Source organism: Lepidochelys olivacea, assembly GCF_965140295.1.
Source record: "Lepidochelys olivacea isolate rLepOli2 genome assembly, chromosome: 1".
In the NCBI taxonomy this organism is placed as follows: Eukaryota; Metazoa; Chordata; order Testudines; family Cheloniidae; genus Lepidochelys; species Lepidochelys olivacea.
In genome coordinates, this window is record NC_140411.1 from 254,607,868 (window position 1) to 254,724,017 (window position 116,150).

The following is a 116,150-nucleotide window of genomic DNA, read 5'->3' on the forward strand; positions in this document are numbered from 1 at the left end:
GAGCAGCTAGAGAAATGGACGGTGACTCAAGGCTTGACTCTGCTCTCAGTTATACTGCGTAAATCAAGAGTAATTCCCTTGAGCCAGTAACGTTACCACCATTTTAAAATGGTGCTCCTTCTTGATTAGTTCAAGGCTTGTCTGCACGGTGCATTAGTCCTCAAAAGAAGTATGGAAATTCTAATATGCTCTAGAGTGTCGCACACTAACTGGCCTGTGTGGACCGTGCTGGTTTGTGCTAAAAGTTCCCTAATGCACATTAATGTAGTCCTGTATGAAATGGGACTGCATTAATGCACATTAGGGGACTTTTAGTGTGCACCACAGGCCAGTTACTGAACAACACCCTAGTACACACTTGAATTTAAGTGTAGACTAATGCACAGTGTAGATTAGCCCTAGACTAGCCAGTGTGGGATCAATATGATTCAGTCATGACAATGGATTAGTTTTTCATCTGTTGTAAATCAGATTTAAAACAGGTGGGTATCTGGCCCAGTATATAGAAAGAGAATTGATAGAGAACAACAATACAAACAAGTTTGGATTTAGTTTGGGGATAAAGTGAGAGTAATGAATTATATTTCTGTGGCACACAGTACATACTCTATACTGGCTGCAAAAATTAAGAAACACGGAGCACTAGAGTTTCTGTAAAAATGGGTGGTTGTTAACAATTTTTTGTGGAAAATCTTTGATGAAAATTAGCATTTTTTCAGTTTGCAACAAAAATTTTCATTGGGGGGAAAACTTGTTTCCCAGCCCGTTCTCCTGAGCGCTCTCAGTTCCCAGTGCACAGGAACTGACTCACGAGAGCCTTTAGGGTCTTCCAGGACTGAGCCCTGGAAAGGAGAGAAATTGCTTGAAAATCACACAAGGAGCCTTGGCAACAGAACTCTCCCTAGTGGAAATCTTTAAAAGGGTCTAAACAATGTGCAAATTGTTGGGATCTTTGCTGTAGTTAAAACAGTATAAAGGCCATAGGAGATATTCTGCTGACTCTGTACTGTACTTTGTTCTGGCTAGACCCCCCACTTAGAATACTGGGCCACCTCATTGCAAAGCAGAGGTGTGCTCGGACATCACTTATTGTCCACTGAGGGGTGGAAATGAAAACAGTTTAACATCTGCTACTCCTCACAGCAACAGACCAACTCAAGTGTGCAACTCAACTATCTAGCTTTCGTGCAAACAAAATATCACACCAGCATTTACAATATTATAAATCAAGGTTACAACCCCGAATTATGTTAGTCATACTATAAATAAAGATAGGTAAATCAGAAAAAAAATCTAAGCTAAAAACCCCCCATGTCTATTGAAAGTTATGCTGCTGCTAAAACAAAAGGGATGGGATTCAATGGGAACAGATGTTCCTTGCATGCTGCTGCCTCCACCCATGCATTTTAAACAATATTCAGATTAAATTGAGCATTCATAATGATATTTTTTTACCTAATGCTTTTGTAAGGTCTGGCTCTTTCCCCCACGCCCCCATTCCCTGACATTTTTATCTCCCAGCTGCTAATTTCATAGATTCTTCAGACTGTATCACTCACAGGCGGTCTAAAGTCTTGACTCCCCTTTTGGATTCTGTAGACATTAAAGCTGATACGGCTGACGCCTAGCTGGTTGGTTGTACTATGTCTTGAAAATTAGTTCTTTAAACAGGCCGAGCTGGACTGTGCCTGTGAGAACAGAGCTAAGCAATAGCTGAGTCCAGAAGTTTCAATACCCCCCCTACACACACACACACACACACACAGAGTGGCCCAGGAAGGCACTGTGGCTCAGACACACAATTCAATGATTCTCAGGCATAATTCCCTCTCTGCTTCTGTCTTGCTCCTTGGTGTATGTGTGCAGTAATTTGCTGCCAGCAGAAAATTAGGACACACATCCGACAGCTGCATTGGCTAGTGCATTGGGGGGCCAGAGCCAAAGTTCCACCCACTCCCTGTGCTTTGGGGTTGGGAGTAGCATTCCCCCACTTACTTCTACATTCCTGGACCAGAGGCATGGGTAGCCCATGCAGGGATGCAAGGGATGGTCCTACTACTGCTGACTCCACTGTTTGGCTGTGCAGTCCAAGACACAGTACAGCCCTTAGAGAATATCGCAACAAGTAAGAAGGAGGACACATAGGGTTTCATAGGCCAAAAGCAGTGTAAAGAGGCCTTGGGATAAATGACAATCAGGCCTTCATTTGCATAATAACTTTCATTACCACTGTTCTATTATACACAGGTTCTTATACTACCCTCATCATTGTAATAGCTAAACACCTTCCAACAGGGTAGTCAGCAACATACTGACAAAGTGGGGATTTAAGGCAATAGGAACACCCTATTCTATACAGTTTCTTTTCATAGAATATCAGGGTTGGAAGGGACCTCAGGAGGTCAGCTAGTCCAACCCCCTGCTCAAAGCAGGACCAATCCCCAAATTTTGCCCCAGATCCCTAAATGGCCCCCTCAAGGATTGAACTCACACCCCTGGGTTTAGCAGGCCAGTGCTCAAACCACTGAGCTATCCCTCCCCCCTTTTGCTGCACTAGTCACCATAGTGCAGAGGCCCCAAACTGTGGAGCGTGCCCCCGTAGGGGGGGCGCAGAGGAACATTTGGGCGGCCCAGTGGGGCCCAGGCCAGCCCCACAGGGGGCGGGGGGGGAGCACAATCAAGCCCCACTCCACTTCCAGCTCTATGGTCACGCCTCCTGCTCCAAGCCCCACGCCAGGCCCTACCCCCAGCCTCAGTCCCCAACCAGGGACCGGCCATGGCTCCACATCCAGCCCCGCTTCCGGCCCTGGCCCAGCCCCCAACCTCAGCACCTGGCCACAGCTCTGTTCCCAGACCTGCCCCCAGCCTCAGTCCCATTAACCCTGTCTGCAGGGGGTGGGGGCGCAGACCTAAAAAGTTTGGGGGCCACTACCATAGTATCTTAGCACCTTCCAGTAATTCATTAAGCAACATGACTAACATCTGCCATGAGTTTGTCCGAGGAAAAAATATTTTGTCTTTTTAAAATGTGTTTTAAAATAAAAATACAGATGTTTTCTAAGGTGTAGACTCAAAAGGAAATATGTGACTATATCTGGTTAGATGGCATAGTTACCAAGGGACCACATTTTGTATGGCATTTATATCCTGACAACCCCGTTACCTACAATGCAGATGCACGTGTGAAACTGAGTGCAGAATTTGTGGGTGCTTGGGTGTAACTGTGGGGAAAATTTGCCCCAGTGATTTCCTCTGAACTTCATTGTTCACTGCTTAACTGCACTTGCCACTGACTTCTCCTTCATTTTGAACTACCCCAAATAGCTACAGACATCAGCATGGGACTAGGCACCTGACAAATGTTGATATGTTTGGGGTATTTTTTTAAACTTCTTTTTTAAGAAGACAAAAGAATGTAGCAAGGGTTTGAATTGGGTTGGGTTTTTTAGATCTAATTATGCACCAAAGTCTGTAAAGTGCTCAGTATCTCCGGGGTTGTGCTGTGCAGCCTCCACTTCCATCCACTTCTGTGGGATTGAGGCCTCTCTCTGTTCCTTGTAGGATGTGCTCAGAACCTAGAGGCTAGGGGCCTATGGTTCTGATTCAGGAAACCATTTAAGCATATACTTAACTGTAAGAATATCAAGTAATCCCATCCCTATTCAGCAAAGCTTTTAAATGCTTGCTTAACTTGAAGGATGTTCTTAAGTCCCATGGATTTCAATGGGACGTAAACATATACTTAATCCCTTTGTTTAATCAAAGCCTATATGGTTAAACAATCCTAAATGTAAAAGATTTTTTCTTTATTTTACATTTCCAATACCCCATTCTAGTAACACAATTTGCCAGACATTTGTTTGGACTTGTTATTTTCAAGGCACAATTCTGTGCACTTTTTCCTCTGTCATGTAAGCAACAAGCCAAGCAGATAAATAAACAGCAGTAGTGCTAGTGTTCTATACAGATTAGTGGTGCAGCTGGAGTGAAATTCTTTTTTGTTGTTCACCGTGTCAGTGAATTGTTCTTCTCCAGATGTTTTTTTCTGATCACTAGTGCTCCAAAAGATTCATTGTGGCATTTAAAGCTGGAGCAGGGAGAGGAGCCAGTTTTGTTGTGTGTAACAGAAGAAGTTTCGTGAACTAAGTTCGGTTTCAGTTTTCCCAGATAACCACTAATCTTACGATTTAACTGTGGTCCTCATCCTGCAGCGCTGTATTCCTTCTTCACTCAAATATCCCACTGAAGTCTGTGCGACTAACTGACTAAGAAAAGGTTGCACAGTTGGGCACTATACATGTAACCTGTATAAAAAAGCTATTTATGAAAATCCAAGCAAAAATCAAAACATGCTCTTGAAGGGTCCAATCCTGCACCCTTGAAGTCAATAGAAGATTTACCACATAAGAATAGTCATGCTGGGTCAGACCAATGGTCCATCTAGCCAGTATCTTGTTTTCTTGGCCAGTGCTAGATATTCCAGAAGGAAAGACCAGAACAGGGCAATGGTGAGTGCTCCATCCCCTGTCGTGCAGTCCCAGCTTCTGACAGTGGGAGGTTTAGGGACACCTGGAGCATGGGGTTACATCCCTGACCATCTTGACTAATAGCCATTCATGTACCTATCCTCCATTAATTTATCTAATTCATTTTTTTTAACCAAGTTACACTTTTTGCCATCACAACATCCCCTAGCAACAACTGTCATGGGTTGACTGTGCATTGTGTGAAGTATTTCCTGTTGTTTGTTTTAAACCTGCTGGCTGTTAATTTAATCAGGTGACCCCTGGTTCTTGTGTTCTGTGAAGGGGTAAATAACACTTCCCTGTTCACTTTCTCCACGCCCGTCATGATTTTATAGATCTCTATCACAACCTTCCCGTAAATCATCTTTTTTCAAAGCTGAACAGTCCCAGTCTTTTCAGTCTCTCCTCATATGGAAGCTGTTCCATCCCCCTAATCATTTTCATTTCCTTTCTCTGTACCTTTTTCAATTCCAATATATCATTTTTGAGGTGGGGCAACCAGATTTGCACACATTATTCAAGGTGTGGGCATACCATGGATTTTCAAAGTGGCATTCTGATATTTTCTGTTTTATTATCTATCCCTTTCTATAAGCATTTTTGACTGCCACTGCACACTGAGGAGATGTTTTCAGAAAACTATTCACAATGACTCTCTCTTTCTTGAGTGATAACAGCTAATTTGGATCCCATCATTTTATATGTATAGTTAGGATTATTTTTCCATTGTGCATAACTATTTCAGCTGCCATTTTGTCACCCAGTTTTGTCAGATCCCTTTGTAATTCTTCACAGTCATTTTTGGACTTAACTATGTAGGGTAATTTTGTATCATCACAAATTTTGCCACCTTACTCTTCACACTCTTTTTCAGATCATTTATGAATGTGCTGAACAGCACAGGTCTCAGTACAGATCCTTGTGGGGGGAGCTATTTAAGTCTCCATTGTGAAAACTGACCATTTATTCCTACCCTTTGCTTCCTATCTTTTAACCAGTTACTGAGGCAGGAGAGGACCTTCCCTCTTATCCCATGACTACGTAGTTTGCTTAAGAGCCTTTGATGAAGGACCTTGTCAAAGGCTTTCTGAAAGTCCAAGTACACTATATTGACTGCTTGTTGACTTGATCAAAGAATTCTAATCGATTGGTGAGGCTTGATTTCCCTTTACAACAGCCATGTTGACTCTTCCTCAACCGACTGCGTTCATCTATGTATTTGATAAGTTTGTTTACTGTAGTTTCAACCAATTTGCCTGGTTCTGAAGTTAGGCTTGCTGGCCTGCAGTTGCCAGGATTGCCTCTAGGAACTTTTTAAAAGATAGGCATTATATCAGCTACCCTCCAGTCATCTGGTACTGAGGCTGATTGAAGCAATAGGTTACATAGTTAGTAGTTCTGCAATTTCTGAGTCCCTTCAGAACTCTTGGGTGAATCTCATCTGGTCCTGATGACTTATTACTGTTTAACTGATCAGTTAGTTCCAAAACCTCCTCTACTGACACCTCAATCGGGGACAGTTCCTCAGATTTGTCACCTAAAAATAATGGCTCAGGTGTGGGGCTCTCCACCATATCCTTGAAGACCAATACAAAGAATTAATTTAGCTTCTCCACAGTTACCTTGTTTTCCTTGACTGCTGCTTTAGCACCTTGATTATGCAGTAGCTCCACTGTTTGCCAGGCTTCCTGCTTCTGATGTACTTACAAAATTTTTTGCTTTTAGTTTTTGTGTCCTTTGCTAGGTCTTCTTCAAATTTTTTCTTGGCCTGCCTTTTTATGTTTATCCTTGACTTGCTAGAGTTTATACTCCTTTCTATTTTCCTCAGTAGAATTTGATTTCCAGTTTTCAAATGATGCTTTTTTTAACCTCTAGCCACCTCTTTTACTAGGCTTTTTATCCAGGGTTGCATTTTTTTGGTTCTCTTGCTGGTTTTTTATTATTATTTGGGTTATACATTTAATTTGAACCTTTACTGTGGTGTTTTTAAATAGTTTCTGTGAAGTTTGTAGGCATTTCATCCCTCTGACCGTTCCTTTTAATTTCTGTTTAACTCATTTCCTCATTTTTGTGTAGTTTCCCTTTTTGAAGTTAAATGCTACTGTGGTGGGTTTCTCTGGCATTTCCCTCCACACAAATACACATCCCACATGGATGCAAAATTTCATTGCATTATGGTCACTATTACCAAGCAATTCAGCTACATTCACCTGTTGGACCAGATCCTGTGCTCCACTTAGGACTAAATCAAGGATTGCCTCTCCCCTTGTGGGTTCCAGGAGCAGCTGCTCCAAGGAGCAGTCATTAATAGTGTCTAGAAATTTTATCTCTGCATCCTGTCCTGAGGCGACATGTACCCAGTCAAATATGAAGATAATTGAAATCCCCCATTATTATTGTGTATCTTGCCTTTGTAGCCTCTCTAATCTGCCTAAGCATTTCACAATCACTGTCACCATCCTGGTCAAGTGGTCAGTAGTATATTCCTATTTCTATATTTTTATTGTTCAAGCACGCAATTTCTTTCCATAGCATCTGTCAAGGTTCCTTCCCCACTCTGAACTCTAGGGTACAGATGTGGGAACCTGCATGAAAGACCCCCTAAGCCTATTCTTGCCAGCTTAGGTTAAACACTGCCACCACCAAAGTGTTACACAAAGAACAGGGGAAGTGCCCACTTGGAAATGTCTCCCCCCCCAAATACCCCCCAAGCACTACACCCCCTTTCCTGGGGAAGGCTTGATAAAAATCCTCACCAATTTGCATAGGTGAACACAGACCCAAACCCTTGGATCTTAAGAACAATGAAAAAGCAATCAGGTTCTTAAAAGAGAATTTTAATTAAAGAAAAAGAAAGAAGCACCTCTGTAAAATCAGGATGGTAAATACCTTACAGGGTAATCAGATTCAAAACATAGAGAATCCCTCTAGGCAAAACCTTAAGTTACAAAAAGACACAAAAACAGGAATATCCATTCCATTCAGCACAGCTTATTTTATCAGCCATTTAAACAAAACAGAATCTAACGCATATCTAACTAGATTGCTTACTGACCCTTTACAGAAGTTCTGACCTGCATTCCTGCTCTGGTCCCGGCAAAAGCATCACACAGACAGAGAGAGCCTTTGTTCCCCCCCCTCCCCTCCAGCTTTGAAAGTATCTTGTCTCCTCATTGGTCATTTTGGTCAGGTGCCAGCGAGGTTATCTTAGCTTCTTAACCCTTTACAGGTTTTTCCTCTGGCCAGGAGTGATTTAAAGGTGTTTACCCTTCCCTTTATATTTATGACAGCATCCATCCATGGTACAGTTTGATGTAAGATTTTTACTTTATTTAACTATGTTTTCTTTCACTTATAGTGACACTCCTCCACCAGCGCAATCTACTCTATCATTCCTATATATTATGTACCCCGGTATTATCATGTCCCATTGATTATCCTCATTCCATCAAGTGTCAGCAATGTTTATTATATCAATGTCCTCAGACACTCTAGTTCACCCATCTTAGTATTTAGACTTCTAAAATTTGGATATAAGCACTTGTGTATATTGTCAATATTCCATTGTTTGCCTTCATGTGTTATATTTAAATGGGATTTTTTTACATTAGACTATTCCTCACTAGCTCCAAGCTGTACTTTACCAACTCCTTTCCTATTCTCTTTACTAGGACTTAGAGTTCCCCCTTTAATAAATTCATCCCTAAGGGATGTCTTCACTTGAACTGGGTGCTCCTCCACACCTGTCAGTTTCTCCCCAGCCCTCAGTTTAAAAACTCCTCTCCAACCTTTTTAATTAAAAGTGCCAGCAAGCTGGTTCCATTTTGGTTTAGGGGGAGCCCATCCTTCCTTTATAGGCTCCTCCTTTGCCAAAAGGTTCCCCAGTTCCCAATAAGCCTATAGCCCTCCTCCCTACACACTTGTCTCATCCATGCCTTGATACCCAGCAGTTCTGCCTGTCTAACTGTCCCTGCATGTGGAACTGGAAGAATTTCAGAGAATGCCTCTATGGAGGTCCTGGACTTTAATCTCTTACCCAACAGCCTAAATTTGGCCACCAGGACTTCTCTCATACTTTCCCTGTGTCATTGGTACCTATATGTACCATAACCACTGGCTCTTCCCAGATCTCCAATCGTCTGGCAGGCAATTTACCATGTAGTTCTCCCAGCCATCACAAACCCAATTATCTATATTTCTGTTAATCAATCCCCCATTACTATTATCTGGCTTTTCCTAGTAATTGGGGTTCTCTCCCCGGAAGGGTTATCCTCAATGCAAGGACATCATCTGGAAGGAAGATCCCAGGTATGGGATTCTTTCCCTCTGCTCCAGCTTGATGCTCTCCTTTCCTGAGACTTTCAGCCTCCTTAACTGCAGAGAGGCTGTCAGACTGGGAGTGGGACCTGCTCTATTGTGTCCCTGAAAGTCTCCTCTGTGTACCTCTCTGTCTCCCTTAGCTCCTCCAGTTCAGTCATTCTGGCCTCAACTCATGGCCTGAACCATGTCTCTGAGGGCCAAGAACTGTTTGCACTGCATATACACATATGCCACCTGCCCACAAGGCAGGTAACTCTACATGCTGTATTGAGTGTGATAAACTGGATAGCCCCTACTCTGCTGCCGGGACTTTTGTCTGCATTATTTTTACTCTTGAAGGTTTGTTTGTTTGCTTGTTTTGGGGGGACAGGTTTATTGGCCTAAGTTTACACTATGTTTGTTAGGTGTATCTGCCTCTCACACTCCCTCTCTAAACTCCCTTGCAAAACTCCCCTATTCATAGAATCATAGAACCATAGACTTTGAGGTCAGAAGGGACCACTATGATCGTATAATCTGACCTCCTGCACAACGCAGGCCACAGAATCTCACCCACCCACTCCTGTAACAAACCCCTAACCTATGTCTGAGCTATTGAAGTCCTCAAATCATGGTTTAAAGACATCAAGGTGCAGAGAATCCTTCAGCAAGTGACCCATGCCCCACGCTGCAGAGGAAGGCAAAAAAAAACAAACCCAGGGCCTCTGCCAATCTGCCCTGGAGGAAAATTCCTTCCCGACCCCAAATATGGAGATCAGCTGAACCCTGAGCATGTGGACAAGACTCACCAGCTGGACACCCAGGAAAAAATTCTCTGTAGTAACTCAGATCCCACCCATCACAGGCCATTGGCCACATTGACTAGATCCTCTGGTCACTTAGGAGCTAACTTTTTAAACCCCTGTATTCACTGAGTTAGCCCTGCCCCCTTGTCAATGTAAGCAAAATCAGGACCTAAATAAGATGGCAAAACGCTTGAGTGCTGTGCTGTCCATTGTGCGCAGCATATAACTTCAACAAACAGCTCTGCTTTGCTCAGAGCTTCTTTGTACAGAGGAAATAAGCGAAGGCAAGCAATTTACAAAACCGGGTACTCTGGAATCCCATTAATAAAACCAGGCAGCTGTGCAGGAATCTTAGTCTGATTGCCCTATACAATGGAAAGCCCAAAGGTAAGACACAGTATAATTAAAGCCAACTTTGGAGGTCTGATATTTAGACATTTCAGCATTCTTGTTGCTCTGTATCACCATTACAATCAGCCTCAGCTGGGAAAAGGTTACAGGGAGACTGAATGATATGTTGGCCCATTCTGACACTGAGTATGTTTCAACCTCTGTAATTCCTGGCAAGTGGCAATAGTGAATGAGGCAGGGCTTTATTCTTGGTGCCAATGCCACTCCAGCATTTTCTTCTACCAAAAAAAAAAAAAAGAAAGAAAGAAAAGAAAAATCATAAAATTTCAGTTGGCCTAAATAAAACTAAATGAAAGCTAAAGAAGGCTGTTATTGCCTAGCTTTGAAGAAATTAATACACTAGCACCTGAAAAACACAGGGAAGAACTTTAGGTTCAACTCATAAAACAAGTTTTCGGCGGCAGAATTCTTGCACTGTGGAAAGCGTACAGATGTCCAGCTTATGCACCAGTTCTGTATGTAAGCATTTCATTAGCCCCACCCTTATTAATCCTCTGTTGTCTGTGCCCCTTTAGTAGAAACAACCTTAAATGGAGAGTTGGCCACATGAAAAAGGCGAGAAATGCATCCTAATTTCTCATTCATAAAAATGAATGGCTCCATTTATAAGAATGATGTATAGAATAAGTATAGGATAGAATAAGTAGGATGATGTTGAAATTACAGGGAAACAGGGTACCATGACAAGTTGAGTGAGTTCAGCACTTACGGTGCTTACTCCTTTGTCTCTTGTGAGCAGAGCAATGTCATGAATAATAGGCAGTTATTAAAGTCCTGGTACTGAGAGTTTTAAAGGGGGGGAGGGGTGCCTCATCAGAAGTGCAAGCTTAAGAGAAGATGAGAGCATTCTGAAGAACAAAGCCCAGAGAAGAGAGAAAGATGCATCAGGAACAAGAAACATCAAACCATGTTTGGACAAGAGAAATTTCGTCCACCACAAGAATGAAAATGAGACGGATTTAGGCTTGGTGATCTTGAGGCAGTGGGATCTATTTGTACAGAAGAATACAGGAAAACACACATAGCTTACCACCAGGTGCTTCTTCCAGGAGTACCTCTTGGGAGAGAGCACTCAGATACCTTAGAAATCAGCACATTATAAATGGATGGATGTGGATAGAGAGAGATCAGACAGAAGAGAAGAGTTTCCTTTTGGCTTGAGAGGATTTCTCTCTCTCTCCATGTAGTTGGTCAGCAACACAAAGCAACCTCTACAAAAGGAAGGATAGGCTTGTGGTTAGGCACTGGGTTTGGACTCAGGAGATCTGGATTCCATTCCTGGCTTGGCCACAGACTTCCTTGGATAAAACAATCTTACTGTGCCTCAGATCCCTATCTATATAACAGGGATAGTTCTTTTTTCTCCACTCTTTCTCTGTCTTATCTATTTTGACTGTGAACTCTCCAGGGTACAAGCATTCTCTCTCTCTCTCTCTCTCTCTCTCTGTACATATATATATATATATATATATATATATATGGACAGCACCTCCCACATCTCTAGCTGTGCCTGTTCCTGCAGTATAAATAACAATACTGTCTCTGAAGTCAATGAGAATTTTGCTCTTGGCTTGGGTGGGAGCAGGACCAGACACCAGTTATATTTATGATAATACAAGTGATATCATTTAGAGCAAAATTTTCAAAGGGCCTCGAGGATTTGCTTGCAGTATTTGAAAGCTTGTCTGTTGCCACAAAAACACCCAGATTTGCCCACCGTGCACAACAGATTATTATGCAGGACAGGTATTACGTTTGCAAACAAGTGCAGCTGCAAATATTGAGGACACATTACCAGACACCCCAATCAGCCTGTGTTTGTTTAGAAAAAAGAAAAGGAGTACTTGTGGCATCTTAGAGACTAACCAATTTATTTGAGCATGAGCTTTCGTGAGCTACAGCTCACTTCATCGGATGCATACCGTGGAAACTGCAGCAGACTTTATATACACACAGAGAATATGAAACAATACCTCCTCCCACCCCACTGTCCTGCTGGTAATAGCTTATCTAAAGTGATCATCAAGTTGGGCCATTTCCAGCACAAATCCAGGTTTTCTCGCCCTCCACCCCCCCACACAAATTCACTCTCCTGCTGGTGATAGACCATCCAAAGTGACAACTCTTTACACAATGTGCATGATAATCAAGTTGGGCCATTTCCTGCACAAATCCAGGTTCTCTCACCCCCCCACCCCCCTCCCAAAAAACACACACACAAACTCACTATCCCGCTGGCAATAGCTCATCCAAAGTGACCACTCTCCCCACAATGCGCATGATAATCAAGGTGGGCCACCCCCAGCACAAATCCAGGACTTCTCACCCCCCCCCCCCACCTCCATACACACACAAACTCACTTTCCTGCTGGCAATAGCTCATCCAAACTGACCACTCTCAAAGTTTGCATCCAAGTTAAACCAGAACATCCGGGGGGGGGGGTAGGAAAAAACAAGGGGAAATAGGCTACCTTGCATAATGACTTAGCCACTCCCAGTCTCTATTTAAGCCTAAATTAATAGTATCCAATTTGCAAATGAATTCCAATTCAGCAGTTTCTCGCTGGAGTCTGGATTTGAAGTGTTTTTGTTTTAAGATAGCGACCTTCATGTCTGTGATTGCGTGACCAGAGAGATTGAAGTGTTCTCCGACTGGTTTATGAATGTTATAATTCTTGACATCTGATTTGTGTCCATTTATTCTTTTACGTAGAGACTGTCCAGTTTGACCAATATAAATGGCAGAGGGGCATTGCTGGCACATGATGGCATATATCACATTGGTGGATGTGCAGGTGAACGAGCCTCTGATAGTGTGGCTGATGTTATTAGGCCCTGTGATGGTGTCCCCTGAATAGATATGTGGGCACAGTTGGCAACGGGCTTTGTTGCAAGGATAAGTTCCTGGGTTAGTGGTTCTGTTGTGTGGTATGTGGTTGTTGGTGAGTATTTGCTTCAGTTGCAAGGATAAGTTCCTGGGTTAGTGGTTCTGTTGTGTGGTATGTGGTTGTTGGTGAGTATTTGCTTCAGGTTGCGGGGCTGTCTGTAGGCAAGGACTGGCCTGTCTCCCAAGATTTGTGAGAGTGTTGGGTCATCCTTTAGGATAGGTTGTAGATCCTTAATAATGCGTTGGAGGGGTTTTAGTTGGGGGCTGAAGGTGACGGCTAGTGGCGTTCTGTTATTTTCTTTGTTAGGCCTGTCCTGTAGTAGGTAACTTCTGGGAACTCTTCTGGCTCTATCAATCTGTTTCTTTACTTCCGCAGGTGGGTATTGTAGTTGTAAGAAATCTTGACAGAGATCTTGTAGGTGTTTGTCTCTGTCTGAGGGGTTGGAGCAAATGCGGTTGTATCGCAGAGCTTGGCTGTAGACGATGGATCGTGTGGTGTGGTCAGGGTGAAAGCTGGAGGCATGCAGGTAGGAATAGCGGTCAGTAGGTTTCCGGTATAGGGTGGTGTTTATGTGACCATTGTTTATTAGCACTGTAGTGTCCAGGAAGTGGATCTCTTGTGTGGACTGGACCAGGCTGAGGTTGATGGTGGGATGGAAATTGTTGAAATCATGGTGGAATTCCTCAAGGGCTTCTTTTCCATGGGTCCAGATGATGAAGATGTCATCAATATAGCACAAGAAGAGTAGGGGCATTAGGGGACGAGAGCTGAGGAAGCGTTGTTCTAAGTCAGCCATAAAAATGTTGGCATACTGTGGGGCCATGCGGGTACCCATAGCAGTGCCGCTGATTTGAAGGTATACATTGTCCCCAAATGTAAAATAGTTATGGGTAAGGACAAAGTCACAAAGTTCAGCCACCAGGTTAGCCGTGACATTATCGGGGATAGTGTTCTTGACGGCTTGTAGTCCATCTTTGTGTGGAATGTTGGTGTAGAGGGCTTCTACATCCATAGTGGCCAGGATGGTGTTATCAGGAAGATCACCGATGGATTGAAGTTTCCTCAGGAAGTCAGTGGTGTCTCGAAGGTAGCTGGGAGTGGATTCAAACTTTGAGAGTGGTCAGTTTGGATGAGCTATTGCCAGCAGGAAAGTGAGTTTGTGTGTGTATGGAGGTGGGGGGGGGGGTGAGAAGTCCTGGATTTGTGCTGGGGGTGGCCCACCTTGATTATCATGCGCATTGTGGGGAGAGTGGTCACTTTGGATGAGCTATTGCCAGCGGGATAGTGAGTTTGTGTGTGTGTTTTTTGGGAGGGGGGTGGGGGGGTGAGAGAACCTGGATTTGTGCAGGAAATGGCCCAACTTGATTGTCATGCACATTGTGTGGAGAGTTGTCACTTTGGATGGGCTATCACCAGCAGGAGAGTGAATTTGTGTGGGGGGGTGGAGGGCGAGAAAACCTGGATTTGTGCTGGAAATGGCCCAACTTGATGATCACTTTAGATAAGCTATTACCAGCAGGACAGTGGGGTGGGAGGAGGTATTGTTTCATATTCTCTGTGTGTATATAAAGTCTGCTGCAGTTTCCACGGTATGCATCCGATGAAGTGAGCTGTAGGTCACGAAAGCTCATGCTCAAATAAATTGGTTAGTCTCTAAGGTGCCACAAGTACTCCTTTTCTTTTTGCGAATACAGACTAACACGGCTGTTACTCTGAAACCTGTTTGTTTAGAGGCACCTTGAAAATGTGAACCTTGAAATACCTTTAGCGATGCCTCACTATGTAATCCACATTCATTATTAGGAGTGTGCTACTATTTTTTGAACATACTAAAATCTGACATCATGTCCATGAGGAGTCCATGGAATTCATTTTAAACAACAGCAAAAAAAGAGCTGAAAACTTCAAATCATGAGTGAAAGTGGATGCCAGGATTTTTGCGTGCCAAACATACAGAAAATGCCAGTTCACTATTTTCATAGCCATGGGTTTTTCTGAGTGGAATTTCCATGCAAACAGTTATTCCAAATTATACTCCAGGCATTTTTACAGAAAGATCCACTTTCCTTGCAGTCATCTCTTGTTAACACCAAACTCAACCACAAAGAAGACCATTCATCCCCACAGCCTAAACTAGCTGAGTTTAATATTTATTTAATAAGCTGAAATCTGCTAAGCCACTTCCCCCAGTCAACCTCACCTGCTACAGGTGTGCTTCATTCCTTTCAGCTGCGGAAGTAACAACGCCACCCAAACGCTGGGTTTTGTTGGGTGGGGGGTTTGACTTTTAAAACAAGAACAAAAATGCAGCTTCTAAAATCAACCAGCATGGGATTAACAGCTGGTTTTGTTAGCTGGGATTGTTTAGCCTGCAGAAGAGAAGAATGAGGGGGGATTTGATAGCTGCTTTCAACTACCTGAAAGGGGGTTCCAAAGAGGATGGCTCTAGACTGTTCTCGATGGTAGCAGATGACAGAACGAGGAGTAATGGTCTCAAGTTGCAGTGGGGGAGGTTTAGATTGGATATTAGGAAAAACTTTTTCACTAAGAGGGTGGTGAAACACTGGAATGCGTTACCTAGGGAGGTGGTAGTATCTCCTTCCTTAGAGGTTTTTAAGGTCAGGCTTGACAAAGCCCTGGCTGGGATGATTTAACTGGGAATTGGTCCTGCTTCGAGCAGGGGGTTGGACTAGATGACCTTCTGGGGTCCCTTCCAACCCTGATATTCTATGATTCTATGTATATGGAAAAGCTTAAGAATGAGATTTTAATATTTCCAGACAGTTAACACAGATATGTTAAACAGTTTTTCCTCTTACTAAACACAAAGTTCCAGTATTTTTTTACTCACTACTTTGTGGGGGGTGGGGAGAGGAAATCCTTCAGTTCCATGTGTTTTCACAAATTAAACATATTATCCTGTCCCTGCCTTCCAGGAGGGGTGGGAGTGACTGGTGTGAGAACAGCTCACTTTTCAAGTGTACTGTAGTGTTAACACACTATTCAGCAGAGTTGTATAGTGATCTGATCCCAAATCTGGGAGACAAGCACGCCTGCATATTAACACCAGCTCTGCCACTTACTTCCTTTGTTGCCTTGAATGAGTCACTTGCAGGGCCTAATTTTCAGAAATGCTGAACACCCACAAATCCCTCTGAAGTGTGTGGGAGCAGTGGGTGCTCCGCACCTCCAAAAGCCAAGCACCTTAACTTTTCTGTCATATCTGTAAAATGTGACTGATGATACTTCCCTCCTTCACAGGATTGTTGCGACTGGATTACTTAGTGCTCATGAAGTGTGAGGTAAAGCCCTAAGTAGTAGTGTTACTATTAACAGAGGACAGTTTTTATGAGACACCAGTCCCAAGGCAGAGCACATTAATGTCTGCAAATGAGTCACTCCAACACATGTGGCCATGAAATATACTGATGGGTTACACAGGACTGTGCTGACACTTGATGACGGAACTTCAGTGTGCATCGGAGACACGACTATAAATAAACCTCCATACCATACTGCAGAACCAGCTTTCATTCTCACCTCGGCCCTTCTGAGGACCCAGGCGTAACAAGCTTTTGGGATTGTACTTCTACATCCGAGTCACTTTCTACTGCAGCTGGCGGTTCCATTTCACCTCTGGTGAGCTGGGAACATCCTTAACTGTGCACCAAACCTTGCGGCGGTTGTTAGCACGTCTCCTGTTTTAATAATCCACATTCAATAGCCTGACATTCTGCACAGTTTACAGCATGTCTCAGAAGCAGCTGACTTCCTTAAGTACTGAAGCAGGGTACCTTACATAACCTTGGTGAAGGAAACACCACCATTTTCCCCTCAGAGCCTTTGTTTTCAGTTGCTAATCTAGGAAACACACGTCCTTTCTATTTACTTAGAAAATAATTAATAATAACCTCGTTGTGCCTGGATCCCACTGCACCTCGCTATTAAAATGGAAACCCTTGTGCTGCAGACATGGCTAGGCTGCTAGAGCACTTAAGCAACACACCGTGAGTTGCAACCATTTACTACGTGCAATTGTGTCTATGAGACCTAATAGTTCTACCATTGTTATTATAACACTGTGCACTAATATAAATGAGCCTGTAAATGGGGGGCCAGCTAAACAAAAACCATTATAATCACAGCCTGGGTTGTAAATCACAGGCTAGTGTGTTCTGCTGTGGTTTGACTGAGAGCCAGGCAATAGTCAAATAATCAAACTGCAGATGTTGGGATAGCAAATTTAAACAGTGGCAAAGAGCCAAGAAAGGGGGTGGGGGGGAGGGCTTTGCACAATGCAGGAATTTCCCCTTCCCCCTTTGTTGTTAACTAGGATCTATGAAATAACCAGACATGCTAACCAATAATAGCTTTTTTCCTTGGAAGCGTGTGTGCCAGCTTGGGCTCATGGGCTCAGCCAACCCCATTCAGAGCAACACTAAATATCTGCAATAGTACTAATAATTAGCATTGGTTTCCTGGCTTCTGAAGTTCCCCTCTCCCTCCCTCTGCAAATGGTGAGTTAGGGCTTCGGCCCTGAGTGAGAGGAATCCAGGTGTTTCAAAGATTTTGAAAATGCCGGCCGAATTCCGATGTCCTTAACGTTGGTGTAAATCCAAAGGAACTTCACGGATTTCGGTGCAGTCACCCCCAAATTTATGCTTGTGTCACTGAGAACAGAATCAGGCCCTCAGCTTTGAACAAACACCCTCTTGTGTTGGTCTAACCTTCTTGCTTTGATTCCCCTTTTGCCCCATTGCTTATTTCTGTCTCCGTGCTCTTATTAATGACCACAGCAACCCTGAGTAATCTCTAGCCACATAGAGTCTCTAACCACGTAGCCCGGAACACAGCTACAATTCAGCGCCTTAGGCTACCCACTAATTGCCTTGTGACAATTAATTAGTGCCTTATGCTGAGGCTGGTGCCAAGCTGAACAGTCCCACTCCCCTCCACTCTCTGCACCCTGCCCCCAACAAGCATCGGGGGCACTGTACCTCAGAAAGCCCTGCGTCCTACCGGCTCTTTTTGGGGTGGCAATTAGCAGGGAGAAGCCCCTGTGTCTGTGAGCGCTCAGAAGCTGCACTTGTATTTGGCCCCTGAGCAGCTGACACCAAGGAGGAAAGGTTCCTTGCACCCACATTCTCACAGCTGGCACGTTTCTGTGCAGAAGCCAGCTATAATCTGGTCTGAATTGGGTTGTCCATTGAGAGAATAGTGATTGTTGTTGCATTGGTGTGGGGTCGGGCAGTTAGAACTCTGAGGGAAAGGAAGTGAAGGACCAGGAGTGGCACTGTAGGAATTATGAGCTACATGTTTAGACATGTAGACAGTAAATGTGTTTAGCTGAGGACACGAGGGGGAAATTCACCCTGTGCAAAGGACCAGCACAAGGCCTATGCACAATTTAAACCCAACAGGGCCTTGTGCTGGAACCTCTGTACAGTAAATATCACTTTATCTTTTTTTCCCTTAACCTGGCAAACCCGAGAACTCACACACTACGTGAACCCAGTCGTTACCCTCAGTAACGGACTCAGAAGGTAAAGAGGGATGAGGAGTCCAAAAAAAACAAACAAACAGAGGCTGAGACTACCAGCAGCATGAATGAAATCTATAACAAGGGGGGACCAGACTGGTGCTAAAGAAGGAAAAGTAGGCTAGAAAGACACGGCAGGGGAGCTATCTCCTTAGCTGGTGTCGATGGTCTAAGCACCACTAAAAGTCAATGCATTTGAGCTGAGAATTCTTGATATGATTGTGACTGTGGTAACAATGACAGGTCACTCCTGAACACTTGGGCTGTTTACTGTTTCCACAGTTGTGAGAGATGCAATGTGGTTGCTTTTCACTTCCAGTCAGGAGCCAGACTCTGTATCAGTAGTATATAAACAAAGGAAGTATGTTTTCATTTGGTGAATATACAAGTCCAAGCCACTGCCCCATGACATTTGAAGTGATATTATAAGCTTCTTTTAGGAAAGTACATTTCCATTTGTTTCTCTGACAACCCAATGCAAACAAGGCTGGATTTCAGTTTTGTCTTTAATACACATCAGCACGCTGTCATGCGAGGTGACAGGAGGGTGGTAAAATATGAGAGCCTCCTTCATGTGACTTAAAAATGACCATGGAGGAATTTTTTTAACTGTTTTGGTTTTTTTCAAATGTAACATTTAAAGGCTGTCAGCGAGTGGTAAGAGCAGTCACTCATCAGGCACCATGGAAACGTTTTGCTGAAGCAAGTAGCGGGCACTATCGTATGGGGGATAAAAGAGTGGCCTGGCTGGAGATGGTCATGAGCTGAGTTTGCCAGCTGTAGACAAAGATTTGATAGATGACAAATCGGTTTATAATTATATTCTAGAACTCTCTCCTTCCCCAGCCCATGATGCTGACACAGCAGCAGTGAATAGTACTGTCATTTCCCTGAATTTCCTAGACAAGGAAGTTAAAAGATCATCCAGAAGAGAGAAGAGAGAATGGACAGAAAATAAAGCAAGGGAAGCTGAGAAAATGTACAAGAGAGGGGAATTCCAAAAAGCTCTTTCAAGTATCTAAACAGCTGACATCACAATTCTCAAACTGTTGTGGCATTATGAAGGCTCAGGACAGTACAGTTTTAACCACAGAGGAATGACACAAAGCCCCGCTGGACAGAACATTTTCAGGGGGTGCTCAGCCAGTCAGAACACTAACACACACTGAGAGATGTGAAGCGTTGGCTCACTTTATCCCTAGAAGTAATAGCCTTTGCTGAAGTAGCTAAGACCATAAACCAACTGAAGAGTGGAAAAGCAGCAGGCTATGATAAGATAGATGCTGAAATGGTAAAAGCTGGAGAGGAAGTGATGGTCAATTACATAGGCAGGTTGTACAGGTTGGTTGGTGGAAAGGAGAGCTGTCCTAAAGATTGGAGAAGTAGTGTTATCTGCAAAATTCCTAAAAAGAGGAGCCAGCTTTTCTCTGATAGCTGGATAGGGGTGACACTTCTATCTGTACCTGGAATAGGGTTTTGCACTATCATTTTGAATAGGATGAAAACTGCTGTTGATCAAGTACTCAGGGAAGAACAGGCTGGATTTCAATCTAGTACGTCACGTTCAGATGAGATTTTCACCCTGAGAAGACTTATTGTGAGAGGTTCAAAATACCCACCGAAAATAGTTTCTAACTTGCTTGATTTTATAAAAGCATTTGATAGCATCCACAGAGAAGCCCCCTGGAAGCTCCTGGGACACTATGGAATTCCAGCAAAGACTGTTAGTTTGATAAAAATGTGTATGATGAGTCTGCATGCTGCATCAGGACAGAGAGTGGAGAGGCAGTGTGGTTTAAGATTTAAGATACCAGTGCAAGGTAATGCTGCTACGTACTATGTACTATCCCCACTTCTCTTCCACATTGTCATAGGCTTCCTGATGAGAAGAGCGATGGTTGTTAATGACAATGGCTCTGTGTGGGCTGCAAGGCTTAGATTTTTCAGATGATATAGTCATACTGGCAACCAGCTTGGATGGAATGAAAAAAATCTTTATAAGCATAAAAGCAGAAGCTGCTAAAGTGGAACTTTGAATCAGTACACAGAAGACCAAGACCAGGGAGGTAGGAGAGAAGGCTGTCCACCCAGGTAGATGTGTGTGTGATGGAGAAAAGCATGAAAGAGTTGATGACTTCATCTATCTTGGAAGTACAATATCTGCTAGTGGTCAGCTCACTAATGAAGCGAAGGCAAGAATCAGTAAAGCCAGTGGATCATTTTCCCATTTGTCAAACATCTGGAAGAGTAAGAAGAGGCATCTACGCACTAAAATGAGTGTGTTCAACACTATTGTCCACCCCACTCTACTGTATGACTCAGAAATGTTGCAGAAAGTGACCGTATACAACAGGAAGTTGAACGCATTCCACCAGTGCTCATTAGGAAGCATATTGGGAATTCATCGGACAGAATGTAGAACCAATGTGGAAGCACTGTACCGCATGTGTCAGCAGACTGGACTCAGTAATTAGACAGAGATGGCTACCGTGGTCTGGCCATGTCATCAGACTACCTTGTGGCAGAAGCACAAGGTACATCTTAGGCTGGATTCCACCTGGAGGGAAAAGCGGGCATGGAAGGCAAATGAATGGCTCCATCGTAAGTTCTCTCTATGGTGGCAGCAGCCTTTTCGCTTGTCCTGTGATAGGTCAAACCTCTTGCTCTGGACAGACAGCAGTGGGGAAAGTGCCACATTTGCCACCAGGCAGAGAAGATTCTAAGTAAGTAAATCTTGGTCCACCCCCTTGGGACAAAAGCCGCCACTGTGGGGTGAGTGCAGGTTGGGTTCGCTTTCCAACGCCCCACACGCTGCGGCCTCCCGTCCATACCAGGCCTGGATAGAGAGAGCAACCCCGCACATACCCTGGGGAGTAGAGCCTGACACCCCCAAAGAGTGAGCTCTTCCCACACACACACAGGGATGGGGACCTACGCCCACCCTGTGCACCTAGCACCTGTGAAGATTATTTTCCCCAGCCGCCTCGGGTGAGGGATACTGGTAAGGTGTTGTTTTAAAAAACTCATTAGCAGATTGAAACCCCTTTCCCTATTGCTCTCACCATATGCGGAGGCTGAAAGCCTCCTCCTTTCTGCCCTTTCTCCTTCTTCCTTTCTTTAAAAAAATGTGTCATCTCTGAGACAGAGAGCTGCTTCCGTCTGAAACTCCCACTAGGGCAAATACAATGTGAAAGCAGGAAACTGTGGCACTCAAAGCACTTCCAGTAATTGACGACTTTGATTTACACTGACTATAGCGCCTCTCTCCTGGTTTCCAAATTCCTTGGGCCTTTCCTGCCTTTTCAGTCCAGCGTACCATTTTGAAAGCTGCCATTCTTTTGACCTCAGGCTTACAGAAAACCAGTGTCGCTCAGAGGAAATTTGTAGAGAAAATTCTACGTCCTCTGATGCATTCCTGCGTCACTTAACTCGGTGAACAGAACTGTTCTGGTATGTGAGTCAGCCCAGCTTCCTCTGGTTGACATCCAAAAGATAAAAACAACGCAACCTTGCATCGCTGATACATTGTGCTACGTGTGGTGTGAAAACCCTATTATTCTTTTGCTACATATAGGTGCTTTACTGCGATGTACATAGATTAAACCAATTTTGAAGGTCACAAGGAACATTAAAAAATCATTGAAGAAATCGCAAGGTTGTAACAAGCAGCTTGGTGAGTAATTGGACCGTCCCACTGGGAATGCTGATAACTGGACATAAAGGAAATTTCACCATTTGGCTTATCAATTTTGTTGACTAAATTAAGCACAAAAATACTAGACAGCCTCAGCTTCAATCTCCACTGTGTCACTCCAGTTTACTCCCATGTAAACGCATTAGAGTTACACCAGCAGAAAAGTGGGGTAGCGCACTGGTAAATTGGGTCCATGTTGTTTTTCAAGGCTCAAGACTTGTTGCCGCTGACTTCAGTAAGAACAAGGATAAGGTTGTATGTGTACCCACCGTTGCCATACTCTCGCTGTGCAAAATGTTACTATGGTAGGTCATGCACCTTGAAAAATTACGTGCTTGCATTCCTGGTACACAAGTTGCACCCCCTCAGATTGAGTGACGGTCCAGAGATGAACTGGAATAAAAGTCCAATATTGGTTTTGTGTGTGGCAGTCATTTCGAGCCCGTATATAGGGAAACTCCTCTTATTAGTTCAATTATTCTGTGAAAAGAGTGACTTCATTGCAAGAGAGGTCCTCTGTACTTGCTGCTATTAAAGCTGAGCTCCGAAGCTTCCGCAATAAAAATATCTTTGCAAAGACTGTTTAAGATCCCATGCTACTGACAGTTCCATAGACATTAGAGAAGGAAATGACCCGTTAGGTTATCTGTCCCATCACCCTGTTGATGCAGGGTTCCTCTCTGTGGTGTATTGTTGTGGGTGTTGTCTAGTCTACTGCTAAATAGGGTGTCTACCAATTTCCTTGGGAAATTATTCTGTGGTTTGATAGATCTCCCCAGGATTCTTTTCCTAACATCCAGCCTAAATTTTCCTTTACTCAGCTTCATCCTAAACCATTCCTCTCCCTCCTTGATGTGAGTTGCATCCTTCAAATACTGCTAGACAGTTATCATACCCCCCCGACACACACACTTCAATTGTCATTTAGCCAAGTTAAACATAATCAGCTCTTTCATCTTTCTTCATAAATCCAATTTGCTTTCTTGAAATCTAATCCCCTTCCATTTCAATTTGCTATCCACCCATTCCTAGGAAAGAAGAAGTCAAATACCTTGTGGTTAATTCCACCAGCTATCCCCACTACTGACAGGAAGGAATTATTGTGAGGTTGGGAAGCAGATCTGGGATAGCTTCTATTCTGGTTGAATCCTCTGCTCTCTGGATCATGCCCATGGCCTCGGTGACCATCAGATTTTGGAATCTCTTTGAAGGTTAAAAGGTACATTGGGAATTTCTGCAGCTGAAACCTTATGCATCACTTTGCAAACTAACCCCTTAGGGTAACAAATTAGCCGTTTTAATTCTTATTGTGTGAAATATAATAATAATATCTAGTTCTTAAATAGCATTTTTCATCAGCGGATGTCAAAGCACTTTACAAACGAGGTTGGTGTCATTATCTCCACTTTACAGATGGGGAAACTGAGGCACGTGGCGGGGCAGTGACTTGCCCAAAGTCACCCAGCAGGCCAGTGGCAGAGCCAGGAATGGAGTTCAGATCTCCTGAGTCCCAGTCCAGTGCTCTGTTCACTAGGACACATTGTCTCAAAGACAGCAGTGTAACCAACATAGGGTACACATGAGTGTTTTTTCACTTGCCTGCTGTGAAGGTATGTTAACATATAGGGTAAAAGTTGACTTTCAAATGGGACTAGGATCCTAAATGACTTAGGAGCTTATGAAAATGTTACCTACATTGTGATTGGATTTCAATGAGTGACATATGTACCAATGTGGGACAGAACTTGTTCACACGGCCGCAGGAACATTTGTTATGCTTTCCCAGCTCCAAATTTCTTATGGCTTAAGGGCAGGCCTGTGTAAATAAGAAGAAAACATCCACTCCTGTGTGTTGTCAGCCGCATAGGGTCGGAGTATGTTAAACTAGATTTTTTGCACCAAGCGCAGAGGTAGTGTCAAGGAACATCCCTTTACTTATCCAATCATTGTTCAGAGAGTTAACATATGTCACCAACTCATCAGGTGGCATAAACTGGGAGAGGAAGGATGGTCTGATGGTTAGGGCACTAGCCTAAGACTTGAAAGACCTGAGTGCAAGTATCTGATCTGCTACAAACTCCCTGTGTAACTTTAGGCAAGAAATTTAGCCTCTCAGAGACTCAGGTGGAGATAACACTCCCCTACCTCACAGGGATAATGTCTGGATAAATATACAAAGGCACAGTACATTGAGACACTTGGATATTGGGGCTAAAATAGATATGTACCTAAATTAGATAGATAAACTGGTGTCACACTATTGACATCAGTCAATGGGAGCTGGCTCATGACCTTTATGTAGATCATTGGAGAATACTAGAACCGGAGGTGGTAGAGAAGTTATCCCAACCCTGCCACTGACTTATTGATGAGATCTTGGGCAAGTCACTTAACCCCTCTGTGCTTGGCTTTCCATGTGTAGGAAGGCACAGTGATGCTTTCCTGCCTCTGTAAAGCATTTTGGGATTTTCAGATGAGCGATGCGGTATAAATCCAACTATTCTAATCACTGAACCTGTTTGTAAATTTCTCCTCAAGCCACAACAACTTTGGGGTACCGATAATGCTTTCCAACTCAGACCTGTTCCATAGGAGCTTTATTGAACAGGTAAGGGAACACATTCAGGCGGAGATTTTCAAAACTGCCTAAGGGATTTGGATGCTCAATCTTCAAGGTGTCTCTGAATGGCTCAGCTTTGTATATTAGTGATAAACCATTGAAACAACTTACTAAAAGATGTGGTGGAGTCGCCGTCCATTGGAAGCTTTAAATCCAGGTCCGATGACTTTGTAAAAGAGTTGCTGGAGCTCAACCAGAAGTTATGGGCTTCATGCAGGAATCACTTGGTAAAATTCTATGGCTTGTGTTAGACAGGAAGGGCAGATTAGAGGTTCTTCCTTTCTGCCCTTAAAAGTATTTTAATAACTCACAGTAACGGGGTTTACAAACCCCTCACTAAGTCTGAGGCAGGGGACGTATGGGAGCAGGACTGAGCCAGGAAAGTTCTGCCCTTCAGGCACTGCTGAGCATGTTCCTGGGGCAAGCAGCAGTATTAAAAGAGCACCAGCCACCCGGGCAGGGGGAGGAGAGAAGACATTTCCAGGAGGAGCACTGCTCTGAGACAGAAGGAGAAGAAGGAGCTCTTACCAAGGCTGTGAGTCTTTCCTCTGCTCCTTTGAGACATCACCCCAGATGGAGGGAGAACCACATGAGGGTCACCAGAAGGTCACCTGCATCAGCCCTGACATTCTGGGAGTTTGAAGCAAAGGACTATAATCAAACAGCAGCCACTCCCCAAACTGAGACATTGGGTGGGGTAAGAGGTGGGTCAAGCACAGGCCAGCCCATGCTGTCACATTGTCAGAGCACTGAGCCTGGACTTCTACCCACCCCAGATTCCCCTATACCTAGCCCTGGAATGGGCAGGATGAGCGGGTTCCCAGCTGACCCAGCTGCACCCTGTTGAAGGGATCCATAACACATGGAACTGAAAGAGAGTCTAGAGCAGCAGCCCCTGACCAGGAAGCCTGCTGACTGAACAACCTTGATGTCTGCACCCCCTTATATAATTGTATATGGATAGTTTTCATACATTTTACATTGAGTGTTGGCCTCATTCAAGTGCAACACCTAAGAGAAAATGTCTAGAGAACAACCAGACTAGTGAGAATAGCTCTTGGGGAAAGTTGCAAAGCGACGGAAAATCCCCAGCGCACATGATCTGAGTCACGGATGGAGGCATTCTCAAGTGTATGCCTTGTCCCATTTTTATTCCCTTGGGCCAGCATGTTTTGTTCATCTCGTCTTTATTGACATGTTGCTGAATCTCCATGTAACTACCGTTGCAGAGCGAGTGATCAGGAGAGCTGGTTGAAGGCTTTTGAAATTTTAGACGACATTTTTTCATGAAAAAAAATTTTTTAAACTGTGAAAAACGTTCTCCATTTTTCAACCAGCTCCGGTGATTGTATTGTTTTAATGGCATGTTTGACAAGGATGGGGCAAATGCCTCATGTTGATCCATTCTTTTCTTGTGTCGTACACAAACGACATAATGGGCAGTCAGGTGATTCCATGATGACCCATCATGGTCTATCTACCAAGTATTGTGGCTGGTCTGTGAGTATTCATAGTCAGCTAAACAGGCATTCCTATTGTGAGGGCCTCCAGCAGGTTACTTGGCTTAGAACACAATGAGCTCATAAGAATATGTGTGTGCAGCTGTTAGGGGTAAGATCACAGTCCTGAGTTAATGGAAATACAATGGAGAGAGAACAGTCTCTCTATCTATCACAGTCCCAAATACCTCAAACAGCTGGGGGAAATAAAATTCTATCAGATTTCTTTCCTATGAGATCTGGCCTACACTGTGCCCTCTAGTCACCAAGAAAAGGGAAGAGAAACCTACAAGTTCTCAGGAGAAGTCTGGAGTAGGGACCAGTGACTTCAGTCAGAGTTGTGCTTGGGGACTGCAGAGTTTGCCCCGTTATTATTTAAACAGTTTCATAAATGTGCATGATGTTTCACAACCAAGCACAATATCAGGTCACTACCCCAAGGAGTCTAAAATCTATATTATATTTTACATAGCTGGTGACAAGCAAACTCAGACAACATGGTGTAGATTAAATTACTATAAGGGGGGGTGCACAACTTGTTTGTAAAAATGTACCTGAAGAGTAGTTATGAATGGTTCACTGTCAAACTGGGAGGGCAGATCTAGTGGGGTTGTGCAGGGGTCAATTGTGAGACTGGTACTATTCAATAGTTTCATTTAATGACTAGGATTATGAAATGGAGAATATGCTTACAAAATTTTCAGATGACACCAAACTGGGAGAGGTTTCAAGCACTTTGGGGGACAGGATTAGAATTCAAATAACTTTGACAAACAGGGAAACTAGGTCTGAATACAACAAGATGAAATACAGTGCATTGTACTTCATTTAGGAAGGAAAAATCAAATGCACAAATACAAAATGGGGAATAGCTGGCTAGGTGACAGTACTGCAGAAAAGGATCTGGGGGTTATAGTGGATTACAAATTGAATATGAATCAACAGTGTGATTCAGTTCCAAAAAAAAAAAAAAGCCCATATCATTCTGGGGTATATTAACAGGAGTGTCATATATAAGACATACGAGGTAATTGTCCTGCTATACTTGGCACTGGTGAAGCCTCAACTGGAGTATTGTGTCCAGTGGGTGCCACACTTTAGGAAAGATGTGGACACATTTGAGAAAGTCCAGAGGAGAGCAACAAAAATGATAAGTTTTAGAAAACCTGTCTTATGAGGAAAGGTTAAAAAAAAGTGGGCATGTTTAGTCTTGACAAAAGAAGACTGGGGCAGGGCCTGATCACAGTCTTCAAATATGTTAAGGGCTGTTATACAGAGGGCGAGGATCAACTATTCTCAATGTCTACTGAAGATAGGAAAGAAGTAATGGGCTTAATCTGCAGCAACAGAGATGTAGGTTAGATATTAGGAAAAACTTTCTAACGATAAGGGTAGTTAACCTCTGGAATAGCTTCCAAGGGAGGTTGTAGAATCCCCATCATTGGACGTTTTTAAAAACAGGTTGGACAAACTCCTGTCAGGGATGGTGCAGGTTTACTTGGTCCTGCCACAGCACAGGGGCCTGGATGTGATGACCGCTTGAGGTACCTTCCAGCCCTACGTTTCTATGATTCTATGACAAAAAACATGAGAAGCCAGGGGGTCTGGGGAGGTGCAGCTCTCAACAGTGACTATCAAGTACATCATATTATGGATTCATTTTGTTAGCTCATCTTTGCCTTTGGGAAAAAAATGTAGTGTCACATTACAAGGGTTTGTGGATGGAGAGAAGGCCTGGCTGGAATGGAAGGTGGACTGAAAAAGTGAGTCTTCAGGAAGAATTTGACGGTCAGAGAAGCAACACAGATTCTAGGGAGTGGAGGAGGGGCACGCTGGCTGTGGAGGCTACTGCTGGTCTGAGTAGAGTGACCAGAAGTCCCAATTTTATAGGGACAGTCCCGATATTTGGGGCTTTGTCTTATATAGGTGCCAATTACCCCCCACCCCCGTCCCAATTTTTCACCATTGCTATCTGGTCACCCTAGGTCTGAGTCTCCAAAAGTGGTCACCAAGTGGCTTGTCTGCTGCTGCTCTGTGGCCTGGAGAAGGGAGATACGTCTCCTTGGCCATGAGGAAATCCTCATTCCACAACCCAGCAACTTTGACTGCTCCTGGATTCCAGTGTTTGGCCTACTGACTTCAAAGAAAGTTGCATGCTTCTAGGCAAGGGCAGAATTTGCCCTATGTTAGGGGAGCCAAAATGTATAAACCAATGGATTTGATGACCAACTAAAGCCAGATTCTGACCCAATTATCGCCTGTGCATCTCTGTTAATTAAGTAGGCTTCAATGAGATTAAGCTGGAAGTAAGTGAGGAAAGAACTTGGTCCAAAAGTAAGAACCATCAGTTAGACAATGAAAAGCAGTAGACAAGCCCTTAATAACAAGAACAAAATTAAGGAACTAGTGTTACAAAGAATCCACAAAATGGATACCAGTAGCCAGGAAGTACAACTGGTGCAATCAAAAGCCTACTGAATGGACGAAGCAGCAAAAAAAAATTAAAATCTGTGAGACTACTACGTGTGCAGAGATCCTGAGCGGGGAGCGAGGTTAGAAAAGAGCATTCTCCTAGAAGTGGACTGACACAGGCTGATAATTTTGACAAAGCTGCTAACGTCTTATGAAATGTGACAGTGGCTGATGGGAACAGCGACACCCTCAGGAATGTAGAAGCTGAGAAAAAAGTAATCCATAAAACTAACCATTTTTATTTGCCCTCTAGCTTTATGTCCTTTCTTTTCTGTTTGCTTTACTTGGGCAGTTTTTAAAAAAAATTGGAACAGGTTAAAGGTCACCTTACATTTTTCTAAAGTTTAAACTAAGAGCAGAGGAGATTTTCTGTGTCACTTAGGAAAGAAAAATCTTCATGTAAAACCTGATTTGACAGCCCTGATTTGAGTTGCAGCTGCAACCATACTGGATAACATGCAAATGAAAACACGCACAGTAGGTAATTCTGGGTAATAGCCAAACAACCATAGCGGCTTTGATATTGATATTGTTGATATTGTCTCTAAACACACCTAAAAAAGGAACTTCTAAGATACAGTTATAATTCAAATGTCCTTATTTTGCAGTTTCCAAGGAAGGCAGTAGTGTATTTTCTGCATGCAATAACCCCTGTGTAGCACACCTCACACATTTTCATCAGTCTGAATTTAGGACAAAGACTTGGCTTTTGAAGTCTTAACAGGGAAAGTCCTCTAAAAGTCATGGGGGGTGGGGGGAATTTTCCTAAGCAACACTCTCTCTGTAGGTGCTAGAGTGCCAACTGTGGACACACTCCACCGACACAAGGAGCATTGTGTGAACATGCACAAGCGATATAATTACAGTGGTTTATGAATGTCAATATTGCTTAAAGTGACTTAACTCTAGTGTAGACATGGCCTAAGGTTCCTGTCAAGGTTCCTTCCCCACTCTGAACGCTAGGGTACAGATGTGGGGACCTGCATGAAAAACCTCCTAAGCTTCTCTTTACCAGCTTAGGTCAAAACTTCCCCAAGGTACAAAATATTCCACCCGTTGTCCTTAGATTGGCCACTACCACCACCAAACTAATACTGGTTACTGGGGAAGAGCTCTTTGGACGCGTCTTTCCCCCCAAAATACTTCCCAAAACCTTGCACCCCACTTCCTGGACAGGGTTTGGTAAAAAGCCTCACCAATTTGCCTAGGTGACTACAGACCCAGACCCTTGGATCTTAAGAACAATGAACAATCCTCCCAACACTTGCACCCTCCCTTTCCTGGGAAATGTTGGATAAAAAGCCTCACCAATTTGCATAGGTGACCACAGACTCAAACCCTTGGATCTGAGAACAATGAAAAAGCGTTCAGTTTTCTTACAAGAAGACTTTTAATAAAAATAGAAGTAAATAGAAATAAAGAAATCTCCCCTGTAAAATCAGGATGGTAGATATCTTACAGGGTAATTAGATTCAAAAACATAGAGAACCCCTCTAGGCAAAACCTTAAGTTACAAAAAAGATACACAGACAGAAATAGTTATTCTATTCAGCACAATTCTTTTCTCAGCCATTTAAAGAAATCATAATCTAACACATACCTAGCTAGATTACTTACTAAAAGTTCTAAGACTCCATTCCTGGTCTATCCCTGGCAGAAACCAGCATATAGACAGACACACAGACCCTTTGTTTCTCTCCCTCCTCCCAGCTTTTGAAAGTATCTTGTCTCCTCATTGGTCATTTTGGTCAGGTGCCAGCGAGGTTACCTTTAGCTTCTTAACCCTTTACAGGTGAGAGGAGCTTTCCCCTGGCCAGGAGGGATTTCAAAGGGGTTTACCCTTCCCTTTATATTTATGACAGTTCCTAAATACCTTTGAGGAACTGGCCCTTACTCTGCTCCCATCAAGGTCAATGGGAGCTTTACCACTGACTTCAGTGGAAACAAGTAGACCACTACTGGGCACTTTTCAAAATCCCTCCTTTGGTTTATCTATTAATAGCACAACCATTGGTAGGACTGACCTCCTCAGGGCCATTTCTCTACTGAAAGAAATATTCAAAATAGAACATAGTAAGATAAAACTACGCTAGCTCTTGTTGGCCCTCGATGTTTGGGATTTGCTGAAAGACAGATCTGTAGTATTCCTCGGTCAGTTCCAGAAAGCCACTTCTAAACAGTGTTTGCCAGACTCTTCGTTTACGTTTTAAAAAAAGTGAAACTCCTCTCTCTCTCTCCCTAATTTTAATCTTTTATATATTTTATGAATATAATTTATTTGTAATTTAGAAAACATGGCCCAGATCCAGCAAGGTACTTAAACCTCTTCCTAATTTTAACCATGTGAAAAGTCCCAGTGGCTTTGAAGAGGATCTGCTTGTGTTAAAGTTAGGCACCCACTTAAGCACCTCCCTGAATAAGGGCCCACATGAGAGCGAGAAGATGGAGACTTCATAAGAAGCCTGACATAGTGAAAAGACCTATAGATGTTGAGTTTGGAATGTTAAATGTATTCCCATTTTTTCCTTTTTTTTAAAGGACACATCAGCTGTGGGTCAGCAACAGAATGCTACTTTACAAAGTTATGGTTCTGCAGGGAGACAGACTAAACTTGGCAGCTACCTTCCCAATGTTCTTATAATAGACCTATGTTATGATACATTATTTATTCTAGGCAAAGCCACACAAAATAGCAGTCTTTAATGGGGGGGCAGCAAACTCTACCCTTAATTCTGTAGGTGCTGGAAAATAAAATATACCATGAAAGAAATCTATCATGACCAAGATGTACAAAAGCGACTAGTGATTTGGGGTGCCTTGATTTTTGGATGTCCAACATAAGACAACTTAAAGGGATCCCGATTTTCAGAAAGTACTGAGTCACTCACTCTCTGAAAATCAAGCCCCTTATAGGTTTCTCAAATTGGGCATTCAAGAATTGCGGCATGTAAAATCAGTAGCCATTTTTGAAAGTCTTGGCCCATACCTATAAAGACTCTGTTTTACTAATGAATAGGTCTGTAGCAAAAACACGTCTGTCCTGCTGAAAGACAGTATCTGTGATCACCTCTAAGAAGCCCACATTTGGTTATTTTTTGTCATTCTTTCCCACCCCTCAAAGCAAACTGAAATGACCTTTAACACTAGTTTATTTCTTCTCTGCTTGATCTGAACAAAGTCTTTCTATTTCACATGGATCTGAATGCAAAGTGGATATTTTTGTGATGAAAGGTCAAACCTTTCTTTTGAATTTTGGAGTGCATGAGCTAACTGTAGCATCACTGCAGATTTTGCTGTCATTTCAGAAATCAACCAATGAAAGGTTATACCGGGGTGTGTACCAAGTAGAGCTGAGAGAATAATTTAGAGCGGGTAATTTACTGAATTAATGTAGCCTCTTTGTCTGCTCTCAGGATGTTGGGGATCCAAATGCAATTTCCTCCAGTTTATTTGTGTTTTGGAATTGCTTGACAGTTTTCATGTGGATTTTTTATTCTATGAATTGATCATGAACAGTTCACTACTAACTATTCACTACTCGGAATTTGAGCTGCTTGGAAAAGTTGTGATTGGCCACATTAGTCACATGGTATTGTTTCAGTTCCCGAACTGGTGAGAATAACTTTAATAACTTTGGTGGTCTTGAAGCAGCTATTGACTGGGGCTTTGAACCTCTCTGGGAAAAGGAGCAGTTTAAGAAGTGGAGGCAGATAAAGAGGATTAGGCTGTGTTAAGACATTTTTAACCCTTTTCCTTTGGAGCCCTACAGGCCTTGCCCAAGGTATGACTCCTAAGAAAATCAAACCCTTGTAAGATTTAATGGCTGGGTGCAGAGTTTTAATTTAATGTTGTCTCATCCACATTCATTAAATATAATTAATTGTGTATGTGCAGTTCCTCTTACACAGGGTGAGGTCGGACCCTTGGCTGCCTCTGTGCAAGGATACTGGTGAGGGGTGGTGGGCGTCGTGGCCCCCCGCTGGGTTAATAAGCAGCATCCCATCCCATTTAAAATAGACGAAGTGCGTTATTGCATTTACTTGTTTGGAATTTTATGTCAGCACCGCAAAGATCAGCACAAAGTAATTGCATGTGGGTGCATGGTCCTAATTGGGAAGAGTGCCAGTCGCATCAGTGATGTGCTGCCAATATTTTAACAAGGAGCTCCCACAAAAATGTTCCTTCTCCCCTCCCTCCAGCTCAGCTTGTGCTGTGCCCTGTGCACCAGGAATATTTCCTTTCCCAGGAAAATTGTTTTAGCATTTCTGCCATTTGAAGCCATTTGGTCCATTCCAGAGGCAAACGTGCTCTTCAAAAGTAGTTTTAGACTATCTCTGGCAGGGATAATTTAGGAGAATTGCAAGGGGGCAGGGGGGAAGGCTGCCAAAGAGCAAAAGTATCCAAACCTGCCCTTCATTTGAGTGGCAGAATGATGACTTTGGACTGCTATCAATCTGGCCATCATTTGAACTGGAATTGCAGAGGTGAAAGGCTCTGCATCCCATTACCAGTACCCTCAGCCACCCGGTCCTGCTACTTGAAAAATATTTAACATGATTTTTCATATGCAACTGAAAAATTACTTAAATATCCAAAATCTTGGTGGAGGGAACTTATAGAAGCTACTGGAGCTTATATAGCGCTCCACTAGAGCTCCACTCTACTGTATAAATAATGTGAAGTGTCCTGCGAAGAAGGATTGCTGAGCAGAGATGAGGTCTGGGATGCCAGCAGACCAGGTGCCAGCTCATGCCAAAGCCCTTGGCCTCCCTAAACACTGACAAATGCATAGCTGGAAACCAGTCTGGCTCACCTGTGGGTTAGTATAATTAAAAGAGATATTAGTGTTATAAGAATGTGTTTAGTTTGTAGACTTTATGCAATGCCTGTAGGATGCTGCATGTATGAATCCTACTTACATCTGTATCCCATGCCATAAGGTAATACTTAAGTGTTTCCTCTGTAACTGTAAAATGTTTGTTATGAAACTCTGTAATTCACAGAACAGGAAAAAAATACACCTAATGCAAAATTCTGGATTGCTACAGAAGGTGTTATCTCCTGCCCCTCAGGAAGGACTATTGAATCCAAATGGGCCTTTGTGGAACAAAGACTTTGAAGATTGCTCCCCCCACCCACCTATAATGAGGTTATGTGTGGAAGTGCTCATCCCATCAGCTTGGACTCTAGGGAGGGGAGTTAAAAAATTTCTGACCAGAAGGAAGTAGGATCTTTTTATACTGTTTGGGCTCTATGGGGCAAAGATTCCTAAATATAAGCAGGAGATCCCCAAGATTAACCTGAGTTTGCCCTCATGGACATATAGAGCTGGCATATTTCAGCTGGTCTGTCACCATCTGAAACCTAAGACTGCAACTCATTTGTGTGTGTGTGTGTTTATCTGTTTTAATCTTGTAAATAACTCTTATTTCTCTTTCCTAGTTAATAAACCTTTAGTTAGTTTATTACAGGATTGGCTACAAGTGTTTCTTTGGGGTGAGATCTAAGGTGCAAATTGACCTGGGGTAAGTGACAGGACCTCTGGGACTGGTAGTAACCTGAATATTTTATGATCCGTGGTGTCAAGTGACCATCTATCGCAGAGTCAAGCTTGCCTGCGTGGCAAAATAGACTGGAATGCCCAAGGGGACTGTCTGTGACTCCATCTTAAGCCTGTATAGTGTCTGAGGAGTTTACACGTAGTTGGTGAAATCTAATTATAGAACTCACAACCAGTTTGGGGTTTGTGCCCTGCTTCTTAAGCATCTGCCCTGAGGCTGGTATTCATGTATCACTCGACAGTGTGACAGAGTCCACCTATCAAGGAAGGGGAAGAGTATCTTTGGATGCAGACTGGCTAACCTAGCAAGGCAGGCTTTAAACTAGGTTTGATGAGGGCAGGAGACAAAAGCCCACAGGTATGTCCAAAACATGGACACCTGGGTGAAGGGTCAGACTCTGGGGGGAACATGGGCAATCGCAGCAGGGACAAAGGAGAGACAAGAGGGAATATAGGGGAGAAATCTAATGAACATTTTAGATGTCTGTATAATAATGCAAGAAGTACAGGGAATAAACAGGAAGAACTAAAAAGTAGTCAATTATCACAATTATGGCATAACTGGCATCACAGAAATTTGGTGGGATAACTTACATAATGGGAATATTGGTTTAGAAGGGTCCATCTTGCTCAGGAAGGACAGGAAGGGGAAAAAAGGAGGAGGTCTTGCCTTGTATATCAAAGATGTACACACTTGCACTGAAGTTGAGATAGGAGTGGGAGGCAGACCTGTTGAAAGTCTCTGGATAAGGATAACAGGGGTAAGAAACAAGACTGATGTCATGGTAGGTGTCGACTTTCGAGCAGCTAACCAGGAAGAAGAGGTGGAGGTGGCTTTTTTTAAACAACAAAATCATCCGAAGCACTGGACTTGGTAGTCATGGAGGACTTCAATGACCCAGAGGTCTGCTGGGAAAATAATACAGCAGGGCACAGATTATCCAACAAATTCTGAAAATGTATGGGAGACTACTTTTTATTACAGAAGATGGAGAAAGTGAGCAGGGGAGAGGCTATTTTAGGTTTGATTCTGGCAAAAAGGGAGGAACTGGCTGAGAATTTGAAGGTGGAAGACAGCTTGGGTGAAAATGGAATGACGAGTTCACAATTCTAAGGCATGGTAGGAGGGAAAACAGTAAAATAAAGGCAATGGACTTCAGGAAGGCAGACTTTACCAAACTCAGAGAATCAGTAGGTAAGATCCCATGGGAAGCAAGTCTAAGAGAAAAGGAATTCAGGAGAGTTGCCTCTTTAAAAACCTGCCCTTATTAAGAACACAAGGGCAAACTATCCCAGTGCATAGGCAAGATAGGAGGTATAGGAAGAGATCACCCTCGCTTAACCTGGAGATCTTCAACAATCTGAAACTCAAAAAAGTCATACAAGTCATGAAAACTAGGTCAGATTATGAAGGAAGAATATTAAAAACAAAACCCACAAGCATCTAGGGACAAGATTAGAAAGGCCAACACAAAAAATGAGATTAAACTAGCTAGGGACATGAAGGGTAACAAGAAAACATATTACAAGTACATTTGAAGAAAGAGGAAGACCAAGGACAGGGTAGGCACACTATTCAATGAGAAGGGAAAGCCAATAACAGATAATGCAGCAATGGCACAAGTGTTAAATGCCTTTTTAGCTTCAGTTTTCACCAAAAAAAGCAATAACTGGATGACTAACATAATGAACATCAGTATAAACAGGGTAGGATCCCAAGCTAAAATAGGAAAAGAACAACTTAAGAATTACTTAGACAAGTTAAAAGAAAAGGAGGACTTGTGGCACCTTAGAGACTAACCAATATATATGAGCATAAGCTTTCGTCAGCTACAGCTCACTTCATCGGAGCTGTAGCTCACGAAAGCTTATGCTCATATAAATTTGTTAGTCTCTAAAGTGCCACAAGTCCTCCTTTTCTTTTTGTGAATTCAGACTAACACGGCTGCTACTCTGAAACCTTAGACAAGTTAGATGTCTTCAAGTCAGCAAGGCCTGATGAAATACATCCTGCAATACTTAAGGAATTGGCCGAAGAGATCTCTACGCCATTAGTGCATATCTTTGAGAACTCGTGGTGGACGGGAGAGATCCCAGAGGACTGGAAAATGGAAAATATAAAAACTGCCTATAAAAAGGGAAACAAGGACAATGTAGGGAATTATAGACTAGTCAGTTTAATGTTGGTACTGTACTTGGAAAGATAATGGAGCAAATAATTAATTTGTAAGCATCTAGACGAAAATAAGGTGATAAGTAACAGTCAACATGGATTTGTCAAGAACAAATCATGTCAAACCAACCTAACATCCTTCTCTGCCAGGGTAACCCAGTCTTGTGAATGGGGGGGAGGGAAGCAGATAGTATGGTCTACCTTGACTTTAGTAAGGCTTTTGATACTGAAAAAACTAGAGAAATATAGCCTCCTAGATGATCCTACTATAAGGTGGGTGTGCAACTGATTGGAAAAGTATACTGAGAGTAGTTATCAATGGGTCACAATCAAGCTGGAAGGGCATATCAAGTGGGATCCCTCAGGGATCTGTCCTGGGTCCAGTTCTATTCAATATCTTGATAACTGAATCAAGATTCAATTGATTTTGATAATGGCATAGAGGGTACGCATATAAAGTTTGCGGACGATACCAAGCTGGGAGGGGTTGCGGGTGCTTTGGAGGATAGGATTAGAATTCAAAATGATCTGGACAAACTGGAGAAATAGTCTGAAGTAAAGAGGATGAAATTCAATAAGGACAAATGCAAAGTACTCCACTTAGGAAGGAATAATCAATTGCACAAATACAAAATGGGAAATGACTGCCTAGGAAGGAGTACTGCAGAAAAGGATCTGGGAGTCATAGTGGCTAACAAGCTAAATATGAGTCAACAATGTAATACTTTTGCAAAAAAAAGCAAACATCATTCTGGGATGTATTAGCAGGAGTGTTGTAAGCAAGACACAAGAAGTAATGCTTCCACTCTACTCAGCATTGATAAGGGTTCAACTGTAGTGTGTCCAGTTCTGGGGCCCACACTTTGGGAAAGATATGGACAAATTGGCAGACAAGAGTAACAGAAAATATTAGAGGTCTAGAATGCATGGCCTAAGAGGAAAGATTGAGAAAATTGTGTTTGTTTAGTCTGGAGAAGAGAAGACTTAGGGGGGGACATGATAACAGTCTTCAAGTAAGTAGAAGGCTGTTATAAAGAAGAGGATGATAAACTGTTCTTCTTAACCACTGAGGACAGGACAAGAAGCAATGGGCTTAAATTTCAGCAAGGGAGGTTTAGGTTAGACATCAGGAAGAACTTCCTAACTGACAGGGTAGTTAAGCACTGGAACAAATTACCTAGGGAGGTTGTGGAATCTCCATCACTGGAGGATTTTAAGAACAGTTAAAATATCACGTCAGGGATCTTCTGGATAGTCTTACCTCAGTGCAGGCGACTGGACTAGATGACCAGTTGAGGTTGATGACCCGTCCAGTCCTACATTTTTATGAGTCTGAAATTAAGGCCAACATTTCTCAAAGTGGTCACTGAGTTTGGGTACCACAGTTTTTGGCTGTCCTGTCCGTCACACCTGGAACGTGATTTTCAGAGGTGCTGAGCCCTGCAGCTTTGACTGAAATCAACAGGACCAGAAGGTGTTCAACACTCTGAAAATCAGGTCCAAGTTGTCTCAAACGGGACACCCAGAAACTGAGGTACCCAAAACAAGTAACAGTCTCTATGTAAAAGAATAAAGGGACACAAATCAGACATCAAGAATTATAACATTCAAAAACCAGCCAGAGAACACTTCAATCTCTTTGGTCACTCGATTACAAACCTAAAAGTGGCAATTCTTCAACAAAAAAACTTCAAAGACAGACTCCAATGAAAGACTGCTGAATTGGAATTAATTTGCAAACTGGATACAATTAACTTAGGCTTGAATAAAGACTGGGAGTGGATGTGTCATTACACAAAGTAAAACTATTGCCCCATGTTTATTTCCCCCCCTACTGTTCCTCACACGTTCTTGTCAACTGCTGGAAATGGCCCACCTTGATTATGACTACGGAAGTCCCCTCCCCTCCCCCAACCCCTGCTCTCCTGCTGGTAATAGCTCACCTTACCTGATCACTCTTGTTACAGTCTGTATGGTAACACCCATTGTTTCATGTTCTCTGTGTATATAAAATCACCCTACTGTATTTTCCACTATATGCATCCGATGAAGTGAGCTGTAGCTCACGAAAGCTTATGCTCAAATAAATTTGTTAGTCTCTAAGGTGCCACAAGTCCTCCTTTTCTTTTTCCAAAACAAGTGATCACTTGTGAAAATTTGGACCCATAGACGGGAATTTGCCAACCAACTTTTAGGGCGTGCCTTGCTCCCAATTCAATCCAAAAGACTTTTTACAATGGTATACTTATTTATATTTTAGGGCCAGATCTTCAGCTTGTGCAAATCAGCATAGTTCTATTGATGTCAATGGAATGATGCCAATTTACCTCAGCTGGGGCTCTCACACTCAATCACTATCCATTGCATTTACCACTGTGACATAAATCGCTCCTGGAAGTACAGGTGGAAGCTTCATATTACTGTATGGTTGGAGTAAGCCTGCAAACCACATGCAGCACTGGGTTATATTGGAACTTTGCAACCCCGCCTTCTCCCAGTGAGGCAGCAGGTTCTGTTGAAGAAGACTTCTGATTTACCTAGCAATATCTGGTGCATGCCACTAAAGAAAACAGGAAACATGAAAAAAAATCCAGCCTATCCAGGCTTATTTCTTTGATAAATCCCAGGGCAAACAGAATGCTGACATATGGCTAGTTCCAGCAAGCTTTCCCAGCAGGCCTTTACATGTAGTTAAGGCATCTTGCAAACAAACAAACAAAAATTTCCTGGCATCTGGTTTGAATTTGTTCTCCTTTTGTTTCTATTTACAGTATGCCTTGTCCTATTATCTCTGAGGCTGAAAGTGGGAATGGGGGTGTGGGAGGTTAATAAACTGTATCATTGCAGTGCAATAGTATAAACTGTCTCCAGTCGCTCCTGCTTTCACTTACTAGCCAGTTCTCTTATAGCAGCTCCTTGCTCAACTTTCAGTATTTTCCAAATGCAACAGTTTTGTCTCTGTGTATGAAAAGAACATAGTTTTTCTAAGGAGACTCCTGCTGGGGATGGTAGAATCTCATCATAACTTCTGCAGAATTAGATTGTTGGTCTATCTATCCTAGCTGTCTAGCTTTTTAATTGCTCCTCGACATGGTCTCATTATTTGTAGAGAACAAGCCACTATTAGTGCAAGGTGTCTTCCAATTGTCCTCCCTAAGTTCAACATCCAGAAAGAAAAATTACCTGATACTGGCCCCCAGAAATTGAGCCAAACCTGGCAGAGCAGAATCCTGCCATAGGCTAATGGTCTAAAGAGACGCCAGTTACTGATTCAATACCACAGCCATGCTGAGTACCCAAAAAGAATGTAGTTAGTAAAAGCCAGCCCAACATATGACAGGATGTCACTGAGTCCATGTTGGAAAACTAATGGATATAACAAGCTAGATTTAATTCAACAGGGAATGCCATTACTTGTGTAAATTATATAGCGTAATATAAAGGGGGGAGAGCCAAAAGAGAAGGGCCATTAATGCCAAATTTTTCAAATAGCCTCTGCTATTGGATGCTTTAGTTTTGGATGTTCAATGTGAGACCTTGGGCGTGCACTTCAGAGGGACTGAGCACCTAGTGCTGCTATTGGATGCTCCGTGGAATGAGCAGGGGGTTCAGTCATGTTATCCATGTAACCAATCCCCAGAGGCTCTCAGATACTAGCAAAGAGACCCATATAAGTACCTATAGAGAGCTGGCTTTCGTGAAGGCTCCATCCCGTATTGGATAAAATTGCACCTTTAAATGCCATCTCAAGGAGCAGTTATATGCATATGCAAATAGGAATGAGTATAATGTTCTTTATGCCAAAGATATGCAGGCTTGTGTATGCTCTGCTGATATGTATGTCAACTAGTGTATGTTCTGAGGGAAAGTCCATAAAATGTTTCAAAAAGAGGAGTAGATCTTGATGGCCAGAAATAGAGCTAGGGAGGAAATCCAGAAAAGCTCTGGCCCAACCCAAGTTCAATTCATTAGTTATTCATGACAAAGTTGTCTTGAGGCAGAAGCAGAAAGCCCCTCATGGAGTACTAGAGCCAATACATAGCTAGATAGTGAATGTCATTCTTCAAGGGAAGAAGCCTCAGTAGTCCTTCTATGTAACATCCTGAAATGGGGACTGCTGAAGATGTCAGTGGAGCCTGGGATGACACTATCAAGCACAGTTGTTCAAGAATTGTCATCCATCTGTAGTAATGGACCTACACTTCTGCAACAGCACTGACAGAAACTACCTCTGCACATTAAAGAAGCACATTTGAACCACCAAGATATATGTCTACCTAAACTGAGTAGCCTTGGATCCGATGAAGTGAGGTGTAGCTCACGAAAGCTTATGCTCAAATAAATTTGTTAGTCTCTAAGGTGCCAGAAGTCCTCCTTTTCTTCTTGCTACATATGTAGCCCAGGCCTTATTTGCTCCTCCCACTTCCTGGGGTGTGTTACATCCTCATTTGTGGGTCCATCATTTAGGCCCTGATCCTGAAAAAGCTTAGACACATGTTTACACTTTACTCCTGTGAGTTGTCCTCTAGATGTTGGTAAGTAGTAACATTGAAATCATTGAGACTACACACATGAGTGGAGTTATGCATTTACTTTTCAGGCTCAGGGTGTTAGACTGTAAATTCCTCAGGTAAAACTTTGTCTGAGTGCTACATATCTCCCAGGGCAGTAATGACCTTCTCCCATCTATCCACTCAATGAAATGCTAATAGTTATTTGGAAGCAATCTGATCTAGTACATGAGGACTGGGATGAGACAACCTGGGTTTTTATTCCTGGCTAAATCACAGATTTGTTGCTTTACCTTCAGCAAGTCATTCATCTTTTGTGACTCAGTTTCCCCGATTTTAAAATGGGGCTAAAATACCCATCTTTGTGACGTGTACGTGCTTGGAGATCTATAAATACACTTGCAATTCATACTAAATACTCTTGGCTTCCTTGCCCCACGGCCAAAGTGTTTAGATTTCATCTTCCAAAAGTCAATACTTAAAAAAAAAGGTTGCCCCAACTTCCCTTTTCGTAGCGTGTGTGGCGGGGGGAAATGGGGAAGGGAGGGAGGGAATCCTGACAAGGCTTCCCCAGTGCTGTCACAGCACAGTCTGCTTTCCTCTCATCACAACCACCTCCCCCCACCACTTTATCGGTAAAGAGGCGCCAAGACATGCCCTCTCCCTCACCACACAATTTAGTCCTTATCAGCATCAGGTACATTAATGTTATGGCTGCCTCTGAATATGCACTTAATACTTTCCTGTGTCAATTAGTGTAAAGCTGGCTTAATTGCTCCCTTTGCAGTGGAGTAATGTATGTTTGCTTTTGTGCTTTATTGGTCTGTGGTCACTATTACCCTGCTCTGCTGAGTAGTGTTGTGTCACATAGGTCCTGCACTGAAAGTCCTGAGTTCTAACCAGATCAAGGTAGAATTAATTAGAGAATGAATTCACATGGCACCCAAACCTTCTATAAGGAAAAAACAAAAAAGGCACCTGGACTGACTAACTCAATGTAAGGGGACTGTTGCCCCGTTACTAACATTCAGTGGGGGTGTTTTGATTGGCTAGCTCCCAGTACTCAAAGGGGAGGGGTCTATGGGAAACCAGGACTCTGAGACTGACAGTCCCCAGGAACAATGGGGAGAAGCCAATGCTCCAGGTCAGCCTGAATGACAGGGCAGGCAGGCTAATGAGAGAGTCAGGAGGCCAGGGCAGTCCTGTCCTCCGTGTGAGCTGGAATTGCCTGGGTCAGACAGAGTGGGGCCGAGCTAAGGAGAAAGCAGGGGTCCAAGCTGAGCTGGAGAGCAGAGCTGTGCCAGATCCTGAGGGACCAGAAAAGCAGCCCAGAGAGAGCAGACCCTGTCCTGGGAGCAGAGCTGCAGCAACCAGAGTGGCCAGAAAAGCAGCCCAGGAAGCAGGTCAGTGCTGGGAGCAGAGTCACAGAAGCAGCCTGCAGAGCAGACCTGTCCTGGGAGCAGAGCTGCAGCAACCAGAGGCAGAAGGGCCAAAGAAGCAGCCCAGGGAGCTGGAGGCAGAGCAGCAGCAGCAGTGCAGAGACAGAGTGGTGCAGCTGGGGCTGGAGCGGTCCGGAGCTGGGTGTGGTGAGCAGGAGAGAGCGAGGGGGACCCTGGGCAGCGGGCCCAGCACAGGGAGACGCATCAGCGAAGAGGCTCTGCAGGCCAGGCTTGGATCGTAACCCCGACGGGGCGGGGGGGGCGACACTGGGAAGAAGGGTCCTACCACTTAGAGCCTGAGAGCGTGTGGCCACCACCAGAGCAAGTGTCCAACCCGCAGCATCCCTGCAGCACAGCCAGGGCCTGAGAAGAAGGCCTGGGACTTACAAGGAACAGACTGTGAAGCGCCCTGACATTCCAGAGACGCCGTTTGTGATGTTCCCTGCCACAGAGCAGGTTGATGTGTTTCCTTTAACCTTTCCCATTTTTCCTTATTCTTTTTAAAATTAATTGTTGATTAAATAACTTGCATTTGCTTTAACTTGTACGTAATGGTCAGTGGGTCAGAGAAGTGCCCATTGCAGAGAGAGAGTACCCCGCAGTGGGGACACCTTAGCCCCTGTCCTAGGTGACCACAGCAGGGTTGAGCCCCTAGGAATCCTGGGCCCAACCTTGTTGGGGTTACGAGGACTCTGCCAGACAGGAGAGTGGAAGGGGAGTCCTCAAGGGCAGGGAGGCCACTGGGTAAAGGAAGTGGGAGTGAGGACTCGGATCCTTTCGCTAGCCCACTTCACCGGGGTAGTGCAGAAGCCAGGAAAGTTCCCCATAAGAGCGGGACTATTCCCCCGCTTACATCAAGCGAGAGGTTTTATGCAGCCTCAGTCAGAGCCAATGGCAGGCCATTACCACCATTCCCTTTATTGAAATAGGTCCTTGACACCGATGGGAGACCCCTCACTGTGACCCCATATTGCCAATACAAAACACCAAGATTTAATCTCTGAGCATCAAAAGCCTCCAATTTTCAAGTGGACTCCAACCAATTAAATCAAAAGGAAACCCCCTTTTTGTCTTCCACCAGCTGACCGCTCGGCCTGCTGAAAGCCGTATGACTAAAACCACAGCACGTCTGATAGCAACATATGGCTGATAGCATTTTGTCCAAACAAGCCTTGGATTACATCAGCAGGAAGATTTAAAATAATAATACATTTCCTGCCCAGACCAGGGAGGGGAAGGGACTACTGTTGTGGGTGTTGCTTGGCATTATGTTGACCAGATGTCCCGATTTTATAGGGACAGTCCTGATTTTGGGGTCTTTTTCTTATATAGGCTCCTATTACCCCCCACCCCCTGTACCGATTTTTCACACTTGCTGTCTGGTCACCCTACTTGGCATAAATAAATTTGCTGTTGCCTGGCTGTGAGACAGCCTGTTCTGCCCTCACCTGCCATACACCTGGCTCATGGATCTCAATCTCGAAGAAAGGAGATCCCAGTTAGCTATTCTTCTCTGTGCTATTTTAATACAGATGAAAACCATGGCTTGTTCACAGTGCCAAATCTCTCTTAGCATGTAAGTCTCAGTGGCCACCCATATTCTCTTCAAATACACAAATAAGCCAAAAGCTTTGAGTAAACAACTCAGTACAGTTTGTTGGAGATGCTGCTGTATTTTTGCATGAGAAGTTCATTGGTATTTGGCCACAGTTGATCTACATTTATTTAAAGAGAAAAAAAGTCTTACATTCCATTCATTTTATTTTTATTTAATAAAAAACAGTATCAGATTAAAAATACAAACACTTTGGGTGATTATCCAGCGTTTTCCCTGTGTGCCTTCTAGAGCCAACCAATGAGTGGAAAACAAAACAAAACCATTTTGGCTGCAGCTGTAAAATAATGTTGCACCAATTAAATTACACCAAATATATTATTATACCTATTTGAAATGGCTTTCAGACCAATAAATAAAGACAAATTCAAATAAAAAAAAAGTCAACTTTGTATTACAAAAAAATTAAATAAAAATCACAACACTAATAATAATGTGCAGTCAAGTTTTTTTTCTTTCTATTCTTCTAGGAATGATAACATGCCAGTAAATCCCTACATGACATTTCCAGTTTGGCAGCAAGCAGTCAATCATTCATTCACATTTGTACACAAGATGGCAGGCCTGGGCAAAAATCTAAGGAGATCTGAGCCTTTGGGGTGCTTCTCAGTTCCTCACAACAGCAAGCTGAGGTCCGCCTCCTTCATCTCGAAACTTGTATAAATCATTTACACATTTAGAGCCAGATTCAAAGCTGGTGTCAATCAGTGTAGGTCTACTGAAGTCAGGCTCCATTAGGTCAAGGGAAGTAGGCTGATTTACACCAGCTCAGGGTCTGGCACCTGACACTCCAGGGCATATAGTTAAAAGAACATCTTTTGCCCAAGGCTGCAAAGCTCACCTGAATTGCTGAAACCATGTGGTCTCTAGTTCACATTTCCCTAAAATGGAATATGGCAAACCTGTTAACTTTGCACCCTTCAAAATAGTACATGGATTTTTGAAGAGGCAGAAACAACACATGTAAGCCCTTGGGAGGACAGGATGCCTCATTATCATACCGAAACATATCCATAAATAAAAGTATGGACTGAAATCTCCCTTCTTAAGAGAACAAACAGTGAGCATTTAGCCTTGCTTTGTGTGAGCACAGCACCATGGATGCCTTTTACACCTGGGCTGAATTTTGGCCAAGTGTCTCCTGGAGGAAAAAACCTCTCCATTGAGATAGAGGAGGCAATTCAGGAATTAAAACTCACCCAGCTTTATGCCTGTTAGCTCCTCCTTAAAATCAGCTGGATTGAGTGAAGTACTGTGACACACAAAATCAGGAGTTTGCAAGCTGGGAAGCAATGAGCAATAAAGCAGTTCTTTGTTCTTTCTTAAATCTATTCACATTGCTATTCTGGATTCTCAGCTAATCCAAATGGAACTTGGTACTATTTCTCTGTAGCTTTTAGGATTTTAGAGCATGCCCAGAGAGAGTGGCCCAAATTCTGCTCCTAGCTGAAGTCTTGGGGTAAAGATGAGAGCAGAATTTGGCCCTTTAACCTCCAGTTGTTTGTGTGTTTGGACTGTTAGAGCTGTAGCCAGTTTGACCTTACAGGCCAAATTCTGCCCCCAGTCACACCAGTGCAACCCGAATGAAGCCCAGGGCCATATGTTCATGTAAATGAGATCTGAAACTGGCCATACAACTCTAGTTTGCCCAGGCCTGTCAAACGCATAGTGCCTTGCTAACTGAGGCTTACTTACATTCAGGTAATCCAGTAGACCCAAGTGGTACCTTTATGGGAGTTGAAGCCTCAAGTCTGGATATTTAGATATATCCAAGGAAACATACATTTTTCTCCTTTTCAGACTGATACCATTGCTCATGCAGTACCAATTACAAATAGAGATAGATACCTGCATTTTTATAACAAATCCCTTGTCGAGTCTACTGTTCTCATTCCAGCACTCATAGTCAAATTCCTTCTGTTCCACTGCTACCTACTTCAAAACATTCTTATTTGGGGAAAAGGCACATTCTCACTGATTCTCAGTCCTCTCTCCATTTACTACATGCTACAACCTTTTCTTAAGCTAACATTCTAGAAGCAAACTAGTCTCCACTCTCAGATACATGCTAATAAGCAAGGCGGCACCATTTGCTGACAGTGAAAGTGACTGAAATCTGGGTCTTGTGCTTAATTAACCCTTGAGAGAATGTGATAAACACACCCCTTCCTAGGCATTTGTTTGGCTGGCAATCTGGAAAATGTCACAAACCTAGTAAATACGTTGGAGGGTGCGGGGCAGAAATCAACTAGCCATTTGCAATGGTCAACTTTTTCTAGCTCATGCTATGGTTTCAGTTCTTGTATTTTTTCACTATTAGTACTGATGGTCAGATACGAATCTGTGCCCCTTGCTAGTGAGGAGAATGATATGGTAGATGGAAGATGTGAATTTGTAGCCACATGCCTCAAATTTTCTAGGCACATCACACTAAGTGTGACTATTTAAAACTACCCTTCCTAAAGCAAATTCAGAGACTTTTAAAGCCAGAAGGGACCATTGTGAACATCTAGTCTGGCCTCCAGTATAACACAGGCCATAGATATTTCACCCCATAATTCCTGCATCAAGTCAAATAACTTCAGGATGAACTAGAGTATATCTTTTAGAAAGACATCCAATATTGAGAAAGATTTAAGTGATGAAGAATCCACCACCTCCCTTGGGAAAGTTGCTCTACTAGTAAACTACACTTACTATTAAAAATACCTGCCTTATTTCCAATCTGAATTTGTCTACATTACGCCTTTGTCTGCCAGATTCTGGTATTATTATTTATTTATTTATACAATCGCAGCACTTAGAAATCCCAATCATGGACCGGGACCCCACTGTGTTAGGCACTGTATGTTTGCATCACATATGTATGTTTTCTTTGGGCAACTAGGTAATACTTTAATAAAGCAAACTAAAAGAGTTTGCATAATGCTCAAGAGAATTCTTTGGGGTTTTTACACATCTCAAGGTTTTCAGCTGAGTATGCGCATTCAACCCCATTTTGATGATCCTACCACTGTCAGCAAATTGGTAACCAGGCTAACTCCATCATAAAGGTACACATGACAATTCCCTTCCCTTCCCACCCTCTCCACTGTGCTAGTTGAGCTTGTTGCAGATCTCCAGAGCTTTCTTGTAGACCTGAGTCACATCATCCATGTCCGTGAGAAGGGAAAAACTGCTGTCCCCCAGCCGATTTCGATAACGTTTCAAATGCTGTGGGCGTGGGCGGTTCTGGAGTCCTTCAAAATCTTGGATCTGGAGGAAGTTTTCAGCAGAGACACAACTCCGTATCCTTTGCCTGTTTGGCCTGCTCTCTCGCAAATCTAGCAAGTCAAAGGAGTCACTGGACAAAATACTGTCATCACTAATCACACTAGAAGGGCGACTGTAACTTCGAGATAATCTATCCCCAGGCAGGTCCCCTTCTTCCATGGCTTCCACCATCGGTGTTTCAGGACTGACCAAAGCAGAGTCAATGCTGCTGGTGGAATACTTGCTGTTGTGTTTTAAGATGCCCTTACGTCTATAGGAATGGCTATGAGACCCAATTCTTGATGTTTCAGTGATGCCTGGGGATGTATCACTGTTTTCTGTCTCATCCTTATTGTCCAACAATTCAGAAGATTCACTTCGTTCTGGAGAAGAGTAGTAGCCAGACTCTCTCTGCTGAGTCTTCTTTAAGATTCCTTTTTTTGGCATGAGGGAAGATGCTTTAGTGCTGTATTTACTTGCTATCTCTCCCTCCATGGCACTCTTAATGACTACACCAGTCCTACACAGTTCTTGCTCTATCTTAAAAGTGGAGGGTAACGCTGGGTTGACCACTCCTTCAATGAATCCTGCACTGTGAGACCGATGCTCACTGTTGCTCCTTTTCTTCAAGATGCCCTTGGGCCTCTTGGAGGTTGGTTTGGATGCATTCTCAGCCCCTCCTTCCTGGATCGATTGCACAATGTCATTTTCCTTCTTTGATTTTTTCAGGGACCTCTGTCGCTCCAGCGTAACTTCAGAACCTTTGGGTTTAGAAAGGCACTTCATTTTGGTATCAGTCTCTGGCTGTAGACCTGTCGAACGGTGATGCCAATCAATAAACCTAGCCAGCAGCGGGGACTCTGAGTCTTTCAAGACATCACAGTCACAAACGCTGCTCTTGTAGCCCCAATTAACCCACCAGTGATTGGCTATGTCTTCGATGGTTGCTCGTCGCTCAGGGTTCACCATCAGCATCCACCTGATCAGACCACGAGCATCTATGGTCAAAGAATGACATTTAAAATAGTCAAAATATAGACATGGAAATATGGACAAGACAGATGAACAGATGCTTCTCAAAACAGGTGAAGTGAATGTGCTATGTGGGAAGACTTTGACCATCAAGTCAACTTCAGGAAATGAAATTAAGTGCTATTTCATATCTGAAGCAACATGATACATCCAAACAAATGTACCATTAGCTTGTCAAGTAGATGAGTATTTTTCCATATTAGTGAAGAAATCTGGTGTAGACACTGAACTTTACATCAACCAGATGTAAGCATATAAGCCTTAGAGGAAAACAAAAGGGCACTCAGGTATTTCAAATGATGTACATTATTAATTTTGCATCTTTGTTTTTTTTAAAAGAGGGGGAGAGAAAGTAAAATGCAATTATAATATAGTCTGTTATATATTTTTAAAGGTAAATTTCCACAAAGCAAATTAGGTAGGAATAACCAGGAGGGAGAATATGAAAAATGGTGGCAAACAAATGATGCAAAATAAATGACTAGTGAAATTTATTGATAGATTCATAGATTTCATGGCCAGGGACCATTATGATCATGTAGCTTGACTAGAATTCTTCAGTGCCTTTCTATCAGAGTTCTAATCACGGTGGCATCCCCTTGTGTAATAATAATTGTGAACATATTGGTATTGACTTCAGACTTCAGAATGGGTTCTTGGGCCAAGTGGTTGCTTCCCCATGACTATTCCTCTTCTTTCTGCTTTTGATATATATCGCACAATGTAGTAAGACTAGAAGACTGATCTGTATCAGGACCTTGTATCAATTTACAGCTTGTCTGAACAATTTCACTTGCAATAGCTAACAGACTTTCCACTGTCATAGATCTAGTTAAAAGACCCTGTTAAAGCTTCCACAAGGCAATAAAATCTATCTGCTGTAAAACTTTCATTTAAAAAGGGCTTTTGGTAAGGGCTCTATCCAGATGGAAACTGAGGGCAGATGATGTTTTGAGAGGGGATGGGAGATCCTTTTACTTGTCATTCTAAAGTGACACTCCAGAAAATGCTGGTAGAGGCCAAGTCAGCCAGCCATTCTGAACTCCTGTCATCTCAACGCATTACACCAGCTCTTTTTTTATACCTGAGGGCTGTGTTGGCTCACGATATTCTCCGCTGCTGATCTGCCTGATCAGATTTTTGTGATCAAAGCCATCAAAGGGCATCGTTCCATAAACCAGAGTGTAAAGCAATACACCAAGGGCCCAGCTGTCAACCTAAAAATACATGGACAAGAAGCGTAAAGGCTAGAAAAGCCGATTCCTGCAGTCTTCCAGACCATTAGCACCACAAAAGCAATGGAACACCCAGCTGTGCTTGGTTACCGGCATGCAGGTATTTAACAACTGACAAAGTGTAAGCAAAGCAAATGAAAGTAACAGAAGGCAGCTTGAATACTTCCAACCTAGGAGAGGCCCAACATAGTCTATGTGTGAGATACTATCAGGACAGAACTAATGTTCATGCTCATTATTACCAAGTACAGATCGTATACGCGCCACCAACATAAGATTAATTTTAATTTCACTTTCCTTCTCCCCTGTGTCCCCTTACCTCTGGGCCTCGATAGGGTCTTCCATTAACAATTTCTGGGGAAGCATACAGTGGGCTCCCACAAAAGGTCTGCAGAAACTTGTCTTTGTGATAGAGGTTGGAAAGACCAAAGTCTGCAATCTGTAAAGACAAAAGGGTTCTGTAGTACTGACATTTACCTTATGAAAAGATAGGGATGGAGTGAGATCTACTGGTTAAATCTTCAGGATTAGGCGCCAGGACTCTTGGTTTCTATTCACAGCTCAGTCTCTGGTTCCCTGGGCAGCCATCAGTAAGTCATTTAATCTTGGATACCTCACATATCTTTGCAAGGATAACTGGAAGAACCTGGACCTTACTGTCCTCTGGTTGCCCTGCACCATGGGTAGTCATTTACCCCAGTGCAAAGTGAGCATAAAGTGGTGGCACTGGTCTAAAAGCCTACACAAGGTGCAGGCAAACTGAGAGTCAGGCCCTTAGAACTCAACAGGAGAAGTGAGGCAGTGGTGTCCTGGGAACCCGGGGATAAGGTTCCAGAAGGAAGTGGCATCTGAAGTCATTTGGAGCCAATTATAGTAGGGAGAGAAAGAGAGTGATGCACTGTCTAACCTTTCCAGGTTCAATAGACTTTCATCAATTATGCCATTATGGATTTGAATGATCAACCAAATCCTGCATTCCTACATTTCCCAGCACAGACAAAATGCCCCTGGAGTTTGTTGGGACATTTATTTATTTCTTCTAGTCCAGCAGCTCTCAACCAGGGGTCTGAGGACCCCTGGGGGGCCACAAGCAGGTTTCAGGGGGTCCACCAAGCAGGGCCAGTGTTAGACTCACTGGAGCCCAGGGCAGAAAGCCGAAGCCCCGCTGTACAAAGCTGCAGCCCGGGGCCCTGAGCTCTGCCACCTGGGGCTGAAGTTGAAGCCTGAGTAACTTAGCTTTGCGGGGCCTGTTGTGGCGTGGGGCCCCAGGCAATTGCCCTGATTGCTACCCCCTAACACCAGCCCTGGCTTTTTTATCTGCAGAAAACCAGTGGTGGCGGCACAGGTGAGCCATGGAGTTTTTATACCATATTGGGGGGGGCCTCAGGAAGAAAAAGGTTGAGAACCCCTGGTCTAGTCGCTGCTCTTGTTCTTATCAAACAAAAGTTGAGGATTTGTGACACTGTGGCTTAAAAACTCACATCCCTTACATTTTCATTGTTTCCCCAGAACAAGGCCACGTAGCTCACAATTTTATCTGGTTTTTGACCCAAATGTCTGTGTCACAGAGATCCACTTTTTTATTAATGTACACTATTGACACAAAAATGGACACAAAAATACTGGCTCACAAAACTTAGAATTGGTGATATGCACAGTAGCTTTCTGTGCAGTTACCCCAGAAGTCCCCTGAGCCACACTACAGCTGCGAGCACAGTCAAGCTATCCCTTCACGAGACAAATTCTGCTCACCTTATCGTGGCTTCACTGGGACTATCATGTGAGTCAGGGGTGTGGCTTCCTTTGAGAACCTGGCGGGGGGAGTAGTTGCCAACCCGTATGAGATTCTGTAGAGGGGGTGGATTACCATCTAGGATTATGTTGCTAGCAATTACATTGCTGGGGCTTTGCTGGGTTTAAATGTCTTGACATTTTTTCTTACTTAGTTGTTATTTAAATTACATTATAAAAATTAACCCAGCATAGTAGCAGGGTAGCAGAAGCTGCTTCCTCTTCTCCTTCTGCAAATCTTTGGGAAATGGAGGCACAGAAGCTGAGCCTCCCACAATAGTAGAAAAATAGCATAGCAAAAAATGGGGCAAAGGGTTGGGACCATATAATGCAAAAGCCCGATCAGCCAGCAGGAGATGGTTTAGGGGTGCAGTGGAGTGGAGCTGATAAACACACACAACAATGGCTGCCAGTGCTGCAAGAAGGGTAGAAAGCATGCAGAGAAGACATGAGGCTAGTCTGACAACTTGTATCATGGTTCTTGCCATGATAATAGATGGCTTAAACAATATAATAGACAAACAATAGATTGGGTTTGCCTGTTTTTGCTTCTTTATGATGTATACAGGAAGCTTCAAAAGTATTTTTCAGACCAAAAACAAAAAAACTAAAAAGGAAGGAGTTTTCTGTTGAGTTTTTTTTCCCCCACCTTATAAATGCAGGCCTTTTCTACCACAAAAAACTAGTGATATTATGACACCATAAAAGACAAAAAAGTAAAAGCAGAGTACTGTAATCAGAAGGCAAAGAGGATTTTTTTTTCAGTGTTTAAAACGTTTTGTTGTTGTTTGCTATTGCAAATACCGACATAATGGCAATGTCTAATCAGCATTTAGGAAAAAGGATGTCCTTGTTAAACATTTTTGACACCCCTCACTCTTTTGCCTTTCTCCGAAACACTCCCCACCCCCAAATGTTCTGCAGCAAAACTAGGGAATGCCAGACTAAAAACCAAAAATAAGCAGCAGGGTGGGGGAGAATGTCCAGGTTTTCTTGATATATCATAAAGGAAAAAAATGGGGGGGTCATGTCCATTTTTTGCTTAAATCCTTGGTCACCTTTAAAATCATATCTATCCCATTTCAAGCTCCCACCTCTAATATTTTGCTGGGGTGTGTGTGTGTGTGTGAGAGAGCAAGAGTCCTGCAGATATTTGCAGCTCCTAAGGTAGTGCTGAAGGAGTAGCTGATTTCTGTTCATTAATAGTACTTTATCCCATTCCAATATAATGATCATTTGAATTTACTCAATATCCCAACTAGTGTATTATCCATCTGTTGTAGCAAAATCAACCCTTAAATAAGTGTGTTTTGTAAAATCTTCATTGGGTGGCTGGAATACCATTGAATGGGGTGTACTACTGCAATCTGCAGACGTAGTCTCATGGCTCAAATTGCACTTAATTGTCCTAAATTCCACTTTCTTATCATGTCACCCTGACTGGCTTGCAGGAAGTTGGTTTTAAGTCTTAAGAAGTGTGTCCTGTCAATCAGAAGAAGAGTGGAACCAATTCAGTGTTAAAACTTTCCTGCTAGTCCCTGAGCTTTGGTTTAGTTCAGGATACAGTTAAGACAGGGGCAGACACTGCACAGTATGCTTCCTTAACAAAACACATTCCCTTAAGGCCATGGAATGTATAAAATGTGTGTATATGTGCATTGACATATATAGGATACACATACCACTCTTCACACCAAGGAACTCCTAGACTTGGGCATTCATGTTTTCATTTTGGCCATTCAGGAAAAGGGTATTTATATTACAATCCACTCCCATAGTCACAGACTGATATTTATCAGCTTTTCCCGTAAAAGCTGTAGTGCCCCCCAAAACAAGATTAATAGAAGCCAAGATTACTTCATGTTCTTGGCACTTAAATGGAGCTAAAGCATTAAGTCAAAAAACCTTCAAAACTGGGAGGTGCTGGCAGCAGACTTTTCTTCCCTTAGCTTCAGGAGGTGTGTGTTACATGTTTACTGTTAACTACAATAAGCTAGATGTAATTTATTGGTTGGTTATAAGTATGGATTGTAAATTCCATGAAGTGTGCATTCATTTAAAGAACTTGGAACAGGTCTTCAGCAGGTATAAATTAGCATGGCTCCAACGACTTCAATGGAGCTATTCTGATTGACATCACATGAGGATCTGGCTCTTTGTATTTCAATGCAGACTAAAATATATTTGGTCCACTGAAGCAGATGAATGACTGAAGAATTTACATGCTAGGGGTGAAATTTTCAAGAATTACATGTATCTACTGTGAACAAACCGCCTGTTCTGCATATATGTAATCCCCATGGGTTACCAACACTTATTCTGGCTTGTTTCCATTTTAAAGCCCAATAGAAGGTGCAGTTAGCAGCTTCTTGTCACTACTACACTTACATTTTTCTCTCCTGCTGTCACTCTGTGTCATTTTAAGTTTACCATATCAACAGGAGTTTTGGTCTTTTGGTGCTGCCTTAGCTCTACTGTCTTTCTAGACATTTATTGCACAGGCACATATGGGGGATGATTGTGAAAGAGGGTGACCCCCTCCCTATTGGTACAAAAGGCATTGGTGGGAGAGCTAAGGGGAGCAGCAGAAGGGGTAGCTGATTGGGAAGATCTATGTATACAGTGTTATTGCAGCCATGTTGGTCCCAGGATATTAGAGAGACAAAGTTGGTGAGGATTCATTGTTTATTGGACTAACTTCTGTTGGTGAGAGAGACAAATTTCGAGCTAGACAGAGCTGAAGAAGAGCTCTGTGTAGCTCAGAAGTTTATCTGACTCATCCACAGAAGTTGATCCAATAAAAGATAGATCCTCGCAAGGTGGGTGATGTCATATGACATACAGAGGCTCTCAGGTCCCAACATTCCACACAACGTTCAAATTAATGAGAGCTGGAGGAGCAGCAGTGAGAGGGAGGGAGGGAGCTCTGTTATTTGGACCAAGGTCTGAAGCCCAAAGTAGTAATAAAGTCATTTTAAGTAAATTGTATTGCTAGCAGCTGGGAAGTGAGTCAGAACAGGGAGAGGCTAATATTTGTTGCACGAACTCACGCTTCATTACCACGTGACTTAAAGTGACTACTGCTTTATGTATATCACAAGGTATACAATGCAATAAAGATTGTAAAATAATTTCAACATAGCAGACTGTGCTGACTTGGGAAGTCCTGGGTGGGATCAACTCATGGGATTCCACCCCATTTTTCTGCTCCAGGATGCAGATGGTCAATATCCTGGGAGAACCCTTTTTGAGCATGGACCTGTGACTCTGTTCCAGAGGCAGGGAAGTTCAGTGATCAATTTGCTGGTAACACTTTGGTGAAATCTGACAGGTTTCATCATTATCAGTTTCCTTGCTTAGTTTATATATATATATATTTCCTGACATAACAGACTGTCCATATTTGTTATGATCATTTATTGGTACTGTAGTAGTGTCTAAGGGCCTCATTCATGGATCTGGACTGCCGCTGTGCTAGGTGATGTCAGCACCATTATTGACATGCAGAATAGTAACACTTTGGGTCCAAATAACACTGTGGTTCAGTTCAGAGGTCTTAGCATCATCATACTTCACAGAGTTATGTGATTTCTCCATGAGATTCTGTGGTAAGGCACAATTTACCAAGAAACTGATTATGCAGCCATTTGCTCCGAAAATGCAACATAATACTGACTGCAAAGGACATTAAGTACTAAGCTATAGGACTGCACTGGTCAGTTCTAAGCCAAAACTAGTAAGGTTGTTTTTCTTTACTTCCAAAGGATCTGAGCACACAATCCTTCTCATGAGTGACTGAACCAAGACATTATTTATGATTTAATATGTATCAGCTCCCCCCATTTCAGGGAGTGTTCAAGAAATGGTTTTCAGGGAACACCACCACCTCAGAAAGTCCTTTGGTAATCTAACCACATAATTTAGACCAGAGGCCCCTACACACTCTGGTCTGTGGAACAGTGGGGATCTTCCCAACAGTCTGCACCCCAGTGATTTGTCAATCTTCAAACATTGATGCTTCCTGTTTGTTGTACTTCAGTCCACGACTCTTAAGTTTCCAGAGACTTTACTAGCTAATTAAACTCAAAAACCCAATTACCTCTATGCACACTGTTCATCTGCCTCATGACTTAAATTTAATCAGATCAAATTTAAGGATGGCTCCAAAGTTGGCAGCGTATCAAATGGAAAGGATAGAATAAAATAGCTAAGTGACTCCTTGAGCTCAGAGAGTAATTTCTAATAGATAAAATGTTCTTCACTTCCTGTCCTAAAAGCACTGTAGGGTGCTACTGTACATTGTTCTGGTTTCTTATAATGACATTTTATTAGATGTAAGCTGTTAACATAATGGATGAATAGGACGATTGTGTAATCTGCACTATATGTGTCACTAGTTATTTGAAAAGTTTATACTTTGCAACCCCGTGAACAAAGTGGTTCCTTTTTATATACATTTCTTACAACCAATTAGTAAAATTTGTGAAGTGCTTTGGGATCTACTGATGAAATAAAAAATATAAATATTAGTTCATGAGGATGGGCGTCTTAGAAAGACAGAAAACAGTAAGTCTCATCCCATTTTAGTAGACGTGTTTCCACTGAGCATCCAAAACCAGCTGCCCCTTCCTAAAGCCCCAAACTGCACATTTCTCTCTTTCTGCATAAGTCATGTATAAATATTTTCAGAATCAGGGCCTGTTAGAGTGACTCAACTGAAAATAAATAATTTACAGCTCCAGATGTGTTTCCTTGCCAACAAACATTGTTTATGAAACAGAAAAAAAAGGGGAAATAAAACCCTGTGTCACTAACATAGAAACCACAATAACAAATTCTAACCCCAAAGTATCAAAGCAAATAGCAACTGTCTGTTTTACATCAAGTACTGGAAGTAGTTCTCAATGTGGTAGGTAAGGTACAAAAAACCCTCCCTCAGAGGAATCCAAATTCAAACACCATTGATAGTGGGATTGTGAAATATAAACCGTTTCCAAATCCCAATCCTTAAACCTCAAGAGCTTCTTTGTTTAAATATAGGCACCATGAGAAAGCAAGACAGCTTATAGCCACCTGTGTGTATAATCATGCCCATGCATATTTGCACATATAGAGATGTGCATTACTTTTAGCAAAGGAATGAGTGAGGAAGAACTGAAAATATGCAAAAGGCACACAGATGGTAGGCTAAACAGAATCTAATCCAACAAAGGGGGTCCTTGAGAAAACAGGCTATGAATACCCCAAGTTGTTCTTTACTGGGAGCTGTAGGAAATTATTAAAAGATTCATCAGCTACTAACATTTCTTCAGGTATTCTATAAACACAGGATTTATGTTAAAGCACCACTGCGGTATTTGACATGTCTGGAGCCCCAGCGTGAAATCCTGGCCACAAGTTTTTCCACTGACACTAGTGGGGCTAGGATTTCACCCCCACCCTGCAAACTCTTGCTCACAAGAGCAGCCCTGGCTCATACCCATCAAAGTCAACAGGATGCTTCATGTCAGTGAGGACTTGCAGGATCAGGCCCCTATTTACTTTCTGACTAGCATCTATCCAGCTTCCAAAAATAGCATCAACCACTGTAGTATCTGAGGAAAAAAATCTGTGATTTTGAAGTGCTTGGATCACACTGAGTTTGGGTATTATTCACCTCTCACTGGGGTGTAAATCAGGATTAAGTCTCTTGAAATCAGAAGAGTTGAAGTGGTATAAAACAGACATAAAGAGAGAATCAGGCCTTTTGTCTTGATGCAATTTCCTACAGACTTGAGAAAATGACTGTTTTGTATGGGATGAACCCAGCCCACTCCATTTAACAAATTCCCCAAATTCTTCTTCTCTCTCAAAAAATCTGTGATGAGCTGGGAAGATTGTTTGGTACGTAATGCTGAAAGAGAGGCCATCCTGCATGCAGAAGCCTGGACCACATGCAATGTCCTAGAAAGGCTATTTTTTGTTTTCAGTACTATTAAAAGGGGTGGTGGGGCTGCCAGCATTGGGGACACTATTGGTGCATAATGGGAGAGATTGACTCAAGCACGACAACCCTGATGTTAACAACAAACGTTCAAGTGTTGCATAGGACGTGCCCTCTGTAAAATACTATTTTTAGAAACTGCATATTTATGTGTCTTTAATCCACCCGTTGATCCAAGGTAGCTTCTGTCATCAGTTTTACACAGATGGTAACTACCATATGTTATTGTCTATTTCCATTTCCATTGTGCATACATTTAAACTGAATAGGGTCTCTTCAGTATGATGCACAAAAGGCAGAGCAGGGAGCACAGTGACAATCAGTAGAGAGACAGGACAGAGAACTGATGAAGACAAAACTTGAGCTGTTGGGATAGTAGGCTGTGTAGATGGCTTCCTGATTGCTTCGTTTTGTTAATTAAGCCATAAGGCACAACAGCCAGTGGGCAGTATCTATCATCTGCCTCTCTGTTTGTCCATAGATCTATACACCTACCCAATCTATGCTGCATCAGGAGAGGACGGTGACTGTATGCCTCATGCATGTGAACTGACACCAAGCTGAAGGTGAAACAGGTTCACCATCTGGGAACTTCGCTAATCTCTCAGAACTGCATTACTTATCTTGTCTTATGGCTATTATTAAAAAGAAGAAGAAAGGAAAGAAGGTCATTCCCATGCTTTCACTGGGGATTATTGACATGGACAGGACATCACTGGTCGCCGGTCAAAAAGCTACATTTGTGTCTGGAGTTCTAAGACCATTTCCTAATGAAGCACATGTGCTTTACTAGGTTTATTTTGAAACTCTTATTTGCTTATTTTCCAGACGTGATCAAAAGGACATTCGGAGTGTTCTGTAGGAGGCACTTGAACCCTCTAGGCTAAGAAAGTTTTTTCGAGCCCTAGCAGCAGCCAGCAATAATACCATTTGTAATGTAAACTGTACCGCTTTAAACACTCTGCTGTCTTCCACTGGCAAATTAATATTGCTTTGGGAACTGAGCCCCTTGAGTGGCAAGAAGGGTTTCTCCGCAAAATTATCCAAAACTCCATTTAGCACTTCAGGCTAACCATACACAGTACTCTCTCTCCTCAACCTCCCATCTGCTCAGTTACTTGCCAGTTGCTGTTGCTATAATACTGGACTCTATCACACCTTGGATAAAAATTGCTATGGAACTTGCAAATCCATTCAGAGAAGAGGACAGAAAGAACCTTACCTTAATGTTAAAATTGTCATCAAGAAGGATGTTTTCCAGTTTTAAATCCCTATGGACAACACCGTTCTGAAATGAAGAACAAAAAAAAAAAAAAGGGGGGGGTGGGGGGGAGAATATTGGACAGGTTAAAGAACTGAATCATCAGGGTGGTCTTTGTATCTACAATTCAGGGCTGAGTTTGCTGTCGTAACACTCACGGCCCAGTGACTAGTGACAGGAGATGTATTAGTCACTTGCTGTGTGGTTAAGAGAAGAATGACTGGAATCTGTCCTCCCACAAAGCCTGTAAAACAGCAGGGGGATTCTTTTCGGAACTTAATTCCAACTCCTATCCTACCCCCACTGTGTGAAAGAAATATATTCTTCCCAGGCACCAGAAAAAAGAATCTGTCAATGACATTAGTCCTTAGAAAAGCTCTAATTCCTCCAGTGTGCAGCCATTTGGGCAAGGGGAGTTATAACCCTCTGAATGCATCCGATGAAGTGAGCTGTAGCTCACGAAAGCTTACGCTCAAATAAATTTGTTAGTCTTTAAGGTGCCACAAGTCCTCCTTTTCTTTTTGCGAATCCTCAAAGACTGCTACTGCCCGCAAATGTTAGGGATGGAAATTAACAAAAAGGATTTAAGTCACAGCATCTTATTCCTAAAGTTCTAAAAACTAACCATGCACAAAAGGCTTCAATGTATTTTCTGTGCTGTATAATGTGGATTTTGCAAACCTCCCTTACTTAGCAGAATTCAAAGGGAGATTAAAATGTTTTAAAATTCTAACAGAAAGGCTGCACTAGCTGCTTGTTGGCTTTAGTATGGTGCATATTTTGGCTCTACACCTCCAAGGCCCACAGGAGGAAGGATGGTCCCATGGTTGGGGCACTGGCCTAGGAGACCCAAGTTCAATTCCTTGTTCTGCTACGGATCTCCTGTGTGACCTTGGGCAAGTCACTTAACCTCTCTGTGCCTCAGTTCCCCATCTGTAAAAATGGGGGTGATAATGCTTCCCTGCCTCAGTAGGTTCCGGAGAGGAGATGGGCACTGCTGAGATAAAAGCAACACCCGCTGAAATGTCATGAACATAACATCCTTATGACTGTATCAGTCACAGGGTATGTGGACAACCAGGGCCTGTAAGGGAAGATGAAGGGCCCATGAAGTTAATCAGCCTGATGCTTGTTTTCATGGCTTAAATTGTCCTTCAGAGGCATGCCATGAAGGATAAAGGCAAGAACAAAGGGAATCCTTCTGATGCTCCTATTATATCTGGAGCAGTTACTTTTGGGTAACTTAAATGACTCCATGACAGGTATTCTCACTTTCTTCCCCTCTCAAAAGAGTTTCCTTGTTCTGAAGTTGCACATTTACACCTCTGCTCTGCGTTTGTTTGTTTTTTTAATTGTATATATTGTACCTTATTCTTCTGTCAAAAATTGTTCTGAATTCAATTTACAGGAAAACTATCAATCCTTTTCTATGAGCTGTGTCACTAAGTGGTCTTTCTTCTACAGAAAGCTAGTGGAGTATTCTGTTACCTAAGGAGAAAATCTTCAAAAGCGCCAATGGGAGTTAGGCTTGGTGTAAGGGAGTTAGCTGGTGGAAATGGACCTAGGTGCGGATATGGCCTTTAGTCTCTAAACATGTGTGGTGAACTAGTGAAATATTTACACTTGTGATATCTTGCTGTACACATAAAATACCTGCTGCTGGACTCTCCCACTTCAGCAGCTGAACATTTTTACCTCACTGGTCCTTTTAAGCATGAGAGTCACTGTTAAAGCCTCAAATAGTTACGTTAACACCAAATGCTGTACTCACCTTGTGACAGTAATGTACAGCAGAGACAATCTGCCGGAAGAAGTGTCTTGTCTCCCTCTCACTCAGCCTCCGCCTCTCGCTGATGTAATCATACAACTCCCCTTTGCTTGCATACTCCATGATTATCACAATCTTATCTTTATTTTCAAACACTGCAGAGGCAATAAAAAAGATAATAAACTGTTCATTTGATAGATTTAAAATTGACACTTAAAAGGGGGAAGAGAATACAAATGATCTGGGGTATCTGATGCACCGTCACTGGAGCATGGAGAGGTTTCCAATATACTGCCACCAACATGCTTGGCAAAGGTATGGACTAGTCAAGTGCATTGGTTCTCAACTTGGAGGTCACAATCCTGAGGGGATCATGAACAGGTCAAGGGAAGGAGGGTTGTAACTACCCTCACTGTCTCTACAGCTAGATGGGAGGAGGATCCTGACACTGTAATATGGGGTATGAACAAGACCACTAGGCTCTATCAGTCTGAGCAAAGTACTAGAGCCAGGAACTCCTGAGTTCTAATCCCAGGTTTGACAATGACATTCTGTATCCATGTGAAACACACTTAACCGATCTGCAAGACTGGTATTGCACATCTTTTGAAGAACCTAAATTATGTGGCATGCTAGAGAAACAAGGCAGAACTGAAATGCAAGTGATGAGCCCACAGACCTACCTTCATGCCCGGACATCTTCCGTGAGCCAACACTGCACCAGATTCAACCCTTGCCTAAATTATCTTTTCAAATGCTTACCCAAACAAATCATGTTACTCCAGGAGCTGCCTAGGGAGAGAGGCTGGTTCACAGGGCTAGGAGTCAGGAATTCCTGGCATTAGAGTCCCAGCTCTGACCATAAGTCTCACTGTGGCCCTGAGCATTTGCTTAGGGACAAATAATTCTCAACTCACTGGCACTGATGTAAATCCCAGAATAACTCCACTAAAGACAGAAACAATACCCACCTCAGAGGGGTGTCATAAAGATTAGTTACTGCTTGTAGAGATACAGTGTAAAGCACTCATCATTACTATGATTATTCAAAAATACAGATCACTTAAGACACATATATTAAGTATTAGTTAAACAACAAGAAAGATTAGGTCTGAGCTGTTTGCTGCAGGCATAATTAAAGGACTTGTGATAAAGGCAAAGGCACTTAATGTTCTACACTTGTTCATATTATAAATCATTACTGCTACTAGGTATCATTTTGTTCAGTTAAAGCAAGCTTTTTCCCTACTATTACTATTGTGTACTAACAGTGCCATTGAATAGCACATAAAGATAAAAGGGCCTGATTCTGTTTCCCTGCACCATGTGTCATCAATTACAGCAATGCAAAATTAGTGTAAAGCCATTCCAGTTTGGCAGTGAAGAATCAGGCCCAAAGAGTTCTAGGAGTCATATCTTTAACCAAAAAGAGTTCTGCAAACAGGTTTCTATTTATTTCCAGTAGTAATACAGTCCAGACCCCTCAGTCACACTATCAATCTGTTGCTTTCCTGGTCTGAAAGAAGTCTTTTGTAACCATGACTCATAATATGCTTAGAGACTATTGGATATGTGATTTTATAAATCAAACAATACATAAATAACCAGTTAGGTCTTAAATGTGTCAAATTCATGAAAAATTATTTTACTGCCTCTATTTACCATAAATATTTCATATGTTTGATGTTTTTCATTAGAATTGAAAACAGCCACGCTAGCACACATTTAAAGGCCACTTCAAAGGGGTTTTGAAGTTATACTGTTAACTTTTATTAGATACATTACAGTAGTGAGCCAGGGCCGCATTGCACTAGGTGCTGTACAAACACAGACAGACAAAGACCTGGCTCTTGTCCTAAAGAGCTCACAGTCACAAAGAAACATGCCCTCCTCCACTTGTTTAAATTGGTGAAATCAATGGACCAATGCCAGTTTCCATCAGCTGAAGCTCTGGCCTTAAGGGTTTATGTATAATGTAGAAATATTTTTGTTTAACAATTGTATTACATATTTAGCATACAGGGGGAGTCTGGGATGTCTGCAGGAGGGGTTCATTTCCTTACTGTTGCCTGTCCTTCTCCCAGGAAGAGGCTATGCCTGTGACTGACTTTACTATCACAATTCTAGGTTTTGTTAATTATTACTTAATTGCATGTGTGCACTATTCTGAACTTCAGTGGGAGGGCTGGCTGCTCAGCACCTACAGCTCTCACACATACAGCGTGCGTATGTGTGTGTGTGGGGGGGGAGGTTGGCTATCAAATATTTGTGACTGCCTTGAAACTCAACATTCTGTAAAGGCAAATGCATGGCCACTGATAAGAACTCCAGAAAGCTTATCTTCATGGACATAAAAGTTTACAAAGGACTAGATTGTGCCTTTAGTGATCAGCTCTGTACTGGGTGTGAGTTAGGAGCTGCCACACAGCCCTGGAAGGGATTCTGGCTGACTCAGCTAGGACATCTCCTGGGGCCTTGGGGAAGGTGAAAATAGGAGTTCTGCCACCCTTTGAAAGCTCTGCCATCCTGTGTGCACTTCTCTCCAGCTCCTTTGGCTGGTACGGAACAGGCACATGGCTACGGTTCTGCTTTCACCCATTCTTCCCTGCCTCCTCTGTGTGAATGCCACCGGCACTAGCCTCAAGCAATGCCTGTGCTCACCATCCTGCAAGTCGGGTTTGTGCCACCTTTGTCTCTTGTGCACCTGTGCAGGGCCAACTGCAGTCTGGCCCACAGTGTATACTATCACACCTGTATGTTCACCGTAGTATGTGACATGACTGCTCCTTCAGAGCTCAGTCCTGTAAGGTCCTGTGCTGTGTGCCATCGACTGCCACTGACTCCACTGAGAGTTCATGAAAACTAAACATTTAAACTAACAAAACAGGCCGTGACTAGTTTCAAATTGCCACACTGCTTTGGCTGATACATAAAATTTCCTCTGACTCTGACAATCTACTGTACACGCAGGAAACACTGTATCTGGCCTAGAGAACCACAGTTCACTTTAGAAGGTATTGAATTTCCTTTTATATCATACTATGGGGCAAGACCACGCTGGCAGTGAAACTTCCTCCAAAGTAACGAGGTTACAGGGGGTCTTCCAAACCAGTGCTATTCTGGACCCGTACAACTCAAATGTTGTCTTCCAACATGGCCATTAGTATTTTAAGGAACAGACTTCAGCTTTTGCAGCTCAGTGTGAAGCTGCAGCTCCCAACACACAGATAGTTTTTATTCTTGGGCTTTGTCTCTTGTCCCCTCACACCTTGTCATTAAATTCTACAAGCCAAAACCTCTCTGCAGTTCTTTCTAAATCCCCCTAGACTTCAGCCAAATGGCTCTGATAAAAGGGAAAGGGAACTGCCAGATAAAATTGGCCACTGACTTGTCTGCTGGCCTTACAGTACCCTGAAGCATAGACTCCTGCCAGTGATTACATCCTACATGCATCCTCATTAACAATAACCTTCGGAAACGAGAAGAGCTGTCTCTGGATGGATTATACTACAATATCCTCTCCAAGAATGACAGACTGATAGTCTCTGGAAAGGACCCAACTTCATATGTGTTCTATACAAAAGCATTCTGACGTGTTATTGATACAGCATTAATGAGTGCACCCATATCTCTAAGCACAGAGACAGTTGCTAACTAATCACTATTCAGCCCAGGAAGGGAGAAAAGAATCATCCTTTACGCTTAGATAATACACTAAAAATACATGAATTCAACATTTTGAATCAGAAGTCAGTTCACAAACGGCTACTGAACAATGTACCAGGCTTTATTGTGTACTACATATACAATTAGACTGGCCAAATTCACCACTGATATAAGTGGGCCAAGATCCACTGATCTCCATGGAGTTTCACTCAAAACAAGAGTGAATTCTGCCCATGAATGTGCAAGCATACAATGAGGCTTGATTAATCCCAATGGGTTTGCAACTTTTTTCTGACTAATAATATTGAATCTAACAGATTGTTGTGCATACATGCTGCTTGAGGGCTAGCAGCTCTGAGTAGGGGGTGGTTTGTAGCTGTACTGCCTCCAGGAAGCATTGTGGGCACCCCTTTGTGAGCAGCCAGCTAGCATGTGTCTGAGGGGCATGCACTCCAAGGGGAATTAGCAGGCAGAACACTGAGCCCATGAGAATGTTAACCATGGCACAGGGGCATAAGTGGAAAGACTCCTTTTGCCTTGGGACACCCTCCACTGTGACTCAGGATGTCACAAAAGCGGTTTGATGCCACTAAACATGGTAACTTCCTGGTGTCTCATGGCTGATCTTTTGATACATGGATTTATTGAAGTTGTGCCTTAGCAACTTGACCATTTAAGTTTTGTCAAATTTTCCTTTACATTCAGGTTTCAGATATTTCTAATTCCATGACCAAATTTCCCTCTCAACTAAAATTTGACATCCAGTTTGAGTCTTGGTCCAAGAATATTTCCCTGTAATTACACAGAAGCATATATAGACGGTCTTTGATTTGAGAAAGGCACATTATTATTTATATAACATTTTAAATGCTTTTTATTCTTCTCTAGCAAGCAGAGCTTATGTTTTAAAAGCTAAATTTGGGAAATACTAAATCTCTACTATGAATTTCTGCCTTGGGAGGAAAAACATATTGGATTCAATCTATATATGAGCATTTCAATACCTAGCATCCTGGATTCACTGCACTGTCTTCTGAAGGATGTGTTGATGCATATCATTTATCTCCATGAAGGACACTTTTCATAGGGACATAACCCTTTGACTTACATTGACACTGTAGAAGCTCTCTCAACAAAACCAAAACGGAATAAGCACAGAATAGGCAGCAGTACCTCTCTGCACTGTGGCATCAGTACATCAAGGACTCCCCACTGCAACACAGAGGAAACCTTTCAAGCACAGATTCCTTGGCATACAGACCTTTCCATCCCACCTGGGACATCCCTGCATACATCCTTGCCCCCCCCCCCATGCATCCTTGGCCTCCACACCTTTACTCACACCTTGGCCCTCACATCCTTATTCTCCCCCTGCATTCAGATTTCAATGCTCTAATTTCTACATAAAAAATTATTACCAGTTTAGAACAATCACCAACACATATCACCCATTTGCATAAGTTCTCCTGAACGTTACAGAGAAGCATAGCACCTTCTTGGCCCCATGCTCCATTTGCAGTCTGCCACTGTACTTTATTGCTTACATACACCAATACACAGTCCTATACAGTGTAATGAAAGCCACACCTACCCTACATTAATCACCAAAACACCTGAGCACATACCCAATAAACAGGAGTGTACAATGGTTGCTCTGGATGAGGGTGGAGATGGTGGTAGAAAGGACATAGCTAGATTGAGAAGGGGAAGTAATGAGTGGAACGGAAATGCATGGCTTTGTTACTTATTTCCTTACTTTCTAGGGTTCACATGAGTGCGATATGCAATCTGAACTCAGAGATAAAGAGTCCAACATTAAACATTCTCTGAAAGTAGTGTTTGTATGGGAATATCTATCTAGATATTTACATGTATCTTCATACATGATACAACATTGGGTGTGTGGGTGTGTGCACGCACATGCACCAAATGTAGTTTGAGAAATATTTGCCCCAAGAAAATAATGTGATTGTGAGTTGGGGGAAGGGAGGAGGGCATTAACTAAATGCAGGATTTATTTACTGCAAATAATAATGAGGTAATAAATATGCTACCCTGTTAACACCTGGGCTGTGACTTGCAAGCTGATGGACTGATTGCCTCTGCATAGCTCCTGTGAATGTTTGGTGCACAATGTGTTTTCACTGTGTTTGATTTATTATCTGCCATCCTCTGCCATTCTGAAGCTCACTCCACTTCTGAAGTGCTTCTACACTTCTGCTGCAGCTGGCAATTTCAGGGAAGCGGGTTTAGCTAGGACAGATTGCTCCAGGAATGCTCCATGGATTGCTATTGAGGAGGAGGCCCGTTCATGAAAGGCTGCCCTGGACTGCTCCTCAACTGCTGATGAGGGTCACGGAGCATGAAAGGTTATTTATTCATAACAGCAGTGGGACAGCTACGCATAAGTCCTTTGAAGAAAACAATGCAAGCAGTGCAAGTTAATCAAGAGCAAAAAACGGAGAATTGTCAATCTCAACAGATGGACTGGGGAGATAAGTCGTCAATAAGAAACCAAGAGACATGATTTGTGTAGAGAGAAGCGAGGGGCCCCGTTGTTATAGGACAGAAGGAAGAATTACTTGTTAGAACCTGTTTGTCATTTTTATTTTTGAGTCATTGACTTTGCATTTATTTAGTTCCAACACCTTGTAGGCTGGGTGATGTTGGGGGGGAGGGATAGTTCAGTGGTTTGAGCATTGGCCTGCTAAACCCAGGGTTGTGAGTTCAATCCTTGAGGGGGCCATTTAGGGAACTGGGGCAAAAATTGGGGCTTGGTCCTGCTTTGAGCAGGGGGTTGGACTAGATGACCTCCTGAGGTCCCTTCCAACCCTGATATTCTATGTTGGGAGAGATGTAGCAAGGCCTCAGGAAGTGGTGGAGAGAGCACCACAGTAGGTAGGGGAAAGGGCCACAGTAATGTATCGGTAGGTGGAGGGAGCACTGCAGTAACATATAAGGAGGGCGGGGGGGAAGTTCTACAGTAATGTATCAGGAAGGGGCAGGAGCACTGGAGTAACACGCCAGGAGGGACAAGCTATGTATCGGGAGGTGGAGGGAGCGCTGCAGTAATGTATCAGGAGGTGAGAAGAATTATTTTTCACTGAGCTATAAATTTGTTTCAGTCTTCCCACTCCAAAGAGCCTTTCCTAAAAGTAAGAGCAGAATTGTGCACAACGAGCAAAAAGTGCTTAAGTTCAAATATTCAAATATGTGTTGCAGCTTCTCATTCTCTCTTCTTTAATTTTCCTGTTAATTCTAAGGGAAAGGTTTGTTTGCTAAAACGAAAGCTCCATGTTTCTGGGCAGATAATTGAAACCAAATCCCTTGGCTTGGGAGCTCACTGAAGAATACAAATGTAAAACTGGACATATACTTAACTTCTCAATACCAAAGATATATTTGAGCCGAAATACATTTTGTAACATCAACAATCGTTCTCCATCACACTCTGTACTACTATAGCAATAATTCCTGGACGTAATCCCTCTACTTAGGGCTTGAAATGATGACCTCAGCTTCTATTCAGAGCTTTACAACTCCCAGATAGGACTGGCAGTGCAGAAACCTCTCTCTGCTCAGAGCACTGGGAGTCTATTACACCCAAAGTGATCAATATTCCCCTCTAGGAACACAAGAGTTACATTTCTACAGAAACCCTATGGGCCAAATTCTGCTATTGGATGAACACAATTCACTATCCATTTAAAGAAATGGGAGTTACACAAAGTATTCTACCTGAGTGTAGAATTTAGCCCTAGATATGTGAAACACATAAGAATATGCCTTTGCAAAGACTGGTCAAAAGGACTCAGTGACGTTGTGGACATTTTTTTATTAGGATAGTTTTCCTTGGACTTGTTTGACTAATTTAAAAAAAAACCTTGATCCCTTTGTTCTTGTGTTTACCGAATGCTAATTCAGGCTCAGCAGGAGTTTGTTTGTTTGTTTGTTTTAAATGGACTACCTCCTCATGGGCTGATTCCTTTTGTTTTATATGTAACCTTGGGGTAAGAATTTTAGTTTGTTGGTTTAAGAGGGGCAGCCAATCTCCCTTCCACTGGAACCATTTGAATTCTCCTCATGCCTTTGCTCTCTATCAGAGCAATCTCCTAAATTAGTTCCAGTATGTTGACATTCCTTCCATCTGGTGTCTTTCCATTCCACGGTATTTTTATTACTCTCCTAACAGCCGCAGACAGAAGTACCTTTCCTCTGCTACAAAGTGCTCTTTTATTAAAGGTCAGCCAAATCAAAAGAACAAGCAAGTTTATCTTTAATTTTAGGCACATGGGCTGGAATAACCTTTCATTCAATAAAATCATTTAAAGTCCAATTGGTACACTCATGTTATAAAGGACAAATTATTCCTCAGAAAGACACCTGAATAATGGGAAATAACTTCTAAGAATTATAGCCTAACTATCTCATCAGTTCATGACTATTTGGAAAAACAATGTGTAGCTCTTTGTTCTAAAGCCCCAAATCAGTATCTTCAAGATTCAGAGTAGCAGCCGTGTTAGTCTGTATTCGCAAAAAGAAAAGGAGTACTTGTGGCACCTTAGAGATTAACAAATTTATTTGAGCGTAAGCTTTCGTGAGCTGTAGCTCACGAAAGCTTATGCTCAAATTTGTTAGTCTCTAAGGTGTTACAAGTACTCCTTTTCTTTTTATCTTCAAGATGTTATTTATTAGTTTATTGCTATATAATTTTTAAAAATAAAGAACATGGTGGGCTTGGGTAGCCTTCCTCTTTCAGGGTCCAATTCAGCAAAGTATTTATGCACATGTTTAACTTTAAACATAAGCTTAATTACCATTGAAGTCAATGGGATTTAAAGCACATGCTTTAAAGTTAAGCATGTTCTAAACTGCTTTCCTAAATCACAGCTGTATACAGTGGAAATGCAATGCATTTCTTCTTAAATTAAAGGAATGTAGTTAAGATCCTGTGATAATCGTTTTAAATCAGTCTGTGGGTTAAAAATTAATCCCCACTGAGTGGATTAAATCAAAATGAGAACCATACGCCTTGCTGATATCAATTGTATGTATACATGGATGAAGAAACATAGAATTTGATGTTTCACCATTTAAAAAGAAGCGGAGAAAAATGTGAGAATCACTAAATCAGCCATAACGTTTAAGCTCTCTGTTACACTATTTTATCCCAATTTTGCCTGAGTGAAGAAGAGACTTGCTAATTACATTTTTAAATTATGATCGCTTTGTAACCTCAGACAAGCAAGCATATGCCATGAGGTGGCAGTTAGAAATTTGTTTTTATTTTTTAAACATAATGTAGCCTGAGACCATGTTAGAATGTGATTTGAAATTGCCAGTGTTCTCAGGAACCTGAGGGTTCATCTCACAAGTGGTGGTGTTTAGGTGTTAAACCATACTCAATACAAGGAAATTCATGTGGGTGGAGTATGATAACCTAGGAGTTAAGTTTGTTTATACTTGTTTCATTACTAATCACTAGACTATAGAAAAATCACTTTATATTCTTGGATGTTATCAAAAGAAAACAATGGAAATAATATACTTGAAGGTCAAAAAGCTATATAAATAGAGGAAGCCAATTAGCAATGTGGTTAAATGGTGTCACCGTTGAAATACTTTCCTTGGTTAAATTTTAAAAAGAAAAATCTCAGCTTTCTAGTTTTTATCATTCATGTTAAGCGCTCAGTCCCGCGTGTGCTTCACGCTACAGGACACCTATTGACTTCACTGAGTTCTCCACACAGAGGCTCACATGATCTTGCACTCAGTTCCATTTTGATTCTGTCTGTAAAAATGCAAGGTGGAATTGACTGGCAATGACTGAAAACTAACCGATCATGTCCTGTTACTGTTGCAGAGGCATGATATGAAATGTTAGATTTAACATGTATTTGTAAATAAGACAACTATTATAACTAGGCAACATACACCATCTTTGTAAATATATGTTAGATTTAAAAGGTTTTACATTGAAGTTAAAAGGTTTAAAAGAACTAAACTTATTTCGTGATTAGCAAAGGTAGGAAACCTAATTCAAGTCAGTTTACATTTGAAACTTACACTTTGTGGAGATGTGGGAAGAATCTTTTTATTCTCTTTTTTATTAATCAATGCAATTGCAAAGAACTAAGGAAGTGTGTTTTTTAAGGGAAATGCAATTTTAGTACTGTGATGTTTTAAAGGAGCTTGACTCTTCAAGGTGCTGAGTGCCTTGGCCCCAACCCAGCAAAGCACTTAATACATGCTTTACTTTACGTACAGGAGTAACCAATGCTATTGACTTCAATGGGCTTTGCATTGGGTTCATAATCTTATATTTCAGTAGGGAAAATCTTTGTTAAATAATTTCCCCGGTGTTTGCAAACAATGTGTTTACTTTTTTTAAAATAACCTGTCCTTTTCATAAATGGAGGAACTTCTCTGTTTGTATTTACTGAAACCCGGGACAACACCCGGGACACGCAATGGAAACTCTTACACAAACACTGTACGTCACCATGTAGAGACCCATGGGCCTGATCCTGTGCATAACGTTACCCCCATGAACAGTTTTACACATGTGTAAGTGTTTACAGGATTGGGCCCTATACGCTCCCCATGTTTTAACTTTTATAAAATAAAGTATTGCCAGATGGGATTTTTTTTTTCAGTCAGGCTACCCATGGAATAATATGTTTGCTCTCAAAGGCTTTAGATACCAAGTCCTGGAGTTTGCAAGGGGGAGAAAAGGGGGTGGAGGGTGCTTTGCTTTCTGAGTTAAAATTTATGCCCTGAAATCAGAACACTTCTGGCAAAGTCAGCTTCATCTATTCAGTCCTTTTCAAGGAATTTAAAGTCACTCAAAAGAACACTTCCCTTCCAGCTGCACTCTAAAGATTGCCAATTACAGTCCTGCTTGAGAGGATGGAATTTCTTCTGACTCAGAACTGGAGGTCTACCTCTTGCAAATAGCACATGAGATAAATTCATTTTGATTTGGGTACAAAATGTATCATTAAACCAGAAAGCCTGTTTACATGCATTTGGATTTGCTTAGCATTAAAAACCAATGGCTTATGTTTATATTGAGTTGACAAATTCAGAGGTTAATCACCTTTAGCCAACAAGGTCAAAAGGATACCAAAACATGGATCCCATTTCAGGAAAACATGTGTTTTTGTAAGTACAATTCAAAGATCTTTTAAAGATCTTCCAGACGGACAGAGCAGTACTCATTCTAGCCAGACTCCGTGCAGCCCTGCACCTCTGTTTATGGATTTTAGGGCGTTTGATGGCAGTTCAAATCTCTTCTTGAATACACACAGCAAAAGAGAAATTATAAATAGACAACATAGAACTAAAACTAACAATATAACTATAATCACTTTTATGGCTTATTCATGAAGATGGCTTTGTAATCTAGGCCCTGATGCAGCAAGCTACAGTACCAGCCTAATCTCGAACATGGAAGTAGTCCCATTAACTTCATTGGAACCACCTCTTATTCTTAAAGTGAGACACATGAAGAGGTACCTTTCTGATTTGGGATCCTAATTATTCTGCAGTATGTAACTATTCCCCTGGTGAATATGGCTATGTCTCAGCTGGTCTGCTCTGCACTTCAGTACCCATGGTATGATGTCAGGTGTTGGAGAATATTTATTTTGGCCTCCTGGAGTTTGTGAGGCTACAGCTGTCATGCCTCTGTTCCCAGTGCCACATGATTGATTTTATAATGGATAGGATCACACTGTCCATCTGAATTCCCATTGCCCTTCTCCACAGGCCATGACTGAAATACAGAGGGTCATGCCAGACTGCTTTAGTTTCTCAATAATTATTTTGTTTCAATAACAGAGTAGCTATTTCACCAGGGATAGAAGCAAATGGTAATGGAATGAACACCTTGAAAACCTATAAAGACGAGAGGAAACCTGCCTCCAGCTTCCATGTAGAAAAGAGTCACTCATGCTTAAGGAATCACAACAGAATAAACAGCATGGGATCTCACTGAGGGTAACACTGTCATGTGCCATATGCACTTTCACTGGGAAGGAAGGGGTGAAAAACCCTGAACTAAAAACCTGTCTTGGTTCTGCTGTGGGAAGAGATCATCTTCAGCTAGAGCCAAGGAACTGAGGGTTGTAGGGGAAGGTTTTGCTTCAAGGTAACTTTAAGTTATTTTCTACTTTTTAAAATCTTTCTAACTCTTTAAAATGTTTTAACTCAGTAAAATTATTTAAAGCAGAGCAGGGGACATAAGAAGGCCACTTGGTCAAAGCACTGTAGCATACCTAATTTTTTTAGTTCCAGTGCACACTGGAAATAACTTTTGCTTCATTTGCAACCCACATGCTGACACAGCATCCCTCCCCTTTTCTGTTCCCAGATCCTGTTACGAGTTTATTCCATAAAAAGACAGATGAATTCATCTCCTTTCAAGTAAAAGAACATGCTTTTGAATAACTCAATATGTGATATTGTAACATTATTCCAAGCCGGACCTTGTTTTAATCAGTCAGATCAACTCTCAGAATGGAGTTGCCATATACCTATCATCACCTAGCCTGTACAGCGGGTGTGTAGAGTTAATACTTAGGGCCAAATTCAGGTGCCTCTTCCCAATATAAGCATGTGAGAAAAGAAGAGTGACTAAGTGGGGCAAAGCTCCCTCAACACATTTGGAGTTTGCACTCTACAGGTCCTCTGTGGCTCAATTCCTACTCAGGACCAGACAGCATGTACACTTCCGAACCTGTTTAGCTCTGGCCAGGACGTCACAGCCTAAGGAAGGAAGGAAGGAGGAGCTTCCACTAGAGGCCACTATTCTAGGCTGCCTTTTACTTCCAGCTCCTCCCCAGAGTCAGTAGCAGCCCTGGAGCCAGGAACTATAAGCTGGAGAAAGCTACCAGCCCCATTGCCATATGCTGCAGGGAAAGGAGCTAGGGAGCAGGAATGCAGAGCCAAGGGAAGGAGTTGGGACTGGACTGGAAGACAGGAGTGATGAGCTAGTGACTGGGTTGGGAGCAAGGCTTGAGAAGTCAGTGAGAAGGTGAACCTTGGGTTCAGGGAGGAACGGGGCCTGGGAAGACAGCCGTCAAGAGGGGCTGGCAGCAATGAAGGAAACGGTGTGAGGAGACTAAGACTGATCAGGTGGGCTCCAAGGAAGTTAAAGCAATGAACTATGTGAGGAATGGTTGGGGGTTTCAAAGAGTTTAAGACCAGAAAGGATGATCAGATCATCTAGTTTGACTTTCTATGTGGTTGAGGGGCATGAACTGAAATTGATTTTATTTTGTTGGGGGGAGGAAATGAATTGGAGTGGGAGGGGGGAAATGAAATTGATTTTCTGGTTTGGGACAGGGAAAATTGGATGGTTTGTGTGACAGCTCTCCTCACACTCAGACAGAAGCATTTCAGCCACACATTAACAACTTCCCCCACGCAAGGAATTCCTGTGGTTGCTAGAGAGGTGGTGTACATTTGCAAAGTGGAATACGATTTGAAGGGGAATTGGTGCACAAAACTAAGAGATGGCATAAGACCTAACCTAAAAGCATATAACCTAAAAGAAAACTAGGTCTGAGACAACAAACAGTACAGACGGTGAAAAGAATCGCAGTCACTAACCTTCAAATATAGTGATGATATGAGGATGGCTGAGGGATGACATGATTTCAATCTCCCGTCTGATATGAACCATATCTTGTTCATCCTTAATTTTGTCCTTACGAATGGATTTTATTGCAACCTATAAATTCAGGAAATCGAGCATTACTCTTGGAACTGAACAGATGCAAATAATCTATTAGGAGAGTTCTGAAAATAAATACAGATGTCAGATGCTGGCAGAATGTGGAATGACCAAAACAAAGTTTTAAAATACATACCCCATGCCCCCTCCACTTCATTACAACGCGTACACTCTCATTACTGCAGTGAATCACATTAAGTTTTGAGACTTTTATTTGTACAGCTTTATCTTTCAAAAAAGGGTGGGGTTTTCAAAAGGACTCAGCATTGGCCTAAATCTGAAGTCAATGGTAAAGCCCCCCATTGATTTCAATGAGAACAGCATTTGGTCAGAGTTGATTGTTTTTGACAATCTCACACAAAAGCTTTAGCCCATTCCCCTTACAAATCCTATTAGTTTTTCAGAGAAACTTTAGGGTACCGATATTTTAGGGTACTGATAACAAAATATATTGGGCCAAGCTCACACAATAAGCACGATATTAATACAAGTTATTACATGATGAGCTACAATACAAGTCCTAAGTCCTGAGCAGGCCTAAGTAAAAAATAAAGAAATCCTTAATATTTGCAGCCACTGCCTTGAAAATCGCTCTTGTATAAATCCTGTACTTTCATGTCTTATACAGCACTTATGCAATCACTCCAAAACCATATCCTTCCTGCATCCTTCCTCAATCAGCTACCTTTCACAAGCACATCGTGTGACTGGGTATCTTTCCAAAAAGCTGGGTGGGAACAGAGGAAGTGATAGGTGAACTTGCAGCACAAATTCAGATTCAAAAAGCCCTAGCAAGTGTGTGAGTTGCCTGTGAAAGAGAGGACTTATATGAGCAAGCTCATAAATAATTGCTGAGGTCAGATCATGCTACAGAAAAAAAGCATAAATCAACAATGGGAAGACCCTGATAGGGGGAATACGCATTTTGAATAACAGCAAATGGCAACACTGACTTTATGATCACAGATACTTACCCCAAATGGTTTTTTTTATTTAAAGCCAGGGCACAAGGAATACATTATCAGCTAGTTTAAAATCAAACATTAGCCTTTTGTCTAACATCATTATCCTCCAATGCTCCTCCAATGACCTTGTTCCTACTATGGAGACCACCCTTTTGTGGGTGAATAACACTTTTGTTATTCCACAAGCTTATTATAACATGGAACTTTCCTGAGAAAACAATTTGCCTTGTGAAAAAGTATTTAGGTTTACAATGCTCCAGTCTATTGTGAAACACTGTTTGCATGTATCAATAATTGTGAATGGCATTATTGGTGCCTTTTTAATTATTATGTGTAGCATCAAGGACATTGGAGGGAAAGGGAAAAATATTAAAGAATATTAACATGAACTGTGCTTAAATGGGAACTACAGAGTCCCCAAATTGGGAAGGCATCCCTATTCAGCAAAAACTTAAGCACATGATTAATTTTAAGCATGATCCTAAATCCCTCTGAAGTCAATGGGACTTAAACTCATGCTCAACTTTAAGCATGTGCTTACACGCTATCCTGATTCAGGGCCTGAGTGAACAACAGAACACAGCAGGCAGTAAAGGATGAGGGGAGTCATATCTAAAAGCTAAACAATTCTTTTCTGCTGCTTGACCCAAACATTTGGGATCGAAGTTCGAAAAGTAACAGTGCAAAGCAACGTTTTCATCTCGGATTCACACCTTTCCAGTAAAGGTAAGAAGAAAAAGTCCTCATCAAAGATATTCCAAGCAGAGGGCTAAAGCGGCTAACACTAGCAGACATCGCATGATTTTTCTCTCTTTCAATTTTTCTGCACTTGGGCAGGCTGTAAGTGCATACCTTGTTTACAAGGAGGATGTGGGTGGCTCTTGGAGCAGCACACGCATTCCTGAAAGTAAATTTAGACACGGGTAGAAACATGCCTTTTATCAGTGGTTCTCATACCAGGGCCACTGCTTGTTCAGGGAGAGCCCCTGGTGGGCCGGGCTCCCACTGGCTGCGGTTCGCCGCTCCAGGCCAATGGGCGCCGCGGGAAGGGCGGCCAGCACATCCCTCAGCCTGCGCCGCTTCCCACAGCCCCCATTGGCCTGGAAAGGCAAACCACAGCCAGTGGGAGCCACGATCGGCCGAACTTGCAGACGCGGCAGGTAAACAAACCGGCCCGGCCCGCCAGGGGCTTTCCCTAAACAAGCGGCAGGCCTAGTTTGAGAACCATTGCCTTTTATTATAAGACAGTCTTGCACTTGGCTCTCAAGAAGAATTTAAGAAGGATTTTATTGTCAAGCATATAACAGGTAGCAAATTCTTCATGGGATGATGATTTAATTGAGGATTGGTCCTGCTTTGAGCAGGGGGTTGGACTAGATGACCGCCTGAGGTCCCTTCCAACCCTGATATTCTATGATTCTATGATTCTTCACCATTCTGGGTCAGGAAAGGAATAATGGCATCCAGGAGAGCATGACAGCCTGCCAGCATCCTAACTCTATACTTGACAAACAGGAAAATTAACTCTCATAATTAGTTTCTATTTTAAACATGGAAGTATATGCTTTTTATATGAAAAATACACAACAGTGGTTCAAATTATAAAATCATCGGACTGGAAGGGACTGCGAGGGGTCATCTAGTCCAGTCCCCTGCATTCATGGCAGGACTAAGTATTATGGTTGCATATAGACATTAAAATGTATCTTTGAACTTGCCTTGGAGTACAGTGAGATGTGCTTCCTGTGGCTAAATTTTTCAAAAGCACGTAAGTGACTTAGAATCCTAAATCCAATTTCCAAAAGAGTCTTAGGCACTTAGGAGCCTGTCTCACTGACTATCACTTTCTTTTCTAAGTGCTTGTCACTTTTGAAAATGGGAATTGGGGTCCTAAGGCTTAGGCTTAGGCTCTCTTGAAAATTTTACCCTGTATGTTTAAGTCTTAGACCCATTGAAGTCAATGGGAGTTTTGCCACTGATTTCTTAGGTCCAGGAGTTCACCCCATATGAGGGAAGAAACATCTCTCATGCAAATCAGTAACACAGACTTTGACTTCTTCACCTGTCCCTCAGGCTCTTTTGGTCTCAGTGACTGATACTCAGGAATACAGGGACAGCTCCTCAGCTGGTATAAATTGTTATTGCTCCACTGAAGTCAGCTGATGATCTTTTCTCAGAGTATTTATGCACATTTTGGGTCATATTCTGCAATTCTTAAAGTGAGCATTAGCTTATTGGATACTACCTGTGGAGTGAGGTACTGCCCCTTAATAGGACTCTATGCATATTCCGGTACTACTCAGTGTGAGTGAGGGTGGCAGAATCTAGACTCTTATGCTAAGTAGGAATAATATTGATTAGAATTTACATATCACTTTACATGTTCAAAGTGCTGTGCAGATATTACCTAGTTAAGCCTCATAACACTCCTGAGAGATAAGAGGGTAAGCTTTATTTTCCCCATTTTAACATATAATGAAACTGAGACTGAAAGGTGGCGTGCCTCTCCCAAGAACAGGTACTCCACAATGTGGATCATGACACTCATTCTGTCTCAGACATGGAAGTCTACTTTCCCGCCCAAACTGCTGTGTTAAGAGGAATGGATTGCTCAGGGAATTGGGGGATTATTAGATTCTGACACCCTCACCCACTGTGAGTTTCACTTTCCTCCATGAGGAGCTCCGCTGAGATGAATAGGGCTACTCTACATGAGTAAAGGCGTCAAAACCTGGCTCTAATAGAATAAGGAACATTTCACTTGTAGGTCATTGGATCAAATACAGCCTAGGTTGATAATGATTGAATACTGTTACCATCTGACAGGTTTCAGAGTAACACCCGCGTTAGTCTGTATTCGCAAAAAGAAAAGGAGTACTTGTGGCACCTTAGAGACTAACCAATTTATTTGAGCATAAGCTTTCGTGAGCTACAGCTCCACAGTATGCATCCGATGAAGTGAGCTGTAGCTCACGAAAGCTTATGCTCAAATAAATTGGTTAGTCTCTAAGGTGCCACAAGTACTCCTTTTCTTGTTACCATCTGATGTCTGTTTGGTGTCCTATACAAGTATGGTTGTCTGCCCAATTCCAAGTGGATAGACTCAATATCACAAAGACTAGCAATCTTGTCAGCAATCTCATCTTAAAGACCAAGTATTGACTGGGCGTGGACACGGATCTTTCCCCCACAGAGGCAGTATCCCAAGTTGAGACTGCACACTTCAGACTTACAGTGTTCAGAAGGTTATATTGACATCCATGGTGTTGCTTTTTTGTGGATAGAGAAAACTTCAGTCTCCAAAACTGTCACTTTCACCAGCACCAAATTCACACAGATAGGATCAGATCGTCAGCTGGTATGAACTGGCACAGTTCCACTGACTTGAAAGAATCAACACAGATGAGGATCTGGCCCAATATCTTTCAGTTCTATTGTTTTTGAAGTATTTCATTGCAACATGTTCAATGGTTTCTCTTAAGTGCCATGATGGCATTTTAGGAAATTATAGTATATGTCACTGTTTTGGTCTCAGTGAACAAAACAAGATCTCTATCTGCTTGTTACAGTATCAAAATGTAAAACAAGTCTTTTCTAAGCACTCTAAATGCTGCTAACGGATTTCTGTTTATGAAATTTATTTTACACAAAAATACATTCAGGAAAAAAGCAGCTTTTCTAAAATGTGTTTATTCTTTTAGCACTAGAGGTATTGTAGGCTGCATTTGTCAGATTGCATTTGCAATCTTAATTATGGGACTGATGCCAGAGACTGTACATGAGGAACCTGAAAAACTTAGGCCTAAGAAGTTATTATCTTAATTGAAAAATACATTTTAAAAAGCACTTATTTGTTCATCCTGCAGATGCCTTTCTTTGAAAGCAACAGATCTATTCTGTTCATCATCACAACATGTTAAGTGTCAAAGTACATGAAATTTGGCAGGATAAAATACAATATGCATTTTATGCCAACCTTATCAACAGGACAACCCAGTTCTAGTTCTGACTGCAGAAGTGTGATTAGCCCCTATGGTAATCCCAGAAAACGGTACATGATTCTTACCACACTTTTTGTTTGTGTTTTGCTGATTTTAAAACATTTCTAGCTTTATATCTCAGGATATGTAATTATGGTATTTTTGGTAACTTTACTATCAGAGCAGTTTAATTTTTCCCAGCCTCCTGAACTGATGAGATGTGTTGGGTAACTAAGAACCCTAGTTGCAGACACAATAACATATCTGGTTTGTAATAGAGAGATACAAAGTCTTTCATTCCTATGTCACAGGTTCAAGATCAATAGAGACAAAGGCCCTGATCTTGCAAACACTTAAGCACATGGTCAGGGCCGTCCCTAGGGGAGTACGGGGCCCGGGAAGGAAGTGACGAATCTGTCACTTCCGGGGCTGACCCGGCACTTCTGGGACCGACTGCGCCAGCCAATCGCACCAGCCCGTGGGGCCTCACCAAAGCGCAGAGTCGGAGCAGTCACTTCAATTCGCCATACACAAGGGACAGCTCTGCATATGGCTATCTTTATGCATGTAAGTGGTCCCACTGACTTCAGTGGAACTATTCACAAGTGCAAAGTTAAGCATGTGCATTTCCAGAACTGGGTCCAAAAGCAGTTGCCACAAGATGGCTTTTTTGGGGACCACAATAGGATGATTTGGTCTTAGTTCATTTCCTAGAGGACAGGTGTCCGTTGCACATATGCACACAAAAGGATCACAAGTAGCGCTAACTAGAATCTTTGTTAGTCACACACTGAGGCCAAGGATTATATGAGCATAGAATTTGAACTTTCCTTTCAGTCCTACAATTGGTCAGGATTGAGTTCATTTGTGGGGAGGAGCTGGAAAATTCCCCCCCCCCCCCGCATTCTGAGGATAGCCAGAAGTAAACAGAATAAATCCTGCACTCTTCAGAAACACAAAGTAACAACAGAGACAAAAACATCTAACCAACGGTGAACCTTTTTTCAGGGAAGTAGCTAACTCCAATTTTAAGTGTTAATAATTTGCCCACTCTTTGCTGATCTACTGACAGGAAAAGAAAATGTATCTAAAAGTATAACTTTAAAGTAGAAACTTCTGCACTGTGGATAACCCTGCATTTGGAAATGAAGCTTTCAATTATAAAAATACCACAACACCCCACTTTACTGTTTAAACATTTTGGGTTAGATTGTCACTAACCCCCACATGGCCCTGCAAGGAAATACAGTCCCCTCAACAGTCTGGTGCAATTGTGCCACCAGTGATCACATCATGACACTGGGTCCTGTCACCGATTGTTCCCTCTCCAATAAACAAGAAGGCAAAGATGGGGCAGAGCCATGGCGGCACTCCTCCAAGCAATGGCTAGCAAAGTTGGATGGGCATGAAGTGTGGGGAAGAAAGTTACTCCCTTTGCAGGGCTACAATAAATTACCTGTCTGAGTTTGCTGGAAAGAGGATTTATACTCACTCTCTGGGCCTGCCTGGAGGGATGATGGAGAATTTCCCAAGTATGTTTCATACTTATTTGGCTTTTGTTTGTTGCAAATACTTTGTATCGAGTTATATTTCATAGATGGTTCATGATAGTTACAAAGGTTTCTGTACGTTCAGTGCTATCTTCATGAGAAATGTTTCACTTTTTCCAGACTTCTGGGCAAAGCAAAATGGATGGAATTTTCCATAAAGATACAGTAAAAGCGTTGTGCACAGCAAAATATGACATATTATAAACACTTGGTAAAGAATACAAGTAGGTAGTAGGTGTCCACCTCCTGGGCACTCATTGGTTTGTGGGACCAATCTGGCCATCAGGTTATTGGCAGGTGAGGGTGGAGAAAAAGCTGTAGAGACTTAATCTTGAAGAATAAAGCTATATTTTCCTGAAAGAATCAAACATTTCCTTTTGGCTGTTTGTAACTGATTTTTAAAGACAATGTGCCAAATTCTGATACATTCCCCATTGGGATTGCAAGAATGTAAACAGAGGCAGAATTTGCCCTATGGCATAGATTTATAAATTTTTAAGGCCAGCAGGAGCCATTATGATTATGTAGCCTGTCCTCCTTCATAACAGGCCATAGAATCTCCCCCCATAATTTCTGTAGATAATATGTGTTTTCTTATCAGCCAAACTTATCTTCTATTCTGTAGAATATTTTTGTGTTTGAAAAATAAACAAAGAAAGATCCATCTGTGTGCTCACAAGCTGTTCCATTTCATTGTGGAGGCTGGGAATTTTAAGCTGATTCAACCTCTTAGGCATCCCAGTTAGGCTGTGGAGCAAATTCCAATTTATTACTGCAACAGCATTCTAAGAGTGCAGGGGAAATGACATCAGGGAGAGAATGCAATCCCCTGAGGGAGGAAGACCAACTACTGTCACTAGGAAATATGTTAAAAATGCAGCTTAAAAGGGTTATTTAAAGCAGAATAGGGTTTGCTTCTTTTTTGGGGTCTGTGGGTGGGTGGGTGGTGTTTTAAAGTATACACAGGCCACCACTTCCTCAAATCTGTGATCAGAGGGGATCATCACTGTGTGATGGGAAGTAGTCAGGCCAAGCTAGTTCTGTGGCTCTGTTTCCCCTCCTCTGGACTTCATGGAAGATGTAGGTCAAGAGCCAGTGCTGACTGCCAGATGCTGGGACTGGGTGACAGGGGATGGATCACTTGATGATTGCCCTGTTCTGTTCATTCCCTTGGAAGCCCCTGGCATTGACCACTGTCAGATGCCAGGATACTGGGCTAGTTTACTTCTGGGGGAATTCTGTGCTACTGCGCGTGTGCATAATTAATGAGCTATGCATATTTTTAAGTTTTTGCGCACAAAAAAGCTTCTGCCGAAATGTTGCTGCAGTTCTGCCTTTTGCCCACCAGAGGTGATACACCGCAGCAGCAGCTCCCAGCCAGCTAGGGAAGAGAAAAGGCCTGCCCTCTACTCAGCTCCTGTCAGGCCAGGCCAGGAGACAGGGGCTACTGGGTGACAGACAGTGTGGGGCTGCTGGGGGGTCGGACAGGGGCTCATAAGGGCTAGTGGGGGAGGACAGACTGGGACAGGAGCTGAAAGGGAATGGAGGCACAGGGCCACAGTGGGGAGGGAGGTGCAGGGCCACATGGTGATTGGGGAGAGGGTTCAGAGCTACACAGGGACAGAAGGTGTCTGAGCGGGGGCACAGAAACTCACGGGGACAGGGAGAAGGGGGACAGGGACACATAGGGACAGGGGAGTGGCTGGGTGGGAGTACTAAGTTGGACCATTGGTCTGACCCAGCATGGCCGTTCTTATGTTCTATGTGTGGAGTTATAGATTGGGTGGACCAAATGCAAGGAGGTGGACCAAGAGCAGAGCCAGTGTGTGTGGGAGGGGGAGGGAGGAGGAGACATGTTCCTCCCCCAGCCCCCTGGAGCTTAGTCAGAAAAAATAATAAAGGTTGGGACTGTATTATATTTTTCATGGAGCCTCCCCCCGCTTCCCCCCAGGGAAGCTGCAGTCGATTGGGGTGGAAGGGGCCCTTGCAAGTGTGATTCCATTGGAGTTGCTCTGCCAGGGTCCAGGGAGGCACCAGGGATCAGAGCTAGGTAAAGGGCTTTTTTGGATCTGCTAGGTTTGGGGGCAGATCCCTTCGGTTATTCCATGGGGAAGGTGAACAATCAGGAAAGAACTCCACAAGGGCATCCTTGTGGAGATCTCCTCTCCTAGAGCCCCCTCCTGTGTGTCTTCCCAAACTCCTGGGCCATACTCCTGCTCTTAACCAGAGATGCAGAAGTACAGCTCTCTTGGCAATCTGACTTCAAGCCATATTCAATATAAACGAAAAACTGTTTTACAAGAGGCTTCTGCAGAGACACAGAAACCATTTCATGTGCTGAGTGGAAAGTCGGATAAAAAGGCATTATATGATTTGCTGTAAAATTAGTGCCTGGCCTTGTACGTTGGACAGATACATCTCCGAGTGTTCTCCTTTTGCGGGGCAGAGAGAGTGAGGCCATCACAGTACCATCATCTTGGAGTCTGTTACTTTTCAGATCCTGCAAGCTAAATCATCTCCATGGAGATTACCGCCTGGGAGACAATCATGCAGCAAAATCCTAATTAATTATTTATAAGCTACCCAACTCTATTGTTTAGCAGATTGGCAAACTGTGTCATAATCAGGGAAGTTGCTTAAATTCTTTCCTCTAAGCAAGCAATGGTGCAATCTGTACCCAATGGAACCCTGCTGATTTAAACCTCAGGGCTTTTGCTTTTTTTTTTTTTTTTTTTATTTGCGTGTTTGTTCATGTCATTACATGGATGTTTCCAAAGACGAATGCTGTTGTTTGAGAGCCAGCAGCTGCATCAACAATCCCAGAAGGGCAAGCATGCATGTGCCAATCAAAGGTTATGTAGGCACCTTTGATTTCTCTCTCTTAAAAGGTGAGGTAACTTTTACAGAAACCTCATTCAGTATGATAAAAACAGAACATCTGTAACCATCTGCTTCAATCTTCTACATCCCAATGTGTCATATAAAAAGATTCTATTTTCCAAATCTGAAGCTGATTTACGGCTACCATATCTCCGCCTGTCGAGAAACTCTCTCCTGCTCAGGCACTGGAAGTCCTGGGTCTAGATGATAAATGTCAAATCAAAATTTTATTTGCATAAGATGAGACATTGTGTGCCTGTGCCTTTAGAGAGAGCCAGGATACTTTTATCTGTGTTTTACTTCTTCGTTTCCAATTTTGTTGGCTGTAAATGCCATTATCATATCATGAGTGGTGACTCAGCAATAGAAGAGGAATTGTGACTCACAAATGTTAGGTTGATTTTCATTGCCTTTATCATGCCTCTTTTATTCACAGACTCAAAAAACTGCCTGTGTAAGTAACCAGGTATACTGAGCACTAGAAGCAATCAGACCAAGAGATTTATGCTATACATTTACAAAGTGGGTGACAGGAGGCATATTGTGCAACACCCTTCCTCCCCTTCTGCCCTCATCCTTGTCCATGGTACATGTTAACAGGATTTATGTGCGTATTTCCTGAGTAATGCCCTGCTGGAAAATTTACATCCCTTCATTGTTTGGTACCTGTTGTCCTCAGTCTGCTGTGTAAATGCTGCTTGGCATATTTTTACTGTGCATCCTCGAATAAAATTCCCTGGACAGACCCATTCTTTTGGCATTCGGAAGGAGCCCTGCCTTGTCTTTTCATTATTTCTAACTGGAAATGACAGCTCTGCATCAACCATTTCAAGATTGATTTACCCTCAGAAATAAAAGGCAATTCATCTGGTCTGGCATAAATCTTCTTCCCAACAGGACTTAAAATATGGGTTAGCAGTTTGATTACTCGTGTTCCATCCCTATGTAGTGGATCTTGGAAAGGGGTGTCTGGAGGGCTCAGTCAACAAGCAGTAAAACCTTCTATTTCTAGATTATTGCTGGTTCAAATCCAGCCTAAGTCAGTTACCATCAGTTACCTGATAGCTCTTAAATTTGGTAGTCTCAATCCAGTTGCCACAGAAGACTTCACATCCCAAAACCAACATATAAATTGATGGACCTTACAACTCTAAAGAAAGCCACCTTCCCCCAAAAAGTATTATTTTAAATATGGCAATAATACACTTCTATATTGCAGTAGTTATGTTCAAAAGAAAGAATAAATATATCATAAACATTCTTAGGACTTAAGTGTTATCCAATTTTTCAAATGTTGGATCAACATTAATCCGTCCTCTCGATATCCACCCATGTTATATCAGTTATAGTATACCACTGCAGTTCCAGAAACACTCCACTCTGGCACAGTCAACAGTGAAGCAAGTTTGCCGTGGTACCTACAGAAGTTCCTGCCATTTTCCTTTTTTTCCCTTGAACTCTGTAATACCCATCCCACCTCATTCACAAAGACTCCGTCTCCCCAAGAGGGAGTGGTGGAGAGCAATGACAGTTCAGGAACTGGGGAAATTACTTTCTCTAAGTGTAATTGTGTGGGGAGCTACTGAAGAGTAGAGATCCAACATTACCTGTGCTGTCTTTAGTGAGGAAGGTGTGAGCTGACAGGGGCGATAACTCAAGGTAGGTGCCCTGGAGCTGATGACTGTAAGATGAATTCTGAAGCCTAGCTTTCTAATAAAAACGGCTGGATTTTTTTTTTAAATGAATTCTTACATTAGCTGGAATGAAACCTGTACCTGTTGTCAAGACCTGTCAAAACATCCAAAAATGCTACTTCTAATACCTAAAACCTTGTGCACTCCAGCCTGAAAAAAAAGTCATATGCTATACTTCCTAAGGAGATTAGTTTAAAAAAAAATGAGTTTGAAGTTTTACATCCAGTTGTTTTTAGGTTGAGAATGGACAAAATAACAGAACAATTTCTAAAAAGTGAATAACCACCTCGTTTCCATAGTCTCATAACTCAAAAACATCCTGTTCAACTACCTTCAAACTTTCAAAGAAAGTTCACCTCTGGACACGTGAAAGCCTTGTAAAAAAGATGGGGGGAGAGGGTTTGGTTTTTTTTTTTCTGGTAAGCACCATAGGTCCATAATTGGAATTAAAATAAAAACTGTCTTACAACCTTAATGACACAGTCACTACTCCTTAAGAAATGTTAACCAATACTGAATGCCATTTTCATTGAAAGGATAAAAACTGCATTTATATTAACTTCTGGTGAAGTTGCCAAGCAAATGTTTATTTTTGGCTTCCACATTTACTAAAGCCAAACGCAACAAGGAATTGGGATTCCACAATGTCTAACTGCTTTCCTTCCAGGTTACAATTTTGTTGGAACAAAAAAAAGCTGACTTTACTTATAAGTAGGAAAAAAACCTAGTAGCATCTGTTTCAATGTCTGTTTATATCATAGTTTGAATAAGGTTACAATTGTGAAATCTTTGTTATTGATCAGCTTCCAAACACAGCACAGCACCATCCAGAACATGTGCAAGGGAGGAAAACTTACTTCAAGTGTCTCATGTGCCAGTCCTTTAAGGTCTGCAAGTCCACGTGCAGAATGTTTATTACTAATTTAAAATACTGGCAAATCAGGGAAAAGGGGAGTGAAATAATTCACAAGTCCCATGATCACTGTGCTCAGTTTTGCATGGTTACTAAAGATTCCTCCTCCAAATACTGGAAGACAGTTTTCAAAATTAATTTTGAGGCTTGATTTTTCAGCTACCATAGCCAATGATACAATGAAAAATGCCGAACTGAAGCAGTAGAAAGGAACTTTAGTGAATCAGGAGGCAACATCTTCATTGTGAATTGGTCTTGAAGCATAGTGTTAGAGGGCACTCCCCCTTTGGAGGTGCTGATTTGGGATGAAATGTAAAAGCAAGATGCTGGTCACTTGTGGTCATTAAAAAAATCCCTTCACTTTTCTCAAGCACAAGGGTCCTAGTCTTGGTGTTTTGGCAAAACTCCAGTTTGAGTATATTCTCCTTGTCTACTACTCATCCCCCCTCCACCCCATCCCATAATTTAAACGTAAATATTGTTCACATCCTCTTAGAAACTTGCATCCTGTTGTTGTGTGTGTTAAACAGTTGCAACAATGCACTCCATCAGTTAGCAATGTCTGTAACATACGTTGGCTTATGTTTAGATGAAAGACGCTGGATAAATGACACACAAAACGAGAAGCGTTTTGGATGATTTTAAAACTCTTTCTTACAATTAACTAGAATCTTCCAATGGACCTGCAGGTACATTTTCCTTTCAACCATAAGGTCCAGTTGATGATGATGATATGGATCAACAAGTTTAACACCGCTTACATTAAGGGAACTCTTCACCCTGTTTTCTCTCTCTACTGTATACTGCCACTAAGATCATTAAACCTATCTTAATAATAAGGCCCATTACATGGGCATGGGCATGATGATAAAAATACTTGGCTTTCTGTGACAGAACGATAACAAAGGAGTAATCTACAAAGCATTCTCTCAGAATAAAGACCGTAGGGGAGAAGCACTGAATGCTCCTCTAAACAATCAAAATCTAGCTCCCATTGAAGTCAGTAGGAGTTTTGCCCTTGACTTCAATGGGAGCAGGACCATTGAGAGGAAAAACGTACTCCCTGAAGACACTACTAAGAGAAGAGGTCTGCCATCCTCCCCTCAGTATGTCACAAAGAGGGAAACGTGTCTATTGGCCACACCCCTAATGCACTAAAGAGGGCCTGCAGCAGCCTAAGGTTTACCATAAGGCCCCACAGCAGGTAGAATGGTGTGAGAAGATAATGGACCCAAGGCCCTTTTTGGGGCATGTCATGGGGTGTATAGACCCCATGCTGGCCTGGCAACGAATGAGTTAATGCAGGAACTACCAGCCAATGCTGATTGGCAGCCTCACAGCAGCTGGGAGAATAAAAGCGCTGAGAAGCACAGGGGTGGGGTGGCTGCCAGAGGAGGCTGTAGACCAGAGAAAGTAGGTCCTGCTAGCAAGCTGGTGAGAAGCTGTCCCAGAGGGACAACACCCTAGAGAAGAGATGACCACAGGCTGCAGAAACCGATAGAACCAAGGTAGGATGGAGCTCAGGGTACAGGAGAAGAATTGTTGAGGGTTGATTCTGCCTGCCAGGGTTGAGGGCCCTGAGCTGGAACCCAATTGAGTGGGTGGGCTTGGGTTTTCCAACCTATCCCTCCACAGAAACTTAAGAACCAAAGGGGATTCCAGGCCTCTTGAGGACAAGGACCAGCTAACCCCTGCCAAACATAAGGGGAAACCCATACACTCCAGTGAGACAGAATTTAATGTCTTTGCCTGCAGGGTAGGACTACAGAGATTCAGACAAGAAGGGTGGACTGATTGCCCCGCTGAACTGAACAGACTACGTGCAACACTCCATCTGACCAAAAGGAGGCCCTGACGCAATAGGGCACCAGTTCACAGGGCCTCTATAGCTTCAGAGAAGCATCAGGACTGCTGTATGCTCATCAAACCACAGACTTTTGGGGGTTCTCTTCTCCATCATTAATGAGAGGTAATTTTACAGTATAAATGCCAAGGGGGTGGTTATGTGCTCATGCATACATACACTTTTACAATGCTCATCCTGGGTTTTATATGGATTTTGTTTTATTCCCCCGGCACTCTTCTTCTTGGAAGCAGGATGAGAATTAATTAAAAGGGAAAAGAGATTAATATTTCAGTCTGAGCGCCACAGCATGGAGAAGTTTTCTTTGGAAAGTTTATTTTTAAAGAATCCATATTCTTGGGATATGATTGTGCTAATCAAGGCCCAGACCTATATTTCATGAGCATCTAAAATTTCCAGTTAGGTCAATGGGAGTTTTGGATGTGTAGGAAATTCAGGCTTTAGGATTGCCAATTGTGGGTAGCAATTATGATACAAGGGGTGGTGTACTGTACAGGGAATATAATATAAGGTACACAAAGGTATGTAATGGAGAGGGAGGGGTAGGGGCTTCAGTTTATCACACAGGAGTATCAACTCTGAGGCCCTGATGGCTAAATTATTATAATTTTCTAAAATAATCTAAAATGGACCAGGCTGCAGATACAATCCTCTATTGGGGGCCTAGTAACCCACAGTCCCCCATCCTGTTTGGAGAACTGACCCTGGAAAATATTTTCAAATGTTGGCAACTTTGTCAGTTAAACCTCACCCAGTTTCCTTTTGTTTTAGGTCTGCAGATCATTCTGTAATATTAAACTCCCCTCTTGTTTTTGTAATAATTCTACTTTGGTTTCATCTTGTTCAGCCTGAATGGTATTAATTTAATTGCCCTTTTTGGTTATGGACCATCCTGGAAATTATTACAGAGTTCCATGGAATTATTACAGAGGGAGGAAGGGAATTGCTAACATTATTTTTTTCCATCCTTCTCTGATTTCTAAGAAATATCTGTATCCCTGAAAGCAGAGGGACCTGCTGCTGCTCCTTTTTATTTATCAAAAGTAAATAAGAGGGGCCACCTAATGGCTCAGTGGGAAGGGTAATACAGAAACAACCAAGCTCAGGTTTTCCTGGAACAGTAGAACTGGAGTGGACAAAGATGTGACAGGGAGGGTGAAGAATGAATTGTTCTTTCACAAGATCTAGCAGCTGGTTACCAAGCAATTTTACAGCCACAGAGAAGGGTACCTATTCTCCCTGTTCAGAAATCAAGGTGGTTGTTCTGAACAGTTGGGGGAGAATGAAATTTGAAAAAGAGGCAACCCAGAACAAAGGAACGGGTAAAAAAGCCTTTGGCAATGTAGTCACTCGGACTGTGTAATCTCACTTAGACTGTAGCCCCCACCCCCATCACACGCACACCCCCTTTTCTTGGCAGCTGCCTTAGCCAGAGTCAATTGAACAAGGGAGAGTCCGTACTCAGATTTCTGGAATCCTTTTGCCAAAAAGTTAGGTAGAGCACCAGCAGCAACGCAGGCTTCCCACTTCACCCTGCCAGTGACCTTAACACAGACTTGGATGTACCACGGTCCCCAGAGTGGAGAACAATTCCCTCTCATTCTACTTGGTCCAGAATTTCATCTCAGCAAATACCACAAATCATGTCATACTGTGTAGAACTATTTAAGTGGTGCTGTGCAATGTGAATTGCTGTCCATGAGGGACTGAGCTAGCCACTGCCTAACCCATTTTATTTAACTTTTTACTTAAACTTCCCTGAAGGAGGAGGTTGCATTTTGCTACTCTGGAGCTCAGAACTGCTTTCATCTCATTTGAGCCAGGCATTCCTTTGCTAAGTGGCAGAAATAATTTAATTTTTAAAACAGATCCTAAATAAAAACATTTGTGACATTTTCTGCATAAAATGTAGTAATTATTATGTAATTATTGGCTCCATGTCCTAGAAATATACTAATCCTGATTTAGCTAAAATAAAACCAAATACATTACATTCACTGGAATTACACCAGCAATTAAGTCCATTTTTTTAGCCCCTGGATAAAACCATGCATTGTATTAAATTATGTGTGTTCCTAGTTTTGCATTTTTACATTCCTAAAAACAAGAATGCACATGGCTACCACTATAATACTGATAACTTCCAGCTCAATCCTATATTAACTTGTGCAAGAACAGCATTAACCTCTCAATTGCATCAGATAATCCATGACAAGGATTAACAGAGCTGCCTTGTTGAAAATGAAGCAATTTTAGCCCTCCTTTTACTGTGACTGCTTTCTGAAGTGTGCTTTAATGTGCATGCCATAGTTCAGAATGAGCCAACATTTAAATTAGCTTATATAATAGGCTGTTAAAGTGTCATAGAGGGCTTTGTTGGGCAGATAATGAGAAGAATTTGGGTGTACAGTGAAACAAAGACACAGCTGCCTGTGCCAAACATTCAGTTTATGGCAATACTTCATACAAATTATTCCCTATAACAACTGAACTGTCATATCCTACAACCACATCCCAGGCAACCTCCCAACTGAGCTTGCTAAGGCTGCAGTCTGATGTGCTGTACACACAAACACCAGTAATACCCAGATGTTCTCTATGTAAAACATTTGGTTTGAAACACATAGCACTTCTTTCCAAAAAGCCATTACATTTGTTTAATGGACTCATACAGCTCAACTAAAATATCCTGGAGCAGACATTTGACTGCAATTCTACTCTATAAGCCCCATCTGCAAAAAAGAGAAAAAGCAAATGAGAATGCTTTACATGATTTATGCTGCCTTTATGATCAGCCAGTTCATAAAACACAAGCTCTGCTCTACAGACAATAACACAGATTGCTTTCAAGTGTGTCATTTAGCCCTTGCCTGCATTAAACAAATACATCAACTGAAAAAAAGGGCCAAAATTCTTCAGCTTATGAGTGTAACCAAGGGCAGAATTTGGCCCAAAGCTGTCTCGAGGAATGTGATTTTCTGTTTTACATTCAGGGAGAGGGAATAATGATAACTGGTAACATTCATAACTACATAGGTTTCTTTGCATCAGAGGAAGGCTGGAAGGAGGGAGGTTAAAGTACATAATGAAATTCTTTAATGAATTCCTCTATGGTAATATTCACTCCACAATGAAGCATTTCATGGTCCTGTTAGAACACATTTTTATAATGAAATGCTAGACAGGATAAACTGAGACGATACTTATGTCACTGACGTAAAGAGATGCATAGAAAACTCTTGGATCATACTCAGAATAAGACTGTTGCTGAAAAAGAGGGCCAGCCAATCACTTGGCTGCCAATATGTTGTACAACTTTTTTTGCTGAAAGCCCCTTGTTCATTACGAGTCTTAACAACTTAAGCAGATAATGGGGTAGGGTGTGGGCATGAAGAAGAGGAGACAGTCCGTGGGTGGAAGAAAAGCTAACATCTGCAGTGCTCAGGGGATACAACTACAGCCTCAAAGGAAGATACTCACTTTTCCTTGTCACAGAGGAAGTGCAGCCTTTTCCTAGGATGTACGAAGCTGCCACATACAGTCAAGTAGAAGAAGGCTAGGCTCATGATTAAGGCACTGGAGTGGCTCTTGGGAGTTTGGGCTTCTGTTTCTTGCTCTGCCCCAAATTTCTCATGTGACCTTGGGCAAGTCACTTAATTTCTCATTGCCTGCAGCCTTGTCTTCACTAGGAAGGGTTTGTCAGTATACCTAAACCAGTATCGCTATACCGTCAAACCCTCCTATAGAGACGCAGCTTATGCCAGCAAAAAAAACCTCTTGACAGTATGGCTCAGTCCAGTTCCCCCAAATGAAATAAGCTATACCAGCAAAGAGACTTTTTTTGCTAGTATAACTGTGTTTACTGTAGGGCTTTTGTTGGCATAGCTGTGTGAATTAAGGGTATGTTTTTATTTTTTCATACTGCTAACTGATAGAGCTGTGCTGGCAAAATTTTTCAGTACAAACCAGACCTCATTTCCCCTTCTGTAACACAGGGGAAATAATCCTTCCTATCTCAAAGGGATGTAGCAAGGCTATGTTAATGGTTGTGGGGTGCTCCGACATTATGGTGATGACAAGCACCACAGAAAAAGCCTATACATAAAAATGAAGGAAGAAAAGTTGGGTTATATAAAGAAAAGGCTGCTCAGGAAAACGCAATGGAGACAAGGTTCAAATATTCTTTGCTTGTGGGAGGGAGGAGAGTACCCCCCTCATGTACACCCTTATCTGGGTTAATTAAGGCCAACTAAAGCTCATTCTCAGATGACTGGGACCAACGAACCATAAAAATAGCCCAGACGTCAAACAAACAAATGTTTAGCTAACCACTGCTATCACAATAGAGTTATCAAATGTTTTTACCCATTGGTGTAGGTCCAACTGTACTGCTTTCTAATGTATTTTAAATACTCTTGTGGTAAGGTAGTAGTACTGTATTTTAGCTGGTATTTTTACAGGCTATAATATTTCATATCGGTATGCAACTACTTCAAGCCTCAGGGAGTGTAGTGTTAGTCAATCTACCCTCCTGCTGAGCATTCAGCTACCAAGGAGGTTTCACTCTTCAGTATTCTCCCGATGGTCACTTTTTCCTACGCCAAAATGTTCCACTTGGAACAACAAACCGCAGAACACTGCTAAGGTGATTATGAGGTATGTCTTCATTTCAGATTTAACTACAGATGCAAGGGTTCTAAATTCCAGGACTACACTATTTACGCTATTTTAAGCATGTCATTCCTTGTGACAAACATAATTAAAAACCCCAATATGGAACCAAAACACATTATGACTTTATTTCTGCAAAGCCCAACAAAAACAAAACAAATTCCAAATGTGTATGATAGTGGGTTGTTTTTTTTAAACAAATGATGCATGGTCATTTTTCTTCATTTATCTTTTGCTTAAATAGGGATAATCATTTGCATCAATAACAAACAAAACAGTTCTTTTCAATTATTATCGTTAGCAAACACTAATCCTAAAGTTCATGCTGCCTTGCAGAGATGTTTTTATCTAAACTCATTGCTAGATTATGAAGTAGGTTCTACAAGGAAAATATTCAGACTCATTTTTAAATTAAACAAATCTCTTCCAAATACAGTGAATATTATGGAGGTGTCTCTAGAATGTCCATCATTAGGATTGTGTCAAGATTGGTAGTTATATTAGGGATTAGATCCCTTTTCTGTGTATGGGAAATATAGTCTGGAGGTGTCAGTAGCAACTCCATTGTCAAAACTGCACTGTGATTTCCACCTAAAGCAGGACCAAAATCTCTCTGCTCTATATCTTAATGACTGAATTTAGTCTCCAACTTTGGCACAATAATCCTTTGTAGGACAAACAAATGTTCTATTTCTTTTAGTCAAGTATGTACAAATCACTGTGTCTGTGCCAAGGCATTGGTGCTTAAAGACACCCTGCCCTCTCCCCCCCCCAAACACTGCTGACTCCGCTCTCCAACACACTGAAGCACTCGCACCACGGGGAGTCTTTCAAGCACCAGTGCCTCAGCTCAGGCACTTGGCTCCTCCAGTACTACTGCCTGAGCTCTCCAGTATGCCAGCAGCAGTGCCAAGGTCACTACGGGCCTCTATGCCAAAATACCAGCACATCAAGGGCTTACCCAGTGCTGCTGACTTGGTCTACCAGGTAGCCAAGGTAACAGGCCTGAGAGAGCCCTTGAAGCACTGATGCCTTATCACAGAGACAGTGGGATCCCTAGTCACTCTCCTGCCTCCATCAAATCTTCAATCACCATCAAGCTCCCCCACATCGCACCTCTTGTCCTCCTTGGTTCCCCAGTGCACTATACAACTGCCCCACTGGGAGTGAGGAGGTGGTGAATGGCCCATTTAAGGAGACCATGAGAGGCTGAGCAGGGATGTGGGAGACAACATGGAAGGTGAAAAAATGTGGGGTGTGCAGTGGGCGACGGGGCTGTGGAGGGAAGAGTGCTGTGGTGTGAATGTTGCTGAAGTAACGTGGACAAGGAACAACTGTTGTAGGTTGCGAGGGATGACTGGGGAATTATCTAGGGATTAATTGTTGTATTAATGGAAGATTAACTCTTTATTAAAAAAGCTTTTGGTCTGGGATAGAAGGATGATGGTCATATGATCATTTTCGCCAAGGAATGGACTGTGGCCATGAAATAAGCTACAAACCATGGAATGAACTGCACTTAATTTGCAATTTTGAGTTTACCTACAGTTGGCTCACAAATCTAATTCCACCAGGACGGCTCCTAACATTCCAATCCTGTCAAGCACTTTTCCCACAGCAGCCATTTTTTTAAAATAAAAGGACCTAACCATAAAAATATTTTATTCCTTTCCTCCGTGTGTCAGGACAGGACTTGAAAAATCACACTCAAGCAAGATCCAGGACTTGTATTCAATCCTGGACCAGTGGCAGTTACAAGGTCTGATATCTTGGGAACAATCAAAACTAGTAGCAGTGCTATCTGTCCTTGGAGAGCAGGGATATTACGAATATCAATAATCCATATTAGTTTAATGGCATGACTTGGGGATTGTTTGATTTGTACACATGGTGATTGGTATAAAAATCATATTTAGCTGCAATTAGAAATTAGACAGCACCACGGCAAGGGACGACTGCATTCAGGCATTTTTTCCCCATTTGAACATGTAGTTAAAGGTGATGGGAGGGCCTCTACATGAATTAAACATCTGGTATTTTTGGTGTGAGTCCAGGATGTTTGATCAGTATGGCCAGACGCTGTACTCTCATGGAATACCTCACCCAGCCCCCTAGTGTTCAAAGGTCTAGGATCTTCTAATTTATACAATGTACAATGTTGTCTGTGCAGACATGGTGATAAATATAATCTGTTTAAAAAGCAGATCCTTCTCAAATCATAACTCACAGATGCTTAAAGGCTTTCATGTGGGTAAGACAAATGAGAGCCACAGTGCCTGATTCTATAGCCAGGGAGTACAGGAAGCAACAGCAGGAGAACACTATTGAAAGCCTGGATACACTTATGGCTTTAGTGAATTGGTCATAAAATATAACAACACACAGATGCAGTTTTTACCTTGCTCTGTAGTTTTTTCACTGTTGGCCATATATCTAGCAAATTGTGGAAACAGTTTTTGGTTTTGTTTGTTAAATAGACACATATGGTATCCCTGTCTGTTAAAAGATAGCTAAAAGATGCATCAACCAATTAATTTGCATATCTAGTATTACACTTCTGATTGGTCAGTATATGGGGTATACTTGGAGTTGCAAAGAAGTGTGTCTCAAACAAAGAAGTAGAACAAGAATATTTTTTTAAAGAGTCAGGTGCATGCCCTGGCAATGTAGGGCCAAATTCTGCCTTCTGGGGGAAAAGAACAAGAGAAAAATGTCAACAGATCTGTGTGTGCTATAAGGGCACTATAATGTTTCCCACATTCTCTCTCCTTTTGATTTTCATGGATCTGTGCATGTGGATCTGGCTGTGGCCGAGGTTTACCAAATATTGTCAGTGTTTTTTTAACCCATGTATGACTTTCTCCTCTGGTATTTTGTGGCTACCACCTGCTGCTTATTGGCTCTACAATCTAGCAAAAACTTTCTAGTTATTTACCAAAAAACAAAAACAAAAAAAACCAGACTCACAGAGTAACTGTGATTAGAATTCTATAACGAATAAACAATCTTTAGCATGAACTGCAAGTTCCAGACATCTTTATCCAACATAGATGAGCTCAAACTAGAATATGTATGAAAACACTCTCCACATGTCATATCATAATTGTAATTCTTAGGCAAAAATAAAATCACACACAGCCGAACACCACAATACATTTGAACAATATGTGCCAAAAGAGATTTTGTACAGTTTTCATTCTGTTGGGTTCTCTCACACATGGTGTTTTGAAACCATTTGTAACAACACTTGTAGCATGTTTTAACTGAGAGTTGCTTTATAAACAGTAGGCCAAATTCTATCATGAATTTCACTTCAGTGAGGTTGCATGGGGTGTAAATCAGGGCTGAATTTGGCCCATAAATTAACACAACTTCTCTGAGTGGCAAAGTAGCAGTATCCCTATTTTATAATGGGCAAGCTGAGGCACAGAGAAGTTAACTGAACTGCCCCAAATCACACAGCAAGTCAGCGGAAGAGCCAGAAATAGGATCCCAGAGCCTAGAAATCCATTCACTTGTTTATAGATCCAAAGTCCTCCAGTAAATGCCACCCACCGGACGTCAACCCAGGAATCAGAATGAGCATCTGCCTCTGACTGAGTTAAAAGAGCTAAAAGATTCGTGAAAACTAACATATTTAGACAACTCTGAGTCCTTACTCGCAACTCATTGACGCAGACTTTTACAGAATATTTACTTCACCAAACTAACTTGCTTCTACATTTTTCAGCCATTTGTTTAAGTTATTTTTAGGTAGGAGCACCCCTTCTGATCTAATCTCTCTAGTTTGAGGATCTGGAGAGCTGTGCTTTAGGAAGGATGGCAGAATACAGGACAATCAATTTCCGCTTTCAGTTCCTGAAACTCAACCCCTTCCTGCACATTTCAGATACTCAAGTGAGGGTTAGATGTAGCCATTTGACACTTACCTCATGATATTTCCCACTGTAATAAATTTGTGGTACTTTCTAAGAAGGACTTTAAGCAAAAATAAACTACACACCATTGGATTTAATTAGGAAATATTTATACCACTGTTTTAGAACAGTTATGTAATAAATAGGGATGGAACAAAACAACAAAAATCAGTCCCCAAAGCCAATTTGCTTAGGCTTATTATAGGTAGTGCAGGTAGCAATTCCCAGAGTTAATGCCGGACACTTTCTGTTATAAGGTTCTGTTTTCAGTTACTTATATCTTTTCCAAATTTTAATTGTTTGGACTGCCAATTTTTTCCATGCGGGGTATCTGCCTCAGGATGAATATTGCTGGAAAGTTTTAGCAGTTCAGCCATTTCCAAGAAGGAGGTTATGAAAAATGTTGTTTTGCCCATGTTAAAAAAAAAATCTTAACTTTTTCACTAAGCTCTAACACCTCCATGCTTTGGAGCAGGAACTTGAAATTTAGCAGGGGGTCTCCCTGGTGTCAGGAATGTACCTTCTCTCATCTCCATGGAACCTTGCCCAAATTTATCAAAGTCATAAGCCTCTGAAAAATCTCAGTTTGCATATGCTCAATAGAATGTTGTTAGAGTTTGGAGCTAAATTTGCCAAAGATTCCATCTGCACAGAGCATGCTGCAACCCCTCGCAGCTCTTGTGTGATAACTGGAGCGTGTATGCACTGTCTCCGAGAAAGACTGAGCATGCTCCATCCTGGGACTGCAGGAGCTCAGACCTTCCCTGCAATTGCTTCACTCAACTGCTAGGTCCCATTGTGGCACCAGACACAGGAACAGAGAGCAGGAAGACTCTCTCTCCTGCACTCTCAATGCTCCCCCAGCTTGTTCCCCATCAGTATAGAAGAGGAGAGTACAGCTTGACTGGAATGCAGATAGGGGGTTTTCACAACAAAATTTTTGGTGGTCTCTAAGTGTGGCCACCAACTCTTGCTGGTGGCTGCTCTGACAAATTTTCCTAACATACTTAATTAACTTTAGGCAAAACAAATAAATATGCACATATACTTGTCCAAATCATTGTAATTTATTTATGTAAGGTGGGTTTTTTTTTTTCAGATTTAATAAGGTATAGTTGTATTTTGATGCCCCTGGTCCCTGCTGCCTCCCCCCGCCCTCCATGGATGTCCCTGGCTCCTGCTGCTTCCCCCACCCCACATTGCCCCAAGCTCCTTTCTGTGGCCTCACACCCCAGGCTCAGCCCGAACCATGCCTCTTTACCATGGTGCCTTGTAAGATCAGCCTTGCTAATGCCCAAAGCCGGAGCCCCACAGCTGGAGCCAAGGGTGGGGGAGGCTGAAGCTTGGTGCCCTGCTGCCACCCCAGGAGGCTGAAGCCCGGAGCCAGCTGAAACGGGGGGGGGGAGGGGCTGAAGCACGATGCTCACTGCCAGAGCCCTAAGGCTGAAGAAGGGAGAGAGGGGGATTAAGCTCATCCCCAGAGTCCTGAGGCTGAAGGGGGGGAGGGGCTGAAGTCCCCTGGAGTCCCTGGACCCTGCAGGGAGGGGCCACTGCTTTGCCCTCTCCCCCAGAAGGCTGTCATGGCCACAGGAAACCCCCCTGGTGGCTGCATGCGGCCACAGTGGCCACATTTGAGAAATGTGTAAGGAACAGGGAGAGGAGAAGGAAGAGGTGTGAGGCGCAGGAGCCAAGTGGGAGAGAGACTGCTCTAGGAATGAATCAGGGTTGAGTAGTAAAGGGGGTTGTCTGTTGGATCCCTGCCTCATTTGTTGCAGAAGTTGTAAGGTACATACTGAAAGAGGCAGGGAACTGCAAGAAAAGAAAGGATGATCGCATGGCTAAGGCACTTGAATGCTGCCTTGGGGACCTGGATTCTATCCCTGCCTCTGCCACAGAGTTCCTGTGTGATGCTGGGCAAGTCAGTGAAGCCAAAACATTTACAGGTGGCCACTGTGTGTTCCTCATTTTCTAGGTGCTTGACTTGAGATATTAGGGTCTGATTTGCAGAAGTGCTGAGCACTCAGAACAGCAACAGAAGTCTACAGGAGATCTACTCTGAACATACAAAGTGCTATAAAATGCTAAGTACTCTGAAAAAGTCAGGTCCCAGCATCTCAAAGTGGGCACCCAAAGTATGTTGACACTTTTGGATTTAACCTCTGCTCCATGCGTAAAATGGGAATAATAATCATACCACTTCACATCACAACAGTGTTCCAAAGACACATTAATGAATGTTTGTCATGAACTAAGTTACTACAATGAGAGCATTATAGAAAAGTTATAAGGAAATTTATAATTCTGTATTTGGTTTGAATAATGTGTAGTAAATAATGCATAGGGCCTCACAAGAACAATGAGAATACAAATAAATATTGACCTGCCCATTCACTGTATGAGGGAGGAGTCCTGTGGATAAAACAGTACTTGATCATATAATTAAAATAAAGCATACAAGAGAGCTGAATTAAGGTTCCACAGACAACTTTACCACTGATATTTCCCAACTTTTGAGTCCTTGACTTTTCAACATTAACTTGCTTTTAATGTAGGGTTTTTTCCTCTGGCTGTAATAGATTACTGATCTACCCCTAAAGGGCTCAATTATGGGTTGTCTGACAGACACTTTATGTAATTTGCTGATGTAAAAGTTCCATAAACTGGACCTGCCATAGAGTGGTTCCCCACTTGCCACAGAGCTCTACTGGAACTGCTAAGCACCAGACCCTTCTCAGTTCCCTGTGTATGGGGCATGCCAGAAGACAGAAGGAAGAGTGGGCGCTGCGAGTCTCAGCCTACAGCCACTGCAACCAGAGCACAGTGTACGTTAGAGCAGCCCTATAGCCCTAAGGACTGGGCAGAATGTTGACTGAGCCAAGAATATTGGAAGGCTTGGAAGTGGTGCACAACCCCTTTACTCCCACCCTTCCATTCCTACACTGAGATCAACTCAGCAGAATGGAGAATCGGGGCACTACTCCTTGTGATCTGCACAACCGCTCTTATCTTGTTAATTGAGACACACTCCACTTAAAAAATCTTGTTGTAAACAAACAAATGTATCTGTGTTACAAATAAGACCCTAATTATTAAAATGACCAAACTTTAAAAAAAAAATCCAATTTACTTGTCACTATTTATGTTTTTCACTTCTCTCTGTCAGGGCAATGACAATCAATGAAGCCAGTTTCCCTTTGTTTACACCATTTCACTTTCAGGTTCTCAAAAGCAATGTCTGAGTTTCCAACACCACAGGGGAATGCTGATTTGTTTTGAAACAAGGTTTTTTCATTGGAATTTTTTCAACTGTGCAAATGTTTCAAACAATCTAAAATTTTGCAAGAGATTGCTTTTATATGATGTAAATTTGGGGCCAAATTTAATTTGGCAGCATCCCTATGATTGAGAGCTGCATGGTGCACTTTTATACATAAGTGTAAATAAGATATAAACGAGAAATGCCTGTGTTTTATGTTGTGCTGCACCTTGTCATCAGTTCTCAGACTAATAAGCCTGTCTTAGGGGTAGGGAGAGAAGAATTAGGTGGTTTGCCCTCTGTTGGCCAGGAGGAAGATAAAAGCCCTGACTCTCAGGAGGGGACCAGAGAAAAAATTACCTGCTGCTGCTCCCACTCCCCTAGCCCACCCCTGGCCCCTGCAGAAAGAAAAATCTGTCCAGTGAGTGAATGCTGAAGGGGTCAGACACTGGGTGCTTGGAGAGTGGGTGCGTGAGAAATTGTTACATACAATATATAGTGTTGTTAATAATTGGGACATTGGGGTATGGACCGGGGATTGAATGATGACACAAGAGGGAACCCCTATATGAGTGGACCTGCAGGGGGCTCTGGATGTGCCTCCTTTTAAAAAAATCAAGTTCTGCTCTGTTTTGAGTGCATCGTGCAATGTAACAGGCTTTCATCTGGATTCTTGCCATGTTTCACAATACTAGACCTTCTTTTGCCGATATTAACCAAAACATACACCGTATCAGCAGAATACCATTTACTGGCTTATATGTAATCCCAGAAAAAAACTACTTAAAGATGGAGTTAAGGTTGAAAGGCCCTATCAGCAATTTAGGGTAATTATCCTCAAACCAAGCATTTTCTAGCATGAGCATCTTGCAGGATTTCCTTTCATTATGCACCGTGTACTGTACAGGCACATATGACCATTACCTAGCATGCCTTGCACTTATATGATTGTAACTATGGATTCCTTGGCTAACCCATACTGATTATAGTACATGAGCAAAGTTTTGTTCTGCTGCTTTCATGTGCAAGAGGACAAGCGGAAAAAGCACCTACAGGAATTTCAATGTACATGCTACTTCACAGTCTTTCTATATCCTCCTATATCACCCTTATACTTATAGGAACTTTCACTTAAGATATCATAAGGTGTGAATTTTATACCCAACCAGTACTAAATAAGGAAATCTTGTTTGGAAAACAGCGTGCCCCAAAACATCATATTGGGATATTAATTTATCTGTTTCATGGAACACACAACGTTGTATGTAGTAACTGTCGTAACTAGTACACATTCAAATAAGTTATTTTTAGCAACAAACTAAATATATCATACAATCCACCTAGCAGTTTTTACTTTCAGAACACTTTGTGAACATGTTTCAGTGCAAAATGGTAAAAAAAAAAAAAGATAAACTGAATACACATAGACTGTTAAATCAAAGCCAAATACTATTCCCACTGAAGTCAATACAGACTTGCTGTTGACTTTAGTTGGGGCAGGATTGAGCCATTTATAGGACTCAATTCTCCTCTCATGCTGGTTTTGTACTGATGTTACTCCATTGACTTCGGTGGTGTTACTTCTCATTTACAGCAATGTGAGATCAGAATCAGACTCTTAGCCTGTCAAACCTGTCGACTGACTTTGTTGTTAAGTTGTTTATTACAGTTAGAAACAATTGAATGCAAAATTCAAAGCTTACATTTTATATTAAAGTCTGGCTACTCATGCAATAATCTTTAGCAAAATGTTGTATAGCTAAATTGCTTGTTAGCTAATAAAAAATTTTAAAGGCCAAATATGTTAGCGCAGATCACTTGGACAGGGCTAATAACTGGGAATGTAATGTTGTTTCCAAGGTTCAGGTTTGCAATCTGTTGCCATACAGCTTGAACTATTTACATACTGCTGAGTGAAAAAAGATGACTGGAAGCAAACAACCAGGTTAGAGAGTGACCTTGGGACTCTTGAAACCTAGCTTCTGGTTATTGGACAATTTGTGCTTAAGACATAATGGAATGGTGCCTGCCACACTGCTCTCTGTGCATCCCCTGCTGGTCACAGTATGAATCTATTCAAGCCTTTTCAAAGATGCCATAAATACTGATGACTAATGAGAACAGAAGGGAAGAAAGAAATGAGAATGAAAAAAAGTTGAATGAAAACCCTGTGTCTCTCCTGACCCAGCCCCCTTTTGCTGCATTCTCCTCTTGTGGGTGAAGTGGTCTGTGAGATAAATTAGTGCTCGAAGTACGAGAGTCGGGGGTGGAAACTGAAAAAAAAAAGTAATTTCTATTAACTTCATGTCTGGTTGGGTTCAGGGCCACTAGCTCTAATTCTTTAGAACCGACAAAATGCAGATATTTCACATGTGCTCAAACAGGAGAGTTTAAGCAAAAACATTATATTGTAATTGAATGTAGCTTAATTAATAAAAATAAATGCCATGTGGCAAGGATTAAGTTTTACAATATAAAATTAAGCTATAATATACTCCAGTAAGTATTCTAAATACCGGTAGACAGATTGCATGCAACATTTTTATTTCATTTAAGAATCCAGCTGTATTTTGATTTTCATCCTTTCTCCCTATTTCCCCAAGCTTTGCTACCTCAGCCACAAAGATTCAGATCAGACTGAAATTTGAAATACTTCATCTCTTTTCAGAAGAGGACTTTCCCCTAAACAAATCTGATTAAAGCCCATTCAACATCTTTCTTTAAGTTATTCAAGTTTAAAAAATAGATGTTTCTTACTTTTTTGCAACTAAAAAACATCAGACTTTAAAAAAATCAGTCTCCATAATAGAGATCATTAGCTTCTGTTAGTCTGAAATTTTAGACCAGCCAAGACAGCAAACATTAAAAATCTTGTACTTGAAGTGAGCATGTGCAGAGATGTTCATCTCTGGTTTCTGTTTAGCCAGCCTCCAAATGAGCTAGTAAAATGAAAGAACACATAATGTAATTGTACAGCTTGGTTGAAACTCTCATTTTAACTGTTGACACATAGCTCTAGTTGTAAAGTAAATGTCCCTTATTCAAGCCACCTCACTGGCAGTTTCTGTTTCTTCCTCTGGGTATGTGCTAGGTTTGCAGCCAACCAAAACAAAAACAGCAATGAAACAAAACTTGTATGTCACTAGGGCAATGTCTTGCTTTTGTACAGTCTGCTGAAAATCAGTCAACCTCAAATGAAATTTATGTTAAGGTGTCTTCAGAAAAGCATTTATGTCTCTGAGCAGTCAATCGCTAATGCACTCCCTGCATCTTGTACCATCACCCTACTACTGGAGATGTATTTCAACTGAAAATCAAATGGCAATGTGTGTGTGTTACTTCAGATGCATTACAAGTCCCCCTGTGTATGAGGCTGAAGGAGATGTGGGAGGACTTGCTGGATTCCAGTTATTATAGGGTGGCCTCTGGGCTGTGTTAGGTCTTGAGCCATCCCACAAAACTGAGCCATGAACTGGACTGTAAAAATCAATGGGGCTGGATTGCAGTCCCAGCATTTTTTAGGTGTCAGCCAAGTTCAGATCACAAAAGTTAACTGCAACAAATCACTGCACTGTATCACTTAAAAATAACACTTAATATTCTGACACCATTCTGAGGGTCACTTCAATTAGCTAGGGAACACTGCAAGTTGCACTGCACTATACATTTCCACCCTTAGAAATAAAGGTAAGGTTACTGGTGAAGACGGCCACATCTGTGAAGGCCAACAAAAACACACATTTTATTCCAATCATAAATATCATTTGGCGCCAGGTAAATATGCCCAAGTATATAACTGCCTCATCGTAAGTATTTGGCTGGAGTCAAAACACTGGTTCCAAAGGCACTTGGAGGCTATTCCGATCGAGTCCCAAACTCCATAGCTAGCTGTATAATGGGTACCAGTACCGCCAAAGAGCTGGGTTCATATTCTCCCATTCTTTGGGGAGATTTCAGCTCGAAGCTTTGTGGCTTGGGCACCTCTTGAATGCCACAGCTTCCTTTCTACCTCCTCTGAGATAACGCTCAGGGGCCTGATCTCTAACAAGCTCCTGGGAGGATGCACCCGAGGAGCGGTGTTCCCCCTGGGAAGCTATAAGAAAAACGGCTCAGGCTGCCTTACCACTCTGCCCGAAAACCTCTCGATGGCCCTCTTGACTTTGCCATAGGTGCCCTTGCCCAGGGTCTCCTGCAGCTCGTAGCGGTGCTTCAGGTTGTGCTTGTGATGATGCCTCTTCACCCCTTGCTGCTTCCTCAGCTCCGGCGCCGCTGTCACCTCGGAGGATGGAGCCTCTTCCGCCGGCTCCTCCAGGGCCGCGGCTCCCTTGCCGGCGGCGCCCGCCTGGGAGCCGCACGAGAGGCAGCGCTGGGGAGCGGGGCCGCGGCCAGCATCCAGCTCAGCGCCCTCCATCTCCGGCGGCGGCACGGCGCGGGGGGCACTCGCGGGAGCGCAGCCGCCGCCTCTCCGCTCTGCCCACATCTGCTGGGCACCAGCCCTTGCGCCGCTGGGGTGGGGACCCGCAGCGCCCCCGACCCCCGCCCTCCCCTCTCCTTCCTCCTCCTCCTCCTCCTCACCCCCCTCTCCGGCTGCTGAGGCACATTTGGCACTCGGGGAACAGGCGCCGCTGCAGCCCCGCTTGGCAAGTCCCCCTCCGCCCCCCCGGGACGAAGCGAGCCGAAGCGACCCCGCTCCGCCCCGCCTAGGGGCAGGCAAGGCTCGGGGACAGCGGGCACCCGCTGGCGGGGAGCCCCTGGCTGGAGCTGTGCTGGGCAGCCCCTTCCCGGCCGGTGGCCCCGGGCTGGGAAGCGGCTCTGGCCGGGGGTGGCGGGGAGACCAGCCCCGTCTTTGTGCGGCCGCCGAGGAGACTGGCCCCGCCTGGCCCCTCACTCAGCCGGGCTGCCCGGCCTGGGAGGGGGGGGGTCGGTATTTACAGCCCGCGGGCCCCGAGCTGGCTGCCCCTGCCGCCGGCCCCGCCGCACATGTGCGGCTGGAAGGTGCCCTTCTGCTCCAGGCTATATTTGGTGGCGGAGGGTGCCCGGGCTGGGGCCGGAGCCAGCGGCGGGGCTAGGCGGCCGAGCCGCTCTCTCTGCGCAGAGCAGGCGCCGGAGCCTCCTCCTCATGTTCCCTTCAGCCCGGCCCTGGCTGTGGCGAGCAGCCGCTTTGCCGCGGCCGTGAGCGGAAGCCACAGTCCCTCCTCCGCCCCAGCTCCGCACATGCCCCGGGCAGCTCGCCGCCTGCCTCGCTCGCCTCCCTGCGGGCTCGGCTGGGTTTGGGAAGGGGCGGGCAGCGCCTAGCGGATTTGCAGACGGGAGCCGCCCCTCTCCAGTGCAGGCGCTGAACGGGGGCGGGAAGCAGGCAGCCAGGCGTGGGGGGCGGCGGCTAGCCCCGCAGGTCACAAAGCGGGACTCACGCTGCTCGCAGGGTGCGGTTGGCAATGCCCAGCCAGCCACTCAGCTGGCAGCCCAGCAGCCGGCATGAAGCGAGGCAAGGACAAAAGCATGGCACAAAAGGGAGTCAGCTGCAACCTGCTGCTAAGGAAACTGAGATGAGGGGGCAGATGGACGGATACCAGGACAGACAGATAGGACAATGGAGGAACAGACAGATGCCACAGGCAGAGAGTGGGACAATAGAAGGACAGATCCCACGGACAGACAGGTACCCTAAAGGTGGATAGACAGGGTGCTATTAATTTTACTTTCATATAAGGATCTCTAGGCATTTACAAATTGGGTTCTAGTAAGAGAACTAGCTAGATTAGGCAGAGTACTGTGGCCCACAGTTTCAAACACAAGGCATTTGAAGATTGCCTGTGCTATACAGGTGCAAACACATGCACATACAATTTAAATGGACTTACACCAAAGCATGCATAAGTGTTCAAATTTGACACTGCAAAAACTTGTGCGTGCACAGGTATTGGATTATTTAAAATGTGCACACCAATGTCAAAATTTTTATAGCACATCTTAGTGTTTGCACCCGCAACGTGCAGGCATAAATGTGTGCGTGCACAATTTTGTGTGCACAAATGCACCACACACAGGCTTGAGAGAGGCCCAGAAGAAAATGTACCCATTTATGTCTAGCAGGCTTTTCCAAACAACTATTATATTCCCCAGTATCCTAACAGCTCTATATGATTTCTGTGTAACTGGAACTTTTAGAAAAACACTGGGCACACCCATCAACTTTCTGCATTGGCGTTGTGCAGCACATATAATCCCTCTTATGATCCAGGCTAGTGTTTTTCACCTTTAAGAAAAATCTTTGGTTTCTGTACCCAAATTTTCCATGCAACCAGAGCCAATCTTTGGACCTGCAGAGCCCTCACCCCTGGTTTGGGGCACCTAGAAATATAAAGAAGAAAATCAACTTTCTTTTCTTTTCTTTTTTAAGTAAGTTTCTAGGTCCTTTCCCTTGCAAAGATAGCCTAGAAAACGTAAACCAAAATAGATATGTCAACTGGTTGCCAGGGTTGAAATTTTATCACTTATCTTTCCAAAAAATTGCATGTCCCCTGAAGCCTGGAGAGGGTGGGGGGCACCTCCTGCTTTTAGCAGAGGAGGGGGAGCTGTGTTGGCCCCTTACTTTATCCTCTGTTCAGCATGACTAGTTTGCTGGGCAGATATAAAGACCCAGGCCTCTCTGAGGTTACTGGCTCAGCATTTTCATCTTGCTGGCTGACAATAAGGTTCAGGCCTTTTCGAGGTTACCAGCTAAGTACCTCTACTTTGCTAGAATAATCACAAGGCACAGGCCTTTTGAATTTGCTGGTTCAGTAGCATTGTCTTGCTAAACGGGTGTCAATGTCTGTAACTTTGTGAAGTCACTAACTCAACTCTTCTTGCTTGCTGGGATGATGTTAAGGCACAGCTCTCTGTGCATGTACTGGCTCCACTTGTGTAATTGGCTGGGCTAATGCAAAAGCTCAGGACACTAGCTCAGCAGTGTTAGAATGCTGGGATGATGTCAAGGCACAGGGCTCTGTGAGGTTTCGGGATCAGCACCTCCAGCTTGCTGGGCTTATGTGAGAGCTTAGCTTTCTGTAAAGTCTGCCGATGCATCTCTAGCTTGCCAAGATAATGACAAGGAACGGGTCTTGGTGATGTTAATGACTCTGCACCCGTAGTTTAATGGACTGATGTGAAAGCACAGGTCTCTATGAGGTTATTGGCTCTGCAGCTTCATCTTAGGAGCAAAGGAATTGCCAGACTGGATCAGACTTGAGGCCCATCTAATTCAGTATCCTGTCTCTGACAATAGCCTGTACCAGATGCTTCAGCGGAAAGTATAAAAACCCCACAGCAGGCAGATATAGGATAATGTGCCCCCTCTCATTGGGTCTCAGCCTCATCTCTAATGGTTAGAGACTGGTTTAAGCCCTGATACTTGAGATTTAATATCCCTTCCACAAAATTTATCATTAACAACAATAATAGTATGTTCTTGATATCCATATAAATGCCGGGTCCCTTTTGGAATCTTAAATTCTTGGCCTCATCAACTTCGGGTGGTAATCACACATTACACAACATGTATTTCCTTTTATCATTTTTTTTAATTTCCCACCTTTTATTTAATTGAACAGCCCGTTGTCCTGTGCTATGAGACAGGGAGAACAGAACCCCTAATCTATCTCCTGTAGATGAGTCATTTTATGGATTTTATCATGTCTCCTCTTATTTCTCTCCTTTCTAAGGTGAACAATTCCAATCTTTTCAATCTCTCTTCATAAGAGAGTTTTTCTATACCCTAGATCATTCTTGTCAACATTCTTTTAACCCTATCTAGTGCAGAAGGCTGATGGTAAAGAACAGGCCTTTTTGAGGTTACTGGCTCAACACTTCACATTGCTTGGCTAGTATCAAGTAAAAGGACTTGTGAGCTCACTGGCTTAGGACCTCTAGCTTTCTTGGCTGATGATAAGGCTGAGCCCTCTGTGAGGTCACTAGCTCACTGACTTTAACAAACCGGGCAGATGTGAACGCACAGATCTCTGTGAGATCACTAGCTCAACACCAATGGTTAAAGAAGATCAGTATAGCAGAGGAAGCTCAAAGTTGTGGTGATGGTATGTTTTGAGTATTGACATCATGTGGAATAGTGACATTACATCATCTAGTGTGATGGGACATGGTGAAGAGAACGGGGGCAAAATAAATAAAAGTATCTGACTGGAGTCCATATCTCCGAGCAGGCCCTTAGCCAACCAAATAAATGTGAATGTGCACATGCCAAATGTGGCTCTGTGCAAGGGAACGCTTGTGCTCCAATCCACCCTGGATACCCTGCCTGGATGCCCTACTATGGAGTGTCAGGAGAGGAGAGGAAACTGACAGGACCATTACCCTAGATTCTTTCTATGGGAATGGGGAGGCAAGTGACACAGTCTCCCTTTTCCTCTGGAGGCAGGAGGAGGGAGAGAAGGAGGCTGTAGACTCTCTCTTTTTCCTGCTCTGCCCCCTGGCCAACAGGGGCAGAGATTTGCCTGTAGAAATAAGGAAACAGGTAGGGGACTGACTCCCAGCAGGAAACAATTCATCCCATCATTTGTCATGTTGGTGCTCTACTACACATAGGCAGTAAAAGCTTCACAAATTCCCTCACCAGCCACCAGCTCCTCCTGCTTCTCCAACTTCAAATTCTCCAACATGCTGAGTCCTCACTTCATTTGCCAGTGAGGAATCAAGAGGAAGGGGATGGCTGAGCTCCCACAAGATCAGGAGACGAAAAGAAAGGGAATGGGAACTCACCCTCTTCTTTGAGCAGAGAAGGAGGAGCTATGTTCCTAACTGGAATCCCTAGGAGGATGAAAATTCAATGGCCTGTGTTATTTGGATCAGACCATAATGGTCTCTTCTGGCTTTAAAATCTATCAGTGTACAGGTTCCTCTCACACAAACTTTTAAGTAAAATAAGTTAGCTAAGTCGGAGAAGAACTTCCAGCAAATCCTATTTTTGGGGCTATGCATAGTGGCCTGGACATGAGCTGATTATGTTTGAGAAGGTGTGGGAAGAAGTAAAAAATTGTTTTGCATGCCTGCCCCAAAATTCTTGGCCAACTTGGTGCAACCTCATTTGAAGCGGAATGGACCAAGATATGTATTTCTGGCATAGTTTGGAGGAAAATAAGTTAATAACAAAGTTTTAAAAAATTGGGTCAGGTTCTCTCCTGCATCAAACTTTGCTGAGTGCAGGAGAGAGGGCAGGCTATTAGGGAGCAATTACAACTCTCTGACTGTTCTTCCCTGTGCAGCGCCAGCCCTGGCTCTGCTAAAAGTTACCGCAGTCTAGGGCTTGTCTGCCAGCTGAAAATTGCTGGAGGCAGGCAAGAAGCACTCCAGGCATACCTCCTCCCACCACTGGCATGCTTCTTAGGGCCAGGAGGGCAGGCTGGCATAGGAACTAGCTATGCCAGTCTCAGACTGACTGGGTGAATTCTTAGCTAACCAGATTCAGGGCAGTATCCAGAGCCTTTACACATCTTGAGCAGCACAGAGAGGCCAATTCCAGGGGAGAGAATCTGCCCATTGCGTTTTGCTCCTGGAGGGTTATTAATCTTCACAAGAAAATGTTCTCTTTGACCTTCCCATAAGTATACACCATAATCACACTTATATGACTTCATATGTCATCAATAATTGTTATTTATTCTGAATGGACAGATATAAAATGTAATAATGCTCCAAACTAAAACTCCAAATTAAAAAATGTCTTTTCTTAATGGCGTAATTAGATGCAGTATATACAATCATAAATACTATTCTCTGCTTTAAATTTCCACCCTATTGAACAAAAAGCTAGAGGGGCATTGAACAAATCAGATATGTAAATTACAGCTAAGATGTGGTGTACTGAATCTATCCACATGTAATAGCAATGATGATAGAGAATATGCCTTTCTATTATGGAATAAATATATAGCATGAGAGACACGAAGGTACCCATAAAAGATGAAGAATATCACAATATGACAATATTTCCTTTCTGTTGTGGAAGTATTGTCAGCTTTATGGTCAATTTTACATTTATGTCATTGTCAAAATTGAAAGTAATGAAGCAACAGCAAATCACTGTTCAGCAGCAGCAGCTAGTGTGAAGATACTGCCAGAGCCAGGTCACAGGCAGCCTGTGGGCATGCGGTGAGCTGCTTAGTATCTGGGTTGCACAGACAAAGATCAGTCTGTGGCAGCTCATCTCAAAACCACAGAGTCAGAGTCCATTACCAAATTGAGAGTGTGAGGCGAGAATCCAGGTCAAGCCGGACCAGGATCTTGCAGCATGGTCAGCAATGGTCCTACACCAAAGATGTTATACCAAGGTCAGGGTCAGGAACAAGGCCAAAGTTGGGAGTCTGGGATTCAGGTGAGTTACAACAAGTGGGATCTGAGGCATTGCTAGACAAACCCCAGAAAGGGCTTTCTGATTTATATGGACTGTGCCAGCCAGTATCACAGAGAGCTGTCACTCATCCCCTTTAGGGCATGACTTCCTGCAGGGCTTAGCTTCTCAGTATTTCTCAGAGGCAACCTTACCTGGGTCCTTGGTAGTAATGAGGAAACGGTTGCCCCAGACCCTGCTTCTAGGCCTTTAGGTTGTTATAGATACTGAGAAAGGAAAGCAATAAAATGGGTGTAGAAGATAATCTGTAATTAATGCCTGTTTTAGACACTTTAGACATTCCTGATTATTCAAATAATTATGATTCTGAGTCAAATATGATTCTGCATGATTTTGGCCTTCTGTATCTACAGAAACCAAGAGGAAGTTTTTCCACATTTGATATTCTGTTATGTACCATCTCCTTATTCTCAAATGGCCCAGTCCTCACCTTCACACCAAAGGAGATCTTGCCATTAACTTCAAAGGGAGTAGGATCAGGGCCCAAATTTGCAAGAAAACAATAGACAACACCCATAAAAGCTTCCATACAAAACGAATATTCTTTAGTGCCTTATAAAATTAAAGAGATTAGCATTTAAGACCTATAATGGGAAAAGAGGAAATGTAAGGAGAGAAATTCCTTTATACTGTCAGCCATGTGGGACAAGAACAGTCTAGCCTAGTGGTAGAGCAGGCATCAGAGCTAGTTGTTGGAGCAAGGCATCGGGCACCAAGGACTAGGTTTGGCGTCAGTAGTCAGATTTTGGAGCCAAGGGTCAAACTAGAAGGCAGGAACTGGCTACCAGAGTCAAGCCAGAGATCAGGAACTGGAGCAAGTAGAGGCAGCAAGAACAAGGTAACACAGGAGCAGTCACAGTGGTGAACATGAGCATTGAGCAGCCCGTAAGCTGCTGCTGGCTTAAGAGCTGGCGTGCTGGTCCCTCCAGCCAATCAGGTGGTGTGGCCAATCAGGCAGCCTGCTGCAGGCTAGCTGTGCTGATGAGGATGCTTGAAGACTAGCTCTGCTGCAGTCACTGATTCCTGGCATTCATCCAGGAGAGGATTTGGTAATTCTGTAATGCTAATGGACCAACTTCTGCTCTTAATGGAAGACTTAAGTGGAGTTACTCCACATTTACACTGGTGTGAGAGCAGAATTTGGCCCCAGATCTATCTAAGGGTTTTAGACTGCCACCCATCATTGCAGTATCTGAGAGCCTTCTATGTAAAATCAAAAGCAATAGTAAAGTAGAGACACTACTTGGGGGTGCATTTTTTTGAGGTGTGGGAGGTGTGTATTTGGTGTTTTAGACTGTTAATTTCCTTTGGTTTTGGTGTGTTGGGGTTTACTGGGTAGAAAGGGGTGTCAGTGTTGTTTCATTCTTATGGTGGGAAGGCCTTTTCAAAGAGGAAGGTTTTGCAGCATTTCCTAAAGATGGTTAGACTCTGGATTTGGCTGATCTCCTCTGGGATTTTCTTCTGTAGCCAGATCCCCTGGATCAAACATGCTTTGTGCCCAGGTCTCACACATCTCATCCTGGGCTTTGTGATCAGCATTGTCCTAGAGGAGCGCAGTTCCTAGAGGATTGCAGTGCCACAACGGTTCATTAATTGAAATTCAGTCTTTGATGCAGCTGGGGTGGGGTCCATCACTTGCTTTGAACGTTATGACCAAAGCATTACACTAGCATTGAAAGCTGACTGGGACCCAGTGGAAGGACTTGGGCATGGGCCTGATGTGCTCACGGCAGCCTAACCATAAAGAAGGCAGGCAGCCACATTCAGCATCAACACTGTGGGTCTGAAGTCTTCTAACAGACCCTAGGAGCTTACAGGAAGACACAGCCTAGACAAGATCCAAACTTCCGGAGCAACATAAGGATACGCATACTATTAAAAATAAAAGTGTTGGATTTTATTTAATTTATTTATTTATTAGAAAATAGGGAGATCTTACCCAATGGGCATATTACTCCTATTCTACCATTCTGCATGTTAACTTACCCTTCCAGAATGGCCAATGGACACTAATGATACAAGGACATATCAGTGGTAGTTGTGGATGCTCAATACCTCTGAAAATCATCCCACTTATTTTAGTACCTAACTTTAGACACTCAAGTTTGAAAATGTTGGCCTAATGGCTTTCAACCTAATGTTTAAATCCTCTCATAAAAATACAGTATGTGGGTGGAATTATACATCAGAGGCATAGATTTTGATGTTTAATTCCTCTCATGTATTTCTGTGGGAGGAAATAAACATCAGAACTCAAAGCAATTTCCTACAAATTCTTCTTTTCAACACCAAGTGTTTTCCAATTATGTACATTATGTACCTTGCAGACCTGTTAAGTAAGTAGGTGTAATTTATACATAATCACTTGTCTGGCCACAATCACAGTTAATGTTTATGAAGCGGTAGGTATTATTATTACGGGAACTCATGGATACAATACAATGTTAGACAAGGATGTGTGTATACCAGAACTGATGGGCTGGTCTTCTACCTTTCAATCCTGCAAGATGCTGAGCACTGTGGTCCTGATCCACAAAAACACTTAGCCATGTGATTAAAATTAATGAGACCATTCATATGCTTAAAGTTAAGCACATGCTCATGAATCATAGAGTTTAAGGCCAGAAGGGAACACTACATCAGCCAATCTGCCTGCCTGTACATAACAGGCTGCTAAACCCCACTCACTTACTTCTACATATAGGCAAATAACCTGGATTAGACTAAAATACCACTATATTATTTTTGCTGGTTCAGGCTAGAGCTCACCACCAAGCGGGATCAAGCCCCTAAAGAGTTACATGTATGCCAACATGAATATTCTTAATAGGGAAACCTAGCAACACACCTTCATCCTCCATTTAAATGCATTCTAATAAATGGATTTTTGGTAGGATGAAATGAAAACAGGGAAACCTGTTACACTAAAGTAACAGAATATCTCTTGGAAGCAGAGGTAGTTGGCATCTGTCACTTGCTGCAAATTACTGTGTATTATCTGCCCTGACAGGTCATATCCTATCCTGCACTTAAGTTCTTTATATAAATACTTCATAAAAATGATGAGATTCAAGATGAAGGATGTAATGTCAATATTCTTAATAACAATGTGTGTCTATATATATATAGCGTAAGGATCTATGGGCTTAGAACCCAGCTCTCTCACGCCTGGGACACTACCTATTCCCACACCACTATCTGCAGGCTAAGTCACGTTTTTAGCCTAGGAGCTCTGTAGAGCTGAGATACCACAGACCATACCACCCAAAGGAACCAGAGCACTAGCACCCTGTGACCTTCTGATTGGGCCACTATTTAACCCTGGAGGGTGGCCCTGGAAGTTGGCTGGTAACCATGCAGATACCTGGTTTTCTATGATGCCACACACCTCACCTTGCTGTCTGATTGCCAGTCTCTGACCCCAGCCTGACTCTTGCCTCCTGATTCCAGCCTGGTAACTATCTCTGGTCTCTGACCCTGACTCTTGCCTATTGATCCCAGCTCTAGCAATTATTCTGATCCCTGTTGCTGACTGTAGCCTTCTGGCTCTCTATGACTTTTGGACACCAGCCCAGCTGTGACTGCTTGGCAAGACAGCCTCCACCTGGGTCCCTTACACAGTGCTGCTTTCAGCTATGTCTCAACTGGAATGTTTTGTATTTGTACTGTGTATCTTATTTCACCAATAAAGTAATATTTCAGTGAAATAATAAATGCCTGATCACAGAGATTTATGGGCCGTGAAAGACCACTGATGCTGAGGAGGAGTGGTTATGGGAAGAGGTTGCTGGGAGGCAGGGAGGTCTCTTGGCTATTTAGGCCGTGACTTTCATAGGTGTATAATGGTGCCCACAGAAGATGGAGCCTAACTCCATGAGACCTCTTTGAAAGGTCTAGTCTCAGTCTGCTCCATCAGGTTGAAATGGGGGATTAAAATATGAATATATTATCATTGATTCTGACGAGTAATTGTTTGTTACTATTTTTGTCACAGGTTCTGCATGGGAGAAGCCAGTCATCAGCTGGATTTGGAAGGATCCCATGCCTCAGTATATACTTATTTATAGTTGTATCAGTGTAGTATCTGGGCACCTCACAACCATTCATGAAGTTAGCCTCACAACAGCCCTGTGAAGAAAGGGATTTTTATCCCCATTTTATAGATGGGAAAACTAAGGTATAGAGAGGTTAAGGCCCCCCAATTTTCAAAAACATTCCCTAATTGTGGGTGCATCTGGTTTTAGGTGCCCTATGAAGATGCACAGAACCTAATTTTCAGAAGTGCTGAGCCCACCCAACTCCAGCGGAAGTCAGTGGGACTGCCACCTTCTCCCACTCCTCTCAGTTTAAGTGTTCTTTCAATACCTATAAATCTCTATGACGACACAGGGGATTATTACTTTATTTAAATACTATTTTTACAGTGGAAATAAGATATACAGTACAAAGCATAAAACAATCCAAAGGAGTATTAATCCTCAGTGTTAAAGTCATATATATCAGCAGGTTGTAACAGAAAACCAACATTTCATCTTTCATCGTCATTAGCCTTGAGTTCAGGTTGCTAGACTGCAACATCCCATCAATACACAAATGTACAAAGCAAGGAAATAAGCAGTTAAGTCACTCAGCACCCCATTCACACTCCACTCATCGCTTCCCTTTCTCATCCTCTATTACCTCCCTTCCATCACCTCCACAGTTCTACCCTTATCCGGAACAACAGGCTGCTTTACCTTCAACCACCAATATAGTACACCAGCACACTCAGTTTGTCATGTTTTTACATTCTGCCTAGTGCATGTGCACAGACTTCAAACCTTTACATTCTGCCTAGATTTGCATACCAAATTTAGAACAATCACTAACAACAGAAATCACCTGTGCACAAAATTGTTCCTAAACATTACGGATAAATTTATTTTACAGTCACCATTTAAAATCTGATGTTGTACCTTGCCTGCTGACAATACAATGCTATATATGGTGAGACTAATGGAAACCATACCAATCCTGTAACTCATGATCATATAACCAGTAAAACCAGGCAGAGTTCAAGGGTGCCTGTGGGTTGTTCCCCATAAGGGTGAAGATAATGTGGCCTATGGGTTGTGGAAAGCAGATAGCTGAGCTCAGAAAGGGAAATAGTGCAGCTGAGGTGTCCAATGCCATAATTGCTTATTTCCTTGCTCTTTTCTGCTTTGTTTTGGTGGGGTGTGTAGTCTAATAACCTTAACACAAAGTCAGCAAACTACTTTTGTATGGAAATATAATGAGGAAGAGTGAATTTTTGTCATTTTGACCCATGCATCCTGATGACTCATAAATGAGATGAAGCAGACAATCTGGGATTTCCTGGTCAGCCTGATGTAATCATGATGTCATATCCACTGGGTGGATCCCTGAAGAATCTATGGTCCAGATTCATTTGTGACTCAAACATTGCGCACAGTCCATTCCCTGGGATGCTCGTGGGGTAGTCTAGCAAAGTGCCACCTTTTATTATGGGCTATCCCTAGGGCAACAGTCCAGCCCTATGAAATCCTCCCTCAACCTTTGCCCACCCCAAATTTTTACTAAAGATACTTTGCACTGATGCCTCTGATGGAGAAACTAAAATGTAAATTTTACTCAAACTTTGTTTTGGAAAGGTTGATTTGCCTGTGGACTTTTGTCAGGTTGAATAATTCTTCCACGACAGGATTCCAGTAATGATATGTATAGCCAATTTTCTTTTAAAATTCAATTGTAGGTCTAGAAAAAGGAGCGACTTTGGTGTAGAAAAGGCATGTTTGCAGCCTTTTCCATCTTTTTTAATTATGTATTTTTTTAGAGGTGAGCACAGAATCTAGCCCTAAAATTCTCTTCACATATGGCACAGCCATTGGATGATAATAGATTTTGGACACAATGGGCAGGGCCATCCTTACTGGTGGGTGACATGGACAACTGCCCAGGGCATCACATTTGGGGGGACACCTGGGGTCAAGAGGCTGCAGAAAAGCCATGCCCACCTGGTAAGTTGGGGGAGAAGATAAAGGGGGCTGCGAGGCGGGAATCTGGCACTCACACACGTCCCCTCTCTGCCCTCCCCTGCAGTGGCTCCACCCATTGCTGCTCTGCCTGCTGAGTGGCTGCCCGCGGCTCAGGGAGCAGTAGGTAAAGGGCGCCAAAGAAAGTTCACCCAGGAAGCTGTGTCGGTGAAGGTCCCGCTCCCCGCCTAGCTACACCACCAGGTTGCCAGTTTCCCTAAGGCTGGCCCTGACACCTGACCTA

At 42.7% G+C, this 116,150-nt stretch overlaps 1 protein-coding gene across 1 annotated transcript; it reads right to left on the reverse strand.

The window, feature by feature from the left end:
* Window positions 1–44,180: 44,180 nt before the first annotated feature.
* NUAK1 (NUAK family kinase 1) lies at window positions 44,181–104,003 on the reverse strand. The gene is made up of 7 exons (XM_084611048.1): window positions 103,593–104,003; window positions 73,656–73,776; window positions 60,378–60,529; window positions 58,568–58,633; window positions 49,891–50,010; window positions 49,421–49,553; window positions 44,181–48,302 (listed from the first exon to the last, which is right to left on the reverse strand). The coding sequence occupies exons 1-7, from the start codon at window positions 103,947–103,949 to the stop codon at window positions 47,149–47,151; spliced, it is 2,103 nt and encodes a 700-aa protein (XP_084467174.1). The 5' UTR covers window positions 103,950–104,003; the 3' UTR covers window positions 44,181–47,148.
* Between the last annotated feature and the right edge of the window lie 12,147 nt (window positions 104,004–116,150).

Coding starts and splice junctions, on each gene's coding strand:
- NUAK1 (XM_084611048.1), bottom strand. CDS start 103,949: ATGTGGGCAGAGCGGAGAGGCGGCGGCTGCGCTCCCGCGAGTGCCCCC. Junction 50,011..58,567: donor ATGACAATTTTAACATTAAG/GTAAGGTTCTTT, acceptor TTGTCTTTACAG/ATTGCAGACTTTGGTCTTTC. Junction 48,303..49,420: donor TGAGCCAACACAGCCCTCAG/GTATAAAAAAAG, acceptor CTTTGACCATAG/ATGCTCGTGGTCTGATCAGG.